Source organism: Diadema setosum, chromosome 3, assembly GCF_964275005.1.
Source record: "Diadema setosum chromosome 3, eeDiaSeto1, whole genome shotgun sequence".
Classification (NCBI taxonomy): domain Eukaryota; kingdom Metazoa; phylum Echinodermata; class Echinoidea; order Diadematoida; family Diadematidae; genus Diadema; species Diadema setosum.
In genome coordinates this window covers 22,874,157-22,998,088 of record NC_092687.1, presented here as the reverse complement: position 1 = coordinate 22,998,088, position 123,932 = coordinate 22,874,157, and the positions used below count along the sequence as shown (strand labels likewise).

At 38.7% G+C, this 123,932-nt stretch overlaps 6 protein-coding genes across 6 annotated transcripts in view; all 6 read left to right on the top strand.

Annotated features, from left to right (window-relative positions):
* Window positions 1-3,932: 3,932 nt before the first annotated feature.
* On the top strand, window positions 3,933-13,290 carry LOC140226285 (steroid 17-alpha-hydroxylase/17,20 lyase-like). The gene is made up of 9 exons (XM_072306783.1): window positions 3,933-4,177; window positions 6,074-6,247; window positions 6,806-6,899; window positions 8,057-8,215; window positions 9,143-9,354; window positions 10,072-10,194; window positions 11,213-11,452; window positions 11,929-12,027; window positions 13,034-13,290. Exons 1-9 carry the CDS (start codon window positions 4,006-4,008, stop codon window positions 13,288-13,290), a joined length of 1,530 nt encoding a protein of 509 aa, XP_072162884.1. The 5' UTR covers window positions 3,933-4,005.
* A 4,245-nt stretch (window positions 13,291-17,535) lies between these two features.
* On the top strand, window positions 17,536-46,878 carry LOC140226284 (steroid 17-alpha-hydroxylase/17,20 lyase-like). The gene is made up of 9 exons (XM_072306782.1): window positions 17,536-17,707; window positions 29,626-29,799; window positions 30,444-30,537; window positions 38,002-38,160; window positions 40,070-40,281; window positions 41,308-41,430; window positions 43,221-43,460; window positions 43,795-43,893; window positions 46,139-46,878. Exons 1-9 carry the CDS (start codon window positions 17,536-17,538, stop codon window positions 46,393-46,395), a joined length of 1,530 nt encoding a protein of 509 aa, XP_072162883.1. The 3' UTR covers window positions 46,396-46,878.
* Window positions 46,879-49,597: 2,719 nt separating this feature from the next.
* On the top strand, window positions 49,598-60,928 carry LOC140226283 (steroid 17-alpha-hydroxylase/17,20 lyase-like). Its single transcript, XM_072306781.1, has 9 exons — window positions 49,598-49,787; window positions 50,694-50,867; window positions 51,370-51,463; window positions 52,028-52,186; window positions 52,773-52,984; window positions 53,764-53,886; window positions 58,373-58,612; window positions 58,951-59,049; window positions 59,640-60,928. Exons 1-9 carry the CDS (start codon window positions 49,616-49,618, stop codon window positions 59,894-59,896), a joined length of 1,530 nt encoding a protein of 509 aa, XP_072162882.1. The 5' UTR covers window positions 49,598-49,615; the 3' UTR covers window positions 59,897-60,928.
* Window positions 60,929-66,682: 5,754 nt separating this feature from the next.
* On the top strand, window positions 66,683-76,703 carry LOC140226282 (steroid 17-alpha-hydroxylase/17,20 lyase-like). Its single transcript, XM_072306780.1, has 9 exons — window positions 66,683-66,854; window positions 67,784-67,957; window positions 68,877-68,970; window positions 69,939-70,097; window positions 70,920-71,131; window positions 71,637-71,759; window positions 72,619-72,858; window positions 74,296-74,394; window positions 75,556-76,703. Exons 1-9 carry the CDS (start codon window positions 66,683-66,685, stop codon window positions 75,810-75,812), a joined length of 1,530 nt encoding a protein of 509 aa, XP_072162881.1. The 3' UTR covers window positions 75,813-76,703.
* A 13,593-nt stretch (window positions 76,704-90,296) lies between these two features.
* LOC140226280 (steroid 17-alpha-hydroxylase/17,20 lyase-like) lies at window positions 90,297-103,792 on the top strand. Its single transcript, XM_072306777.1, has 9 exons — window positions 90,297-90,468; window positions 91,125-91,298; window positions 94,056-94,149; window positions 97,373-97,531; window positions 98,166-98,377; window positions 99,125-99,247; window positions 100,851-101,090; window positions 102,421-102,519; window positions 103,536-103,792. Exons 1-9 carry the CDS (start codon window positions 90,297-90,299, stop codon window positions 103,790-103,792), a joined length of 1,530 nt encoding a protein of 509 aa, XP_072162878.1.
* An 8,773-nt stretch (window positions 103,793-112,565) lies between these two features.
* The window catches only part of LOC140226281 (steroid 17-alpha-hydroxylase/17,20 lyase-like), a 15,715-nt gene continuing 4,348 nt past the window's right edge, over window positions 112,566-123,932 (top strand). The window contains exons 1-5 of the mRNA XM_072306778.1: window positions 112,566-112,737; window positions 116,929-117,102; window positions 118,610-118,703; window positions 119,446-119,604; window positions 123,188-123,399. Coding sequence (XP_072162879.1) covers window positions 112,566-112,737; window positions 116,929-117,102; window positions 118,610-118,703; window positions 119,446-119,604; window positions 123,188-123,399 — 811 coding nt within the window. The remainder of the gene's footprint in view (window positions 112,738-116,928; window positions 117,103-118,609; window positions 118,704-119,445; window positions 119,605-123,187; window positions 123,400-123,932) is intronic.

Sequence of the window (123,932 nt, the reverse complement as noted above, 5' to 3'; positions counted from 1 at the left end):
CCAAATTTCGGGATTCTAATGCCTTCCACAAAGAAATTTACATTCTCGTCAATTAGGACTAGAAAAAATAAATCAACTAATGCTCTGCGTAAAGCAGAAGATGACATCGACACGAAGTTTGGTGTCGTTATCTAGTCATGCGATACAAAACATTCTTTGGTGGTGGCTGTCTCGCAAGACAAAGAATTACTTTCCACCTTCATTAGCATGATAATTTCAAGCGATGCTTGCATCCCAGTATGGAGAGTAGTTAATTCTGAACAATGACAATTCCTTTGCTCAGAGAGTCTGGAGTGCCAAACAGAATTCCCCGCATAGCAATGTGTGTGAACCTCTTGCAATTCAGAACGATCTTGAAGCCCTGTGTGGCTCGTGTACAAAAAATGTGCTTATTCATAATTCGGTCAGACATTTCTACAGCTAGTAGCATACCTGACCCGAACGAATTCACGGCCAACATTGGAATTGGTGTCTAGCAATTGGATATCAGCTTCACATTCAACAGATGTAGATAATTCTTAAGTTTTCTGCTTGTCTCGCAGAGACATGAACAACTAATTACTATTTTACATGTGTTTCACCACACAATCCACAAACTCTACATATGGATTAGCAACTTTCCTCATGTCAAATGGAAGCTAAGTTTTATTGCCCTGAATTTTGATGCCTTTTTCCTTACCCTAGAACGTTTTCAGTCCTCCACAAGCTTCAACTGAACAAGGTGACCTGAGCAATCCTCACTGCCCCAATGGCGGCGGCAGCCATGGGCCTCATTATCGCTCAAAATGCGAATAGCCCCACCTCTATTACTCCTAGAGAAAATTCTTGCCCCACACCCTCACCCACCGACGAGCCTCCAGCTCACACTAGCCGCCTGCATGGGTGCTCTCTGCTAGCGATGACAAGTGGCAGACACATCGCAGCACATTGCAAAGCTCCTCTCATCGTCATGGCGAGACAATACCAATAAACAAAACAAATGAGGGCGCTTGAAGACAGTAGCAATGTCTGTATTCTGAACAATCTTGTGATCCTTTTTAACCCGTCTACAGAACACGTTGTCAACATCTAAGCCTATAGCATAGCTTTTCAACAAAGCCCACCCCACGATTAACTCATAGACCTGCTCGGTCTTCCATACTACCTGAAACCGAGAGCTATGACATAGGCAAACAGCCCCTATAGTCAGAACTTATGAAGGGCGTATCTAACTGCGATCCTCGCAAGCCTAAATACAACAACATTGGGGATGTTTCAATTGTTTTGAATCACTTTTTATCGTTTCAAGATACCTATGAACTATAGACTCCTTCAGTGCCTTGAGCCAAAAACAATTTTCCTAGCTCGTTTCGGCAAAACGTACACAAATGCTGAGACATCTAGTTCTTATGACATTACCGGAAGATGATGCCACGTTTGCACATTAGAGATATGGTAGGTATATCTCTAACCAGGTAATTAAAGTGCCTTCTTTTACCTCCAACCCTAAACTCTGTGTTCCGATCAACTCTTCATGAGTATATTAAATGCACAGAACATCTCCATCGAGCAAGTTCAGAAAGCAAACTCATAATTCCTCCGAAACATCCCAACAAATCGGTGACGACAAGCATCTTGGAGCGGAGGCTGAAAGCCAGTCCCTCGCAGCTGCTTGTATAAACACTTAAAATATAACTAATATACTGTCAATAGCTGTACGTGTACATCCCTGTACACTGTACTGACTGTTGTATACAATTAGGTATGAATGTATTGTTGCTATGGGAACATGTACCGAGTTTGATCTGTCTTCGAGATCAGTATGAAAGGGTACCACAGGACGTATATACCTCGTGCTCATATACATAAGGATTTGGGAGCACAGTCATCCCGCGTTCATCCCAGACTCTGGTCTGGTAAGACATCCACGGATGCTAATATGAAAGTGGTATCACATTCTCAGCTCATAGCTACAGAAGCGCCGCAACTTCTAAACTTTCGCGCATGAAGTATAAAGGTCATAATGAAATCTTGTCCACAACTGACTGGACGAACGCTGGTACATTTTGAACCTTCTACCTTCTAACAATTGATTCCACATTAGTTCAACAATTCTCAGTTCTACTGAGTTAGAAAGATACATGTAAATTGTGATAGTATGTGTATATACCTGTATATTAGTATCTCAGTTAAGAACAATGTCATAATACGAGTCAGATAAGACACAAGACCATAAATCACGTTACGTTGTGCATTGGAAAATGGCGACACATTATTCGGCCACTCGTTTAGGAGATTCGGTCCACCAAACTGATGAATTTAAACTCTAATATCAACCCAAAATGCAATGGACTTGCCTCTAATTATTGCTGCAATATTACTATGCCGAGTATGAACTGGTTAATGTCTAATTCTTCCTTCAAATGTACATGAATATTAAGGAACATGATTAGGATTATGTCTTGATTGGAAAATCGGTACAAGAGGTCCATTGTATTTGATTAACTTGTCTGTGCGCTATCATGCTTAATCCTGCTCCAGTTAAAGCGCGCAAGGTATCAAAATGATATCATACTCAAAACCTATGCCTTGCACCTTATACTAGTAGGTTCTCAAGCAAACTTTGCTCGAGTTCTTCTCTTGTTTGCGACAATGTGTGTCACCATCGATAGATATTCTCTATGCATGAGGAGTCATGACCAAAGTTTCAACCTTGTTGTGAAAACTGTCCATCATCCTTCTTGTCCTCTTGCCCTCACTCATGCCACTAGACTGACTTCTGTACGGAACTTTGAACATGCTAACCTCTGAAGACTTATACGAGTATTGCGTAATAGAATTCCTAAATTATACAAGTAATAAGAAGTATAATTAGAATTCTATTAGTAATAATGAAGTATAAGTCGAAGAGGTTCCCACCCAGCATCTCATTTGATCGATACTCTTCAGTTCTGAACCCTCCCTTTACAACACTGAACAGAAGTCAAAACTGGTGGGCCCTTATACTGTATACTGATGTTTTGCTTAATTGCTTGACTTGAGATGTCCATACGTATAAGAATGCTCCGTGCCCTTGGAACAGCAATGATTGTGCTTTACTTATTGCTTGTCTGTATGATGAGAAGGACCAGTGAGCTAATTGTCTGCATTGCACCCAATACTGCATGGTGTTGCTGGTCTGTCTATTTAAAGCCGTATTCTCTTTGAAAAGATGCTTACTGCTCACTTACACGGGTATTTATAGCCAACTGGGACTGCCTGGAATTTTTACCTACTTTGAATTTCATTATGTGACTTCACTGCCTTAAACACCTGGGAAATGCTAACCTCTTCGACTTATACTTCATTATTACTAATAGAATTCTAATTATACTTCTTATTACTTGTATAATTTAGGAATCATAAACACAAAACATAAATGCGCGCCACAGACAACTAAACCGTTACTGGTAAAATGCGCTGCCTCTCTTGGTCCATACCGAGTTGTTTAAGACTCTCAGAAATAATGGACAATTTCTTGATTTCTTGTAGCAAAAATATTTTATTTCCCATGTTTTGTAGCAAACAGCTGTCGGAAAGGTCTGCACCAACTCCCGAATTCTAGTTCTGTGCTCCCTAACCCCCACCCCCCATCATTCTCTAGTTTCACGACCCACATAATGACTAGGAACCAGGGAAGTGCGAACATCGTAACATACAGATAGAGCTGGCTGCCTTTGAATAGAACACTTGTTACGCAAGAGTGATTTGCTTTGTCATGATGTCTGTGGAATACTAGTATGTAGATCCCACAGGTTACGAGTTCGGCCTGTGTATGCACATCGGATAAACACAAGATAGAAGACAGCGCGCTCTACTTATCCACGTCTCCGTTTACTGCGTGGAACTGTGCTTACTGTAGTGGTAACAGCCCCTCAAGTCTAGTGGCGCCTCACTTGGACTCGTATCACGGTAGCGATTTTTGGTGGAGCCAAATCCTGCATTTGATTTTCCAGTTGCAGCTACACCTCCCTGATCTAAGCCATCATGATCGATATGTCCGGAGTGATCTCGGAGTCCAGTTTCGGACAGGTCAATGCCTTGACCATCACTGCCGCCCTTGGAGTCATCCTGACTTCGATGGCGATCTGGAGCGTCTTGCGGCCGAGTGGATTCCCTCCCGGGCCGCGAGGTCTTCCGCTCGTAGGAAGCATCTTTGGTAAGCAGCTATAATATATCCATGCCCAGCCTCTGTAATTGGACACTTTTCCTGTATAGGAACACCTTTCTCTTACACTGAGTATTCAACATACATAAATTTATTCTACCATTAAATCCCTCAAGCAAACTCTATTTCGAGATCCTTAACCATTTTCGAACACAAACCACAATCCCGCCATAAACTTTCATCTCAGCAACAGAATTGCATAAACAAAAAATGAATAAAAAATCTTACCTGAAGAAGGAGAGGTTGTTGAAATGAATGAGTAGTAGTAAGTCATATAGTTTTTAAATCAATCAAGAGGGGGAAAGTATTATGATGTAAGATTCAATGCGAATTCATTATGCCTATCAGTAAGTATGCCTAAAGTAGGATTAGAATGACGTTTATCCTCCAATGGGTGTTAGAATCCTTGAGCTATCCTGGTTAAAAAAAAAAGACTCTATTGGAAGGGATTTAGATAGGAAAGTTCCTACCCAAGACTACTTGCACAAGGTTGCCATAAGACTTACAGGCAAGACTACCATGAAAGTATTGACATTTGGCTGAGTGAATACCATGCATTACGTCATGCTCGAAAGCAAAACGATTTACAGATCAACGATCGAAGCAAAGATGGAATGTTCTACAAGGTGCGACTTCTAAAATTGCCGGTTAATTCTATCTCAAATATACATAACGAGATTACACTTACCCAATAAGATGGCTAGAGTATCGACTCATCGCTTGCAAAGTTATAACAGCTATTTAGACCAAGGTCATGGACTGAAACATAAGATAATTGTTCATCCATTAAATAGCTGCGAAGAGTTAATTGCGGGAAAGACTTCTTATTAGCTGAGCTTTTTGGAAATATTTTCCCACTAATTTTACGGTACCACTCTACACTTAAGTTAAGTCTTTACCCCAACCCTTGTTAGCATACACGTACCGCACGGATGATCGCATGCACGCACATTTCGCAAGGCTGTCCCAAGAGGAAGTCTTCACGTTATGTTATATAATTATGATAATCCTATACTTAGATCTCAGAGTAATCTTGTTTACGGCCAGCCAAATATGGAGATTTATCCTAAACACATAACAATTTTTTTGTATTTATATTAAAAAATCAAATGCGAAAAGCGGTATTCTCATTAACCATTTTTGTAATAATTTATATATATATATATATATATATATATATATATATGTTTATACATATATATATATATATATATATATATATATATATATATATATATATTATATATATGTATATATATATATATATATATATATATATATATATATTTAATTATGTGGGTCCGACATCCATTTTTGGTGTATGGCCCCAACCAAAGCTGATGGTCGAGCTTTGCCTTATCTATTACCATGCATGGTTACATATATGTGTCTTTCAACTCTTTGACTCGTAGATTTTATGCAGTGGAAAGTACAGTTTTCTATATAATTCGAAAATATTTAGTACTATCGACCCACAGTAAAATTTATTAAATCCAACTTGCTGAATTCTGTCTGTGTCTCCGTAGGCTTCTAATCCATTCGTATAACATTGAAGTGGTATCGTTCATCTGTGATAAGCAAACAGTCTCCTTTAATTGATACCAAGGCTTCGTATGTTATCACTTTCACTCATCGTTATCGCATATATCTGATTGTTGACATAAAACTCTGCCGGTATCATATAAATCTGTAAGAAACATAAAACCAAACAAACAATCACACACACACACACACACACGCACAAACACACACACACGCACACGCACACACAATAGTGTTACACTGAGTGACTTGATACTATTTCGACAGCTTATTTTCCTGCCTATGGAGACATATTACCATAAGGACCTAATCAATAATGTTTTTTCTGCATTTTTTTCACTTCAGATATGAACGATAGTCCTGAAGTGGTGTTCGGCAACTGGGCAAAGAAGTACGGCGACCTCTTTGGGCTGAAAATTGGGGAGCGATGGATGGTGGTCTTAAATCGCAAAGACGTTATCAAAGAGGCTGTCGTGAAACAAAGTGTGGAGTTCGCTGGACGCCCAGACTTTTACTCATGTAAGTCACGTGTAAGTCATGTTAAGTTAAGACATGTAAGAATATATTGATTTTGGATTGTGAAACTATATGATGAAGGAAATATTCTTTGTCGTTTACAACGTTGAAGAGAATTTAATGACGGCAAATATACGTGAAATATTTGACCGTGCAGTTGGGGAAATGGGCTTGATTTTCCTTGCCATCGCGTTTCTATTGTCACTGTGGTAATGTGTGTGTGTGTGTGTGTGTGTGTGTGTGTGTGTGTGTGTGTGTGTATGGATGGGATATGTTTACCATATATACATATGTGTATATATATATGTATATATTTGTACAAAATCAGAATAACATTTTAATATAAAAACAAAAGAATTCTATAGTGGTTTAATGTTTGCTGTACAGAAGGTTGTCGTGTTGTTGTTGTGTCCTAAGTTTGAACGTATAATGTTATAACTATAGGTAGTTAAGAATCACAATCATCACTGCTTGTAGCCTACTGTTACATCTTAATCAGTTGTTTACATCATGAATGTATTATAATGAGTTTAACGTACTTCGTATCCTTTCTATGGGCAGCCGAGGTGTTCAGTGATGGGTTTAAGGATATCGCAATAAGCCCTTACTCCGACACGTGGAAACTTCACCGAAAGCTTGGCCATACAGCTCTCAGGTAAGTACGCCTATCAGCTTTAGACATCACAATAACAGTCATTCCCATGTCCCATTTGTAGACCCTGATTTTGATGAGCTGCCACTGCCAGGGTCCATGATCATAGGAAGTATTGTGGAATAAGTTTTGCATACAATCATGACCACACACATCATCTACCGCTGGATATTATAGCATTCACCTAAGATCTGAAGTAATCGTCTGCAGCTGGCAAACAATGGAAATTGCCACGGATTATCAGCCTGTCTTCTTGGTCATCTTTCTCGAAGCTGAAAACAGTTTTCATATTCTCCGGGAAATAAAAACCACAATAATACATGGCACAAGAAGTTTAAGCTATTCTTAGACTTCTATTTTTAGAACGCAACTGCTTTACATCAGATGATCATTACAACCACAAAAACAGAGAACGTAAAGTAAAGACTTGGAGAACAAGAAGACAACGGTAATGTTCACGGACTTTAGCAGGTAATCTTAAAGGAAGGGAGAATACGCATGGGTGGAGCTCAAAATGGCGTCATTCTGTCACACTTTACAAGAATGACGTAACCTGTCTTTGAAATAATTCAGTTCAATTCATTACAGACCCGTGTTGACAGTTTATTAAAGTAAGGATATTGATATCCTGTTTGGTATGTAATGAAACCATGCAACCTCTTTCACGACAGTTGTGATATGTGCAAGAAGAGAAGGGGGATTCTGCTCATATTCTACTCGAAACTCCTTCAGGGAAGACTAAAGTACAGTTCAACTATCCTTCATTACTTTCCCCTCGTTCTCTGAATCTATAATGAAACATAATGCAGTCCTTCCAAATGTCATAGAAACTATTTCAATCCTTTGAAAATAAGTGCGTTTTGTATACAGCTTCCAACAACATTAACCACAGCTCATATTTTGCATGTATTGATAAAGCTATAGAATTTTACTTATGATGTGCAGAGAATCAATTACAGCAAAGTGATTAAAAAACCAAAAATGTTGTCATGAAACTCCAAACAAGACGCCAGTGTGAATTGTGTTAAATTCCTTAAATAATTGCTGGTTTCTGTCGTCCGTTTGAATTTATTTATAATTCTCTTGTAATCATTCATTTAAATTTTTACTGTGACCATAAACAGAAGGACTTATTCCTCAACATCTTTTTTCATTTCCAGGCATTTTGCAACGGGCAAGCCTTTGCAAAAACTTATCACCAGTGTCTACCCAAAACTGGAGAAGGAGTTAGCTGAGAATGAGGGAAAACCGATCGACCCAAGACTTCTCCTAACCCTTCTGATGTACAATATCCTCACACAGATGTGCTTTGGGAAAAGGTATTAACTTAAAGTGAAAATATTCTTGTTTCTCTGTATACATGGCTGAACTCCTCTGCCACGTTCGTGTTCGCTCATGTAAAATCACAAAATTTAATGTCAAATCGTATCAGTTGAAAATTTTCCTTATTACATGAGAGATCCGATCACATTTAAGCGTTATCTTTTGAGGTACCTATTAGAAACTTTACACTGGGCTTGTACACAAAAACTTCACCAATCATTTGTTTTTCTCCATACGGAAGAAATTTTCTTCACACCTATTCTTGGTATATTTATATATATATATATATATATGTATATATATATATATATATATATATATATACATATATATATATGTATATATATACATATATATATATATATATATATATGTATACATATATATGTTGTGTGTGTGTGTGTTTGCTTTGATTTACGTTTTTTTCTAAATTAGTAAAACATTTTCAATTCCGTTCTCCATACTGGCCCTTGATCTCATGTGTCCCACAGTTTGAATTTTAGATATTCCGACTATTGTTCCAATTCATCAGTTTGTATCAGGATAGCTGGATCTGGATTACGAAGATTTTGATCCTCGAAATTTTGAAGTCTATTAAAAATGACTATTCACGTCTTTCCCTCATTATCTGAATAGAATAATTACTAGTAATTGATCTCAACTGGCATTTACGATAATCCCAAATCATTATCATTTAATTAAGCATGTATGTTAAATTGAATTCAGAGTATATAAGAACTCTGAATTAGATGTGTTGATGAAATAAAACTCTTTCTACTTGTATAGCTATCCATTGCTTAAATTACACGTTCTCTCTTTGAAGGCATATTAACATCGTTATAGTTTAGATTTGATTCATTTCTTGAAAGACATGAGAGTACACTGTATTTCCTTACACTTTTAACTGTTGAACTCCATTGTAGCTATGAGCTGCACGACCCGAAAGTCGAAGCGTGGATGAAAATGAACGATGAGGGGAACTCAAGTGTCGGGCTGGGTCTGGCGGCTGATTTCTTTAGGTGGGCGAGGTATATACCAACCTCGGGTCCACGCCTTATCAAGAAAGTCACGGAAGCCTTCAAAGACATGATCAGCGCGGAGTTGGCCGAGCACCGGGAAAAGAAATACGATCCAGGTATACGTTAATTCTTCCTCTTTCATTCACTGTGTACTCGTAGGTTGACAGAAGACGTCTCGATATAGAAGAACGTAAAATCCTTCCTAAAAACATGATTGAATAATCATTGAACAGATACTGCGTATCGGATGAGAGCCATCCAATTGCTCGTCTTCTTCCTGTGTATTTAGCACTCTGTGTTTACTTGTGAATATGGGTGGTGCAACTGTGACTTCAGATAATGAATAAATGCTACGCTGCTCAGGCGGGTTCGTGGTTAGAGAAAAATGATAATAATGGCAATTAAGGATCTCTTTGACCATTGCGTACTGTCCAAAGAGAAAATAGTACCAATAAACCTGTTTGATTCTATGGTTCACAACGCGCGTCTGTGTTTAGAAGGCTTCAAGATAATCATCAGCAAGAACAAAATGAATCAGAAAATACCACTGAGGTGGATTTTTACCCCCTCCTAACGCTTCTGTGCTTCTTCATTGCCGAGAATGATAGATAATAACTTTATGCTTACACTGCTACAATTTATTACTGATTTCAGGACCATAATTCACTGTTCCAATAATTGCATACAAAAGTCTCGAAAAATGTGTCGTACACATGTCATCTTTACATCGAGTCAAATGAGTGCGAAATGTCCTTTGAATCATTTCCAAACAGGATAGACTGAACCCGGTTTTCTGTTTGTCAATTTCTCTCTCTCCTCTCACTTCCTTTCAGAAAATATCAGTGATTTCTACAGCATGATGCTAAAGACCCAAGAGGACGCCAAAAGGGAAGGTGAAAATGTGGACAAGCTTTCCGATGCTCACATCTTGATGACAATCATCGATATATTTTCTGGTAATCAAATAAACTCAACTCTTACTGAAATGAAATAAGTATACATGAAGTCGTCGGTCGAATTTTCCGAAATAGACACTTGTTTTCTTACTCCTCATACTATTTTGCACCTAAGTCATATGGCAGGTGTTTTCAAAAATTGGTGACGCCGGGGATTTCCCCATCTAGGAGTGAGCGTGAACCTGCTCGCCTCAACTGTCTTTCTTTTCATACCCAAGTTTCATTTTAACGTTTTCGCAGTTAATACATGATGATCTTCAAGCACGTGGGGTTTTCGGAGGCCTTGGTAAAAAAAAATCTTATACACAACAACTGTATGATTGGTGTGAAGTATAAGAAGTAAGATGTTTGATTCAAGAATAATTAAAAAAAAATACTTTAGCCATCATCAATTGACGGAGAACTATTGCACATCCAACAAAAAGACAATGAGGGGGAAAACTCGGACTCCAGAGTAGAACGTTTAAAACTGTGGATGAGTTCTGTTATACCCTCGGAGACGCGTTAGCTGCCAGAGGAGGTGAGACTGCAGCTATGGCTAAGAGAGAAGAGACCCGCTCGCTCTAGAGGATACTGAATTTCAGATTAGCTGCTGGGAAGAATCCACGTGGGAGACCCCGCAAGGCATAGGAAGAAACAATGCAAAAAGACATGAGCGTTTAATATCATTCACATTGACGGTTAGGACGAGAACCATGAAGGAAATTGACTGCCCAACACCACCGAGGATAACGACGACGATAATGTTGACGATGACGGTGATGATGATGACAGGCTGTCGTTGGGTTTTTGTATGTATACATAATTAATGTGTATATGTGTTTGTTTTCACCTCACTGTCAGCTACTGTTGTTTCAACTCTACTTTGTGTGAGATATGTTATTAGAGTTTAGTGTAAGTGGTAATACTTGAAAGATGTCTTTCGTTTGACACGTTTTTCTGAACCGAGCGTTCATGAATAATAGTTTCACATTTGCCATTTCGATACACCACTCCCGCATCTATTTCCTCAATCCAGCTGGTACTCAGACCACAATCGACACACTGTATTGGGCTTTTGCCTGCCTAGCCGAGACACCTGAGGTGCAAAAGAAAGTCCAGTCAGAGATCGACTCTGTGGTCGGCCGTGATCGTGTGCCAACCATAGAGGACCGCGGGACGCTGCCGTACACCGAGGCCACACTGTACGAGGTGATGCGGTATAGCACTATTGTGCCAACGGCCCTGCCTCATTCTACCACACGCGACACTACGCTTCGTAAGTTCACTGACTCACAGTAACGCAAAAACCTCAAACAAGATTTAGAGTTATCAACGAAAGACAAGCGACTAGGACTTGGATGAAGACAAAGTTTATTATTCAGCAGGCTATGCTGATTGCTTATAGAATAGTGCAAATGCATTTACGAATGACCTCAATCTATTTCCATTAACATAATATTTGTGGATGTATTTCTCTAGTTCATACATGTATGAGTTGCTAAAACATCAGCGATTACGAAAGTCTTGCGAGTTTCCTGAGGCAGTAAAAAACGAAAAATCTGACATGTTGTATTTTACTTTTTGCCATTTTACTAGAAATACAGCTCTTGGGAATGGCAAATCCATTGATGTAAAGAGACCAATCATGTAATAATGTGTGTTGCTCCCATCGGATCTTTCTTGTGGCATAGCTTCGATTCACAGTGAGTCACATTTGTGATTGTAATAACACACTCCCCATTTCCCCTGCAGGTGGCTACTCCATACCAAAAGGAACCACCGTCATGCTCAACATCCACTCCATGCACTTTGACCCTGACGAATGGAGGGATCCGGAATCGTTCAAGCCAGGTGAAAAGAACCCCCTAAAAAACACAAAAGACACAAACACAACAACAAAGCATCGCTGACATAACAGCATGCAATCAACCAAGCTGGAAAAAAAAAAAAGATTATTTAGGTTAAACCTGAGAGATACGTCGTTTGACTTCATTGAGTAAGACGATTAATGCAAATAAGCAAACACTGTTCGATTTTTTGTACTTTGTTGCGCTTATTAATGTCCTGACACTGGAAACAGTGATCTCATTGCTGCCTCCAGAGGTGAAATATAATCAAAGAAAAATACAAAATGTCAGTTTAGTTTCCTAAATTTTACCATAAGAGACAACCTTATCAACAGAATTGTAATTACAAATTTAGTGTAAAAGAAATTATCGTTGTTATTCTTTTATGATCACTCTAAGTGCATTTATTTGATGAATCACTCTTTTGATTTCTCACGTGGGTACCCTATACAGAGAAATATGAATTTGATGACATTGCCGGAAGGAGTCTTTCATTTAAAGTATATATGTTGCTATTAAAACAAAACAATAAAAAAACAACGACAACAACACTTTTGTTAAGGAACGCAATGTTCACCTTGAGAAAATTTGCAGAATCTGATGTCTTCTTTTCCAAAGTTTCTTCTCTTTCGCAAGAATAAGAATTTTGATTTTAACATATCCTGTTAATGACTGCGTGTAAATAGTCATTATTCTTGTTTCCTAACAAGGAGTCATTATCCGGAACAATATTTGAAACGATCCATTCAGTAATAAGACTTTGCCGAATGAAATGCAATGTGTAACGCGTTGATTCTTTTGGGATAGTAATAGAGCCCAAATATAATTGCACATAGCATTTTGAGTTGATCGTTCAGTAAATCGCGATAACTGTACGCTCTGACATTTCTTGAGTAAGACAAGTAGGCAAACGACAAGACCAATTCCACTAATGTCATGATGTCATCATAATAAACTCCAATTTACGAACGAGCAATTTCCATTCCTATCCGAATGATACTTGATTACAGAACACTTCCTAGATGATGGAGGAACCGTTCGTCAACACCCTCCCAGCTTCATGCCCTTCGGAGCGGGTCGCCGTAGCTGTCTCGGAGAGGCGGTTGCTAAGGCCGACCTCTTCCTTATCTTCTCCTGGTTCCTCCAGAACTACACCTTCTCCAAGGTACCGGGCAAGGAGAGCGAGAATCTCTGCAAAACCATTCCTAAAACAGTCGCTGGGCGTCTGCTGACACCATACCAAATTGTGATCAGCAAGAGGAAATAAACAGGCGAGGAGCATATCATTTGCCTTGACGAAAAACGTTAAAAAAGAAAATTTCGACCAACTAATGTCATATGATGTCAATGACTAGATTCCCATTTTTTCTTGTCCTATTCAAATATTTTATTGACAATTGAAGTCCTAATTTTTTCACAACGAAATATTATTCACTTATCAACGTTCAAGTACAAATAAGTGTAACATTATATGATACATTAAAAAAAATCGATTTGGCAGGCAGCTACAACATTCTGAATAATATGAATACAATTGCATAGAGAACCTTTAGTTTTTACACTTGATATATTCATCTACTTTCTTCGTTTGCTTTAAATACATGTATTGACAAAACTGGCAAAAATCTAATAATTTCTTTTTATTTCTAGCAGAAAATATTATAAAGAACTTTGCATACCAATAAACCACATTGTAACACAACAGGTTTTCTGTCGTAATGTCTGTAGAACTGAGTATAAAAGTACTTAAAGTAATTTGAGTTTGATTCTGTAACATAATTTCGTGTATTTGAGAAATAAATCTTGTGTAACATCACATTCCCAAAACATATTATGTGCAATTGTTTCTGTGGAGCTCGAACAAAACGTACAAAGGTCTGTGTTGGAGATTCCCATTGCAAAAAGTAATATATTAACACCGATTTTTCTGTGCAGAATTCTATATTAAAAATAACGAAGTCTTTGATTCAGGGTAGATCTAAAAGGAACATTGTATATGTTGACCAAGTCTAAATTTTGGTTAGATATATTTCTTCCCATTTCCTTTCAGATTTAAGTGGTTGAAACATTTTGTCGCATAATTTTTGGTGTACATGTGTATATCGACATATTTTGGTTCTTTTAGATAAAGTAGATATTGTATCTTCTTGTTGCGTCTTTATTTCGTTATCATTCACTGATTTCTCTTCAATATTTTTTCACTCTAAGGGGATTGCATGACTAATCGAAATATACTCAAAAAGCTCCAACAAACACCATATTTAGTCCGAAACTGTTCAAAATTGAAGTGATGTTTGTAAGTGCTCAAAGTAGGCGCTACCATCTCTACTTCTTCTTTTTTTTCATTTAATACCCCATTACTACCCACTTATATTAATGCATGGAAAGTTTATTCAAATGTCTTGGAGTTATTTTGATGAACCTTCAATTTATAAGAAATATCAAATACATGTTTGTAGTCAATGTGAAAAGAAAATGGAGGGAACGAAATGAAATCATAACACGTTGTGTGTTGTTGATGTTATTTGAACTTATTTGGCGTTTATCATGCCTCGAGGAATCTTTACGTTAGTCTCGGGATCTTTACGTTAGTCTCAATTCAAGACTGGTCACTGATATTGATCGCTGAATTGTTTCAGTACTGTACTCGATAGTGAATGCTGTAACACGTGAGACAATATCTATTGTATTTCAGTTCACAGTATGTTACTTGATTACAATGTTGTACTGATGTTGTGTATTCAAATGTCTTATCTCAATTGCATTTTTGCTGGAAATTAGATAAATGAAATAAAAACTGAAAAATAAGGTGAAAAACGTCAACGCGATAGATAGAAAGAAAGGACGACCTACGCCATGAAGATGGAATCCAGGACAATATCTTCATCGCTGCAAGGATATAAATTCCAGCAAACGTGACGAATATGACGATTTTAATGTATTTTATACAACACATGACAAAATTATTATTGGGTTAATATCTTTGCTATTGTACACATACATTGTTAAGAGTTGCTGATTGTTTTTCTAATTCCTTACTGCTCTTTTTTTTTTTTTTTTTTTTTGCAAAAGAATTGGCTGGTGCAGTTTACTGTATGAAAGAAACCAATCAGTGTAATGAAGCAAATATACACATATGATAATAGAGAAAGAAATAAGCGCCATTTTGTGTACTTGATATTCGTGTAAGAAGAATAGGGTAGAATAACTGCATTTAGATTTTAAGTGCCAAAAATTTTTGGGTGGGATAATGACTCTTGCTATGTAAGAAAATGATAATTGTATTGTTATTGAAGAAAGAAAATCATATTGATTCAACACTAGTACAGCATGATATCGTGAAATTGTTTGCATTCCTCAGCGTTATCAGTCGTATGGGGACGCCCTTCAAAATAACATTATTTTTGTAATGTCCTTGTACTCGGAGTGCTGTCCTGACATGAAAGCGAAACACGTTTCAAGTTAAAGGACAAGTTCACCTTCATAGACATGTGGGTTGAGTGAATGCAGCAATATTAGTAGAACACATCAGTGAGAGTTTGAGGAAAATGTTCAAAATGTATGAATTTTTTACATTTCTGCTCAGTCACGGCTGGATGAGAAGACTACTATAGCTTGTGATGTCACATGTGTACAACGATATAAAGAAAGAAAAAAGAAAATTCAACATATTTCTATTTTTCTAGCATGACAAAAGAACACTCGACTTCTCTCTTTCAGAAGGCAGGGGGAATAGTATTACCCTTAACATAAGTCAGTAACAAGTCGAAGAAATGAGCACTTTATTAAGAAAGTAACGTTTTGTGAAATTCTCTTTTTATTTTCCTTATATCGTCGTACGCATGTGATATCATACACTGTAGTAGTCTTCTCATCCAGCAGTGACTGCGCAGATACTTTAAAAATGCATAACTTTTGAACGGATTGTCCGTTTTCCCCAAACTTTCACTGATGTGTTCTACTAATATTGTTGCCTTCACTCAATCCACATGTATATAAAGGTGGACTTGTCCTTTAACAGCTATGTTGTTGTCAACCTACTTGGTCACCACATCACAGGCCCGTAACTAGGATTTTTATGGGTGTTCAGAATTCGACAAAGTGGACCACTTTCAGGCAAAATCAGCTGACAAGCAAAAACAAAAACAAAACAAAAACAAAAGCAAAAACAAAACAAGACTCCCCCGTGCACATTTTTTCGTTTTTCGTGCCACTTCCGCTTCAAGCCCCCGTTCATTTTTTTTTTTTTTAACGGGGGGGGGGGGGGTAATTTACGGCCACTTTTCACCATAATACCTGTAGTATGATGGTAACATCATGCCCGAAAGACCAATAAGATACAAAAAACAAACAAACAAACTTTTAACTGGTCCAGAGCCGATCCAGATCTGCCCTTGGTGAGGATTCTTCTCTTCCCTATAGACGTGGCACTGACCTTCACGACTGTAGAGGTGAGCAAGACGAGATTCCGTGACGTTTAATGACGCGTTGGCTAAGGGGCAGAAACAAATCACATGACTGTATGCGCACACCTCTAGCACGCGATACGCGAACCGCATACCAGCTTACGTGACGCTTACTACGCGCTTGCCCATCAGTTTTTGCCCCATATCTCAGTACAGTGTGTATGGCTTGATGACGTCATTTGAACCTCGTTTCTAATAGCGCATGTGACGTACAGAGAGCCCTGCTTTCTTTCCGGTAGGAACTCTAAGGACACGGATGTTACATGGCCTTGCCAAGTAACGGAGGTTGAATGTAATAGGTTTAACAATTTTAAAACAGCGAGGATAACATCAGAGATTTAGAAAGGGGAGGGGCGAGTACAAAAACACACACATACGTATGCACAAATCAACATGCAAAAGATAATGGAAGTTCAAGAGTAATCATTAATACAAACATTACGTCTGGATATGCGCTCAACGGACAACTGAACTGAAGAAGGCAGTATTTGATGAATTTAGCGTAGGCCTATTAAACAACATAGATCTTACACTTTGGTAATCTTAGTAGTAAGTCGTTTAAGACTTACTACTGAAAGACATTTTCTTGATTTCGTGTAGCAAATCATATTTCCTATGTTCTGCAGCGAAAAGCCAAGGGAGGGCCTGCAGCCGCCCCAACCCCACCTTCCCTGATTTCACGACCCATGCAATAATTCAATCACAATGCTTCAACCGTTAATGAAAGTACGAACAATGTAAAAACCGACAGAACTGGATTCCATTGATTTCATATACATGTACCGATATCTGCTTCTGAATAGGACAATATATACGCAAGAGCGCTTTGATGGTCATGCACGAAGTGTGGAATAGGGATTTCTACGTAGATCCCACAGGTGACGTATGCACATTTAATAGTGAGGGAGCATTACTGCATGGATCTGTGCTTATCGCATTGGTGTACCAGCCCCTCAAGTCAAGTTGTATCTCTCTTGGACTCGCGTTGTGGTAGAGCCAAATACTGCATTGACATTTCACATGTTTCAGCAGCTATTTACGCCATTATGATCGATATGTTCGGAGTGATTTCGGAGTCCAGTTTTGGACAGGTCAATGCCTTGACCATCACTGCCGCTCTTGGGGTCATCCTAACTTCGATGGCGATCTGGAGCGTCATGCGGCCGAGTGGATTCCCTCCTGGGCCGCGAGGTCTTCCGCTCGTAGGAAGCATCTTTGGTAAGCGGCTCTTTCTACATGCACAACCACTGCGCTTGGACATGTTAGACTAGTTTTCCTATGGGAACAAGCTTACGAACCTATTCTCCATCATTGTGAGTGTATAGCTAATACACAAATTCTTCGGACTTAATCCCTAAACCAATCCCCTATCACTTGGTGCCTATCAAATCAATACCCCACATACCGGTAGTTATTGATATTATAATCCTGCCATAGTGGCTTCCATCTCAGCAGCAGAGTTGCATGATTCAAAAAGTGTCGCGTTAAGAAGATTAGGTTGTTGAAAGAAACAGGAAAAAAAAAAACATATTTGAGAGGGAAAATAATGTAAGAATCAATGGGGGTTCATTAGGTCTATATAAACAAAAAGTTAGAATGTAAACCGATCTTGGAGTTCTTAAAGACCTGTAGGATCCTCGAGCTGTCTTGGAAGGGGGAAAAAACTCTCTTTATTGAAAGGCTTTTAGATGGGAAAGTTCCTTCAAGTGTGCTAGAACTAAATGTAAAAACACAGCTACGTGCAGACTTGAGGAAAGGCTACCATGAAGCTGTTGACATTTGGCGGAGTAAAACGCTTGAAAGCAAAACAATATTACATTAATACATGAATCAACGAAGCAGCACTTGGTGGAATATTCTGTGCAAAGTTTATAAATGTACGTTTGATTCTATCTCATATATACATAGCGAGATGTTACTGAATAGGATGACATCTATAGTGGTTTATCTGTTATACGGTTTATCCGACGAGTTGGTTAGAGTCTCGGGTCATTGCTTACTATAAGTTATTTTAGGAACGTTATTTAGATCATGGTCATGGACTAACGCATATAAAATTGTTCATGCAGCAAACCACTGCAAAGAGCTGATTGCGGAAAGATTGGGACAGCCACCCCACTAATTTTGCAGTATAACTACTGTCTATAACCCTGCCCTTGTTGACTTTAATTGTACGCACGGATACACGGATGCACGCACATTTCGCAAGGCTGTGCCAAAAGGAAGTTTTCTCTTGATTGCCAATTATTATAATCCTACATGGATCTCAGAGTAGCCCGGTTCACGACCAGCATAGTATTCAAGTAGATCTCTTTATGATGACTATGCGGTTGCCTGAGACTTGGCTGACGTAGCTGCTACTTGGTGTATACAGAATTGACTCCAAATATTCAGTGCATTAAAGGGAAATTTATCCCAAATGCCTACAATTTTTGTGTGGATACATACTGAATGCAGAGATATCAGAAAACAACTGTCAAGTTGGATGAAAATCGAAAATCTGTTCAGAAGTTACAAATCTTTGTGATGTTATTATGTAAAAGTGACGTGTGTACGAAAATTTGGCATATTTTTATTTTTCTAGCATAATGAAAAAGCACATAAACATCTTCCATGATGTACAAAAATCGTGGAATTCTCTGTTTTCACGTTGACTTTACTGACCTTTGTACTTTTGTTTCGGTATCGTTTGGGTATTTTCTTTTGAATTATTCATTATTTCTGTATTATTCATAATATTGACAAAAACATTGAAATAAGAAACTTATTCTCTTATTAGTAGATTTCAGGCATTGGTTTTGCCATTTCCTTGTACATTATTCACAAGCCATGTTTGATATTTACCCATTATCCTTGCAGTAAATGTGTTGATGAATGATGATTGATACATTTAAAACAAAACACACACACAAAAAAAAAAAAACCTCAAGCAGTACACTAGTGCATGTGCTGGGTTTGTTTCTTTCAATCAAAGAAGAATTGAACGTTATGGAATGTCAATGTTCCTCATATTCTTCACACACACGCACACACACAATACACCCTCCACACACACACGGCACGTATACATTCAAGGAGCCCAATACACATCCTGTTCCACCTATTCATCCCACATCACTATCTCATCAGGTGTCCACTTCTACCCACATTCCTGACTGGAATATTTGAATGAGATATAAGCTACGCCACGAACATACAGAATTCAAGACTCAGAATGTGTTGGAAATAGGAAATAGGCCGGTGTAAATAATAATAATAATAATAATAGTGGCTACTTGTATAGCGCACAGGTCCACTTTTCAGTGCTCATGGCGCTTCAAAAATGAAAAAATATCATATATTTACATGCATATACATATTCAAACATTTCAACAAAGAAAAAAATGGTAAACAAAAGCAAATATATACCAAATAAAGAATACAACATATATCAATTAAAAATACAATATTAATCCAATATTAATGACATACAGCAATTACAGTCCTCAGTATGAAAGGAACAGATAAGTTTTAAGTTTGGATTTGAATGACTCTGTAGATGACAGTTCCCTTAACTGAAGAGGTAACTGATTCCACAATTTTGGTCCCATAACGGAAAAAGCACGATCACCATACCCATGTTTTACTCTGGGTGTTTGGAGTAAGAATGCATCTGATGATGAACGTAGCCTTCGTGTCGGATTGTATTTTTGAACAGAATTACTTATGTATTTTTGAAAAAGAATGAACTGAATGATGTACTAATAACAGAATCTTGAAAATAATCCTTTTTTCTACAGGTAACCAATGTAAGGAACGGAGAACTGGTGACATGGAATCAAACTTATTAGTAAAAGTTAACAATCGGGCAGCAGAATTTTGCAACCGTTGAAGTTTTGTGACATCTTTTTTTGAAAGATTACACAACAATGAATTCGAAAAATCCAACCGAGAAGAAATCAAAGCATGAATAAGTATCTCAGCTGCAGATTTAGACAAATATTTCCTTATGAAACTTAAATTACGCAACTGATATCGAACATTCCGCTGAATATGAGTTACATGACTTCGAAATGACATTTCCTGATCAAATATGACACCTAAATTACGGGCTGTTTTCGACGGAGTAATGCAAGTGCTACCGATGTTGACATGACATGACTGATAATCAACTTTGCTTAACATATGCTTTGATCCCAATAACAGAAACTCAGATTTATCATCATTTAGTTTAAGGCCATTGGATGTAAGCCAAATTTTCAGGTCTTGCAAACATGCTTCGAGTTTTACAATGGCGGATGACAATGAAGACACAGTGGGTTTAAAAGACAAATAAAGTTGTATATCATCCGCATAACAATGATAACTAATACAATGCTTGCGAAATACTTCACTAATTGGTTGCATATACAGAGAAAAAAGCAGCGGGCCTCCAACAGAACCTTGAGGTACACCAAATTTTGTCATAGTTTTACAAGAGGTAGAATCACCAATTCTGACATAATGAGATCGATCACATAAGTAGGATATAAACCAATCAAGAACAGTTCCTTTGATGCCCAAATATCTCAATCGTTGAATCAGAATAGCATGGTCGACTGTGTCAAAAGCTGAGCTCATATCAAGCATGATAAGAGCAGTGATGTTACCACTATCTAATTTGTCTGAACACAATATCTGATAAGTTGACTAACATTGTTTCTACACTATGACCAGGCTTGTACGCAGATTGAAATGAATCAAGCAATTCATTATCTTGCAGATACATTGTCAGTTGTGAGAAAACAACCTTTTCGAGCAATTTACTTAAATAAGGTAAATTTGAAATTGGACGGTAATTTTTTAAACACTCCTGATCTAAGCCTGCTTTTTTCAAAGTTGGATGAATAACTGCTTTTTTACACACCTGTGGAACTACACCTAATCTCAGGCTAGCATTTATGATTCTTGTGATAACGGGTGCTAAAACTCTGCCACACTTCTTAACCAAATCTGTTGGGATTGGATCAAGTTCACATGATTTGTTAGGTGGGTTCTTAATAAGCTTTTCTATCTCATTAACAGTGACAGACTGAAACTCACTCAATTCTGACTTGACTTCACATACAATGTCATTTGGCTGTTCACAACGAGTTGGGAAACTCCGTTGGATTGCCACAATTTCATCAATGAAATATTGATTAAAACAATTGGCTAACTCAACCTGATCACCATGAGTGAGGTGTTCTGGTAAAGGAGATCGCTGTTTTCGGTAAAGTAAAGCATTAGCAACTTTGTACAACTTCTTTGTATCTTTCCCACAATCCGTAACCTTTTTTGAATGATATTGTAACTTAGCATCTTTAATCAAGGCATTTACACATCGCCTTTGTGCATGATACATCTGCTTGTGAATCTCCAGTTTTGTGGACCTTGACTTCCTTTCTAACTGTCTACGAAGCAGTTTTGCTTGAGCTATTTCTGGGGTATACCATTCCGTATTGGGGTGTATTGTGACCTTGATTCGTTTCTCAGGTGCCAACTTATCAAGGGTGGCAGTGAGTAAGGTGTTATACAAATTCACTTCATCGTCAACATTATTAACTTGAGGTTCAGCTGATAAAAGAGACTTAGCATGAGTATCAGCAACAAACTCTTGTGGGTTTACAGATTTCAAATTCCGTGTCACAACAAATGTTTTTTTTTTTGATACAACGTTTAGGAAGGTTCAATTCACACATTATTGCTGAATGATCTGATATACCTTCCACAACACCGGTATTACAAAGTTGTACAGTGTTACCTTTATGAGTTATAAGCAGATCTAATACATGGCCTCGATATAAATATATATAAATATCGTGGTATATAGAAGTGGACCAAGTCAATCACTCGTGATGGTCTATGTACTCCCATGTTCGTAAAATGTAAGTGCGACCTACCTGCTTTTCATGCTTAAGTTTGTTCATCCTCTCTAAAGTCCGAAACGATTTTTACTTATGTTTTCTCTCGTTGGTAAGTAATTTTCTGACCTAGATTTCAAAATAGCATGTGTATTATGAACAAAAACATCAGGCTATTAACACACTTAGATCTATCAAAATTACCCGTTATTCAAGAAATATTTCTTGCCAATAAACGATATTCATCAATTCAGCTATATCAATGTGTTCATTAACAAATATCAATTTTTTAAACTCTATTGCAATGCAATATTGAAGACGTCTCCGATTCCTGTTGACAAAAGGAGCAGTACGTTATCTGCTGCAAAACAAACTTTCTTAAGATGTTCTTTGGTATTTAGCCCCGAGTAATAACACAAACTGAAACACCCTGCATTTCCAAATCATATTTGAACTTCTCGGTTGGACAAATAATTCCATCACTTTCTCGTCCGTAAAATCGAAGTTGTTTATCCAAGCCTCCACACTCCACACAAGCCATACAGCCCACGAGTCATACATTCCACAAGTCATAAATCCCGCTAGTTATACAGCCTACAAGTTAGACACTAAAGCCCACGAGTTCGACACTACGCAAAATAAAAGGGTACACGTCACGAGACCCACACCCACGAGTCATACAGCCCACGAGTCATACAGCCCACGAGTCATACACCTCACAAGTCATACAGCCCGCTAGTTATACAGCCCACGAGTTCGACACTAAGTAAATAAACCCTACGAGTTCGACATCACGTAAAATAAGCCCACGAGTTATACAGCCCATGAGTTCGGTACTACGCAGAAAAGGCTCATAAGACCGACACTGAGCAAACAAAGCCCATGAGACCGACACTATGCCAAAAAAAAAAAAGGCTCACGAGACCGGCACTACGCAAACAAAGCGCACGAGACCGACAATAGGCAAAAAAAAAAAAGCTCACGAGACCGACACTAAGCAAAAAAAGGCTCACGAGATCGACACTAAGCAAAAAAAGGCTCACGAGATCGACACTAGGCAAAAGAGGCCCACGAGACCGACAGGATGAACAGCGCACCTATAGACCAATGTGTAGGGTGTCCAGATAATGGCTTAAGGAAGATATGACAGATGGAAAAGGAGAGTTGCTGGGTGTTACTCTGTCAGTTGCCCACCCTCACCCCCTGAAATGTTCAAACTATTTAATTATGTTTGTAAAAAAAGTGTGTGTAAAAAAGCGAGAAAGAAAAGGAAAAGAAGAAACTTACATCCTCTCCATCTTCTTGCTGAAAATTGTGAAAGCCTATTAAAAAAAAAAAATAGCACGGTGCCATTACCAAAGATCTAAGATTAAACCATATATATGTGTGTATATATATATATATATATATATCGTTCTTGTCCTCTTTTCTTTATTTTTCGGGGAGGGGTCCCATGAAGAGTACAATTATATTTTGAAAAAGAAAACGGTGACAATGTCGCTCAGTGTAGCGTGACAGAACTGCCCCAAAAGCCACAAGTGTAGAAATACTGGTGCACGTCATGAGACCGACACCCACGAGTCATACAGCATGTACAGCCCACAAGTCATACAGCCCACGAGTCATACACCTCACAAGTCATATACCTCACAAGTCATACAGCCCACTAGTTATACAGCCCACGAGTTCGACACTAAGTAAATAATGCCCAGGAGTTCGTCATCAGGTAAAGTAAGCCCACGAGTCATACAGCCCATGAGTTCGACAATACGCTCAGAAGGCTCATGAGACCGTCACTATAAGCAAACAAAGCCCACGAGACCGACACTACGCTTAAAAGGCTCACGAGACCGACACTAAGGCAAAGAGGCTCACGAGACTGACACTAGGCAAAGAAGGCCCACGAGACCGACAGGATGAGCAGCGCCACCTATAGACCAATTAATTGTATAGGGTGTTCAGATAATAGCATAAGGACAATAATGAGAGATGGAAAAGGAAAATTGCTATGGTATTCCTCCGTTATTTGCCCTCCCTCACCCCTGAACTGTTCAAGATCTTTAATTGTGTTTGCGTGTGTGAGTGTTTGTGAAAAAAAAAATTATCAAAATTCAGTAAAAGTGTGCATGAGATCTTTCCACATTAATTTTGAAAATGCCAAAACACCCTCCTTTCTCTTTCCGCAAAAGACTACCGGTACACACCTATTTAAAAAAGAATAAATGAAATGAAATGATGTGGACATTCAGATCAACCAACTAGAAAAATGTCCAGCTGTCAGATGAAGTTTACAAGAAAATATTTCATAAAATGGTCAGTGTTGCAGTGCACACCTGCTTTACATGATATTGAGGGGAGTAGTCCTCTGCAATGATTTAGTATAATTCACAGAAAATAATGTAATCGTCTATGATATCAAGGTAGCGTTAAGGGTTCGGAAAAAGAAGATCCATCTATGAATTTTACAGCTATTCTATTTCATGAAATATGTACCGTTTTGAGGAGAATAATTACACAAGCCACAAAACGAGGTGAATCGCTGTGGCGATATAAAACGTTTTATCCGTTGATTGTCATACATTATAGTCACAGAGAAAAATACAAATTGAACTCTAAGCAGGCGAGTATAAGCAGGCGGATAGGATATCAAGTAAGGCCTACTTAACTAGTGAAGCAAAAAAGAAAAGGGAGAAAGAAAACTTACATCTTGTCCACCGTCAAGCTATAAATTGGGAAAGCCTAATAAGAATAGCACGATGGCATCTAGAATTAAACCATATACATCGTTCTTGTCCTCTATTGTTCGTTCATACTTTCTTGGGGGGGGGGGGGGGAGGGGATCCCATGAAGAGGACAATTTATATTTTTTTAATGATAACAATGTCGCTCCCCGTAGCGTGACAGAACTGCCCCCTAAAAGCCACGGGGTCATCCTACTAGACCGACATCCACGAGTCATACAGCCCACGAGTTCGACATTGAAAACAGGTCCATTAGTCATACAGCTCTCGAGTCATAAAGCCCCCGAGTTCGACAGATACAACACAGGGCTTAATGTGTCGGTCTCGTGGGCCTTGTTAGCTTAGTGTCGAACTAATGGGCTGTATGCCTCGTGAGCTGTATAACTCATGGGCTGTATGACTTGTGAGCTGTAAGACTTGTGAGCTGTATGACTCGTGGGCTGTATGACTCGTGGGCGTCGGTCTCTTGACGTGCACCCAAAGCCACACGTGTAGAAATACATACTTGATGTCGTTGATATGTAGATGGTGCTGTTTAATTAGTTACAATCTCTCGCTCAATAGCGTGACGAAATTAAACCCGCCAGTATGTATTTTCCCCTTCATGGAACACCCTGTACAGGTACATTATTTGTAATTGATATGTAGATGGCGCTGTTCATTTTGTCGGTCCAGTGCCGTATATTAAGAGAGTCTGGCCAACTCGGTTTTCGGCTAAGGTGTTTTGAAGCCTGTGATTGGTCAAAAGCTGGTCCCGTGACCTACAGGCGCCATGTTGTTACCAAAGTCAATCACGCGGGCGCGAGCAGAGCTCATACGCAGTGCCCATTGTTCATTACGCGCAGCTACGCGCTAATATTGCTTGCCTTGGGGACTTCCCCTGAATATCAGTCATGGTGCAGTGGGGATATGTCATTGCCGTAAGGTTGTCAACTTTATTTAAGTATATAGAAGGTACAACACGAAAGATATTTTGATATATTATTGCCATAAACTGAAGATTAGTCATGCCTTCCTGCGCAGCATGGCGTTGCGCGAACCGACCTGGCTCTTAGTGTAATGATGCACCGCTTTCCGACAGATCCAAAACAAAGGAAAAAGCGGGAAATCAGAGTGCGACGGGAAAAATATATCTGATTTGTTTTCTTTGGATTCCTCGCGGTGTCTTTCAGACTATCCAAGTTTTGATTCACATTTGTATGTCTCCGCCATAACATACGAAAGTGTCGCCTGAGGCATTTGTTTTGGTCGTCCGTCCGTCCTTCCGTCTGTCCTTCATATCGCAATCAATATTGTGGACACCGTTTGAGGTAATGAACTTGACATGTATGCTTGTGTGAGTGGACGAAGTTTTGTTTTTAGCTTATAGGGCTTATAGGACCGTGATTTTCTCGTGATTTTATTTTTATTATTTTTTTTGGGGGGGGGTATGGGAGGGGGGTAAGGGTCAAGGATCAATGTCAGGTAAAATGTAATATTAAAATTCTACTCTCTATTGTTGAAATACTATTACCCATGCAGTTCCTAAATACCTTGGAAATTACCCAATTCACAAACTTAAAACCAAATATGGTACACGTATTTGCATGCCATCATTACTACACAATGACGCTTGATAGGGAAAGATTTCGGCCATGATGGTCAAAGGTAGGTGAAAATACTAAAATGACAGAATTTTCTATATACTTTTAAAATAACCGTTGAAAGTATTGCCATGAAAATAGTAGTAAGTAAAAAGTAGTGAGAAGAAGTAAGCAAAAGTAAAAATGCTCAAATTCCTTAATACTTGCTCTCTTAAACAATAAAAGACATCCATTCATACCTAGTTCAAGGAAAGTAAACATTCGACGCATTAAATTTAGTGACAAATTTGCCTTTTTTTCTGCCAATTATGTGAAACTGTCGTGTAACATTGTCAAGACGTACTCTACACCTGCTAACAGAACAATGTAATATGGCGGAGGAATACCGGTCGCCATTAGGACATCTTTATTTGTGTGGTTTTTTTTATATTATTATTATTTGGTACAGATGTCACTGAGGATATCCCTCATATTATGTTATACAGGTAAAGTACTTGTGCTTTCGTTCAACATGTCTTTTTTAAATATTATTTTTAAACAATTTTAGATCATTTTTACATACCTTAATATCGGTGACGTCACTTTTTCATGTTGTACATTGTACATAGGTGTATTCATTTTGAATTCCATACTAATCGGCCTTCATGTCAGTTTCATACATAATATAGGTTTATATGGGACTAAATAGGATGGTAATTGATGATTGCAATGTATTTAAGTGCGAAACAGTAATAACTGTGGAATTCGTCTATCCTCTGCACAGCTAGATTATATCATGTTGTTATACAATATTCTTGTTCCCTGGACAAATTGCTAAATACAATATACATAGCATATAGTCTAGTGAAAGTTTACGATACGACTTTATTACTTTGAATTCTTCTTTTATTTTCACAGCAATAATTGTCCTTTAGACAGCTTCCCTATTACATGTATTTATACAGTATACCTGTGTGCTTGTGTCTGTTTGACTGTGTAAAAATGATTGATTGTTGGCTTTGTTCAACATGGATGGAATGAAAGAATGTCCCTCCCTCAACCTACCCCTTTTCTCTGCCCCCCCCCCTCTCTTTCTCTCTCTCTTTAAAGAAAAGTCAAGTAACACCGTGCCTTTGGGACGCCTGCGCGTACACACTTAACCCTCCAAGCGCACACGCTGAAACCATAAGCGCACTGTACGCTGGGTAACGACATGGCGTCCAATTTATGAGTTGGCCAGACTCTCTTAATATACGGCACTGTGTCGGTCTCGTGAGCCTTCTTTTCCTAGTGTCGGTCTCGTGGGCTTTCGTTGCCTAGTGTCGGTGTCGTGAGCCTTCTTTGCCTAGTGTCGGTCCCGTGGGCTTTCTTTGCCTAGTGTCGGTCTCGTGAGACTTTTGTGCGTAGTGTCGAACTCATTGGCTGTATGACTCGTGAGCCGTATAACTCATGGGCTGTATGACTCATGGACCTATTTTTTATGTCGGTCTCGTGGACCGTATGACTCGTGGATGTCGGTCTCCTGGGATGACGCCAGAAATACATACTTGATGTCGCTGTTCAATTAGACCCCGTTTACAGTGCGAGGCTCGGCCGCGGCCGAGCCGCGGCCGAGCCCAGCCCCGCTTCAGTGTAAACGCGCAAAAGGCCAAATGCGAGGCCAAAATTGGCCTCGCATTTGGCCTCGCTCTGGAGGTGGTCTCGGCCGCGGCCGAGCCGCGGCCGAGCCCTGCCTCTTCTTGGTGTAAACGCAAACTGGGCCAAATGCGCGGCCAATTGCGCGGCCAATTTTAGTCTGGCTTCCAAACCCTCTGCCTGTGTCTTTCGCTATTCAGGATATTAACCCCCTCGACATCGAAAACTAGTATAGTTTAAGGTGGTTTTGTCCTGCAAAGAATTTTTTCCTTCGGCAAAGGCCTTTGCCCGAACGGCGACTTCGTCGCCACGGAATTCATTTGGCAAAGGGTCTGAAAACTAGACAATACCAAATTGCGTTTGTTTGCAAGCAGAGCGCCACTACGACAAAATATTGAAAGGTTTGAATCAAAAGCGCGGCCGAGCCGAGCAGTGTAAACGGACAAAATTGCGAGGCTCGGCCGCGCAATTGAGGCCGGACTGTAAACGGGGTCTTTGGTTACAATCTCTCGCCCGATAGCGTGACGAAATTGCACCAGCCACTATTGTTTTCCCCCTTCATGGAACATTCTGTACAGGTGCATACTTGTAATGGACATGTTGATGGTGCTATTCATCCTGTTGTTTCCGTGGGCTTTCTTTGCCTAATGTCGGTCTCGTGAGCCTTCTTTGCATAGTGTCGGTCTCGTGAGCCTTTTTTGCGTACTGTCCGTCTCGTGAGCCTTTTTTGCATACTGTCGGTCTCGTGAGTCTTTACTGCTTTAATAGTGTCGGTCTCGTGGGCTTTCTTTGCGCAGTGTCGGTCTCGTGGGCTTTCTTTGCGCAATGTCGGTCTCGTGAGCCTTTTCTGCGTAGTGTCGAACTCATGTGCTGTATGACTCGTGAGCCATATAACTACTGGGCTGTATGACTCATGGACCTATTTTTGATGTCGGTCTCGTGGACCGTATGACTCGTGGGTGTCGGTCTGGTGGGATGACCCCAAATAAAAAAAAAAGCTCACGAGACCGACACTGAAAGAAAAGCAACAAAAAACAAAACAAAAAAACTAAAATCATATCATTAAACGTTAATATTATACATTAAACTATGATTATTATGTGAAAGTTGGCAGGCATGATAAACGCTTCAAACACCACGTATGCTGTGACCAAGAACTAAAGAAGGGAAATATTAAAATGAAGTTAATTTGCAGAAGCATTAAATAATCATATGGTACAAATCAATGATATGCATGCAGGATGTTACATTTACTAGTGGTGTATACTTTCTATCAAAAAGGACCTCATGATATTCTTTGATTCTCTCTTTTTTTTCCCCATCACTCGTGATTTCAGATATGAACGATAGTCCTGAAGTCGTATTCGGCAACTGGGCGAAGAAATACGGCGACATCTTCGGGCTGAAAATTGGAGAGCGATGGATGGTGGTCTTAAATCGCAAAGACGTTATCAAAGAGGCTGTCGTGAAACAAAGTGTGGAGTTCGCCGGCCGCCCAGACTTTTACTCATGTAAGTCGAGAAAAAGATGATTGTTTTGTTTGGCGCTGTGCAACAGTAATTACGTTCAAATGTATAAATATCGTTAAGAACATGAAGTGAATTTAAAGACTGCATATCTTCAATATAATCATATTTTGCAGCGCAGTATATTATATAGGAGGAAATGACTTGATTTCCCTTGTCATTGTGTTTAGATTTCACTGTGGTAATGCCAGTGCTATACATATGTGTATGTGTGTGGGTGTGCGTGTGTGCATATGTATGATACCGGTATACTGATTGAAAGCAAGAAGCAGTTGTAGGTGTAGTTGTTGTAGAGGATGTAGTAGCACTTGGTCACGGAATGAAAGGTGGTTTCGTGTTTGCTGTACAGAGGGTTGACGTATAATAGTTGTTTCCTTGATGTTAACATACGTTTAAACGCATTTAGCTTATGCAGTTGAATCAGTTTTATCATTGCTTATAGGCTTATTGTCGGAAGTCTAGTTACGTCTCTTATCAAAGCATAGATGTATTGTTATGAGGTCAACGTACTTTTTAAGCGTATACATCCTGTTGTGAGTTTTTGTTTTGGGTTGTTAATGGATTTGTTGTTGTTGTTGTTGTTGTTGTTGTTGTTATGTTTTTGTTTTTGTTTTTGGTTTTACGTGCAGTCGAAGTGTTCAGTGATGGGTTTAAGGACATCGCAATGAGTTCTTACTCCGACACGTGGAAACTCCATCGGAAACTTGGACATACAGCCCTCAGGTATGTAGGTCTACGCCTATCAGCCTTGACATCACTATGCATGCATTCACAGGTCCCATTCACAGTTCATTTGGGTGAGCTAACACTACCATTGATCTCAGGAAATGTCCAGGGATAAATTTTGCATACAATCATGATCAGACTCATTTTCGTTTAATTTCTTTTATTAAGTTTCCTCACAAATCATACAGTGTTATATTTGTAACATACATCCAGATATGAAAGACAAGTAACATGATATTTTTGTAAATTCAGTATATCGAGACTTTGAATTATATTTCATGACACAGAATGAATTTAAAACCAATCTAGAGGACGTTACATTCATATTGGATGATTAAGATTTTATGCGGGGGAACGTACATAGAAGCAAATGCTTGTGGGAGTAGATCCCCAGAAAAAAAAAATCAAAAACACAATCACTCACACACAAACACACACTGTACGTACGCAGGTGCACCTGGACAAGCATGTGTGCACGCACACAAAGAGAGAGAGAGAGAGAGAGAGAGAGAAGAAGGAGAAAGAGAAAACAACAACAATAATGTCGTTGGGACGGCATCAAGTAGAAAACAATGACATTGCCTGCAGCTGTGAGAGAAAAGAAAATTATACAAGAAAAAGAAAATATGAAAGAAAAAAATGCTGGAAATGAGACCATGTGAACCTGTTCAGCAACCATGGAGAAGAGTCTTAGTCAATAATATTTCAAATTCTGTTGATTCATGCTGTCACCAGATTGAAAAAAAAAAAACACGTATCTTTACGCTTACGTTTAAATGGACATTAGAGATATAAGCAAAAATTCATAATCTAATTTTTGGTATATGGTACATATCACTCTGTCTTGTTGGATATTTATGTATTTCTTTATTTTTCTTAAATAAAGACTCCAAAACTTCAGGCAATTCACAACTATTCAATTTATGCATCAAAACTCCTAAATCCATTAAATACAAATCATGTATTTTTCAGAATTTACTTTCTAAGAAAAATGAATCAGAATGCGCACATAATTTACGTCCATATTTACGTCTTAAAGCTCCCTTTTGGGTGATCAATAGCTTATCAATACTGATCTTGGCTGAGCTTTCCCACGCAAGTATTCCGAAATTTAAATATAGTTAAATTATAGTTGAATATAACAACAAAAGTATTCTAATCGAAAAAAAAAATGCTTTAATATATAAATAGCCCCTGCATATCTTGAAATCAGTTTATCATTGCGCAAAGCATGATTCTAACACCTGTCGTGAAGTAATAATCTTCAGAAGGCAAACAATAGAAATTGCCACAAGTTATCAGCCTGTCTTCTTGTTCAATTTTCTCAAAGCTGAAAACATTCTTCATGATATAATGCAGGAGGTGTGAGACACGATATTGTTTGATTACATGGTATGAATTTCAAGCTAGAAGGATGTTTTATCTATGATTAATAATATTGCAACTACACACAAAGCGTAAGGTTTCAGCTTGGAAAGAAAAAAGGAAAAGACCGCAGTCAAGTCTACTCGACATTCCAGTACAGCAGTTGTTTCGTAGGGAAGGGAGGTATTACACATGCGCGGAACTTCAGAGTGGCGTCATCCTGTCGCATTTCACAATCCCAATCCATATAGAAGCGAGTTGAGAGCTTAAAAACAAGTCTATTAGCTTGGTATTCAAGTTAACCACCAAATCTGCTTCACTACAGTTATCTGTTGGTTATGAAGTGTATGCAAAAAAAAAAAAAAAAAAAAAAAAAAAGGGTGATCCTACTCACATTCCACTCGAAGCTCCTTCAAGAAAGACTACAATTCTACTATTTTAATTTTACCTCTTCTGGGAAGCTATGCCGAAACAAATGCAGTCTCTCTACATGTCGAAGAAAGCGTGTCCATTCTTTGAGAATGATTTGTGTTTTGAAGACAAATCCACCACTATTAACCACAGCTCATAATGAAAATTATTAATCAAATTATTAATCAAACTGAAACACCTGAGCTTCTTGTGCAGAGAATGAACTACAGCAGAGTGATTAAAAAGTCGAAAATGTTGTTATGAAATTAGATAGAGCAGATAGCAGTTTGAAGAGTCGTCGAGATCGAGAATGTTAAGATACCGGAGGTGGAAACAAAGCTTCAAGCAAAAATTGCTGACCTGGAAAAGAAGATCATGGCTGCCGAAATCTATCAACGGAAGGCCAATCTCCTCTTCTATGGTGTGAAGACCACGGCCAACGAGGATGTCGACGCGGTTATTCGACACACGTTCACCCACCTCGGCATTCCCAAGGAAGACGCCGATACCATCAGCCTTGTGAACGTCCATCGACTTCCGCAGCGCGAGGGAGACGACAGACCCCCACCGATCATTGCCAAATTCGTTTATATGTCTCAGCGAAACCGCGTCCTCACGGCATTCGAATCCGCTAGCAAGGCGGGTGTAAACGCGCCTAGCACCGGAAAGAGGATCACTGTCCGATCTGACCTCCCCCCAGCCCTAAAAGCCAAACGGAGCAAGCTCGCCAACACTGCGTTCAAACTTCGCAAGGATAAAAACCTGTCAACGAAGATAGCCGTCGTCGGCACCGACGTAGTCTTGTTTTGCAAGGAGAAAGGTACGAGGAAATGGGAAACATACAGAGATTAACTCTCCTGATCATTGTGTAATGCTGCCTTATATAACATAAACCTGTTTGCTCATTAATTTTGGTTGTTTTGTGATATCATTCTTTTTTTCCTCTCTCTCTCTCTGCCGGCATCTAATAGGCACTTTATGAGAGAAATTTCTTGTTTGAATGATGTGTTTTTATTCGGATAAATCCTCCCGAATTTCTATATAAAACTCATTACGACAATTTTTTTCTTCTTCTTCATATGAGAACACGCCTATACGCATTATATAGAACAAGCGAATCTAGTGCATTTCTCTGGCATGTTGTTTGGTGCCATGTTAATGAACTTGGTGGTGGTGGGATTCCATTCCAGCCCAACTCTAGTCCTGTAGTTCTTTTTACGTCATTATTTCAGTCACACCAGATGTGCGTTTACCGTTCCATAATTCTGTAGCCTTTCGCCTCATCTTAATGTTCCATTTATTCATAGCCATTGCATACACATCACAGAGTCTGTTTCTATGTAAACCGAGAATTCAGTTCACCAAAAGTCAAATGCCACATTCTTCTCATGCTTTCTTATATGTATCACGTCTTGTCGAGATCATTGTACTTCAGATTTGGTATTCCCTAGTCTCCCGTGCGACGCATCATGCATCTTGTTATGTATTATGCATTGAAACACAATATGTATCCATGAATCTTCCGCTCTCAAGAAATCAGGTGCTTTTCGTTCACATATTTGTTGTCGTCCTGTTATTCATGAATTGGATGGAGGTGGGACTCCTTTTCACTTTCCCCCAAGTTCAATTTCATTGCTTTCCATCGGTCATACCAGACAGATGGTTCCTTAATTCTCTTGCCCTCGCCTTCTCTATGATGTCACATTTATTTACAGCTTTCTTAGTCCTTATACTGAGCCTATTTCTGCTGAAATCAAGCAAACAGTTCATTGAAAGTTTATTGTATTTATGTCATACCTCCTCTGATGGTACGTGTATTGTCGATTGCACGATACTATATATGGCTTTATTGCAGCCAAGTCACCCGTGCGACAGATCGTGTGGCTTTACATGTATTTCACATTGTTACGAATTGGTTGACCAAACTGATAATGTCCTATGTTGTTGTATTCTTTAGAAACTCTGGGGGTGATTCCAACCAATGTTATATCATCTTGTCATCTTTCTCAGGTATGCCGGTTACAAAATGTTAGCGAATGTATGTAATAGAATCGAAGATATCGAAACTCTTAATGCTGATATGCCTGATTTTGATTTTATTCATGATAACCATGATATTTTTCCTCACCAGAAACCAAGAACATCTAGTTATATATTACCGCAACATGTCGCAAAGCTGAAGTCTTTTAAAACGGAGTATTATACTTTTTCAGTTTTGCACCATAACATAAGGAGTTTGATTAAAAACATTGATCAATTAAACTTTTTTCTTGATACTTTGAATGTAAAACTCTCAGTATTGGGGTTGTGTGAAACCTGGATGACCAAAAATTTCACTTCTCTAGTACAATTAGACGGTTATACACTGGTCACAAATAATAGAGTTTGTAAAAGGGGTGGAGGTGTGGCATTTTATGTGAAGAATGATTTAAAATTTGAAATGGTAACCCAGTTGAATTACATGTCGGATTCAATTGAAAGTATTTTTATTGATATAAGTATGCCAGACGGTAAGAATGTATTAATAGGAGAAATTTATAAGCCACCGAACTGTAATCATTCTGATTTTATGTCAATCCTTGAATTTATTTTAGATTCGCCCTATCTCCGCAACAAACACAGTTATATAATGGGCGACTTTAATTTAGACTTACTCGATTATGAAAAGCCACAAACACGTGATTTTCTAAATACCATGGTATCATCCTTTTTCACTCCTTGTATCACCAAGCCAACAAGATTATGTGGAGCTTCCGCAACACTGATTGATAATGTATTCTCAAACAATCACACTTATGGTGATCAATGTATTGTTGTAACAGACATATCAGATCATTTTCCCGTTATAGTTTCTACTAATCCTGTTATACCTGAATCACAGAAACAAAAGATGTGTAATAATTCATCGCAAACAAGAATATTTTCTGATTATAATATTCAGCTGTTTAAACATAGTTTATCCTCAATGGAATGGAATGAAGTTTTTGATTCCATTGACCCGAATGATGCGTATGATAGATTTATGAACACTTTGTTACCCTTATTTCACTCACATTTTCCATTGAGAAATCAAAGAGGAAATTATAAAACAGTTCCACGATCACCTTGGATAACTAAAGCTTTACTTAGATCCATAAACAAGAAAAATACTCTGTTTTACAGATATAAATCACATAACACAGCTTTGAATAAATCAAAGTACATCAAGTATCGAAATACCCTTACATCCCTGTTACGTAAAGCGAAAAAGGATTATTTTTGTTCTTTGTTTGAACAGCATAAGTCAGATGTAAAATCTACTTGGTGTATAATTAATAATGTAATTCATAAACATGAAAATAAAAGTGTAATTGATAAGATTGTCTATGAAGGCAATAATATAACAGATGATGGAGAAATTGCGGAAGCATTTAATTCTTTTTTTGTTAACATTGGTCCAAATTTGGCACGCAACATTTCGTCTGCACACAGACCTTTCCACTCATACCTACTAAATTCCAATCCTCAGTCTTTATTTTTTCTCCCTGTATTTGAAGCAGAGGTCTTAGACATTATCAATTCTCTTTCCCCCAAGAAGAGTGCAGGTCACGATGGATTTTCTAATCATCTCATAAAATGTATTATAAATGAAATTCTTTCACCATTAGTCCACATTTTGAATTTGTCTTTACTTACCGGCATTGTGCCCGCTCAAATGAAAATTGCCAAAGTTTTACCAATCTATAAGAAGGGTAGAGAGGATGAGTTGGGAAATTATCGACCAATATCATTACTGTCTTCTTTTTCTAAAATACTTGAGAAGGTGGTTTATAATCGTTTACTTAAATTCTTAAATGAATGTGATATTTTAGCTGATAATCAATTCGGATTCCGGAAAAAACATGCAACCACTCATGCTATATTATTATTTGTAGAGAAAGTTGCGAAAGCTATAGACTCAAAGTCGCATACAGTCGGCTTGTTTCTGGACTACTCCAAGGCCTTTGACACAATAGACCACGAAATACTTTTGTACAAATTAAATCATTACGGCATTCGTGGAAAGGCCTTGGAGTGGTTCAGAAGTTATCTTACCGAAAGAACTCAGTTTGTTACTGTGAATAACCACGACTCAGAAATAGGTTCGATTTGCTGTGGCGTTCCACAGGGCTCCCTCTTAGGTCCTCTTTTATTTATTCTTTATATTAATGACTTCCGCAACTCATCCTCTCTGCTGTCTTTTCTTCTGTTTGCGGATGACACAAGTCTTTTTTATTCTCACTCAGATCCTTATGTGTTGCTTGATTCTGTGAATAACGAACTGCAACTGGTATTTGAATGGATACAGGCGAATAAATTATCGCTCAATATAAACAAGACTAATTATATGGTTTTTAGTAATACAATAAAGTTTCTTCCAGGTTCAGTATTAGTGAATGGTTTGCAGTTAAATCAAATAGATTCAACAAAATTTTTAGGTATTTATATTGATAGTAATCTTTCTTGGAAGGTTCATGTTGATTATTTATGTAAGTTGTTGTGTAAAAACGTTGGAGTTGTTCACAAATTGAAGTACCTCTTCCCCAAGCCAATATTGCATTCCCTCTATTCAACTCTATTATTACCTTACTTAAATTACGGAATATTGGCCTGGGGTAATTGCTCTAAGACTAAAATAGATTCGTTATTTTTTATTCAGAAAAAGGCCTTGCGGATTATAAATCGTGCACATTTTTTGGATCATACAGATGAATTGTTTGTTTCCAGTAAATTACTAAAAGTTTCTGATTTGTATTTGTATCACGTTGGAATTTTTATGTATAAGTTGAGCATTGGCGATCTTCCTAGTTTATTTTCCTCAATGTTTGTTAAAAACAGTGAAATTCATAATTACCCTACAAGACAAAGTGGATCATATCACTTTTCTCCCGTTCGTACAGTTCTAGCCCTTAAGACAATTACTTCTACCGGTCCTTCTTTCTGGAATGAGTTAGATTCTGTTCGGCTGCAATCAAGTTCTCTAAGTTCCTTTAAGCAAAATCTAAAAGCCAATTTTTTACAATCTTATGTATAGTTACTTGCTGTGACCATTTTGATATATCTGTTCTTATTCTCAATGATGCCTCGCTCGGGTGTCTTCATTTGACTTCATTTGACTATATTTCTTTGACCAATAGTGTAATTTTATGGAGCATTGAATCCCTGAGTTTTACCTTGACCATCATAAACTATTTTGTACATTGTGTAGAGTTTATTATCATCTCGACATACCGATTTTCGCTTGTGTTTCGTCATCTTTCGTAATTTAGCATGTTGTACTAAACGCTTATATTGTTTCTTTGGAACCTACATCCTACAAGCATTGCTTTTTAGTAGGTTCCTCATATTTACACATCATTTTATTACATGTCCTTATACATTTGTGAAATTATGTCTACAATTGAATGTTGTGTTATACATATTTTACTCTGAAATCAAATGGAATATGAAGCCTGAATATGGAATGTGGAATATGGAACTTGAATAAAAAAAAAAAAAAAGTGTGTGTGTGTGTGTGTGTGTGTTTAATTGGATAATTGCTAATGTATACATGTACGTCTTTCGTCCAGTTGAATTTATTCAAAATTATTCTTGTTTAATCATTCACTTCATATTACGTGAACTTCAACAAATTAACTTATTAGTTACATCTTGCTTCATTTCCAGGCACTTTGCAACGGGCAAGCCTTTGCAAAAACTGATTACCAATGTCTACCCAAAATTGGAAAAGGAGTTGGCCGAGAATGAGGGAAAACCGATCGACCCAAGACTTCTCCTAACCCTTCTGATGTACAATGTCCTCACACAGATGTGCTTTGGGATGAGGTATCTTGATGTGAAAATGTTTTCTTTACCTGCATGTGAACTCCTTCTCAGCCGCGTTTGGGTTCGTTTGTTGCTGTTTTAGGTCATTAGTACATCACAACGTTTTGTGTCGAGTCGCTTTGATATAAGAACTGTGATTTATTGTACGTGTTGTCTCTTAATGATACAAAAAAAAATTCATTGGTCGGGATGATCAAAGGTCAACCCTTAGTAAGTTTGTTGGCGAGCTTCCATCCACTCCTGTGTTGGACTTCTTCAGGCCAAGTAGTCACACCGTGACATACCGTAACATCTGCTTGTTTTCTGATCATTGAATTATTGAAAAATTACTGAAGGTTGGTAGAAGCCCTAACCTCCCGTCGAATTATCTCTTTATGTTTAAAATAAAAATGACAAGCATATTCTCTCTTCACGTAGAAACACATTTTTATTCAATTATTTCACTCATGGGAATTCCTTCTTACATCATGTTGCGCTTAATGTCAGAGAAATAATACAGATTGAATATATGAATACATACAAAAGTTCTAAATTGTGAACAGAGAAAACCCAGATATTGTTTCTATGGAGCTCGAACAAATAATGTACTAAGAGATGATGGTCAGATATGCCTATTATTTATCAACCTTAATTACTAGTACATTGTATTCTATATAACATTTTGTATTGCCAAATAACGAAGTTTTTGATTCAGAGTAGATTTCCAGAGAATAAATTGTACTTTTTAAACTAGTCTAAATGGCATCTACCCATTTCTATTCAGATATAAGTGATTGAAATATCTTGTCGCATAGTTTTCGGTGTAAATATCGATATACTCTGATGATGTCGAACAAATTAGATATTGCATCTTCTTGTTGCGTCTTTATTTCGTTACTGTTATTCACTGATTTTCTTTCAATTTGCTTTTTCCTCCCTAACTGAAACTTAGCTAAGGTAAATAATTCGCAATTATTTTATAATCTGTATCTAAAATCAGTATCGGTCGCCAATTCTATAGATATAATAGATCTTTATCCTAATGTGAAATACGATACATAACGCATCTCCTTTTATCAAATGTTACTCTATTGTGTAAAAAAAAAATAATGAAGACTTTGAATGAGACTTTGTCCTAAGTATCAAATAAAACTGACAGAATTCAGAGTGAAAACCATAAGTACCAGTGGTGTTACTATAGGGTAAAGTTTGAAGTGAAATTTCACCTGCACATTTTTTTGCAAATCTGTAAATAATTTTCGGATGATTTAATGATGAAAATTCAGTCAAACTTATTAATGGGGGTTTTCAGCTGTATAGTTTCTTGAAAAATAATTTTCAGCATTACGTATATCTTTTCTGCAATTCAGTATGATATCATCCTAGTAGATAAATTTGGCTTGGTATGTCAACATTGATTTCCCCCCAAAGACATGAATTTATTCTACATTTTGTTCTCCGTATTTTACCAATTGGCCCTTGATCTTATGATATATCCTTCAGTTTTGAATTCATTGAAATATTCTAACTCTTGTTCCCATTCATCAGTTTTCAATTGGAAACTGGATATCGATTAATAAAATTTTGATCTTCAAAATTTTAAAATCTGTCAATTAGATGCTCTTCATGACTACATCTTCTAAATATCTAAATAGAATACTCAATAGTAATTGATCTGAACTAACATTTTAGACAATCTCAAAACACATTTAGGTAAGTTAGCATGTCTGTTGAATTAAAACTCAGAGTAAGAGCTCTGAATAAAATGTGTTGATGCAACGAAACTCTTTCTACTTATAACTGTTTATCGCTTTAATTACAATTTTTCTCTTTGAAGGCGTATCAACGTCGCTGCAGTTTAGATTTGATTCATTTCCTGAAAGAATTGAGAGTATTTCCTCACAATTTCAGCTGTTGAACTCCATTGTAGCTATGAGCTGCACGACCCGAAAGTCAAAGCATGGATGGAAATAAACGATGAGGGGAACGAAAGTGTCGGGCTGGGTCTGGCGGCAGACGTCTTTTGGTGGGCTCGGTATATACCAACCTCGGGTCCACGCCTTATCAAGGAAGGAATAGAAGCCTTCAAAGATATGATCAGCGCTGAGTTGGCCGAGCACCGGGAAAAGAAATACGATCCAGGTATAGGTTAATTCTTCCTTTTTCATTCACTGGGTATTCGTAGGTTTAAAGAAGATGTCTTGATGGAAGAACTTACTAAAAAAAAAAAAAAAAAAACGTGATTTAGTAATCATTAAACAGTTAACTACTGCATATCCGATGAGAGTCATGCAATTTCTCGTTTTCTCCCTGTGTATTTTGTACTGTGTACTTAATTGCAAATACGGGTGATGTAAATGTGAACCCAGATAATGAATAGATGCCACACTGGTCAGGCGGGTTCATGGTAAAAAAGGAAGAAGAAAATAATAATGATAATATACAAAGATCTGTCGGGTCACTGCGTGCTATCCAAAGAACTCTATCGGTAATGCAATGTACCATAAGCTTCTTTGGTACTGTGATTCACATCGCGCGTCTATTCAGAAGGCTTTTAAATAACAAGCGGCAAGTAAACTAGAAATATGACTGAAGCAGATTATACCCCTTCTAACACTTCTGTGCTGGTGCACTGTCGAGAATGATAAACATTAACTTTAAACATTATACTGTAAATCATGAGTACAATTTACTGATGATTTCATGGTCATTATTCACTGTTACAATAATTGCATACAATTTCCCGCTAGTCAATGCTTGTCTCGAAAAATGTGTCTTACACATGTCATTTCTACATCTGGTGCATTAGAACTAGATGTAGTCCATCTCATTAGATTTTCGCCAATTTTGTTAATTTTTAAAACAAGCGGAGAAAGTAGATGAATATATGTCTGAAAATCCAATATTAACTGGAATCTTATTCATATGATTTAGACTGCTTGTAGCTGTCTGTCAAATTGTATTATTTGTCTTTATGTGTCGTATGATGTGACATTTATTTGTACCTGAATGTTAATAATTGAATGAAATTTCTTTGTAAAAACGTATGTGCAAAATATCTTTAAAGCTGCTTAAAATGAATCCTTCTTCTTCTTCTTCTTCTCTCTCGCTCTCTCTTTCTTTTGTCTTTTTCTCTCTCTTTCTGTCTTTTTTTCATTTTCATTTCAGAAAATATCAATGATTTCTACAGCATGATGCTAAAGACCCAAGAGGACGCCAAAAGGGAAGGTGAAAATGTGGACAAGCTTTCCGATGCTCACATCTTGATGACAATCATCGATATATTTTCTGGTAATTGATGAGACAAAAATAAAATAAATATGCATGTAGCTGTCGATTGTATCATAATCTTGTTTTTTGTAACTCCTCGCCCTAATTTGCGCCCAATTCATATTTTTGTATGATGATGTTTATGACAAGCGTTTACTGAGATAAGTATGAGGGGGATTCCCCCATGGGGTGAGGGTGGAAGGGGGTGAACCTGCTCGCCTCAACTGTCTTCACATAATTATTTCGTCACAATTCTATCGTCAAACACTGACGATTTCCGGAGGTATTGGTCAACAAATCTTATACTGTATGATCGATGTGAAGTATGAGAATTAAGTGAAGTATAAGAAGATACTTGATTCAAGAATATTAAAAAACCCCACCATAATCATCATTAATCGACGGAGAACTATTGCACGTCCACAAAAAAAAAGGGGAACTCGGACTCCGGAATAGGAAGTTTGAAGATGTGGACAAGTTCTGTTACCTTGGAGACGGATTAGATGCCAGAAGAGGTGAGACTACAACTATGGCTAATAAAGAGAGAAGATACCCGTTCACTGTAGAGGATACGGAATTTCCCGTTAGCTGCTGGGAAGAATCCTACGTGGAAGACCCAGAAAGGCATAGGAAGAAACAATCAAAGAAGACAGAAGAGTGGTTGATATTACAACGAGGTTCAAGAGAATGGAGTCACAACTGTCTTATTTCCTTTGCTAGATGTTCGATGCCGCCGCTCAAAAATATTTGAAGCATGTGCCAAACAGGATCTGCCACGCAGAAAGGAAGACAATTGACTCGTGTCTCATTGCATAATCACCAGCCACTTTCTAAGGAAGATATGTCTTTGTGCTGGTAATTACTTTTCGCTATCCCTTCTTATACAAGGTAGGTGGTACAGATACGAGAGGTGCGAATAGAAATTTCGCAAAAAATGCTGAAATAAAGATGAAAATTACTCGACTTGGCATACCCAGGCACTAATCTCATATATCTATCAATAAAGAATTATATTTGAAGATTATTCCAGGTCAGTTTTATTTGTCGGAATTAAGCTGAAAAGTGATAAAACCGGCTTTCGAGGATGGTCAACAGTTTCAAACAGTTTTACATGATACAGCTCTGATTTACACTTTTGCACAAATTTCTGCACTGGATTGATTTTTGTTTTACATGCTTTATCATTAAGAGAAATTTTATTTCATTTAAGAAATAAATAAGCAAAATATAGCCAATGTTATGTTAACGTTCAAATGAATCTTCAGATTGCTCAGCAAGACGGCGGCTTCGAACATCGATCATCAAAAGCACAAATGCACCAGTTAAATTCTTTTGTACATCAATAGAAATCTGACAACTGTTTGAATAATTACAGCCAGTTGGAACTCAAACTTACTCTTAAACCTCCTTGATATTACCCACATCGACCAAAGGGTTAGCATGGTTAGGAAGAAAACCATGAAGGAAGTGAACTGTCCAACACCAGCGAAGATAACGAAGATGATGATGATGATGATGATGGTGATGATGATGATGAAGATGACGGTGATGATGATGACAGGTTGTCTTTGCGTTTTTGTGTGTATACATAATTAATGTGTATATGTGTTTGTTTTCACCTCACTGTCAGCTACTGTTGTTTCAACTCTGTTTTGTGTGAGACATGTTATTACCGTTTAGTGTAAGGGGTAATATTATGCTTTAAAGATGTCTTTCGTTTGACACAATTTTCTGAACCGAGCGTCCATGAATAATAGTTTCACATCCGCCATTTTGATACACCAATCCCGCATCTATTCGCTCAAATCCAGCTGGTACTCAGACCACTATCGACACACTGTATTGGGCTTTTGCCTGCCTTGCCGAGACACCTGAGGTGCAGAAGAAAGTCCAGTCGGAGATCGACTCCGTGATCGGCCCTGATCGTGTACCAACCATAGAGGACCGCGGGACGCTGCCGTACACCGAGGCCACACTGTACGAAGTGATGCGGTACAGCACTATTGTGCCAATGGCCCTGCCTCATTCCACCACTCGCGATACTACACTTCGTAAGTTCTCTCACTGCATTACCGCAATCAAGATTTCGAGTCAACACCGAAAGACAAGCTATTACGAACTTGGATGAAGACAAGGTTTATCGTTCACCATTCTATGCTGACTACCTACAGAATAATGCAAATGCATTTGCGACCATAAACTATTTTGTGAATGTATTTCTCCGGTTCATGTAAGTCGCTAGGACATCAGCGATAACGAAAGTCGTGTTAGTTTACTGAGGCAATAATGTGTGCTGCTCCCATCGGATATTTCTTGTGGCACAGCTTTGATTCACAGTGAATCACATTTATGATTGTAATAACACACTCCCCATTTCCCCTATAGGTGGCTACTCCATACCAAAAGGAACCACCGTCATGCTCAACATCCACTCCATGCACTTTGACCCCGACGAATGGAGTGATCCGGAATCGTTCAAGCCAGGTGAAAAGAACCTCCTAAAGGCCCGGTCACACCGCCCGAACTTTGTTGGAGCGTTCCTTGAACGGCAGGGAGAGGGGGCCGAATTTTGACAACGCTCGTCACCGCGCACAAAATGGAAAAAAAAATCGAAAACACGGGCGTTGCCTTAGCGGTGCACCGCTGAAGCCGGCGTTGCTTTAGCGTTGGTTTAACGGTAGCGAGCGGTAGCGAGCGTTGGTTTAGCGGTGACGCGAGCGTTGATAGAGCGGCGTTCTGCGCATGCGGGCGTTGGCTCTGCGGGGGTTTAAAGTTGGTTTAGCGGCATACCGCTTTTGACTACGGAGCTGAACGGATCGCTTTGATAGAAGTTCTGATAGATTTTTGATAGAAGTCGATAGTTGAAGTTCATCATGCCACGTGGACAAAAGAAGAGGAAGGCTGGAGAAGGAAAGGCAGCAGCCTCCAAGAAGATTCTGCTGCTGGACTAGTGCACCAATCATAGCAAGTCTCTCAGCATCCATGGTATTACAGTTTTACTGTAACTTTGAGCAAATTCGATGTAAATGAGGTCTGCACTCAACGGCAGTTCGATTACAAATAGGCTCCTGGTCCATTTCTCCCCGTATTTATAGCCAAATTGTGGTCCCGCTCCGACACCTCCATACCAACGCCAAACCAAAGTTCATCACCGCAATGGATCGCTGCTTCAACGCCCGACACCGTTCCAGCAATACCGTGTCCGCTCGTAAAACGCTTACAACCGCTCCACCAAAGTTTGTGCAATTAATCACCGCCCGGGCAAAGCTGGCGAAGCAGCGGTGGTCCAGCGTTCAAGATTTCTGCGTTGGCCTAGCGGACCCAAGCTTCCACGAACTTGCGTCTAGCGGTGCCAAACTTTGACTGGGCGTTATTGGAGCGGTGGTGAACTTTGCCGGAACGGAAAATTGTCCGCTCCTCACCGCTCGCAATATTTTGTGCAGCTCAAAACTTTCGGAGCGGTAGGAGGGACCATCAGCGGTGGCCGAGCGTATACGGCGTTGCCTTAACGGAGGCCAACTTCTGTTAAACGGTGGAGAACGGTTACGAGCGGTGATGAATCTTTTTCACCGCTCCAGGAACGCTCGAGCAAAGTTCTGGCGGTGTGACCGGGCCTTAAACACACACACACACACACAAACACAAACACACACAAACACACGCACACGAAGACACAAACATAACAACAACAAAGCATCGTTGACATACCAGCATGTAAATCTATCAAGGTGAAAAAAAAAAACAGATTATCTAGGTAAATCCCTGAGAGAATTGTATATCATTTGACGTCATTGAGTAGGACGATTAATGCAAATAAGCAAACATTGTTCGATTTTTGTTGTTGTTACACTTTTTAAAGTCTTGTCAGTGCAGGCAGTGATCTCATTGATGTTTCCCGAGGTGAAAAATAATCAAAGAAAAATCCGACATGTCAATTTAGCTTCCTACATTCTACCGCAAGAGAGAACATTACCAACAGAATTGGGATTACAAGTTTAGTCTGAAAGACATTATTTTTGTTATTTTTTTCATAATGAGTCTAAGCGCATTTATTTGATGAAACACTCTTTTGATTTCTCACGTGAAAAGAACACCCTATACAAAGAAATATGATTTTGATGAATTTGAACGAAAGATTCTTTCAGTTAAAGTATATCTGCTGTTAGAAATACCCCCGACAACAACACTTGAATTGTTCAAAAAATAGTACTACGGCTTATTCAGTAACGCGATGTTCACTTTAAGAAAATTTGTAGAGTCTGATGTCTTTTTTCCAAAGTTTCTTCTCTTTCGCAAAAGGAAAAAAATATTGATTTTAACATAATACTATCCTGTCAATGACTGCTTAGAGAATGTTATGTAAATTTAGTAATTATTCTTGTTTCGTAACAAAGAGTCATTATTTGGAACAATGTTTGAAACAATCCATTCAGTAATAAGATTTGCCAATTAAAAGCAATGTATAATGCGTTGATTTTTTTTTTTTTTTGGGGGGGGGGGAGGGGGGAGGGGGGACGGTAATACAGCCCGAATACAATAATTGTACATTGTACTTTGAGTTGATCATTCAGTAAATCGCGATAACTGTACGCCCTGGCATTTCTAGAGTAAGACAAGTGGGCAACAGACAGGACCAATTCCACTAATGTCATGATGTCATCATGATAATTATATTCCAATTTACGAACGAGCTACTTTCCATTCCTATCCAAATAATACTTGATTACAGAACACTTCCTAGATGATGGAGGAACCGTTCGTCAACACCCTCCCAGCTTCATGCCCTTCGGAGCAGGTCGCCGTAGCTGTCTCGGAGAGGCGGTTGCTAAGGCCGACCTCTTCCTCATCTTCTCCTGGTTCCTCCAGAACTATACCTTCGCCAAGGTACCGGGCAAAGAGAGCGAGAACCTCTGCAAAACCATTCCTAAAACAGTCGCTGGGCGTCTGCTGACACCATACCAAATTGTGATCAGCAAGAGGAAATAAACAGGCGAAGAACATTTTTGAAGACAAATGGTACATTGACAAATGCGATATGGTATCTTAAAGTTTTGTTTTATTTCTTGTCATTTTCAAATAATTCGATGGCAATGAAAGTATTATTTGTAAGGGGTTAAAGGAGTCCATATCTTATTTCTTCTTTTATTAGATACCACCATTGTTACTCATGTGTATATGATGCTTGATGAATTCAGTTTAATGTATTGAAGTTGTTATTTTGATGTGCTTTCACTTTAGAAATATGCGAATGCGTATTTGTTAACGAAATGAGAACGAATAAAGAATGTCAAAAGAAACTGCAACATTTCATGTTTCCGGTTTTCCGTGTAAGATGAACCTCAATGCTAAACTGATCATCGATATTGAACACTTCATTGCTGCAATGTTTGAGAATGAAATCATTGACAGGCTTTACAACATTAAAAAATCAAATGAAAAAATTGCAAACCGTCTTTTCTTGAAAAAAAAGAGAGAAACGGGAAAAGAAAAAGAAAGGAAAGACAGATAAGTAGAAAGGGAGTAAGGCGTAGAGAGAGTTTCAAACACGAGTTTCATTGCCGCAAGTAGGAAACATGACCATCATGACGATATTTGAGTATACATTGTACATGACAAAGAGAATAGCATTGCTTTCATGTTTGTTTTATTGTACACTTATGTTAAGGTGAATTATTGTTGATTACTTTGTCTTTTCCTTACTATTCTAGATGCAAAACAATTGAGTGGTGATTAATCAGTTTACTGTCAGAAAGGAAGCAATCATTAAAATGCAGAAAATCGCAGCTATACACATAATGTCATGTGATATGTGAAAAAAAAACGCCAATTTATGTTCTAGAATAGGTATTCGAGTAACAACGAATAAATTCGAATGACTGTAAGAAGACTGAAAAGAAACAGAAATGCGTGGGTGGGACGATGGTTCTTGGTGTTGAATACAGCTGCATAGTGATTGAGAAAAAAAAATGATTCAAAATGTTCAGTATGTAATAAGATGTTTAGTATGTACATGCAATAGGATGATGCCCCTCTAAGCGTCATCCGTCGCACGAGAGCGCCCTTCAAAACAACAGCGAGAAAGCAATAGGCCTACACATATCGATTTAATCTCTATAACACTGTCATAATGTAAGACATGTAACTTTGTGGTCAAACAACACGGCCGCCACCACAGCGACATAACAGTGTCAATCAAATCATGTATTAATAAAAGGCAAAGAATCATAAGATACCCTGCAGGCAAATGACACTCTAGGTATGGACAATTGTAAATTTTCGAGCCTATTAAGTAATGACGGCGTTACATGTAGAGATTGACAGTTGATCTTAACTGCAATAAGTGAGAAGACAATGCAATTTCACAATAGACGCAGAATTCATATAAATTTCCGTCACGTTACGTACGTCATAATTGCGAAAGGATGAAATCAGTAATGTAAGAATTCAATCATGATAATGTGTTAGTGTTAACTATGTCGTTTGACTTCTTATGTATGTTTCTTTCAGTAATAAAGATCATTAATTGTCCTTATTATTGTCAAAGTTGTGATGATGCTTGGATGAAACGGATGACATTGACTGATAATATTATCGAACTCTTTTTGTCTCACACATAGCTCGCAGCGACATACCATGTATAATTGAAAATGAACAGAGAAAATGAATTGAGTGGTTTGGCCTTTGTGGGAATGGCCAGGTTATCCGCCAGGTTTAGGTTATGGACCATAAAAAAGTGAGAGAAAACCCTATAAACACAAACCCGCAGTCGTGAGGGATTACTTACATTGACAGGTCTCGTGCACTTCAGTGAGACGTGCAATGTTCCTTCATGATGACTTGGAAAAAGTGCAACTTGTCATTGTTGCCTTTAGAGTTAATATGCTCAGTCATGCATGTCGTTTTCCAACATAATTAGGTATCAATGGAAAGAGAAAGAGTTCCCCCTCCTCTTAACCAACATTGCGCTCTCCGTATTTATGAAACAGTAGCCCTCTAAAGTTGGATTACTTTTTTTATTGATATATCACGCGGTATATTCAATTGTCATGAAATGAGTTTAGATCAGGACAAGTCAGTGTCCCGTGTACGTCTAGTAGGACGTAGGTGTGCGGTGACCCCGTGACCTAGGGACTCTGCCATGACCGTAAGAGTTGGGGGGGGGGGGGGGGGGGGGGCATGCGTCGAGTCGTACGTGGGTATACCCGAGCTCAGCTTTCCTCGGGTAGTTCGAGAAAATTTGTAAGGTACATTAATTGTATTGTATTGTACGTTGTGTGTATCGGTCGTTCGTGCCCTTCTCCTTCGCATGCACTTCGATTGTGATTGCGTGAATTAATGATGTCGACTCGGCGTGGTGATTATGGTGTTATGTGATTGCCGTGAGGCTGACTGAAATGTCCGCTACACCATGTCCCCCCCCCCTCCAAAAAAAAAAAGATAAAAAACATTAACTTGAGAAATCCAGTTACACCACACTACGTAATAAAATTGTACATACTTCTAGGGTAATCCTAAATGTATTATGACGCGACATATCACGCGACAATCAACAATATCAGATTGATCAGGGAGATGGAAGAGGTCTCTTCCACCTCCCTGCTTTGATGTGCACATGCAGTGTTGTCCTGTGTGTCAGCACCGCTCGGCCTACAATCCGACCCGACGCCGTGGTAAGCGACACTGGCCGCCATCGCACTGTGTGCAGTTACTCTCGGCTGCGCTTTGCTGATCTGAAAGATGTATATACACACAAATCACAACTGCGATATGTGGCCTGCACTATACCCATACAGTTCTACTTCTGCGCTCACACCCACAAACCTGATTCTTCATCGTGAAAAAGTTAATCATGTAATTCCCATCCAAGCGCCTCTCGGAGGGAATCGGATTGTCTGAGAAGGTCAGTTCGCCTTATGGTCCTGTTATATACATGTATTCTATTTCACTAAAATGGCTTGTACACATGCACTTGGCCTTACATTGTGATTATTTTGTTACCTTGCACATTATCCTTTACTCCCTGACTTAGGCTAATCGTCAGAGATAACTATTCATTAATATCAGTCCAGATGTTTACACAACGGTGTTTGAGTGCCTGAATTAACGTATTGATATGTCATCTCGCACACAAATAAAATTTCATCCTATCGACTGATATACTGCAGAGATCAGATCAGAGTGAAGTAGATCGGCTGCAGTCACCACCATGATCGACTTCCTAGGAACGCTGACGGAGTCCAGTCTCGGACAGGTCAATGGGTTGACCATCACAGCTACTCTTGGAGTCCTTCTGGTCTCCATGGCAATATGGAGCGTCAGCCGACCAAGCAGGTTCCCGCCAGGACCGCGGGGTCTTCCTATTTTGGGTAGTATCTATGGTGAGTTTGCATGTCGCCAATCCACGTTCTGTTGACTGTATAATCCTCGCTAATGGATAGTAATGTCAAAAGAGCGAATGATAAATGTTTCACCCCAGATTTCTATAAAATGGAGTAGGAGAGTTTTCGGATCAAAAGATTTTTTCCCCCAGCAACAATGTGTGCACTGTCAGAAAAGTAAATGAATCCCCTCCCTACAACTCACCCATTGGTTCATGCAGTGGCGACAATTTTACAACAATTACGTTTTTGTGTCAATATCGTATACAAGAGTATACAATCCCTCCATAAGAACCATAAAGTTATATTTGCCAAATTATTACAACAGTAATATTTTTTGTTTAGTTTGTTGCATTTTCATTTCATCGAAATCAAGAATAGATGCAGTGAACCTTTCTGTGCAGGTTTAATAGAGACTGGTCGTGAGGACATGATAGCGTGTCATAACCTCTTCTAATTTTCATACTGTGAGCCTGTGAGGTTGTGACTCGCCTCACATGCTCATTGGACATAAGAGATTATATCCAATTTTAATGGCACTTATGCCAGCCAGTCGGTATGATCATTCATTTTATTCTATGAACCTAAACTTCCGCTCTCTGCTGCTTCTATTGCTATAGAAATATGTGTTTTCTTCAAGCAGTCCCATTTTGTCTCTTCTCTCTGTCTCTCCCTCTCTCTCTCTCTCTCTCTCTCTCTTCTCTTTGTGTTTTCTTTTTAGTCCGGTGCTCGTGTTCTCGTCTTATATATATATATATATTTTTTTTTTTGCATAATACTGGATGTATATCTCTGTAACTGTCCATTGTTAATGACTGATATGATTATACCCAGGCGTCAGTGAAAGTGTCTCATTCACTGGGTTCAAGACATTTTAGTTTCTTCATCTCTTATATCATATTAAAGACATGACTGACAGCCCAGAGGTAGTGTTCGGTAAATGGGCCAAGAAGTACGGTGACATCTTTGGCCTCAAGATTGGACAGCGGTGGATGGTGATTTTAAATCGCAAAGACATCATAAAGGAAGCTTTGATAAAGCAGGGTGTGGAGTTTGCCGGACGCCCCGATTTCTACTCGGGTAAGAATCAGTTGCTGTTTGCTGAAAAATCTTAGAAATGCCAGACGTTGACAATGGGTTAGCTGAGTGTGCAGCACCATACTGCCAAATTAGATTGTCACATAATCTATTTTGACCTTTAAAAAAAAATAATCGTTAGTCTGATCATTGTAGCCATATCATGATTTTTTTTTACGTAAAACTTGTGTCATCCTCGCCTTTCTTGTAATCAAATTTTGTTCCTGCTTCCATTTTTCACAATGTTATTATAGAGAAAGCACAAGTTGTTGATGACTATACAAGACGTATTGGTATTGATTTGTCTCTGACAGTCTGAGTATATTATACAATGGATTATACAATGTGAAGTGGAACATTACATGATGTACACTCACCTTGCTCACAGTTCGGATTATATCAAAGATCATGGTAGGTGAGGAAGAAAGTGAAGGAAGTTTATAATTAGCCATCGTTCATTAACCATTATCATTAACTATTACTTTCTGTTATGATTTTATTGCAGCCGAGCTATTCACGGATGGGTTTAAGGACATCGCCTTCAGAACTTACTCTGAGACATGGAAGCTTCACAGGAAACTAGGACACACGGCACTCAGGTATGTAAGACGACTTTCCGTTTAATAGTACTTTATCTAGACTGAAAAGTACTTTGACATAGTTTAGTTGAACCTTTTTTTTTTTCTTTAAAATCCAAAAATCTTCTTTATTTTGCTAGTTACGCAACACACAACAAATCTAACCCAGCGTGTAACGTCACTTTTCAATAAAATCTTTTTGAGCAAAATAATTCGGCAGGGTTTTTTTTTTTTACATTTGCTGACTAACTTCTGCGTGAAAATGGTGATGGTTATGATTTTGTGTTGAGTCATGCGCGAGTGAGCACCCGTTAAAGACAACATGGTCACTCTTCATGAGTATATTTTACATCAAATCATTACACTCCTGTCATAACGTGTACAGTTTACTAGTTTACTGTAGTGTACTGTGTAGTGTGTTTGCATTTCTATTTTATTTGTAAATGTCTACACTACTACCGTTATCACTAATACTATTGTTATTGGTGATAGTAGTCTACCAACATCATGATTACGTTATTACTCTTCCCAGTGTCGCCAGTTGTCAATATGTATTCTGTTCATTTTTTCTGTTCTATTTTCAAGGCATTTCGCAACCGGAAAACCTCTGCAAAAGCTGATCTCCAGCGTGTACCCGAAGGTGGAGAAGGAGCTAGCCGAGAATGACGGGAAACCGATCGACCCTCGACTCCTCCTTACCCTGATCATGTACAATGTCCTCTCACAGATGTGCTATGGAAAGAGGTACACATTGTATTACACACGGCATAAGCACCGGGTGATCTCATGAAAACATACACAATGAGCTCATAAACGCACGCCATTGATGTGTGTTGATATGTATATGATTTGATATATTTTGCCATGCATATACACAGTGATTGCAGATTTGAGATAATGCTCCATAAATAGAGGAACATGCGGACAGGAAAAAGATACACAAAGTGAGATTCTTCTCTTTTATTATGTAAGCGTTAACCCTCTATAGACATTTCCGGAGGAAAAAAATAAAGACAGAGAAAATCTTTCTGTCTTAATCTATCCTGTTCGAGCAAGATATGAATCCCATAATCTGTACTATACGGGTCTAGGTCAATTACCCCCCGGACAATTACCCCGGACCCTTCCCCTGACCCTAACCCTATCCTAATCCTGAACCTAATCCTAACCCTAACCCAAACTCTAACTCTAAATCCTAACCCTAACCCTAATCTTTACTATAACCTCTTTACTAACCAGTACTAACCTCTATCTATACGTCGTCGATGTTTTTACTTTTTGACAGCACTAAACAGTTTTATGGTTCTCTACTCATACTCTCCATCATCAGCTACGCTCTTCATGATCCTAACGTGAAGGAATGGATGCAGTTGAATGACGAGGCCAATTCCAAATTGGGTCTCGGTCTCGCAGCCGACGTCTTCTCTTGGGCCAAATACGTCCCTACAAGTGGGCCCCGTATGATCAAAGATATCACCGCTAAGATGCAGAATTTCATTAAATCTGAATTGGCGCAACACAGACAGAAAACTTACGACCCTGGTAAGCTATCATCATACAGGCGATTGTTACTATTGCACAAAAGCACAGAGCAGAAATAGAACACAGTCCTCCGTTTTATTTCGTCATACGAACTAAGTACGTATAAGGAGATCTATAGGGAATGGGAGATAACGGAAATATCGCGTCCAATTTCGGACAACCCCAAGTTTCAAGTGCTGTCACTTCGGCTTCGTTCTACATGTACCATAAACGCATTATCACGACCTATCCCTTTTGCCAATCCCGTCCTCTTGTCTGCTTGTGTTGTTTCACGTCCATCCCGTTACGGTTTTGTCCACGGTTGCCTGAAATGTGAATGCTGTGTACTTCCATCGCTGGATAAGGAGAATGCAATGTAGGCCCTACTACAATTCGTGATATCACAGTAGGTTAACCTGGCAATAATACTTCTATAAGAGAATCCCACTATTATCAATTTCATGTTTTCAGCATAACAAAAGAACATCTGTCTTATTTCTATCACGTGGAAGGGAAAATAATTTTTGTCTGAACATAATTATGTCAGTAACGCAATGAAAGAAATGTGCAAATTACATTAAATTGTATTTTTGTGGAATTCAGATGTAATTGCAGTTCACTCAATACCTGTCGAAGGTATTCGGTCATTTCACATGTGCTAACTTATGTTTTGGTTGATCTACTTTCAAAATCGAGAAATCAAGAACGTCGTTATTGCTGTGTTCGAGACTGAGCACATTCATTACAAATTGACATGATGAATAAAGTAATACTTTTTTCCGTCGGTGTCCGTTTTCCAGACAACATCAGCGATTTCTACAGCATGTTACTGAAGGCCCAAGAAGACGCAAAGCGAGAAGGGGAAAACGTGGACAAACTGACCGATGACCACATTCTACAGACTCTAATGGACATCTTCAACGGTAAAGAAATCAGACAGTTTATGATCTCGTTTGATATTGTCATCGCTTTAAAAGTATTTACTCTTTCACTTTTTTTAATCCTACGAAAAATTACAAACATGTAGTAACCTCCATCAACTATTGACTCATATAAATGTGTTTCGTGTTATTTCAGTGATTGAATTTGATAATCAGTTTGACCTGCTGCATGTTACAATTCTTTTGAAGTTTTCTTTTTAATACCTTATGCACATATCAAAATGGATGAACATTTACTATGAAACAAATCATTACATGTACCGAAGAAATTTCTAGTTTTTTACTTTTCTATAACCATCATTGAAAGCGACAGTTTTCCCTCTGGTCGTTAGATGTGATTCATATTCACTCATTTTCATCTCATTTGTTCTGGTTCACTTTTTTTTACTCACTTGTATCTCGTTTGTTCTGGTTTTATATCCACCTTCCATTGAAATACTAGCATTTTGTTCAAAATTCTGTCCTGAAATACTCACTTACTGCCCGGTATGTCTCTATTGGCATTAAGACCAGCAACGAACATCCTCCACTTCTGACGGTCCTGGACGAGTTTCTTGATAGATTCCCATGTATGTTTTAGGGCCTTTAATTCTCACTCCACTGTTCTTCTCCAGGTGGTCTTGGGACGTCCCCGCTTTCTCTTTCCTTCAGGTGTCCAAGTGAAGTGCTACACGAGTGATATTTTGAGCATCGATCCTGAGTACATGCCCAATCCATTTCCATCTTCGTCTCAGAACAATAGTACTCATGTCTTCTTGATTACATTTGGAGAGTAATAATAATAATAATAATAATAATAATAATAATAATAATAATACATGCTGCTTATATAGCGTATGTTACACTGAAGTCTCTATGCAGTTTACAACAATTCCTATGATAACAATACAATGAGTAAAAGTAATTCTTCATTAGATATCCTGTTAGGCCAGAAAATTCGAAGGATCCTTCTGAGGCTTCGTGTATGGAAGACTGACAGTTTGGTTGTTGTTTTTTTTAATTCATGTTCCATATTCCACATTTGATACAAGTTTTATATTCCATTTGATTTCAGAAAAATAAGTGTTTAACACAACAGTCAATTTGAAACAAAATTGCACGAATATGTAAGGACATATAAGTGAAGTGTGATATGAGGAACCTACTAAAAAGCAAGGCTGGTAGGATGTAGATTCCAAAGATATAATAGGCTTTTAGTGCAATATGTCAGTGTCAAAAATGACGAAACATGCAAGAATACAAGATGTCGAGAATGTAATAAAGTTTACGAAATATATAAGGTATTGTATGATGTTTATGATTAAACTTGAGGTATCAATGCTAAGTAAAGGAACAAATTCATCAAACAAATGAAGTCTAAATCTGTCATTCTCCAGCAGTCTGATCCATACGACAAAGTGGAGAGGATACAGCTTTGGTATCTAAACCTAAACTTTGTTCTTGTGCTATACTGTTTTGTCCTCCGTATTTTGTTCAACATTCTGAAGGCTGTACTGGCTGGGAATTTCCTCCATCACATCTCACAATGCTACCAACGTATGGTTTCTTCTGTAGATAGGATTTTTCCCCGTTTTCACTTGTATTGGTGTGTCATTACTTCTGTTTCACTTTCGTTCATCTTTAGGCCAACTTGCTGTGCAAACTCACTCAGGCGTGATGTCTTAGCTTGCATGTTGGTGTGTGTGTGAGAAAGTATAGACGATCATCAGCGAAATCAAGGTCTTCTAAGGTTGAGAAAATGGACCATCTGATGCCTCTAGAGTGCTCTTCAGTTCTTGGTTTCATTACCGAGTCAAAGGCAATTATGAAGAGATGTGCAGACATGACACGTCCTGACACGCCCTGCCTTCCTCCAGACTTCATTTCAAACTTTATACCCCTGTCTCCTACACAGCATGAAAAATAAAAATAAACATGATTACAACCATTTTCTGTGTTTTTTCATATATGCGCAGAATTTGCCACAAGCTCTCTCTCTCTCTCTCTCTCTCTCTCTGTGGATGCTATCAAAGCCTTCTCCATATCGACGAAATTAACGTAGATGTGTCTTTGCCATTCTGTGCATTGTTCGGTGATAAGTACGCAGTACAAAAAAAAAATGGTCAATGTACCCCCTTCCTCTGCGGAACCCTGCTGTCTGTTCCTTTCTAAGCTCTTGGTCAACTGCATCTGTCAAATATTTTACGATGATCTTTGAGAATGTCTTGTTAAGACATCAATAAAAGAGTAAATTTACGCCAGTTATTACAATTCCTCAGGTTTCCTTTCTTTGGAATTTTGACAATTACACCTTCGGACCAATCGTGCGGAATTTGTTTCATTTCCCACATAGCTGTAAAGAGTGGTCCAAGATATCCAGCTGCAATATCTGGCTCTTTAAGCAGTTCTGCACTGAGGTTGTCCTGTTGACTTAATGACAGAGATGATTTCATCTTTATATGGGGTGGGGGTCAGTGCTTATGTCGATGTCCTGTTCTGTTTCTTTATTGTCTGCCTCTAGAAATGGCGGTGGTCTATTCAGCATTTCACTGAAATGTTCTGTTTCTGTAGTAATTCTCAGGCCTTGTTTGTTAAGAACTGGTGTATCTGCCGTTCACTTGCACTTTCCACTGTTATTTTGGTAAGTTTGTACCCTGCTACCCTTTCTTCGTTGCATCTTCTGCTTGGGATCCTAGATCGTCTAGGGGGCCCTGTGGCATAGTGGATAAGACTCCCGACTCCCGATCGCAGGACCCGAGTTCGAATCCCGCCCAGTGCTTACGTCCTTGGACAAGATGTTTTTACCCACTGTGTCCCTCTCGACCCAGGTGTATAAATGGGTACCTGGCAACGCTAGGGTAATAATAATAGCAGGGCCCTCTGGTAGAGCAGTGGCAACACTGAAGAGGCTACCCTGGGTAAATAAGACCTTATTATTATTATTATTATTATTATTATTATTATTATTATTATTATTATATAAGTATCGATCCTTTTATCTGATCTCGCCTTTTCCTTTACTCTTTTAGTCATTTCCTGATACTTGCAATATTGTATTCCTTTGTTTAACCGTTCTGACTTTGCATTGATAACAAGCTTCTTTATTTCCTTTCGTATCTTTATGGTGTTCATGTATTTGCTGATATCCATTCTTGCCTCATATGCTGATATCCATTCTTGCCTCTCCTTTTCTTTGTAACCTAGGCACTCTTCGCTTATCTGAACGAATGTTATCTTGGTTTTCTCCCACATATTATCAATTTTTAGGTTACAGTGTCATCAACGTCTGCCAAAGCCTGGAATCTGTTCTTCAGTTCCAGAACGAAGGAAGTTCTGGTCTTGGGATCTTTCCGTTCCTGAACATCATACTGTCCCCTCCCTGTTTTCTTGATACCTGTTTTTCTCGGTTTTACTCTTTATAGTGATTCTACCATTAGATAGTGGCCACTGCTGGCATTGGCCTCTCTCCCGACTTTGACATCGAGAGTGAGTGTCTCCAGGTGTCATTTATCATTAAGTGGTCGACTTGATTCTTGTCTCTGCTGTTTGGTGAAATTCAAGTCAGTTTATGAATGTTCTTGTGTGGGGAAAAGTGTCTCTTCTATTACCAAATCGTTTGTTTCACAAAGGTCAATCCGCCTTTCACCACTGTCATTCATATTTCCACAGCCATGCCTCCCCAGAACTCTTTCAAAGCTGGTGTTGTCGTTACCTTCTTTTACATCCAAATCCCCTATGACAATTTTCATGTCATGTCCTGGAATATTGTCGAACTCAACTTGAAACTGCTAATAAAAATCATCTTTAGCGAATTCGTCACTTTCTCTGGTTGAAGCATAGCATTGGAGAATTGAGGTATTGATTTGCTTTCCCTTCAGTCCAGTTTTGATCAGCCTACTGTTTACAGGTTTCCATTTCAGTAGACTTTTTCGATTCCTTTCCTCAATATAAATAAAATTCCTTCACGATGTTGACTGTCATCTCTCCCAGAGTACAGGACAGTCTCTCCACTGCTGGTGGTAATCTTACCAGATCCTATCCATCTGCAGTCACTAATGCCAAGCGTATCTATCTGATAATTCCTCATTTTGTTGTCACTTGTGCCAGCTCTCCCGGTTCATACAGTGTCTTTACATTTCAATAGCCTATCTTAGTACTATGTCCGGTGTTTAGAACTTGCGTTTTCCTGTCTGTGACTTCCTTGCGGCTTTCACCACTGCAATTGATGAAACTGGAAGCCCATCACGGCTGAGGTTCCTGGGTTTTGGTTCTCGGTTTTTCCGTAACATTTTCGTTTTCTTTTTTTTTTTTTTTTAAAAGACAGGGTTATTAGGCCTGTGCCTAACCCCAAATCTGGAGGACCAGTGGCTCGATTACATTACTTGTTGTCTCGTCTCTACTCAGCAAGACATTTTAGTCACTCACTCTGTCTCTCTCTGTCTCTCTCTGTCTCTCTCTCTCTCTCTCTCTCTCTCGCATATGCTACCAGCTGGAACACAGACTACCATTGACACATTGTACTGGGCATTCGCCTTAATGTCCGAGAACCTTGTGGTTCAGAAGAAGGCCCAGGCGGAGATAGACGCCGTGGTCGGCCGTGATCGAGTGCCAACCATCGAGGACCGCGGGACGCTGCCGTACACCGAGGCCAATTTGTATGAGGTGATGAGGTACAGCACGATCAGTCCTTTAGGTCTGCCACATTCGACCATGTGCGATACCAAGATACGTGAGTATCGATCGATAGGCACGTCAAATACGTCAGTTGATGCATCAGTCACACAATTTCTAAATTAATCTTCTCAGCGGCAAACCAAAGAAAATAGAAATAACGATTTTTTTTTTTCAATTTAACTTATTCTGTGATTTAGAGTAATGAACTTCCAGAAAATCTCTTAAATAGATACATTCAAATTTCGGAATTTCATTACGGAAATGTAACGATCGTGTCCTATAAAAGTAAAACTTGATTGTTAAACAATATTAAATTGTATATTTGAAATAGTCGCAGTCACCTCTTTATGGACGTAAGGACAATGATGGGTTCTCATTGATTACTTGAAATAGGTGACTACATCATCCCTAAAGGAGCGGCGGTGGGCATCAACATTCATTCAATGCACTTTGACCCCCAGGAATGGGATGACCCAGACTCCTTCAAGCCAGGTAGGCGATCCTAGGACCTATGGTATCCAAGACATTTATGAGCCTACAGATTCTGCACGGAAATTAGGGAAATATCTCAATCAGAAAAATAAAGTAGAATCTGATAAAGACCAATATGTGCTGGCTCACGATTAATATTTGTTTCTAATTATCTCTAATACAGTATAGTGGGATGCGCCTATTGAGTTATGCCGCGATATACATTGTACCTACGAGTCTGAGAGTATTAACGGTACCAAAGTAGGCGTTATTACATTCGAAACAGTGTGATTAAAATAGGAAGTGACAAAAACGCTTGTATTTGACGTAGCATACGGGAGAGAGAATAGCACCAACCCGGGCACCAACTAAAGGCCTAGGAGAAAGTCTGGCCGTGTCCTGGCACGTCACGTCATGTCACACTGACTGATATGTCTTGTCACGTCATGGCACTGTGTCACTTGGCGCTTCTCATCGGTATGGGGTCTACTTTCAGAATTCGTAGGAACATCCTTACTGACTTTGATGTATTGAAGCATTCATTTACTTCAAAAACCATCATTATTTTCCGGCCAATAGATATTTTATTGTGATCTTCTACTCGCTCCCAGAACACTTTCTAGATGATGGAGGAACGGTCCGCCAGCACCCTCCCAGCTTCATGCCCTTCGGAGCGGGTCGCCGTAGCTGTCTCGGAGAGGCGGTTGCTAAGGCCGACCTCTTCCTCATCTTCTCCTGGTTCCTCCAGAACTACACCTTCTCCAAGGTACCAGGCAAGGAGAGTGAGAGCCTGATCAACCTCATCCCGAAGACGATCGCCGGGCGTCTACTGAAACCATACGAAATCGTAATTAGTGAGAGGAAATAACACGAGATGGAAGTGTGCCTAACCTCAAGTTGCAGCACATTGCCACTATGATTTGACGTTGTAGATTTTTGTGCATATATTTTTGGGTCATTTGAAGAGTCGTTATTGAACTTCTTGAAGATTAATCCACAAGGGCACATTCGTCACCGATATCGAATACTTCACTGCTTGGCAACTGAAAGAGAATACAATGAAACACCATAGCGCTTGATATAGATGGAATCTGCAACCTGACTTTCTTGACATGGAAACAGAGAGGTGAGAAAGAAATGAAGATAGAGAAAGAAGAAGAAGATAATAAAATTTGATGGGTTTAGAAACACCACGAAGAGAAGGAGAGAGGGAGAGATAGAGGGATTACAGAAGTGGTTCGCTCCGATGGTAAACTTTCCGTTACCGATTCCTATATATAGCTTGGCAATTGCACCATAAAGGAGTATCAAACCATACTTTTCATGCCTTTGGCAAACATTACGCATTACGATTTATAGGAACAAGTAGACCTACAGCATTATGATAAAGATATGGGTTGTATGTTTATTCAATGCTTATCATTGATTTAAAATATGTCGTTACTGTTCTATTTCATAATGTATGCTTAGTATTGGAGAGAGGCTCATTCTATAAATAAGACACGAATTTGATCATCACAATTCTTTCACAAACATTTTGAGCATTTATTGATTTTCTGTGTTTTGATAAAAGTTTGTGTGAAATATGTGTGAAAAGTCAATAAACTTATTCATATTGAGGAAAACTGTACAAGAAAAAAAAATCTGTATTTCATGTTGACCCTTGCAATCTCAAAGCATAGGATGTATTGCGCTTCGAGAAGATCTATCATTGAATACAAATAAAACAAATTGGAAGTGTAATCAAGTAGTATAGTGTATCTAAGTTTTAGTTGTACAAGAGGGTGAAGTTAGTTTTGTGACATTTGTGTACTCTTGATGTTGATGTACTTTAATATGAGTGATGTGAAAAATAAATTCTATCTCATGTTGTATTGATGTGAGACATATGACTTTAGTACCAGCGAAGTCCTGGGCTGCGAACAGTGACATATTAGTCGCATATGAACCACGTGGCTGAATCATAATACACAGTGCAAGCACAATACACTGTGTACATGGAAGAAAGAGGTGTAAGGTCATTGATGTGTCAAGCGTGCCAGAGTTATAAGATAGGCGTTAGTGTCATCTGAGTGGTTTGAATCAAATAGAAGTTTGAATTCTTGTGTGTGTGTGTGTGTGTGTGTTTCAACTTATGAAGACGATTATTTGTCATTAGTAGTATGATTATTAATCATTTTGGTCGTACTAAAGTGACCGAAGTTAACGATAAAGAAAAATTATTTCTCTAACTTAGAAAAAAAAAAAACATTGAAAAAACGATATCACGAAGAACAGCCGAGAGTCTACGCACATATACATAATCCGGCTATACAAAAAAAAAAAAAAAAAAAAAAAAAAAAAAAAAAAAAAAATTAAATAGCACAGAAATGAATACCCACACAACCATCAAAAGAAAAACGCACTTGAGCGAATGAAGCATTAATTGCCTTATATCATTAGAAATTAAATAATGAAGTTTCATATGTTTACTAGCAAATATACAGAGGCGGATCCAGAGGGGGCGCACCGGGTGAGCGCCCCCTCTTTATATTTTTGTTAAAACAGATGAAACAAAAAGAAAGAAAAAAATGAAGGGGGCACGCAAACTCTGTTAAATTTGTAAAGAAGTCTCCCCTTTACGGATTTGCTTGAGAAGCCCCTGGTAATTATACATACCGAAATTGCAGTGAAAAACTTTTGCTTTTTACATTACCACCACCTAAAGCACAAAATCGAAGAATCCACTGAGGAGAATTTAATTGTATGAACAGGACCTGGTAGTATGAATGTATACATATGTTTGTATATACTTTGTAATGACTACTGACATGTATGGTTGAGGTGTCTAGATATCGCGCACGAAAATTTGAAATGCTCTTATAATAGAAGTTATTCCATAATCGTACCTGTATTTCTCAATGAATATCACGAAAATGCAGAAAAATCATCTCCCAGAATCTCCTGATGATACGATGACGGGGTAGTGCGCTGTCGCCGTTTGTATGTCGGACTTTTTTTTTATGCGTTCAATATCTCGGGGTATGTAAAGATCGCGCAGCTGCCCTCTGTAATTTCATGCGTGAAAGTGTCTGCCCCTCTGCAGCTGTAACGTGCTCCGGCTTTCGTAGAATATTTTTTCACTTGATATTAAATTTGTCCCTGTTAAGCAACAGCAGTTTTACCTAACTTGTGTATATTATTGTTATTGTTATTGTATGTGTTGTTGTTATTATTATTATTATTATTATTATTATTATTATTATTATTATCATTATTACTATTATCACCACCACCATCATCGATCATCATAATCATCATCATCATCATTTTCATTATTATTATTATCACTTCCACCACCATCATCATTTTATCATTCTTATTATCATTATTTTTATCATTGATATTTTCATAATCGTTAATGATTTTCATTTATAAAGTTTTCTTACAATATTTCTAATCACTTTAACCAATAATATACACGTAATATAAAATGGAAAAAAGTAAAATATGAACATATATATATTGTGTGTGTGTGTGTATGTTTGTGTGTGTGCTTACCCATTCGTCACCCTCTCATTTTCGTCACCCATTTGTCACACTCTCATCTAATTTGTTTTCTTTAGTATCATTATGGCCCTCCCCTGTCACAAATATATCACAAGTTAGCGCAAGAAATCACAAGCAAATTCAAATTGAAATCACACTTTAACTTCGATAGACTGAAATATTTATTCCTTTGTAATATTATAATCGTTGTGTTAAAATTGGACTTAAAACAACATTTATTAACAGTATTTCAGCGTAGCTGGCAGCATACATTGTTCTTGTGTATGATGACGTCACGTGGTAAACGATCGATCGAACAAATTACGAATTCTATCGACTACGGACGAGACAAGCGAGACGACACGTCTAGGCTACAACATCCTTAGAGCAGATTTTAAGGGAAGGTAGGTTTGTACAAGGTAAAAAATTGGAAATTTAGTGGAAAATTTGTTGGAAATCAAAATTTCTTACCTGCTTCCTTCTCATGTTGAGCGGTAAGTCAGGTATGTTTATTCCACGGGCGTATCGGCAAATTTTGCGCTTAGTCCTACGCGTAATATCGCTTGCTATACGCAGTTACGCTATGCGCGATCATTAGGTCCCTGCGCGAGACCTAGTACCCTTACTGTACATGTTATTCCTCACTACCTATGCGTCATTCCTTAAAATGCATGTCGAATTTATACTTTTGTACATTCTGTTCTCAGAAGTGAAAATAAAACCTTTGAATTTGAATTTGAACATGAATACGGTGTTTTCTGCATTGTATAGGAAGTTCCATTATCAAGCAACAATATAGTGATAGGTTATTGTATATCTAATTTCTATTTATTCAACCATCCAAGTACATCATTCAAAGGTTGTGGATATTTTAGCCATAAGAATTTACAACTAGACAACAGTTATCAAACAATGTGAATGTTCTACAAGAAAATGTGAAATCCGTAGAATAAAATGTAATGATGAAGAGTCACGAGACGTCGAGTGTCTCATGATAACTTGTTTAGTTTGTCTGGAGCTTTAAACGATCCATTCTTCTTCATCCGTCTGTGTCAACTTCCACTCAGCCGTACGTGCTGCAAATGCATTAAGACAACCACTAGTCCATTGTTGCATGACGCAAATCCTGCTTCTATAGAAAGGCGGCTCTACGGGGACCCCACTACTCTTCTGGGCAGGGCGTTGGCAAGGACCGGTGAGTACGTATTCGCTCCGATCAAAACATTCAGATGTATGCACGTTTTATCCTGGTTACTTGGCAAACAGCTATTCTTTCACCTGTTAGTTGCCTTATCTATTCACAAGGCCGTTACCCTGTCGCTGTCAAGCAAAACTCCGGCAGGCCTACTAAGTTGTCGTGGTTTATATTTTGTTCCATGCAGAGGATTTATATGTAGGCCTATAGTCTTATTTTCACAATATGACAAAGATATTAGGAAATACACGTAAAGAGAATTCATCATTTTTATATCTTTCTGGCATTTAGGCTCTAATGAAGAAGCACTGTAATTGGCTTTCTCCAATTACCACATTTAGAAGGCAGAGGAGTAATATTACACTATATACAATACGTAACACGACAGTAACAAGTGAACATATGAACTTTTTCACAGAGAAAATATTATCACTTGTTTACATCGTTCTCCTACTGTCACATGACAAATAATTGTCAGTGTTGGGGTACAAAGTCTGCTCAGCGCTCAAGAGTGCTGGTAGTCATCTGTAAGATTATACCTATTGATGTTTGTTTTTTTTTTTTCTGCTCCAGGTCGCAGAGTGTCTCTTAGTCTAGACCTCCTTGGTCAAGATTTCCTTGGTCTGTTTTTCACTTTCTTTTGGTTTTCTCATTTCTTCGTCATATATAGCTCAAGGTAAACTCCATGTACGACTCCGTGTGCTGGCGCGGGACAGTTATTCAAATCTCTCTAAGGACAAATTGGGATCGCGCCATTACACAATTTGGATTCAATAAGTTTACCCTATGTGTTTTTGCAATGACGACAAAAAAAAAAAAAAAAAGGTTTACAGCATATAGACTAAGAAGGCCTACGAACTTTTCCATTGCCACGCGACCGCTCTGGTTACCTTGGGGAACCACAGACCCTTTATGAAGTTCACTGACAAATGGCTTTAAAGGGGCCCTGAAATCCAAATGCACGTTGATTTGTGTTGATTATTGATACCCTCAACATCACTTTTGCGGTGAAACGAATATCTAGAAACATTCCATATATTTTTAACGATTTTTTCTTCTATTTTTCTTCAGATTACTTGGGAACGCCCACAAAAAAAAATCCTTCCAAACCAATCAATATTAATATTCTTGAGATGACCTCATCTGTCAATCATTGCTAAAGTACTGAAATGTTTAACAAAAGACATTGGAATGCACCTTCCTCTCGACTCAGCATAACTTGCATGTTCCCTCGCCAATTCTTTTGTTAGTCACATTAATATGACAGAAACATGCAAGTTATGCTGAGTCGAGAGGAAGGTGCATTCCAATGTCTTTTGTTAAACATTTCAGTACTTCAGCAATGATAACATTGACAGATGAGGTCATCTCAAGAATATTAATATTGATTGGTTTGGAAGGATTTTTGTGGGCGCGTTCCCAAGTAATCTGAAGAAAAATAGAAGAAAAAAAAATCGTTAAAAATATATGAAATGTTTCTAGATATTTGTTTTACCGCAAAAGTGATGTTGAGGGTATCATAAATCAACGCTTATCAACATGCATTTGGATTTCAGGGCCCTTTTAAATCTAGGCCACATGCACACCCCTGCTTTTTTCTATAGTATCTGTACATCAGTTAGATATAGACCTTCATGAGTCTATACATCACCATTCTACCGAGACACGGAATATGTCACGGTCGATATGAGGGGCTCAAACACGAGCAACCCTATCGATTAGAAGAAGGAAAAAAAGTACTATAATTATTCAGCCTCGGACTGCAAGGCATATACATATGTGTACTCGGTACTGAGAATAGTGTTATGTAGGCCTAGTGCCACAAGAAGTACGTAGAATAATCGACACATTTTATCCCTCAGTGTCCAGCATACCCGAAAAATATTTGGAACAACCCTAACCCCAACCCCCCTCGTGTTTTCTTTGTTCAGTACAGTGCCCCCAAATAAAGAAAAGAGTACAGTGCACACCAATCGAGAAGAGAGAGCGGAGAAGCAAGGCAGAGTGTTGATCAGGATACACAACAGTCGGTGAGTTGAATTCGCAATTGGTATCTTTCTTTGTCTTGTATACACTTCATGTTACGGCACGGGAAATGGTACCGTATTCACAATGCGAGACACATTATAAGGCCAGTGGATACTGCTAAGGAGAATATGGAAACGTTGTTTTCTACCTCGCAGAGTCGCAGGTGTAACTAAAGTGAGTTACTACAGAAAGTTTACCAGTAACTCCTCAGCGTAACAAAATGTTAATACCCTTCCCGAATAGGCTGCAGCGAGGTTGCTGGTGCATGATTAAAGACGGCCAACCTCGGTATTCGCTTTATATAGTTTATCATTACTCCGAAATTTAGTTAAGTGACGTTTAAATTTCAATTAAAATCGCACTACAGCAAGTATAGGTACTTATAGAATGTTATGGTTTCATCACTCGTAAAGTCTGAACCGATCAATAATGACAGTACCTCTGCATTCAACAGGAAGAGTAAATTTCTGTAAGGAATTCTGTAAAGTCATTCTTCATGACGACTTGCATTATGTGAAGGGATTCGCCCATATCTAGCTCTCACGAAGGTGGCATGCCTTTTTTAATCATTTCTTTCTTATTTCCCCATTTCATACAGCATATTAATATTCCATTTTTATCATAAATATTGATAATATGTCTTTATATCGTGATAGACATGGTATTTACGTATCAAAATGTTTACAGAAATCTGTTTACATGCGCAGATAATAAAGATATCTTGCCCTTGAATATTTTACACACTAATACACTGTACAGATCAGATCAGAATGAAGTATAAGACGTTTATACAATACAGTGTTTAAGTGCGTTGATAATTCAAAATATCTTGTATGCAAATATTCTACACACTAAACACTGTACAGATCAGCAGAGTGAAATACGTCAGCTGCAGTCACCACCATGATCGACTTCCTAGGAACCCTAACGGAGTCCAGTCTCGGACAGGTCAATGGCTTGACCATCACAGCAACTCTTGGAGTCCTTCTGGTCTCCATGGCAATATGGAGCGTTAGCCGACCAAGCAGGTTCCCACCCGGACCGCGGGGCCTTCCCCTTGTGGGTAGTATATACGGTGAGTGAGATCGAACAAGTGGTTTTGTCTGCATGGGTTTCACTTGTTTTGATTTTTCTTGTTATAGTTGTTTTCCTTTCTATTTCTGCCCGCCTCTTTTGACTTTTTTTCCTTTCTTTGAACAGAAAGACCGCTTCTTTCTCTCTCTCTCTCTCTCTCTCTCTCTCCCTTTCTCTCTCTTACATAAAATATCTGTTCTCGCACCACCCAATATTATTGTCAGGTAAATAATACTATTTTATGTACCAACCGTACACATAAGCAACACATAAACACACTTGTGCAGAGAGATATATAGATAGATTCAGATAGAGAGATAGAGAGATAGATAGACAAATAGCTTGGTAGGTATTATTCAGATTGTAGAACATTATACAGTATTACAAACTTTCTGGGATACCAAGAAAAGATAACACTACGAACACGAAGAAGGCCTTTGATGATATCATGTTCTCATTCCTTTTAATAAGACTTAGTGAGCGATGAGTCCACAGGTTTTGCAGGCCTACTGCATGTCAGAATTTTGTCATTCTTCTTCTTGCCTCGTTTCCTCTGCTTTCTGTCATTTTCCATATTTCTATAATCATTTCTTCATTCAATGTCGATAGAGGCAATGTATTTTAGTCATATGCGCTATATCAATGTGGTTTATTATTGTTATCATTATCATCATTACCTTTGTTTATTTATTTGTATACTGTTATCGTTTTATTTCACTGCACTTATTATTCTGTGTCTTTGTGCTTTTGAAATTTGTATTCAATTTATATTTGATCGAATGCAGAAATAAATCAAATCTAATCAAATCATCATCATCATCATCATCATTATTATTATTATTATTATTATTATATCTGGACAGCGTACCGTGAGTGTCAAATTTCATTAGAGCCGGTGTAGTTTCTCTATCTCTCATTATTTTATTGCAGACATGACTGACAGCCCAGAGGTGGTGTTCGGTAAATGGGCCAAGAAGTACGGTGATATCTTTGGTCTCAAGATTGGACAACGATGGATGGTGGTCTTAAATAGCAAAGACCTCATAAAGGAGGCTGTGATAAAGCAGGGTGTGGAGTTCGCCGGACGTCCTGATTTCTACTCAAGTAAGAAATAGTTTCCATTATATTTTGGATCAAAATTAATCCTCTATAGTGATCGGGTGAAAGAGCTTCACTTGAATACTGTATAAGGGTTTTTTCCAACTATTTAAGAATTTTGGCTTGTTTGACACTCCATGTTATACTATTTGGAAAGTGAAGTCACTATTTATGACATTTTCCAAATCGTGCACTATTTTGTGAATTTCTGTTTAAGTGATGACACAAAACGATTGTGCCATCACGCGGCAATTCTGGCGTCACGCCCTTCGTATAGTCAGTGTAGGATCCCTCCACAACACTTCCGTCATAATCACCCCTTTCTTTTGTTTACATTTTTGATCGCAAATATAAAAGAAGTAAACTTTGTGTAATTTCGAGTGTCTGGTTAATAGGCGTCGGTGCCATCACAAGTACTATCCATTTCGGGGTGTGCCCCTCGTTGAACAATCTTCTATCTAAGTGACCTCTTCCCACAGTTTTCATCGAAAACCCTGAAGGCAAAGTACACTTATGCCATTCACTGAGAAAGGTTAAAAGGGAAATTGTTTTTAAGTAATCTGTGTATAAAACTTTTCAGAGAAAACCAGCAATCGCGGTAAATGGTATCGTTATCGACATTCAAGCAATTATCATAGCTCCAGCTTTTGTCGTAAAACACTCAACACGTAAATTATCATTAAAAATGAGTAGGGGATAAGTAATGGAAGAAAAAAAGGAAATGGTGTGTGTTATTTTTGTTTAAGTATAATGGTAGTTTACTGACCGATTCTCATTAACTTTGAGTATGAATATAGTTGTGAAGTCATGTTAGCTACCAGGATCGGACTTCAGCAGATGTGCAGTTATGACTTACTTTTCGCTTTGATTTCCTCTACTCAACAATAATAAAACTGCACCGTTATTTTTTTATGTTTCACTACAGCCGAACTGTTTACGGATGGATTCAAGGACATTGTTTTCAGTACTTACTCTGACACGTGGAAGCTTCATCGGAAACTAGGTCACACTGCACTCAGGTAGCAGACGATTTCCGTTAACTGTTCTCAAATTAACTGTATTTCAAGGTGAAATAACCAAATGCGTCAGAATAGGATCGATAATCCTGTTCCTTTATCAATTCTCGGAGAATATTCAGTGCCACCAGACGAGTTTTTTCTTCTTCTTTTTTTTTTTTTTTGCATGTTTCTGTGGTATTAATGTGACTAACAAAAGACAGGGCGAGGGAACTGCATGTTATGCTGGGTCGAGGGGAAGGTGCATTCCAATGTCTTTTGTTAAACATTTCAGTACTTCAGCAATGATTGACAGATGAGGTCATCTGGGGAATGTTGGTTTGGAAGGATTTTTTGTGGGCGTTCCCAAGTAATCTGAAGAAAAATAGAAGAAAAAATCGTTAAAAATATATGGAATGTTTCAAGATATTCGTTTCACCGCAAAAGTGGTGTTGAGGGTATTATAAATCAACACAAATCAACATGCATTTGGATTTCAGGGGCCCTTTAAGCAATTCGGTACGTGTGAAAAGGCCCAATGTCAGCTATGTAGAATCTATGCATGCTTTCATCGTTTGCTCTGCTTCCTTGAGCCCCCACTCAGGCATTCCTATGGTGGAGCTGCTATGTCATTATCCTTTCTCATTGTGATTTGGTATAAATTTTGAAAAAAAAATCTTACTGAGTATTCCATATCCCAATTATAACTTCTGAAACTCCATATACCCAGTATAACCAATTTATAGTTGTTTAAATGTAAAAGTCTGAAAATCAGCCGGATTTTTTTTTTTTCAGTTTATCTAAACAAATGTCTTCGTAGGTAAATGTTCACACCTCCATTATCATCCTTTTAGCAGTATGACTAGGAATCATTATCATTGGCCATATCATTTCCATTATTATTTTCATTTAATTTTCATGAAGATTATTTTCATTATTATCGTAAATGTTATCATTCAAAATCTATTAATCTTTTCTGTTCTTTTATCAAGACATTTTGCAACAGGAAAGCCCCTGCAAAAACTGATCTCCAGCGTGTACCCGAAGGTGGAGAAGGAGCTAGCCGAGAATGACGGGAAGCCGATCGACCCTCGACTCCTCCTTACTCTGATCATGTACAATGTCCTCTCACAGATGTGCTTTGGAAAGAGGTATTACATACGACACATATCTCAGTATAAAACACACTTGGTTGTTATGAGTGTGTGTCACTGTGTGTGTGTTCATGTGTGTGTGTGTGTGTGCGGATAGGAAAAGGAAGAAGGGAGAGGAGATGGTGGGTCAAAACCAGCATGACCAGAGCACGTGAGGCACGAGATTTATGGGCTTACCAAGGTACACGGAGTTGTAGGGAGGAGATTGTTTTTGGGAAAAAAAAAAACAAAAACCCTAATTTAAAAAGGGACGTTAAATCAAAGTTTTTAAAGAGAAGTAACTTATTCTACTGTATGAAAGACCAATTAGGAAATAATGCGATTTGTTGGAGACATACCAGCGACATAATTATTCTTGTTTTATATTTTTTGGTTTTGTTAATTCATGTAAAAATATGCGTATACACATGTATGTGTATTATGTTACAGGGAGAACATTGACGAATGAAAGAAAGCAGTAAAGAGAAAGAGTCAAATGGAAACAAATGGAATGACAAACTGAAGTTTTTCTTTTTCTTCAGCTCCTTTCCTCTTCTTGTACTAATTCATGTAATTCACTTTTTAAGATTCTTCGTGTTTTTGTTTTTGTTTTCACTGTGTGTTAGAGCGACTGCACTGAAAAAAAAAAAAAGAACAAAGAGAAAGTGGATCTTCGAAACATAGTTCTTTTTGTTTAGGCAAGAGAAAAGGACATTCCCATGCAGTTTTCCCCTCCCCATCTCGGCGTTGTAAATGTGATTGACGTTTTCTCTGTCAAACATCAATTACCATGATATTTTATCATATAACGAGCATATTCTGATATATATTCATCTTCAGCTACGCTCTTCATGACCCTAACGTGAAGGAATGGATGCAACTGAATGACGAGGCCAATGCCGAGTTCGGTCTCGGACTTGCAGCTGACTTCTTCTCCTGGGCCAAGTACGTCCCTACCAGCGGGCCCCGATTGGTAAAGAACCTGACGGGTGAGCTCCAAAAGTTCCTCAAGGTCGAATTGGAGCAACACAAACAGCAAACCTACGACCCCGGTAAGATATGTTAAGTGTCACTTTACACTGTAAACTTGCCAGCTGTAGTTGCGTGCATAATCGAAAACACCTCCACGACTCAGTAGAGGTTGCTTCTTTGGTAAGCAATCACCAAAGCCAGATGGAAATACAGATTGAAATTGTTTGAGGAGTAATTTCAACGTTTGCAGTTAATTACATGAAAAACCACTATGCTGTTATCATCTTACTTCCTGGACTAATAAAATCTTAATCATTTGAAGTAGCACCCTGCACCAAAGTAACACTCAAAGAATCCAGGATGACAACGTTTTCAATACTAAGTACCAGTACTCCAGTTTTCAGTTTTTCACGAAACTTCAGATTAGCTGCATGACCATTATTTCGTTATGTAAGGATTGGATGGTAGATTACCAAAATCAGAATGAACTTAAAACACCATTACTTGCAGTTTTTCAGACGCGAAGCAATGCAAATTTTTGGAGATGATAAAATGATATTCATTCCATTGGTCTCTGTTTTCTAGACAACATCAGCGATTTCTACAGCATGTTACTGAAGGCCCAAGAAGACGCAAAGCGAGAAGGGGAGAACGCGGATAAACTGACCGATGTCCACATTCTACAGACTCTAATGGACGTCTTCTTTGGTACCGACACTTGCCATATTAAAGTCCGGGGTTTTAGCTGAAGCTAATTAAATCTCAAGATATTCGCTCTTTGTACAATCTGCAATATTATACAAAGTAAGATGACGTCACCAACTACGTTCATTTATCACACGCTTTTTCATTTCCGTTTTCCATTCTCCTTTCCCCTTAGTTTTGTATGATATGCGTCACTGATGACGAATTTCGATGAAGGAAAGGACACACATCAAGAGTTTTTGAAGTCAAATTAGACCCTTCTAAACAAGATCACACCGATCACATGACAGTGTTATTCGTTACCTTATGACCACGTCAACTTAATTATTGTCTACACTTTTTCTACCTCTTCCCTCTGGTAGCCCCGAGATCTATTCAGCTCTTACTTCACCATCAAACAGTCTTTCTCAGATAATCCGTTATACCACACTCTTAGCGTATTCTATATCCTTCTGTATAGTTGAATTGATGCTTAAAGTGCCCTCAATAATAGAATTCATTTTTGTTATAATACAGTCTTGTGAATCCAGGTAGGGTTTTTCGTGTTATATTGTATCGTTCACATGTTTAATGAACCGTAAAATCGGTTCTAACAACCCACCTGGTTTGTACAATAAAGGTGCGACAATACGCGAGGAACAATCCTAGGACTTTATAGTAACGCAAATCCAAGAAACTTGTCAAGTATGTACACATACGGGATTCTGACATTGATGAGAAATATTTGCATCGCTTTCACGAAGACGTCACTTGTGTCGTTAAATGAACCATCGCGATTGTTCATCGAACTGATAGCTGGGTGTATATATTATATATTTTTTTGATATTTGTGTTTGTTTGATTTTATATGGATGCATCTCAGCTGGAACGCAGACTACCATTGACACATTGTACTGGGCTTTTGCCTTGATGTCCGAGAACCCTGGGATTCAGAAGAAAGTCCAGGCAGAGATCGACTCCGTGGTCGGCCGTGATCGTGTGCCAACTATCGAGGACCGCGGGACGCTGCCGTACACCGAGGCCACTTTGTATGAGGTGATGAGGTACAGCACGATCGCTCCTGTCGCCTTGCCACATTCGACCTTGTGTGATACCAAGATACGTGAGTATCGATCGCTCGGTACTTCGATATATCTTTTCTCTCCTTCTCATGAATCAGTTACGCAATGATTGAATTCATCTTTGCATTACATGAATGGCTTCATGCCATACTGAATCGATTTGAAATCAAAAAAAAAATGTATGAATTTCTCGTACGATATTCACATTGGCCCTTTAATTTGAGCCGGGAGTGATGCGAGATGGTGTTCTGTACTAGCTCCTCAGTCAAGCCTGCCGGATAAGTTTAAGACGGCGTTGATGTGAGACCAACCACAACGCCTAAAATTGATACTGTGAGCGAGTGTTCATATCCGGTGTTCACATTTAGCATCGGTGCCGCACAATTCACGGGCAAATGGAGCATGGCCACCGTGAACCCGGTGTAAGATACCACTGTGAACACCACTGTGAACACGGTATGGGATACCTGAGCCTCTGAAACAGGGGGTTCCATTGAGATCGGATTCTCGTCATGAAAAATCACAAGTATATACATGTAAGTCCCTATACACTGGTGATTTTTTTTTTCACGGTAATACAGTCTCAAAATGTATGCAAACAAAAATAGTAAAAGTGGCTAGGGGAACTGAAAAAGGGATGAGGGAATGCATATGCTCAGAAAATGATTGTGTAATAGAACGAATGAAGGCAAGTTCTATACTTATCTCTCTTTTCCAATTATTACTCCATTCTGTGTGTGTGTGTGTGTGTGTGTGCAGTTATGTTTGTCTGGGGCAGGAGACATGTAGGATCACGAGATAAAATGCTTCAAACCATTTTACAAAGGTACTCTACAATGAATAGTTACAGGCTGTATAGTAGATGCATGGACTTTTCCACGGTGAAATTACTCTGTCTGGTGTACAGCAATATCGAGTTGAATGGAGTTCTTTGACGTCACCATAAGGGAAACAATTAAATGTCTCTTAAGTAACGATGGGACAGACGCAGCGGCCGCGACGATAGTAACTTCCTCCCCAAGGACCTTATGGTGTGATGACAATGTGCCTTGCCCTATATAGGCCTTGAGAGTTGCTTTGTACAGAGGACTCGAATTGCGAACTTTCAGATTAATTGCGAACTTTCAGTTTCCGGTCTTTTCCACTGAGCCACAACCGCTCAGAGGCTCTGCCTGATAAACGAATGTATACTTGTGTTCGGATTTTCCATGAAATACTGGTTTAGTATTTGGTTCTCGATTGAAGTAGTAGTAGCAGTTGTAGTATATTAGAAGTAGTAGTAGAATACTAATGATATGAAAAAAACAAGTCATAAAGCGCTTTTGACCACATTGTTTCTATTAACAAGGGAAACAAACATATAAATCAAATACGAGTAAAATAGTCCATAAATCATACAATCATCGACATAAGTAATGACGACTATAGCGCTCATGGTCATGGAAGTAACCATTTTCACATCCCTCTATATGGTACAGGTGATTACGTCATCCCCAAAGGAGCCATTGTGATTGTCAACATTCATTCGATGCACTTTGACCCCCAGGAATGGGATGACCCAGACTCCTTCAAGCCAGGTAGGCAATCCTAGGACCTGGTCGTCGGCATATTCTGGTCTTTTCTGTGCTTCCTATTCGGGGGATCTTATTCAGAAAGGATCTACATAGCACTCCCTGTAATAACGTCATTCGGTCATCCTCGAAAAGACCCATTTAGACTGTAGGATAAGATTTCATCTAAGAACCAACTAATAGGGCTGTTTAATGTTCTCCGTGTAGATTTTAGTGTTCTGGAAACATTAAAAAAATTCTTCTGTGAAAGTGGATATTTTCGCGCGACTAATTTTTCGCGCTCGGCCGAGTAAGAAGAGTTCTGCATATTTTTAATTCCATGGAATAAAGACATCAACTACTGGACCATATGGCACGCAAAAATATTCGCGTGTTTTTATTTTCCCGCTAGCTTCTCGTTGCGCGAAATGCGCGAAAATTTCAACACCGCGAAATTTTCCACTTTTAATATAATTTTTCAGTCCCCATGAGTGTACACCATTTATCCATGTGACACTGTGCTAGGGAGTGATTGGCCAATGGATGCAGCCAAGTGTCAACATGATCGTGTCGAAATGTGCCGAGATGTTTCGAAATGTCCCGGGATGTGTCGATATGTCCGAAGATGTGTCGCAATGCGCCAGAAGGAGCGGAGATACAAACCGAACACAAATTTCAAGAGAAATAGCATAGTGCATGCTGCATCCAAAGTCTATGAGAGCCTTTAAATAAGTTTCACAAGTAAATCCATGTTAAACGATTTTTGTCGAATATTGGTCACTTCATGTTCCAAACTCCGTTGTAATCAGCTGAATCGAGATCTGTATATAACAATTATAGTTTTTTTTTTCTGCTCTGTCCATTAACATGATCTATGATATTTCAAAGAAAAAAATGTTCCTCCTTTTTTCTCTCAATACAACATTTAATCAACCTCTGTTCCATTTTGCATTTTGGCCAATATGTTGTCTCTCTCGTTGTGAATGTTCTTTTTTGTGATGTATCATAAACTGATAGGCGGACTCCCTGAAAGACATCTCTAAGGCTGATTGTGGTGTTTCTCAATAGCATTGAAATGAAACAAAAAACAAACAAACAGATAGACGCTTGGAAATGAAATGTCAACACCCAAGTTGTCATATCAGTTTAAATTTCCTAGTAATATTTTTTTTTCTCGCCCGCTGCCAGAGCACTTCCTAGACGAGGGAGGAACCATCCGTCAGCACCCTCCCAGCTTCATGCCGTTCGGAGCGGGTCGCCGTAGCTGTCTCGGAGAGGCGGTTGCTAAGGCCGACCTCTTCCTCATCTTCTCCTGGTTCCTCCAGAACTACACCTTCTCCAAAGTACCGGGCAAGGAGAGCGAGAGCCTGATCAACCTCATCCCTAAGACAGCCTCTGGGCGTCTGCTGACACCATACAAGATCCTTATCAACGAGAGGAAATAAACAGAAATACGCAGATTAACCTCTTACTTGGACAAAGTAAGGAAATCTAAACCATGTTGAAATGTAGTATTGTGAGTTTACGTCATAAACGTGATACGTTTTGGTTACTTTTTTCTTGTCATTTTTCAAAGACTTTGATGAAATTTTAAAGCCCTGAAAGTCATTATCGTGATTGTAAAATTTTATGTTAAAGAGTTGGTCCAATATCAAAGATGAATCTAAGTGCGCGTTCGTCACATGTATAGATTACTTTACAGTTTGGCAACGAAAAAAAAAAAAATCACTGAAGCACTATATCGCTGGACATGCAATTTGAATCTACACCCTGACTTTCTTGATAATGCAATAGAGAGGCGGGAGTGAATTCAGATAGAGAGAGAAGGAGAAAATGGAAAGGTGGATAGACTAAACACGAGGGTGAGAGAAAGGGATTTAAAAAAAAAACGGGTTGATAGCTTCACTTCTATGGTAAAATTGTTTTTGTCTGTTCATACCTTAGCAATCACATCAGGAAAAGGGCTCACGCAATAGATCAAATCAAAACTTAGGTGCCCTTACCGATATAGCAGAAAGTACCAACATAACAATTTTGAGGATTAATGTTTCAGTATGATATTCGTTTTATGTTAATATCTCATGTTCATTATTGATCTACAGTATGTACAAATGACAAATATATCTATATTAATGGATATTTCATACTTTTAACAACTGCTCGAGTGATGTTCATCTTATGAACTAAAAAAAAGGAATTTGATCATCACATCGTATTAGTGAAAAATGTTTGAAAGATTTACTGATTCTCTGGGTTTTTAATGACAGTCCGTAAAGAAATGTGAATTAATGGAGAGATAAAAGATGAAAATTGTACAAAGACAAAAAAAAAAAAGTCAGGATTTCATTTCAATCCTTGTTATTACTCGATTGCATTGTGCTTGAAAAAGAAAATCTGTTATAGATTCCATCATCGGAAGTGCTTTATGTTGTAAATAGAAAAAAAAAAGAATATATATATATATATATATATACAGAATGACTGTCATAGCACCATCAGTTGCACGAGGAGATAACCAATGATAACCGTAGTATATCTGTTTTCTCTTAATACTGTTGCTATATAATATATATCTATCTATACGTGATGAAAAATATGATTCTGTCTTTAGGCGTATAGTATAATGAGAAACATAACTATACTAGCAATGCCCTGAGCTGCAAACAATGACACGTCACTGACAAATGCATATGTGTCAGTCCAATTCACGGAACCCTAAAGCACAGTACAAGCACATACGGGCATTAATCCGTGCCGAGGAAGGGGTGGATGATTGGCGATAGTTATCACGATTACAAGCCCAAAATACCTACATGCCCGCGATGTGTACGTACAAAGAAAATCGGTTTTGGCGCTTAATACTGTTTAAAGGCATGTTTTATACCGTCACAGTTGAACGAGAATGTGTAATGATATAAAAACGGGGTACATAACCTTATTCGTTGTCAGCCTGCATTGATTTTCTTGAGGATAATGGAGGTATAATGGTCGTGGTAGTGATAGGGATAGGCATGTTTTACCATGACAGTTGGCTCGCAGAATGGACTCCAGGTTAACACAAAGCAGACCTCCGCCATTAGGTGAGACCTATGTTTTCTGTTCCATATGTCTGTCTGTCTGCTGTCTGCTGTGTATATATCGAATATATCGAGCTCTGTATCTATAAGATAACTCGAGAACGGATGAACGAATTTTCACAAAATTTGCAACGTACATGTGCTCATAATGAGGTAAGAGGGAAAGATTACTTCTGGGGGTAAAAATCTGACTTTGGCACGCATACTATCGTCACATAAACAAGACGAGCAGATGAATTGATTTGACACCACTTCCACGTCTCAAAATGATAATACTGAAGTTGCATAAAAGCAGCAAAGTCTGTCGAAGACTAAGAGTAGTGAGAAAATAGGGTTTTTTTTTTTCTTCATTCTGATTAGAGATACACGCACACCCCACACACACACACTTAAACAGTCATAATGTATGAGTGTGTGTATGTGTTTGTGTGTTTATGTGTGTCAGTGTGTAGTACCTCCTGGGTATTGACCGATTCGGGTTCGTTGAGGGCAGCAGACATTTTACGGCACAGGGCGCAGCCATAGTAGTTTGCAGGCACAAACCCTTGTTGGTCGTAAAGGAGTCTGCGCCCAGACTACTACATGCACCACTTTGGCACTGTCCCATAGGCCCTGTGTTGAAGCTACTCGAGGCTGCAGTGTAGTGGTGCGTGTATTAGTCTTGGCGCATGCAGACTTCTATACGACCAACAAGGGTTTGTGCCTGTAAACTACAGCCATAGTGGGTGTATCAGCCGACCCCCCCCCCCCCCTGCTCTCCCCCACCCCGGGGCAACATGTTTACACGCACTTGTAACAAAGGTTCGCGCACTAAGCAAGCATTCGCGCACTCAGTACGAGACGCCTATTGGCTAAAGCAGTTTTTCATTCTGCGCGCGTGCTAGTGTAGGGAGAGGGGTGGGGGAGTGCGGAGGGGGGGGGGGGGGTCGGCTGATACACCCACTATGGCTGCGCCCATGCCAAAAATACACATAGCGCGTCACAGAATCGGTCAATAAGACTGTTGTTTGGTTTGAAAAAAAAAAAAATGTGCGATTTTTTCTGTTTGTACAGTTGCATCAGCTGATGATATTATTGTGTTATATATTGATTTGAATGTCAATAAATACAGATTATTGAAAAAAATCGGTCAGTGTGTGTGTGTGCGTGTGTGTGTGTGTGTGTGTGTGTGAGTGTGTGTGTGTAAGTGTCCCAATTGTACGCTTAACACACCGACTCCAGCATCAACGCAGTACTTGCTTGGCAATGGTTGGTGTTTGGAGACCCTTAACCCTAATCCCGCCGGGTTTTTTGAGGGACTTGAAACCACCGGGGGGGGGGGGGGTCGCGATCCTCGCGAAAATTTGCACTAAGGTAGAGGCCAATGTAATCTAAAAGACTGTATAGTTAGGTTTTTCAAATTATAATGTATTTTTATATTTTAATTTATGCTAATTTATGCAAAAATAATTTTTTGCCTATAAATAAAAAAATAAGCTCCAAGACTTCTTATTTTTGGTGGACATAATCTTTTCAATATCGTCAACAATAATATTGAAGCAAAAATTCGGCTTCATAATTATTTCTTATGTATTTTATTGTTTATTGAATTTCTTATGTATTTCTTTCTTTTTTCTTTTTGTTTTTGTTGGGGGGGTTTTTTCGTCAAAATTTGTCGTAGAAACTTTTTAAAGCATAATCAGGCTAAAATAAATCATTATCAGCCATTGAAAGTGAAAATATTTATCTTTATATGAATTAATTGCAAAAACACAATTTACATTGGATTTGAACACAAAATCATGTTTATGAGCAATTTTGGGGTCGACGAATTTTTTTCAAAGGGGCGTGGCTTCAAAACGGTATACCCGGGAGCGACAAATTTGGTCTTAAAAGTTGCGCGATACTTGAAAGAAAAAAGTCGTAAGCGGCGAGAGCATCACGCGTTGCGGAATAATCACGCGAAACGTTGAGGGCAGGGGCAAAATGCCCCCCCCCCCCCGTGGGAATAGGGTTAATGTACACTTTGAAAACCTCTCGATCCACTCTCATCTCATGCACCCTATGATCAATAATAAGGACATCATTCTGGATGCCTTCTTATCACCCGGAAGCTTGTTTGATGTCTTTATCGGGACATAAGCGTCATCCAGTCTCACTAAATTCGTGGAAACATTAGTCCTGTTTGTGATATCGTCAAGAAACAAAATTCGATTCGGTGGGGGCGCTAAGACTCCCGACTCCCGATCGGAGGACCCGAGTTCGAATCCAAGATGCGCCATCTTGCTCGTGGGGAGACGTTATTCAAGGTCATAATTAAAACGTGCGTTGAAATATACTTTGTTGTTGCTCCATTTTGTTTCGTTTTTCGTTTATGCACACGTGTTATGCTAATGAAATTATTATAGATTACAATTTGGTGGCCCATCTCAGTCATCACGAAAACACGCATCGCAACATAAATCACAGATTCACAGCATGTATTGATTTCTTCTAGTCCAAATCCAATGCTATATCCACCCTTGCAGTCTCTTTCTTGTACTGAATTCTTTTGCAACCACGCAACAACTCCTTTGTGCCTCGGATCACATTTGTGTATTGTGACGAATGGCTTCCTTTGTGTACATTATAGCATGCGAATGGCTGTCTTTTTAAAGTGGCGGAGAGCTGTACATGATTGTGTGTTCATTTCTTCACGCACTGACGACGTTGAATCTCGTCTGCTTTATCAGTAACTCAGAGCTATAATAGAGTACACATTCTCACATCACTGTCTCCCCTAGGCGAGGTGCAGGCGACAGACAAGGTTCCCAGCCTGTGTTCCACACGTCAAAGCACTGAACGCTGTGATGTATTCACTCACAGCACACTCTGTGCGCTTGTTCAAATAATGCATGTCGTCACATGTCTGCATTACATTAAAGGCATCATTTACCATTTGCAGATGACAGAAAACCCAACTTCAGTGCTTCAAAATAGTTCTAAAATGTTAGTTAGGGATAGAAACAACGAGTGTATAAAAGTTAAACAATATAATCACTGTTAAGTATCTAATATACAAAATGTGAACAGTAGTTAAAATAAAATTGTTTCTAGACTTAACCGCTTACTGATTCATGGAATACGAAGGCTATCCGACTCTGATATATTCGAGAATCCCCGGAACAAACTGTTTAAAACTTTATCCCTGATCTCTGTGTATGAAAATGACCCACGGCCGAAGGAGGTCGAAATGAAGATTGTTTGGAGAGCATGCCAGAAATCTCTTCCCTATAAGTTCTGTCCATTGTGTTTACACATTAATATGTAGTTCCAAGAGCATGCAAGTGGTAAACTTGGAAGAATCAGACCCATAGCACGCTTTACAACGATCCATATTTCTCTGTGACCATTTAACCAAATTGAATTGGATTTTTTGCAAAATATATGTGAGATATTATGGTTTTAGGAATGAAATAGCATTGAGACAATTTAATCATATTGGAAGTTGTCGATGCGAAAATCTGATTGTATTTCTTTCTTCTTCTTCTTTTTTTTGAGGGGGAAGGAGACACACTGTAGAGGAGATGGATGACAGAGAGAACGAAGAAGCCTTTATCGAAGGCTGTAACCATGGTAACGCTGTTGTTTAGCGCTGACTGTAGTGGCTGAGGAGAGGCTATAAGGTCATATTTATCCAAGGTAGCCTCTTCAGTGTTGCCACTGCTCTACCAGAGGGCCCTGCCATTATCATTTACCCAGCGTTGCCAGGTACCCATTTATACATCTGGGTCGAGAGGGACATGGTGGGTAAAAACATCTTGTCCAAGGACGTAAGCACTGGGCGGGACTCGAACTCGGGTCCTCCGATTGGGAGTCGAGAGTCTTATCCACTATGCCACAGCGCCCCCACGTCCAAAATGCTAAGCCGAGCGGATGATGTTCGTTATTCCGAGGGCTCGTTCATCCAAAAATGAAATAAAGTTTGATATTCCGAAACACACATTAATTCCTGAATATTAGAAGTTCGCTGAATATAAAGTAAAGTGCGTTACTACAGTTGTAGGAAAACTTATTTCGTTTCCGGATTAACAAACTTTCGAAAGAAAGAACTGTAAGCAAGCCGAGCTTGTCTTGCATCTGTCTCATTTGACGGCCATTTGCAGGGCCCCGTTGCAAGAAAGTTGCAATTAATTGCAAATAATTGCTAATTTTGAAACAACCATTCTGATTGGCTCAGGGTCTGTCCTATCAAGAAGACATGCATGCAACAATGATTTTGACTGGCCAGTGACAATCAGTTGCAAGTTGCGTTTAAACGCAAAGTTTCTAGCAACAGGGCCCTGGTTGCCTTTCTTGCAATTACTGCACTGAAGGCTAGTCCCCACCTCCCCCCCCCCCCACCCCCACCCCCACCCCACCCCCCCCCCCCCCCACCGAGGTGCAGATCTTTCAATAATGCTCCACAACATCTACACAACATAATGTTCCAAAGACTGACGGCAGACAATGTACGCAGAAAGCCATACTTGCACAACAACCTAACATGAGACATTATGTATTGTTCAAAGCTGTGTACTGCAAACCATCTCCGGGCAATCATGTAGAAAAACGATGTTACAAAAATACTGAAATTGATGACGGAGTGGAATAAACTATACTGTATGACTGTTTCGTGTATGTCTACCGAGTGGAGATGAATAGCATGTCTGCAAAATGAATGGAATAGTCATGTCTTCATTCTCAGTGAAGCAGTTCAGCTCACTAAAATATATGTCACAATGCACACAGCAGCACAGATCAGTTTAGTTCAAACCGACCAAGTTTAAAATGCTATTTATTCTTTAAAGGGCCCCTGAAATCCAAATGCATGTTGATTTGTGTTGATTTATGATACCCTCAACATCACTTTTGCACCTTCCCCTCGACTCAGCATAACTGGCATGTTCCCTCGCCATGTCTTTTGTTAGTCACATTAATATCACAGAAACATGCAAGTTATGCTGAGTCGAGGGAAAGGTGCATTCCAATGTCTTTTATTAAACATTTCAGTACTTTACTAATGATTGACAGACGAGGTCATCTGAGGAATATGGGTTTGGAAGTATTTTTTGTGGGCGTTCCTAAGTAATCTGAAGAAAAATAAAATAAAAATCGTTAAAAATATATGGAATGTTTCTAGATATTCGTTTCACCGCAAAAGTGATGTTGAGGGTATCATAAATCAACACAAATCAACATGCATTTGGATTTTAGCGGCCCTTTAAGGAATAAATAGCATTTATCACTTAATTTCAATCCTTATTGGGAGTCATATGGATTCATTATGATATCTAAAGTTATTATTCCGCTCATTATGTCTCAATTTACTTTGCCTATACCAGGCAGTCTTTCCTTCCCAAAAAGTACACACATGACATCCGATCATTCCCACAATCACAGATAGACATAGATGTTTCGCAAATAATTTTTGTATGAACAACGTTGTTTAATTTGTCATTCAAATAATTTTGGATGTTCACTGTACAGCAAACGAGATAGCCTATATTGGCAAGAAGTTAAAGAAATCCGATTAGAAAGATTGCACGAGTTAGTTAATTGCCGACATATCATACATAAACACTACGTATACTTCATCTTAGAGGAAGTTCCATCACCAATCAGCAATATGTTGATGTGTTTGTCTATTTCATTTGATTTTTTGACTATTCACGAAGAGCCTTCAAAGATAAGGGACGTTTTCCAGTACAATAATTGCACAACTAGTCAACAGTGAAAGTGTAAGCACAATATGGATGATACATGAAAGCCTGCAGCTATCGGTGGTATCAGCCCATTCAATGCCGTCTGCATTAAAGATATAACTTTCATTCTACGTTCAAGCACATATCAAATATTATTCTATGCAGTACCGTCTAACACCGTCTATTAATTAATGTAGAATGCCAAAGATTCCGTCATATTTATCTACTCAATATGTATTGCAATATTTCAATCATTGAAAAAAAAAAAAGGTTTATATGCCATTGGAGACTATTTGAGTATTTGATTGCATGGGATGGAGATTGTACAGCCAGTGCCCCTTTCACGTACAGATGCCACGGAAGTATAAGAAAGCAGGAGCTTATCCGAGCGCGCAAGTCGCCAGGGCCCAACGCTTGCAACTAGCAGTGGCGACGAGATGTCACGTGACTGGCGCCATTTTGGTAGTCCCCACATGTAGTGCCTAGAAGAGCGCGAAACCTTTATTAGCTCACCATCATTCAGTGAATGGGCCTTGTCAAAAGGCTACTACTGTAGTACGCGTAAATATTCCTACGGGAATGATGAACGCCAAATGAATTCAAATAACAACAACAACGCGTTCGAAATTGTTTGCTGCACTGCATGCAGTGAGTGCCGGCGATGGCAATGGCGTGTATTTCCCATGGAAAGCGGAACGGGGGGGGGGGGGGGGGTTCTCAGGGGCTCGGGCCCCTACTTCTTTTTCCACAAAACATAGGAGTACATAAGATGTAACCACTTTGGGTCCCTCCATTTTTTTTTTTTTTTTATTCCGGGCAAGTGGCACCCGAAGATTTCAAGTAGGGCCTACCAGAGCGACCTTTTTTTTTTTTTTCATTTGTCATTCGCTGAAACCACAAGGCCATTTTTTTTTTTTGGGGGGGGGGGGGGAGGGGCCTTGTTTGCTGAAAAACCCGAAAGTGTAATCAGAAAGTTGCGCTGAAGGCCTTTTTTCGATGAAGGCCTTTTTCCGCTGAAGGCCTTTTTTAGCTGAAGGTCTTTTTTCGCTCAACGTCTTTTTAGGGGGTGGTTACCTCCCATAATCCTCCACGGGAAACACAAAAAAGCGGTACGTGCACTCAAGCGCGGAGCTGGGGTTGCCTTTCGGCGACAGTGCGGAGCGTTCGTGGCCTACTATTATCACTAGCATTCTAGTGTGCGTGGGTATGTATGAATGTATGTATGTAAATTATATGTAGATAATGTTCACATTGTAATGAGTAATGACGCAGAATCGCGAGACATCAAACAGCTCATGATAATATCTTGTTTAGTTAGCGAGGAACTTTGATCAATGCATTCTTCTTCATCCGCCTATGTCAACTTCCAATCAGTCATACGTGCTACAAATAATACTTGTCCATAATTGCACGAACCGTGCATGACGACTATAATATTATCACTTCTATACTTTAAAGGGTAGATCTGTATAGGCACGGGCGTCCCACGACTCAGCTCTTCGACAGGGCGTAGACAAGGACCGGTGAGTACGACATGGATTTGCTCCAATCAGTACATAAGTTTCCTCATGAATTCAAATGTATACAATGTATGTAACCTCACCAATATCTCTTATCGCACGTGGTACATACAGTTAAAAAGCTCCTGCCTAAATCTATTTAAATGTGCGGCAGATATTGTCCGTTCAGGCAAGCCCTTGGCAAACCCTGAAAGGCCAATATTTGCCGCACATGCAAGCCTTTGGCAGACTCTATAGGGTTAAACGACTGCAGAGGACTTTAATACATTGAAAATGCATTGATACTTTTGTATGTCAGATATTATTTGGATACGTAGGCAGTCTTATGAACAACGTAACATTAATCAAATTCATGAATTTCTTCCGTCGAGATGTTTTCATTGCAACTGATTGACAAATTGCCCTACATCGACGTAAATAAGCACTGAATTGATCACTAGACCACCGAGCTTTCGCCCGAAAGCAGGTGTTGGTTCTAATCCTTATAGCATGCAGCGGGTACTGCTTTGTTATTCAAATTCATGATTTTCTTCCGTCGAGATGTTTTCATTGCAAGTGATTGACAAATTGCCCTATATCGACGTAAATAAGCACTGAATTGATCAGTGTTTTAGTAGTAGCCATGATAAAAAATCATGGGCGTACATACTCGAGCAGGATTCGAACCTACGACCTCCTAATCCTTATAGCATGCAGCGGGTACTGCGAGTACTGCTTAGGATTAGAACCAACACTTGCGGTCGGGCGAAAGCTCGGTGGTCTAGTGGAGATGACGCCTGTCCGGTGATCAGGAGGTCGTAGGTTCGAATCCTGCTCGAGTATGTACGCCCATGATTTTTTATCATGGCTACTACTAAAAAACACTGATCAATTCAGTGCTTATTTTATACGTCGATGTAGGGCAATTTGTCAATCAGTTGCAATGAAAACATCTCGACGGAAGAAATTCATGAATTTGAATAACAAAGCAGTACCCGCTGCATGCTATAAGGATTAGAACCAACACTTGCTGTCGGGCGAAAGCTCGGTGGTCTAGTGGAGATGACGCCTGTCCGGTGATCAGGAGGTCGTAGGTTCGAATCCTGCTCGAGTATGTACGCCCATGATTTTTTTATCATGGCTACTACTAAAACACTGATCAATTCAGTGCTTATTTACGTCGATGTTAGGCAATTTGTCAATCAGTTGCAATGAAAACATCCCGACGGAAGAAAATCATGAATTTGAATAACAAAGCAGTACCCGCTGCATGCTATAAGGATTAGAACCAACACTTGCTTTCGGGCGAAAGCTCGGTGGTCTAGTGGAGATGACGCCTGTCCGGTGATCAGGAGGTCGTAGGTTCGAATCCTGCTCGAGTGTGTACGCCCATGATTTGTTATCATGGCTACTACTAAAAAACACTAATCAATTCAGTGCTTATTTACGTCGATGTAGGGCAATTTGTCAATCAGTTGCAACGTAACATTAATGTTTTGGAGCAGAAACAACCAGTAAAAATTATTTCCTTTATCCGTCTGTTCTTGCGGTCATATCTCTAGCCGGACAGGTGCATTCCCTCAGTAAAGCGGTAATAGAAGGGAATTTCAGAGGGGGAAAAATGCGCATGCGCAAAATCGCTTATCAAAATCGATCTCGCGTCGTCTGAGTTTACCGGTCGGTTCTGTTTCATTTTAGCTTCCGCTCATGTTCACGACGCAGAGAGCTACTTGATGCAATGAAAACATTGTGCATAGTACTGTGCATACTACCCCAATATTACTACTTCGGTCCCTACACTGGTTTCCTGTAGAAAAACGTATTAACTTCAAGATTCTTCTTCTTGTTTACCGTACATTGCACAAATTTGCCCCTGTCTACTTTCAAAATACTCTTCATCTTCACCAACCACCACGTAATCTCCGTTCATCAAACTCGCTAAAATTACAGGTACCTCGAATCAAGCATAATTGGGGGGATCGGGCTTTTTCATATATGGGCCCAAAACTATGGAATGGCCTACCAAAATCTCTTAGAGAAACATCTTCCATTGATGGTTTCAAAAAGAATCTCAAGACAAAGATTTTCAATTTAAATTAACAATATTGTATACCTGTATGTATAGTATGTGTACGTATATAGGCCTATTGTTTGTTGGTTTATTGTCTTAGTTTCTGTGATACTGTTGTAATGTGACACAATATGTACTCTGTTCTATAGCGCCTTGAGTATCTTTTTTAGGTAGAAATGTTCAGTTCAGTTCAGTTTTTATTTCTGCATTTCATAATCAATACAAATCAACAAATCAACAAAATACTTATATAGTCATTTACACAGCTAATATTCGTAACGTTTGGATCTTACATACATTTTCTTTTTTTTTTTTCAAGAACGAATATCATGTATGAAAGGAAGCAATAGGAAATGATAAAAATGAAATGCAGGGGACCATCATCATAAGCTAAGCTTGACGAGGAAGATGGTCCCAGGTAAAGAGATACATAAAGAAAATCTTGCCACTCACTGAGTGGGGGGTTATTGTGCAAAGGGCACAATAAAGAGATACATAAAGAAAATCTTGCCACTCACTGAGTGGGAAGTAATTGTGCGAAGGACGTGCGGTGCAGTGCGGTGTGCATTGTGTTGGGATGAATCTTGGTTTGTACGTTGAGTGTTATTTTGTGTATTTGATCAGTGTGATGAGGTGAATGTTACTTCAGTTATGGCCGTGAACTCATTGTTTAGGGTGTTTGTTGACCAGGTGGTATGAATATTTATGTGTCAGAAGTATACTGGATTATGAGGGTGCTTTTTAATTCTCGTTTGAAAATGTTCAACGACGTACATTGTTTTAAATGAGGGGGTAAAGAATTCCAAATATCTGGTCCATTGTGTTTTAATGATTTTTGAGCTAAAATGATTCTGGGGTTTTCGAGATGGTAATCGGACGACTGACGTGTTGGATATGAATGAACGGTGGAATTTGGAGTGAAGAAGCCATCAAAAATTTTTGGAAGACAATTAAATGTATATTTATACATAAAAACAGCAGTTTGAAAGGTGTGAAGATCCTCAATTTTCAATGTTTTTAGTTGACGAAATAGGGGATTGGATGGGGATAAGTACCGGGAATTGGTAATCAAACGTACAGCACGTTTTTGGAGGGTAAGAATTGGATTAATTTTAGTTGAGCCACAGTTTCCCCAAACGATATTGCAGTATGTGATATGTGGAAAGATCAATGCATTGTATAGAATAGTCAGGGAATTTTGAGAAATGAAGTTTTTCAGTCGATATAAAATTCCTACAGTTCTCGAGACAGACGTGTGGATATTATGAATGTGATCGTTCCAAGTTAAACTCGAGTCAATTATGATTCCTAAAAATTTAGTAGATCTTACTTCAGTTAAGGATAATCCATCAATATTAATATTAATATAAGTAGGTCTGAAACGTATAAAATTTGTTTTAGAGACATTAAGGGATAATTTATTACATATAAACCATTGGGAGACTTTGTCTATTTCCGTGTTAAGAGTATCAAACAGTGTTTCGAGGTTCTCATGGGAGTAAAAAATATTAGTATCATCCGCAAAAAGTATAAATTTAAGAGTTTTTGATGTATTTATAATATCATTGATATATACAAGGAACAGTAGGGGCCAAGAATTGATCCCTGGGGAACACCACATACAATATTAGAATTCGAAGATTTAGATGACTTAAATAGTACATATTGCTTTCTGTTGGATAGATAATCAATAATCCAAGAAAGTGCTAAACCACGAATACCATATCTTTTTAATTTGTAAATCAATATATCATGATCTATGGTATCAAAAGCCTTTGATAAATCCATGAAAATTCCTATAAAGTGTTTTTTATTTGCAAAAGATTCAGTAATCTTATCTAACAATTGAATTATAGCTAAATCGGTGGAATGGCCCTTTCTAAATCCAAACTGATTAGGTATAAGTAGGTCATTTACAAGAAGAAAAATGTACAGGCGTTTATGAATAATTTTTTCCAGAATTTTTAAGAGTCTCACTATTATTATTATTATTATGATCCTATGGGGGCGCCGTTTTAGTTCGTATATAGGCTGCGTCCTCGCGTAATCTAAAGCTATTTAAGAACAAGACGCACGGAGAGGCGAGAACGGCCGACGCAATCGTTGTATAGACGTCCGCGTCTCAAAAATTCAATTGAAATTCAAATTGAATGCAAAGTATGGATGAAATGATGTTGAAAAGTAATGGTAAGGTCCTAGACTACACCTGAATTGCAAAATTGTAAAGGCCCGGTCACACTGCCCTAAAGTCGCGTAAACGCATGAATCACGCAAGAAATTTGGTTGTGCGTGCTTGTCCGTCGAGAATTTTCGCTGATTTACGCGATGAAAATCACCGATGAATTGCGCAAGAACTATGAAAAGATCACGGAAAAATCACTGACAAATCACGCACTTTCAGCGCATAGGCACGCAAAGGCCCCAAATAGGGCGAATTCGTGGTTGTGCGCGACGACTGAGGTCCACGGAGAACCACGCATAATCTGCTCATTATCACTAATGAACTGCATATGAATCGCGCATGAACGCGATAGCGGCAACATTTTCGCGAACGATTACTGATATTCCACGCATATTTACGCAAATATTACGTAAAACAACGCAATACTTCCTAAACTTTTACGCGAAGCCGAGTTTTGAGCTGCTCAAAATCTGGAATCGCGTAAAGCGCCGATCCGGCGCACATCGGCGGACAACTACGAAGGTTCCACGTCAAACAAACGCATGTATCGCGTAAGGCTCAAATTTCTTTACGTGATTCATGCGTTTACGCGTCTATTGGGCAGTGTGACCGGACCTTCAATCCAACCTGATTGCTACCGCCTTCACACTCAACACACTTCGTGGAAAATTGTTTTAAAAAAATATGTCCCTCCACGCACCGTGCTGCGACCCCCGTTGAAAGGGAATTGACTACACTATGCAAGCGTCACACACGAATTCTCATTCGTTACAACTAGATCTGATCTTGTCTCTTTAGAGGGAAGCGTTGTGGAGAGGAATAAAATTCGGAATATCGCATGTTGCGAATGTCGAGGCTTCTGATTAGGATAACCAACCTCTTGCACTTCGTCCTTTATTATTACTCCTAATTTTTGATTACGTCCTTGTACATGTTATGGCAAGTGAGTCCTCAAAAGAAGGCTACTTATTTTACCACTAGAGAATGGAACGTTTCCTTTTTCTGAATCGACGCCGAAACGAAAGTAATTCAAATCAATCTGAATCTTGAAAACCGCATTTAATATACTTCTCTATCATCTAGCTATCGATCCTGATGAGTTGCGTTGTATAGTTCTAACGAATCAGGTACAGTTAATTAGCGCTTACAAAGTGGGTGTATCCCTATAATTTTTTTTTTGTTTGTTTGTTTTGTGTTGTTTTGCCCGTTCAGTACATTCTATTGTCATAAAAAAATTATCATGACAGAGATATTATTTGATACACACATGTCAAGATGATCACATCATGTTGTTTCAGTGTCTTGTTAATTCCAGCTTTTTGGCACGCAAACGTTTTACGCACTAAAGCAGAAATCAGATTAGAGTCACGTACTTCAGCTGCTGCAGCAGTCATCGCCATGATCGACTTCCTAGGAACCCTGACGGAGTCCAGTCTCGGACAGGTCAATGGCTTGACCATCACAGCTACTCTTACAGTCCTTCTGGTCTCCATGGCAATATGGAGCGTCAGCCGACCAAGCAAGTTCCCGCCAGGACCAAGGGGTCTTCCCATTGTGGGTAGTATCTTTGGTGAGTGAATAAGTGGCGTTGTTTGAGGTTTTGTTTTGCTCCTTCTTTCTTTTTTCGTTTTACTTTTCTCCCATATTTCTCGACAGGGAGATCGCAACCCTTTTTTTTCTTTTCTTTTTCTAAGCTAGTCCCGTCAGAGATTTCTGTAATTCTCTGTCTTCTGCAGGCTGATTGTCTGGTAGTTACCATTCAAACCTTTTCCACTGTTTATTGCATAAGAAATATCCCACAGCATCATGTTTGTTTTCACAAACATGCAAGCATAATGTGCAGAGACACAGTGAGAGAGATAGATATAGATCAACAGTAGATAGATGGATCCACATATTACAGATGAAAAGAAAGATATTAAATAGATGTTAGGCCTATATTCCTTTGGAAAATTTTTGATTCTATAAGAAAAAAGGAAACGATAACCAACAGATTTATCAAGAAGCTCTATGAACATTGAACACGTAATGAAGGTCTCATGTGAAATAGTAATATTCTGATTCCTCTCCCTCAAAAGAACTTGCATAAATGATGCTGTCCAGACAGCGTTGCATGGTTGTTCTTAAACTTTTATTTTTTACCCAATTAGCACCAAAAACACACGAAAGGTTTAACCCTTTCATTTGAGCCGATTTAGCTTCTCCATCTCTTGTATTATGTTCAAGACATGACTGACAGCCCAGAGGTAGTGTTCGGTAAATGGGCCAAGAAGTACGGTGACATCTTTGGCCTCAAGGTGGGACAGCGGTGGATGGTGGTCTTAAATCGCAAAGACATCATAAAGGAGGCTGTGATAAAGCAGGATGTGGAGTTCGCCGGACGCCCGGATTTCTACTCAAGTAAGAAACAGTTGCCATTGCTTTTATCAAGAGATATCTCTGACTGTCGTGCTGCGAAATGTTGCTTATATGCTACCTAACCCGCTTTAAGCCGGATGTGGTATATGCTACCAATGCAAAACACCTGCACCTCTCTTGATATATATATATATATATATATATATATATATATATATATATATATATATATATATATATATATATATATATATATATATATATATATATATATATATATATATATAAAGTTGTCCGTAAAAAATAATAATGATAGATAAATGAACACCTGGGGTAAACTCTCTCTTCTTGCAAAAACAAAAACAGGAGAAATCTCTTAGGTGAAACACTCCCTTGATGGAAAGAAGTCTGTATCATATAAGAAAAGCTCTACTTGATTGTAACTACACTCTCTTACATGTTTGAAAAAGTCTGTCATGAGAATAAATTTCCTTGCCAGAGAAACATTTTCTTTTCTGGGAGAAGTCCTCTCTTGGTAGAAAAAAAAAAAGACTTTCTTTCGTTGGAAACAAGCTCTCTTGCGTGGAAAAATGTTTCGTAGTTTGCAGACTTGACTTGATTTCTTGTTTGTTTGGAGGTTTGTGTTTGCGTTTTTGTTTGTTTGTTTGTTTGTTGTTGTTGGGTGTTGTGTTTTTTGTTTTTTGTTTTTTTTTTTTGGGGGGGGGGTTCTATGAATCTGCCACGAAGTGTCGCCGGAGGCATTGTCTTTTCGGGCTGTCTGTCCGTCCGTCAGTAATCAATTTTGTGGACAACATACTAGTTAAGAATCGTTTTTCTTCCTTTATCGTCCCTGCTTACATTATATTCATCCCTGATATTGCCTTACTTTGAATTATAGTATTCTCGTGTGGGGAAATTCACATCAAACAATTTTAGATGAATTACTTCTATTACTAAAGAAGTCACTCTGTATCGTATGCCATATACTGCATTTTTGTCTCATTCTTACCCGTTATTTTGTGGACACAAAATATTTAATATCAAAGATTTATATTTGCTTAATCAAGGGTAAGTTATGTATAATTATAACAAAAATAATCTTCCAGATATGTTTGAAACAATGTTTCGAAGAAATCAATCCGTTCACAGCTATCCAACAAGGCGATCGAATGAATTCCATTTGCCATTGTTGAGAATTTTGCTGGCTCAGAACACCTTCATCTTTCATTTTCATCATAGCAATGTGATAACAGCTAACATTATGAATTCTTTTAAGAATAAATTAAGAAAGAATAAATTAAGATTATTTTTATTGGAATCTTATAATATACAACCGAATTAGGTTCACCTCACCATCTAAGTAAATTCATCATTTCTTTAAACATTAAACAATAGTATGCTAATCATTATTCTTTCTTTTTTTCATTACAGAAAAATAATCTGTCAAACACAAGTTCTCCTCGGATGTTCCTGTTATTGTACTGAATATACCATTGTGTTTATTCTCTCTTTTTATGTCCCCTCTTCTGCACTCTTACCGGTATCCCACATTTCTTTCCAATATATTCAATCCAGGTTGTATTTTATCATTACTCTTGCATCACTGAATCCAGATTGCTTGTGTCGAACATGGCACGTGTTGTAGTTTCATTTTTTCTCCCTAATTTGATTTCATGTCAGTTGACATTGCTTCCTTTGATTTTATTTTATATCGGTTTGTAGTTTCGTTAATTCACTTTTCGTTTTCTTATGTATTTTCAGAGGGTCACATATCGCTTAAGCTTTGCTTTTTGGCGGAACTCTCCATTTCTATAAATTTGAACTTGAACTTGAACTTGATTGGCCAAATGTATTATTACCAAATAAACATTCGTAAGGGAAGATTTGGGCAATGGGGTCAAAGGTCAGAAGTCAAAGATCAAGTGAATATACCAAAATCTAACTTTGTTAGTTCATATTTTGAAAATCTCTCCAAGGCATCTTCATTAGACTTAGTACATATAAATGCAATTCTTGATACTGATTCTCTTTGGAAGTTGTGGATCACAAAGTGGAAGATCAAGTATAAAAGATCACCTTAAAGTGCTAAAATTGTACTATCAAATGCTAAATTACATTTTTGTTTTCTCCTACTGACTGAACTTATATACTTTCTGTGTAATCAAACTTATTATAGGTGAATGCATACATTACCACGCATTTATTATGATGGAGAAGTTTTGTGCCATTTGGTCAAAGAAAATGCTGAAATATCCCCTATTTTCCATATTTTGAAAGTGGCTCTAAGTGTTGCCATGAAAATTGGGTGTATGATTACCAGGAATTATTGTTTGCCAGTCATAGTGCATTGTGGTCTCACATTGGTAATATGTACTGTAAAGCTATTGGGATAAATGGATAAGGGAGCATACCAGTCGCCATAGATAACGACATTTCTAGTTGTCAATCTTTGTTTTACAAGTTTGAAGGTAGGAAAGAACATTTGCTTTATCAGTTATTGGAGTAATTGTTGTTGTTTCCATTTATTCAATAGTCAGATAGTCATTCAGAAAAAATGGGGTAGTGGATGAGTGGCAGTAGAAGAAGGACGAATGATAATTCTGTTTTAGTTGTGGTGGTAATGATAGATGCTGAAACTGCAGTGCAGTAGAATTACATGCATTTGTGTATCATGTACATTAAAGCTACATGAGTCGGATTGTACACATTGTATTATGATGAGGAGGAGCTAAAGTTTCATTTCGTTAAATGTGTAGAAAAAAGAACATGTTAGTACCTCTTTTTGATATGCCATTGCAGTGGAGCTGTTCACTGAAGGGTTTAAGGACATTGCCTTTAGCACCTTCACTGACACGTGGAAGCTTCATCGGAAACTAGGACACACTGCACTCAGGTAGGTCTATATATTATAGGACGTTTTACTATTTACTCCTATTTGGTGTAGTGTATTACAGGAGAAACAATGCATTGTAATATTCTACATGTTTGAAAAGAGCCTATTTATAGAAAATTCAACATTTTTTTTTAAACCATTTTGTCCCATAAGTGCAGGCGATATGGGAGAAATGTCGACAGAATTTTACAAGGAATAAACCTGCTAACTTAGTTGCTATTTGATTATGTAATCATTCATATAATATCCCACGACAACATGGCTTTGATGTCTCGGGGTCATCCCACGAGCTAGACATTGAAAAAGAGGTCCATGAATCATACATCCACGAGCCATACGTAACACACACAATAGTCATGACCCGCCCATCGGCTAGACACTTGGCAAATAAGCCCCACGATCTCCACACTGTGAGAAAAGGCCGGGCTCGGCCGTGGCCGAGCCGCGGCCGATTTTGGTACCGCATTTGGCCTTTTGCACGTTTGCAATGAAATGAAAGCCAGGCTCGGCCGCGGCCAAGCCCGGCCTTTCTCTCACTGTAAACGGGGTGCAGGGCCGGGCCGAGCAGCGGCCGAGCCTGATCACAATTGTGGTACTCGGCCCCGCAATTTTGTCCGTTTACAGTGCCGGGCTCGGCCTGGCTCTTAATTCAAACCTTTCAATAGTTTGTCGTAGTGGCGCTCTGCTTGTGAACAAACACTAATAGGGAGCTTTAACTTTGCGCAGTAACTTGATCCGCGCTACTGCGCACGCTCAGATGATGTTTTTTTCTCTTTGAACGTCCGCGCGTCTAAAATCTAAAGCTCCCTATTATTTGGAGGGCGCCGCCGGTCGCAATTTGGTATAGTCTAGTTCCCAGACCCTTTGCCAACTAGATTCTCCGGCGACGAAGTCGCCGCCTATGCCGAAGGCAAAGGCCTTTGCAGGACAAAACCAACTTGAACTCTATTAGTTTTTGAGGGCGTTATTTCCTAAATAGCGAAATAGTATGGGCAGAGGGTCTGGAAGCCAGACTAAATTTGGAACTTTATTTGGCTCAGGCCAGTTCGGCCGCTACCGAACCGCGGCCGAGTTTACCTCCAGAGCTTGGACAAATGCGCTGCTGATTTTGGTACTGCATTATTGGCCTTTTGCGCGTTTACAGTGAAATGAAGGCCGGGCTCGGCCGCGGCCGATCCCGGCCCTTTCACTCACTGTAAATGGGGTCTAAGACACATGATGTAATATCGAGCTCATGGGCCCTTTTTGCCTCGCGTGGGGCTCATGGACCTCAATTTCATACTAGTGTCTTGCTCGTGGAAATTATTTGCTTAGCATAATTATTGTTCGTGGGCCTATTTTACCAGACGTCGAGCTTGTGGGACGTGTTGACTTATGGCGTCTAGCTCGTGGACTGGGGTGCACGTTACGAGACCGACACCCACGAGTCATACAGCCCACGAGTAATACAGCTCACAAGTCATACAGCCCGTGACTTTTACAGCTCACGAGCCACACAGTCCATTAGTTCGACACTAAGCTAACAAGACCCACGAGACCGACATATCAAACGCCGTGTTGTATCTGTCGAATTCGTGGGCTGTGCTTAGCTAGTGTCGAACTCATGGACTGTATTACTCGTGAGCTGTATGACTCATTGACCTAATTAAGGCGAAATTTCGTTTGTACACAACCAAAGGAAACTATTTACCTTGTGTGAGCTTTCGCCCACTGTCTGCAGGCTTCATCAGACTGGCGTTGGCTCGCCGTAGATGGGGTGTAGGTAGTCTTAAAGTCCGAGAGAAAGGGAATGATTCATCATGTGTTCCCGCCCCCGTTGTATGTGGATAGCCTCTCTTATCCAACTTGTGAATTTGTTGCTGTCTTTGGACACAATCTTGCTCTTTTTTTCAGTTAATGATGTGGTTTTCCTGCGCCACGTGATCACTTATGGCTGACTTTTTAGGAGTGAGATCTGCCTCCTTCTTTTTAGCCCTTGTGAAATGTGTCTTCCCCAGTGACTCTGCCTCATTTTGATGTTCTGATTTCCTGACTCCAAATTTCCTGCCCGTCTCCCCTATGTAAACCTTGTCACAATCTTTACAAGGTATGTGGTAGTTGGATCACTACTCCTGTCGAGTTTTCAGGTGATCTTTTGTCCTTGGGGTGAACCAACAAACCTCGCAGTTTGGTGAGGGGGCGCATGGTGGTAGCAACATTGCATTTGGTGAAGATCCTTTGGAGTGCTTCAGACGTGCCCTTTACATAAGGGATCGTGACCATGCATTTCTTCTTGGTGTTCTGAGTAGACTTGGGTTTATCCTTGGGCAATTGGGTCATCTGTTCGTTAACCTGTCTAAACGACCAGCCAGGGTATCCACATAATCTGAGGGAGGACTTGATATGTTCTTCTTCAGTCTGTACATCCTCTGAGTCTGTGGTGATACCATGGGCCCTATCCATAAGTGTTCTGTAAACGCCAAGCTTCTGATGAAGTGGGTGGTGTGTAAAAAAATAAGACTGCCTACACCCCATCTACGGCGAGTCAACGCCAGTCTGATGAAGCCTGCAGACAGTAGGCGAAAGCTCACGCAAAGTAATTAGTTTTCTTTGGCTGTGTACAAACGAAAATTCGCCTTAATTAGAGAATTACCAATCAGATGAACCTTTTCAAAGACTCATTGACCTCTATTCAATGTCGAACCTGCGGGCTGTGTGACTCGTGGGTGTCGGTCTAGTGGGACCCCGTGGACTGTACTCTCTCTCTCTAAACAAAACAACAACAAAACAAAAAGCAAAAACAAAAGCAACACAAAAAGGAGTGAACATGTTTTCTCTTGAAAGAATGAATAACAGAAAAGAGTGAATTTTGAAAGAAAATGATCATTTTCATTAATTTTGAAGTGACCATTAAGGTATAACTCGAAAATCTTGGAGTGATCCCTCAGGTCACTTGAAAATTAGAGAAAATAAACATTTTCGCCAAAAATTCACTCCAGTTTCATTCTTATCTCACTCTTGTCTGTTATTTACTCCAGTCCTTCAAGAGTGAACGCTTTCATTATACTCGTCTTTTTTTTTTTCTTAGAGAGAGAAAGTTGACTTGTGAGCTGTATGGTTCGTGGGCGTTGAGCTTGTAACAAGCACCCGATGTCGCACTCCAAATGATCCTAGTCAAGCTTGCATGTAAATCATAATCTTGGACCTATATCATTTTGTTTGAACGTTCTTTTCTGTTATCAAGGCACTTTGCAACCGGTAAGCCCCTACAAAAGTTGGTCTCCAGTGTGTACCCGAAGGTGGAGAAGGAGCTAGCCGAGAATGGCGAGAAACCGATCGACACGCGACTCCTCCTTACTCTGATCATGTACAATGTCTTCTCACAGATGTGCTATGGAAAGAGGTATTACACTTGACCTGAAAATGTGGGTGATCTTAGCAGGAGGTCTCGCTCACATTTCCCTGATCAGAACACAAACACAACTAGAAAAGCGATCGGAGATGTAAGATGTATAGATTTGTCCTGATAGCAATCCTACTGTGGCCTAACATCAGAACATGACGTTGGCGAAAAAATATTTTCTGGCCAATTCAATTTTGTCCCGCCGGCCAACGTTGGGCCAATGTCATATTTCTGACATTATTTTGATCAACATTGTAACATCGTCAGTCAGATGTCAAGCTTTCGCTGTTGGGATAATGGTGGTCCGCCTACCAAAGTAATATTGAGCCAATATCATGTTTCTGGCATTGGGCGAACGTACAGGCGTGCAGTTGGACCAACGTTGAGCCAAAGGAGCATCAAGTTGGAAAAATAGTTGATGTATGGTCTATAAAAAATTGGTCCAACCTCAAACTTTAGGTGGGCCAATGTTGACCCGCCAGCAAAAATGGCCTTAAACCAATGTTGGGCCAACGCAGCATTGCTATCTAGGTAAAACGTACCTACTCCCGAACTAAAAATTGTAATGATTTTTTGGAAACGCTTTTTTATCTCGATTCACATTCCAAATATATCCTGATCTTTGTCAATCCAGCTACGACCTTCACGACCCTAACGTGAAGGACTGGATGCGGATGAATGACGAGCTCAATGCTAACTTCGGTCTTGGTCTTGCAGCCGACTACTTCTACTGGGCTAAGTACTTCCCTACCAGCGGGCCACGTTTGATGAAGGCTCTCACAGTAGACTTCGAAACATTCGTCGAGTCCGAACTGTCGAAACACAAAGAGCAATCGTACGACCCTGGTCAGATTTGTTGCAGTTTGTGTGAAATGTATTACGTAGCAACACAATTTACGAACCCTATTAACTATCGTACTACTGCAACTACAGGCACAATCTCCTTATACAGCCCTGCACATCTGAATTTGATCTGAATCAAATGTTAGGGGATTTGAATTATTATTATCTATCTACCTGACCACTGAAGAAAAAAAAATGAATGCTTTTAAACGAAGGACTATGAAATGATGATACACGACCTTTATATATATATATATATATATATATATATATATATATATACATTATGTACCATTTAGAACCCCATACACATCACGTGTACACGCAAAGGTGCTTACTGTTTATGACTTACCAAGGGGATACAACCTCCTTGGTTTTACTGAGATCACCAAGGTGCTCCTGCCTCGAAAAACAGCTTTACGACTCAGTCAGGTTGCTTTCTCGGCTCCTCTGGCTCGGAGGCAATCATCAAGTTCTGGTATGATTGAAGTAGATTCATTTCTCCAATGAACAATCGAATTAGAAATTTCTTTGAGGATAAGAACGTTTCAAGATTTTTAGTTCTTGAATTTGACAATCATGTCTGTAGTACAGATATACTGCTTTTTCTTTTCAGTTAGAGATTGGTTAAATTACACTTAAGATGAAAATCAAAATATAATATATCATGGTCGCCGGGTCTGATACAACACGCATGCAAACTGACATGATGAATAACGTAAGATTTATTCCTTCAATATCTTTTTTTAGACAACATCAGCGATTTCTACAGCATGTTGCTCAAGGCCCAAGAAGACGCAAAGCGAGCAGGGGAGGACGTGGATAAATTGACTGATGTCCATATCCTGCAGACAATCTTGGACATCTTTTCGGGTAAAGACACTCGCCAGATTGATCTAAAGCCTCGTATTCATGCGTGTAAATTTTGTGAAAAGAACAAATCCATATGTTTGTTGACATTTAAACAAACGGAGTTTAGGCTGCCACAGTGCTCGGCATTTTAGAATTATTAAACACCTGAAAGATTTTTGCATCCCGATTGGTCGACAACTCATCACATGAAATGCCATACCAAGTATAACTGCACGTTTCTCTATCGAGCGTACGAATGCCGTCTAGCAGTTTTGGATAGCCCACGATAAGATCACAAACCGTGTGCATCCCTTTGATATTTTATGTTCTTTATCTTCTTTATCAAACTCACAATTTTCCTTTCGTTCTTGTATAGATGGCCATTTATACACTGAGTTGTATAAAACATAAAAAATGTCTTAATTCGTGAAGGCTAATCGGACGAGATTTCGTTTTCGGTGAAGAAAAGGTGAATAAAGCGTTTCACCTTGCGCATCTTATAGTCGGCAGATTACAGAAATATTTGGGTGGAATTGTGCATTTTACCTATAAATGCGGAATTTGGTACAGTTGTACACTAACACAGGGGAAGTATTTTTCCGGGTGGAGCCACCTGAAAAAATCTTTTCAAACGTCATCCATGGCGGCCATTTTTAAAAATAGCCACTGATTCAAACACCTTACTTGGATCATTCAATTCTCCATAAATTAAGGACTACTTGGAAAAAAAATTACTCAAATAGAACATTGCCTGAGAAGGCATAACAAGCACATAATACATTCCAGACGTTTCCAAGACCGTTTTCTTCCCCTGGGTATTGAATAACAAGAAAGTATTACATCAAATGAATGCATGCAACATTGGAAGAGCCTGATACTCCTCTGGCCCAATATGTGCTGCGATATCATAAGATGGAATATAGCTAAGGTGTTTCCCTGTCAAGAATGTTGACCACAGTTTTGAGATCTTGAGCTTGCCAGCCGTAGCTACTGCTGAACATGTTGCGTCTCTGTCTCCTGTGCAGAGTAAAGTAGTGCCGTTTTCCTCATTCAAATGGGTCATAAAAACATCTGCCAGGTGTAAGATCATCCTTGTGTCTGTGTCGAGGAGGGTAGCAGAGCACTTCTAGGTGTGGTTATAAATTGTTTGATGGTTTTCACTCTCAAATTAGCAATGTGCTTGCCAGAGAAGCAAACGACTTTGTGTTCTTCCTTGATCCAAGAACTCGTCTTTTGGCTCCTTTCTCACGTTTATTTCTCGCATGATCTTTTACACTGTTGTCACTGCACTGGTCCCAGACAATATCAATTCCAGCACAATATATATATTGCAAACCGAGGCTCTTCATATGGCAGGAACACATGTACTGCAGAATCATTAAAGGTCCGAACATTACAGGACAAGTTCTTCTTTATAATATACATGTGGATGGAGATGATGCAGCAAATACTAGAACACATAAATGAAAATTTTAGGATAATTGGACATTCCGTTCAAAAGTTATGAATTTTTACATTTCTGTGCAGTCACTGCTAAATGAAAAGACGACTACAGCATGTGATGTCACAGACGTAGAACTATAATTATAAAGAAAACATACAGAAAAAATTTTTTTACGTCCAGGTGGTATACAGAGTACCGTCGACACATTGTACTGGGCATTTGCCTTGATGTCCGAGTACTCCGAGATTCAGAAGAAGGCCCAGACGGAGATCGACTCCGTTATTGGCCGTGATCGAGTGCCAACTATCGAGGACCGCGGGACGCTGCCGTACACCGAGGCCACTTTGTACGAGGTGATGAGGTACAGCACGGTCGGTCCACTCTCCCTGCCGCATTCAACCATATGTGATGCAGAGATACGTGAGTATCAATCGCCAGGCTCTTCAAATTCACGTCATCTTCTTCTCATGAATTAGCGACGTAATGACTAGATTTATTGCTGCAATACCTCCAACGATACTAGCGACGGATACAAAAGAAGTATGTTCGGGGGATGAGCTACTTCAGATGTGGAAGTATGGAATGATTGACTAGACTTTTCTGATCAAGTGGCGCAATTCTTTACCATTTCAATTCTTCAATAGAATAGAGGACTCGTACACACTACTTTTTAAATCTGAGTACAAAGTTAATCTCTACGCTCCAACAATGTCCCATGCCAAAATGATTTCTTGAAAGGAAAGTATAGTAAATGCAGTATCTGCTAGAGTAAGAGGGGATTTTTTCAATCATTTGTGGGTTTTTTTTTCAATGTCGTACATTAATAACCCAAAGCACAAGCACAATTCTGTCCAGTACACACATTCTTGACATTGAGCGGCATCCCTTGAACAGTTTGCTCTTTATTAACAGTAGGATTGAAAAATGTACAATTACAACGATGAAGGCATTTTAAATCTTGTTACAAAGGGTCGTGTACTGCGATATTAAATATAGTGGTAAGCACTTATTTTTTACAGTATTCAAAACAGAAACATTGGTACGAGTTTGTTGAGTTCACGCATCCGTTGAGGAAGTGATAAATGCTTCATCAGCAACAAGAAGGCCGTCGCCTAATTCCGACTGCTTTCAGTGCCCTAGGCACGAGCGTTGGTTTCAGTGGAATCGAATTGAGGACCTCAATTTTGAGGATCCGTGGTTTTGTTCACAGAGCCACAGTTTTCTCATCTATTGAGCCATGGCAGCTTAGAGGCTTTGTCCGGCAGACCACAATCACTGACCGTAGTCAATCCAATGTAGCTATTGTTCGGTATAGGCTTTGTCCGGCATACCACAATCACTGACCGTAGTCAATCCAATGTAGCTATTGTTCGGTATAGGCTTTGTCCGGCATACCACAATCACTGACCGTAGTCAATCCAATGTAGCTATTGTTCGGTATAGGCTTTGTCCGGCAGACCACAATCACTGACCGTAGTCAATCCAATGTAGCTATTGTTCGGTATAGGCTTTGTCCGGCAGACCACAATCACTGACCGTAGTCAATCCAGTGTAGCTATTGTTCGGTATAGGCTTTGTCCGGCAGACCACAATCACTGACCGCAGTCAATCCAATGTAGCTATTGTTCGCTATTTCGTGAAATACCGGTACTGAGATTATGAATTTGATTTCTGTGTTGGACGTGACTACCATCGACACCGCTCAGAAATGCAGTAATAATGATTATCACATTCCTGGCATATGATGTAGGTGATTACGTCATCCCAAAAGGAGCTATTGTGATGATCAATCTTCATTCGATGCACTTTGACCCCCAGGAATGGGATGACCCAGACTCCTTCAAGCCAGGTAGGTAATTCTCGGACCTGGTCCTTAGCGTATTCAGGGCATTTCTCTGCCTACTATTCCGAGATGGGATAATTGGAGATATTTCATTTAGACAGTAATCAAACTGCAATTGTTGTGATTCATCAGGCCCGTGGGGGGGGGGGGGGTTGAACTTCATCCCCTGCTGGCGAGCAGGTTCCGCTTTAACAAAACATTAATTTGACAAAGTTTGATGATAATAACTCTCCTCCCCATGGCAGCAGGCAGCGACGTGTTTGTGTTGAGTTTTTGTAAGTAAGTAAGTAACGTTTCATTTTACTTTCCGATTGAAAAGTTTGCAAATATTCCACGCAAAGTGTTCCCCAGATTGTTGAGTGTCTAACCTAAAAGGGCAAAGATCAAGCAAGAGTGACGGAAGGGGATACCCCCTCGGACACCCTCCCCTGGCTCTGTCGTGTGCTTAGTAATGAATTGATCCGACAATTTATTTTGATCTATCGAAAAAAAAATCGTTTGTTTGTTTGTTTGTGTTTTCAGCGCAATAATTGATATCCAATTGAGTGTATTGAGTTCTGTATCGAAAAAAAAAAACCCACATGTTGCACTGAAATGTGCATCAAATCGTTGATTTTCTATTTCAAAAAATCCAAAACTTTCCAAGGGCATGGCTGTATGCCTGATTTTGTTTTCTTTCCTAGGGGGCAAGAATACGTTCACAATAAGTAGGAGTACATGCCCTGGACGAAGCTTTTGCAGTTTCAGAATTGAACTCTAACGAACTGGTTGGCAGGCTTCATAGACCAAACAATACAGGCCCTTTAATACATTCGATGGTCTCCGAACCAGTTAAAAGACCGCACAAAAGAGTACGATTATCTTTTATCTAACAAAGTTGATGATCTCCATGTAGATTTTACTGTTTTGTTTTACTCTTCCGTATGAACCAGTCATCTATCTGTTAAACATTGAAACCAAGATCAACAATATTTAGGTTCTGGTGAATAGATATTTTTGTATGTTCTTACACTCCATAACAGAGCATTTCCTTGACGAGGCCGGCACAGTCCGCCAGCACCCTCCCAGCTTCATGCCGTTCGGAGCGGGTCGCCGTACCTGTCTCGGTGAGGCGGCTGCTAAGGCCGACCTCTTCCTCATCTTCTCCTGGTTCCTCCAGAACTACACCTTCTCCAAGGTACCGGGCAAGGAGAGCGAGAACGTTATCAACCTTATTCCTCAGACAGTTGCCGGACGTATACTAGAACCATACGAAATCGTGATCAAAAAGAGGAAATAAACGAGGAATGAATCAGTCACCTTACATGAAAAATCATCCACTTTGAAAATGTAGTTTTTCGTCATATACGCGATGTCTTTTTTCTTTTCTTGTCATTTTCAAATACTTCGGTGATGGTTTAAAACCTACTTAGTTATCATGATAATTTATGTTATTATGTTTTTTAAAAATCATATACCGTAGCGATGACAGTATAAAAATGTTCATTTTATAGCTAAAATCAAAACTTAAGTGAACTTACCAACCGGTATAGCAGACATGACCAACATGACGATGGCGCGGGAAAAAAATAATGTATTTCAAAAGCGTGATTTGATGTTAGTATGATTATGTTCATGGTATCATAATATGATATAATCCAATACATGCACATATTTACATGTATGTAAATATAAGTTTCATAATGTGTAGCAACTGTTAGAGCGAGTGCTCATCCCATGAATTAGAAGAAGAATTTGATCATTGTATTGTATTGTATGTTTTTTTTATATAAGTAGTGAAATTATGTGAAATTATGTCACTATGGTATTCGTAGTAAGGCCTTGGAGTGGTTAAGAAGCTATCTTACGAATCGCAAACAGTACGTTTCGTTATTTGGTCAGAACTCCTGCAATCAATCTGCCAACTTTGGTGTTCATCAGGTTAATAGTAGTTTAATGGGACCTCTTTTGCTCATTTTGTATACATTAATGATGTAACAAATGCTTCTAATAGTTTATCTTTTGTACTGTTTGATGATGACTGAAATGTATTTCTTTCTCATTCAGATCCCTAAATTTTGGTTTATAAATGAAACTCTGAACTGAAAATTGTTATGTTGGATAAGTTCAAACAAGTTGTCCTTAAATCTTCTTAAATCTAAATGTTTATTATTCAGTAATGCTTTCAACAGTCTCCCCAATAATACAATGATAGATGATACAGTTGTTGAGTAAGTTACATCAAAGATTCTTTTATGTTTGATTATTGACAATAAACTCTCCTCGAAGTTAGATATTGATCGTGTTTGCCACACAATATCTCGAAATATTGGTGTTATTGAAGGAGGTATTTTCCACTCCAACCCTTTATTCAGTTTTAATTCTACCTAAGTTTGATTATGGTATCATATCTTGGGGGAACACTCATACAGCTTTTCTCGACCGACTGTCCCATCTCCCCCCCCCCCCAAAAAAAAAAAGACACTCTAATAATTTGTCACTTATCTTGGAGATCTAACACCTATGTTTTGTTTTCCAGAAATAGAATCTTTGAGATAACCAATCTGTTCCATTATCATCTTGCCCAGTTTATGTCCAAACTCAGGAATAATTTATAACCGTCCATTTTCACATGTTTCCGAGAAACCGCTCCTTCAATAAATACCCGACTCGTCACTCAGACTAATATGATTGCCTTTAACTAAGACATTTTTTTTACAAAATTCATATTTCCATATGTTGGACTTTAATATTGGAATTACCTCTGTGATAGTTAAAATGCGTCCCCAACTTAAAGTTCTTTTAAAAATGATTTGAAGAAAAAATTCCTGATTATTTACAAGAATCTATCTGAGTATCATCAACATCTTGAAATTGTAAAATTATGCTGATTTTTGAATTGTTGCTAAAAACTGGAAAATCTAACTCTATTTTCTTTTAAAATCAAGCAATCACTGCTGAGCGGTTCCAGCCATCCATTAACTCTCGTCTTGTTATAGTCTTCTATCTTTTTTTATCTTTTATCGTCACACCACGTAATAATTTTCCCTCACACACACTCACACACACACACACTCCATCTCTCTCTCTCTATCTATCCTTTCTCTTCCTGCATGACAACAACTTAGTGTAGGGATATTTTGTCCAGGATCTTTGTTTCAGGTTAGTAAGGTTTATATGTTTAAGTTTCTTTTGTGTTTCTTCCTTTTTATGTTTAACAGTATATCAATCATACAGTTTGTTGTATTACGTGTGGGATGGGGGAATGCACCCTAGCAGCACTGCTTTTTTAGCAGTCCTCCCCATTTCAACGTGTTCAAGCATTTTGATGTAATTGAAAATGTATTATGCAAACTCACCTTTTATTATGTATTATGATGTAATTCATGTAATCAATATCTGTAAAATATATGTTTCTATTGGAAATGGGAAAAGACGAATGAATGAATAAATGAATGGATGAAAAAAAAAACATATAGATTTGAATACATCAGTGAAAACTGTGCAGAAAAAAAAAAGATGAATCTTTTACCTATTTTAAAATATCTTTTTGAAATCAACCGAATCATAATATTGAAGCAACGCATAATCTTCAAACTAGTTTTGTTTGTCTAAAAACTCCTCAACAATCAAGATCCGAAATATCTAGACGCCTGTTTGACTTCATAATTATACACCAACCAGAAATTTGAGGTCATCCAGTGATCCGCTTCGTCTCACATACTCTGTTACTCGCACCTTAGCCGGTGATATGACATTGTCTGCTTCAAAGCACTGGAACATTATTTACCACTTACCGTTAGACATTCTCCATCAGTCAGTGTTTTCAAAAAAGCCTTGAAAGCACATCTTTTTAGTAGCAACTAGTTCGTAGCTGTAACATTTATCCAGTTACACATATTGTTGTACATGCTTTGAATTGATTGTAAGCGCTTTGGGCCTTGTGGGAAAAGCGCACTATGAATAATATCAATATCAATAATAATGATAATTATAATGATAATAATGATAATGATAATAATAATGATAATAAAAAATAACAATAATGATAATAATAATAATGATAATAATAATAATAATATTCCAAAGGCCAACGTGAAACATTTGAAATGGTCAAAGATCCAAAGAGTGTACAGGATATCACATGGAACTGAAGCCTTTAGAGCCAATAGTTTGCGATGCATTTTATAGATAGAACGTATCTTTTATTCATCGCTCTCCGTTGGATTAAGTCCTGATTCACTTAAATCAGCACAAAGTATACTAATTTATTCAAAAAAATCATCCTAACCATGTTACAAATTATTGTCCGAGTTCTCGTTTAAACTGCATATCTAAACTATTGAAAAAGTGTTATAACAGCGATAAAACCATTCTTTTTATATGTCACTAAATAGAATCAAGCTCAGTTTTCTTCAGCAAGAAATTCTCCACTGATTTTGCAAGAACTGAAATATTTGATAAAATTACAAACTCGCTGTCCTACAAACAAAGTGGATCTTAGTCAAAACTCTTGATACAATTTACCGTGATGTTTTTACTCGATAGAAAGTGTGATTATGAGATTCATGGCATAATTTGGATGAAAAGTTTTATCTCAAATCAGCAGCAATTCTTTTCAATAGATGTACAATCCCCAGTGATTATTGCTCTCTAATTCTTACGATACACAATGCATTGATTTCACCACAATGAATGTTAATACGGAAACGTTGTTCGAGGGCATTGCACTGAGAACAAGCTAGATGACATACTTTAATACTAAAGAAGCGGTTAGGATCTGCACGAAATCGTTATACATGTACTTGAATTATCTCCCATATAGGGATCCTCTCTTTGATCGTGTGAAAATTTTCATTATACGAAATATAGATTCCTTACAACGCTAAAGTTACTATGTTTAAATGTCATTATACAAATAATGAATGGTGACGAGTGCGATGGTACAACATTTCGCACTAGATGAAAGATAGAGGCGCTCTATTTTAGCACAAGAATGGCAATAATTTAACTTGAGTAGCACAGTATAGTCACAGCAAAGAGCTTTTCCCCAGTGATGGAGAGGACAAAAAAACTCTCTGAGTCACAGTCAGCAGCGTGCACGTAGGGCCTACGTACGCGAAACCGATCGGTTGAATGAAAAAAACCTCGATGGAAGAATTTCATAAATTTGAATAACTACGCAGTACCCGCTGCATGCTATAAGGATTAGAACCAACACTTGCTATCGGGCGGAAGCTTCGGAGGTCTAGTGGAGATGACGCCTGTCCGGAGATCAGGAGGTCGTAGGTTCAAAGCGTGCTCGAGTACCTACACCCGTGATTTTTTTTTTTTTTTTTTTTTTTTTTTTTTTAGCATGGCTGCTGCTAAAACACTGATCAATTCAGTTCTTATTTACGTCAATGTAGGGCAATTTGTCAATCAGTTGCAAATCTATAAACTATTGTATGCACCAAATCCTTGAATATATTTGTGTAGGTGCCTAGTATGTGATTATATACAAACAGTAATCGTCAAAATTCGTCAATATCACATAATTACAACCCAATCACGAATTCATATGATATCTTTAGTTATTTCCCTCGTTTTGTTTCGCCTTCACTTACCCGATATTCGTTCTTTCCCTATACACACGTGGAGCACACACACACACACACACACACACACATATTCATTCCTACAGCCTCAGTCACAGATGGACATAAATCATGTAAATGTCTCGTTAAACCGTTTTGTATCAACAACGTTTATGAATTTGTCAGTCATCTATTCATAAATGCAGTTATCCTGAGGGAACAGTGTGAATAGATTATTAACGTATTTGGAAAAAAAAAATTAGCCAAGGACAAAAATGCTGCCCCCCCCCCCAAAAAAAAAAAAAACAACAACAACAACAATAACAACAACAACAACACACACACACATAAACAAAACAAAATAAAAACTGAAGTTCACTGTGCAGCAAACGGGACAAGCCTAATAATGTTGGCATGAAGTCAAATAAATGCGATTAGCAATTGATCAGAATATTGTATGAACAGTGTATAGCCGACATGTCAAACAATTGTATGCACGACGTATACTGTATTTTGACGGAAGTTCACCAAAGAACAAAATATGGTATGTGTATTCTTATATATCTATGCTTGGGTTCGTCCAAAGATAAAGGACATATTTTTCTGCCATTCAGTTACACATCTAGACGAAAGTGAAAGTAAACTCTAAGGGATCACAAGCCTAGTCAAAGCAGTCTGCATAATCTTGCTGTCATTCCACGTTCTACTTCTAATTGTGCGGAGGTAGCAAATAATATCATGAAGCAGTGTCATCTAATAAATCTACTGTCTATGAATACATGTAGAATGTAACAGATTTAATCATCATTTTCTACTTAATAGGTATTGCACTATTTCAATCATGACTAAAAAAAAATCTTTATGATACATAACATGAAATCGTAATGGAGACTATATGGGAAAAGTTTGATGTGTTTTGAATTGTACGGCCAGTTTCTTTTTCCCGTATAAATGCATGCAATCATACGTGCATGTATGTATGTATGTGTGTATGTAATTATAGATCAATATCTGTGTGTTATATGTATGAACGTAAGTGTGTAGGCCTACAGAGCTACCAAGTCTCACGCATTCTGCGTGAGACTCGAGCATTTAGGGCCTGTCTCACGCAGGGCACCCATTTTTCTCACGCATCGGGTGAAGTCTGCAATTTGTGCCAAAAATAAGGAGCATAGCTCAAAGGATTCAAGTGATAGTTGCAATTGAAGGTATATTTCCCTTTTGTCTTTCAAAATTAGTAAGAAATAGTCACTTAAGTATGCACCAGATCGCATCATTAAGAGCTAATAATTCTAAAAAAAGCTCCCTACCATGGGAGGGGTGACACCCTCTTCGTTCGCGTGCGCATGGGCGCGAGTGCTGAAACGCCGAGCCATGAAAATCTCATTCATAAAAGTTTTTTGAACTCTGCATCTCTGGGCCTATGCAAATATATACGTATGCATACGTAATGTTCACATTGAAATGAGCAATGACGTAGAGTCATGGGACCTCGAATGCCTCCTGATAACTTGTTTAGTTTGTCTGGACCTTTGATCAATACATTCTTCACCATCCGTCTGTGTCAACTTCAACTCAGCCGTACGTGCTGCAAATTTTTTGTCCAATGTTGCAATAACCATGGATAAGGCACATCCTATAGTGCGGCTCTGTCACGAAGCCTAAACTAGTCAGCTCTTCGACAGGGCGTAGGCAAGCACGGGTGAGTACGCCTTTGATTCGCTCCTAGTAATGTAATCGTTTCCTTTTAAATTGCTCCATCCCAAAAACCTTGCAACATCTCTTTTCCTACCTCGTTAGGTAAATTTCTCTTGCCTAATTATAATTGTGTATATATACTGCACAAGTGACGTTTGCTCGCTCAGGCAAGTCTCCAGTGGTAAGTTTCGGGGTTACCATGGCTATAGTTGTCACATCAGCAACATCATCGCGTATTACTCATTTAAAAACAGAAGTGTAAGGTTGCCGTGGATTACTAGATAGATAGATAGATCTCATAATGATAGAAATCATTCTCGTAGGACAATCACCTCCTAAACGCATTTTGAGTAATGGTATCCAAATTGATGACTTTCCAAAGATCGCAGAAGAATTCAGTAACTACATTGTTGATATAGGAAAACGTTTTACAGACAACGTTCCTGATTTAGATATTCAATTTTGATTTTTTTTTTTTTCCATTTAACAGATTCAGACAAACCCCTATCGTTATTCTTTATCCCTGCAACAGAAGTTAAACCTAGAAATATTCTACTTTTGAAATCTAAGAAAACCTGTTGTTACGATAGTATTACAACTTTCTGTCGTAAATCGTTAATGAAAATGATCCTCTGTAACACACTATCTTGACTGCATGACACTGTTCCGGAAAATTTAAAATTATATGTTACAGATTGTCTGTTTTCTACAGGAAATACATTTTCAGAATACATCGAAAATGTTCTTTAATGGAAAAATAAGGTTTATAACACCATGATTTAAAAATCATTGTGCTATGCTTTTAAAGGAACCAGGACATCAAATATTATGCAAGGATGTGATAAGGCCATGTTATATAGCACTGCAATGTAGTAGGCAAAATGTAGTTTCGATATTGAAGACACCGTTTTACTTTGGTTTAAGGGTAAACTGAAATTGTTCATAGTACTCAATGAAACTGATTATTTGAGTGAAAGTTTTATTGTCATATGTTAATACTAGTGCTTTATAATGGGTAAATAAATGAACCATTCGGTTAGATTTTCTGTACGTTGCATTCATGTTTTGGCTGGACAAACATTTGGTCCACTCTTGATTATTGCACCGGGTTAACCGTACACGAGTTACAGATTCATTCTACCGAAAAATAGTTACTGGCGATCAGAGTGGTATTTGTTACGTAAGAGTGATAGTTTATTTTCATCTTACTCAACCCTGTTAAAAGAGATACCTTCTTGCCTTTTCGACACAATTTGTTGAGGAAAAAGGAAAAAATAAGTGAGGTCACGGGCACCGGAAGTGGGGGGAGGGGGGCAGAGGGGCTACTTACCCCCTCCCCCCCCCCAAAAAAAAAAATTATATATATATATATATATATATAGATAGATAGATAAATAGATATATGCATATTTGAGGGGGCAACAAAACGAGTTTTTGCCCCCCCCCCCCCCCATGTGTCTCTGTAACAAATAATTAAGACAAATTTCTTGTCTAGAACTTGTCAATTTCATTATGCGAAATTTTCGCCCCTAACGGGCCATTTACACTTAAAAGTAAATCTAGTGCATAATAGCCTCGCGTCCGTCGACGAATGTGCCCCTGAAACATTCCCTTAGTAAATCTTTTCATTTTGTCTTTTATTTTAAGCTTTCTAACAATATAAGAATAATTTTTCATTACTCTAACAATGCGATCACATTTAAACTTTTAATGAATACATTTGTGACTAAAACCGAATGTCAAAGTGAAAGTGGCTCACAAATGTATGCTGGCCCTGACCTAGCCTATGCACGCAATGCACCCAGAGGCTAATCACCATATGATCTTAAAGGTAATGGTCAATCCCAAGATGGTGAATGAGTAACACTCTAGCGACTTTACCATGAACATTTCCAACAGTTTTGACTCATGTATAATGGATCATCGGTAGAAGCAGCTATCAGTGTACGTATACTTTAATAACGACAAGTTACGATGATTCTGAGCTCTCGCTCGCGTCGTTCGCGCATATAAATGTGTACAAATAAATGTTTCTGAAAGGATATTGTACGACAAATGTGACTTTTGCTATTTTGAGCCAATAATAGCGTAATACAAATTAAGTTGATCAGACGTGTAAGGCTAGATACCGAAGCCCTCGCCCAATCTGCCCGTACTTACATGTAGTAAAATGAATAGTTTTCATAAGTTATAATCATAGTCCTTCACAGTGTTTTTTTAACTACGTTTAATTCCCTACAAATGTGTTTTTAGATGTCACGTCGCTCCCTCGTTGAGGCCCGTAAGTTTTAATCATGTTCATTCGCAGTGATTTTGTACTCTGTTTAATTCTCTTTAATTTTTTTAATGCTCTGTAAACGCGACATTTATACTCTGCTGTTAAAAAAATTCCCTACCGTGGGAGAGGGGTATTCCGCCCTCCAACACCCTCACCCTGCTCGGTCGCTTTGCTCTATCGCCGAGGATCTCACACCGTCGCATAGATGTGCTCCCGTCGAGATTTTGCCCCCCCCCCCCCAAAAAAAAAAATGGATAAATAAATAAATAAGTAAAAATAAAAGTAAAAAGAGTGTTGCGGCGCTCTTGCTCGGATCACGTTGATAGGTATATCCTTATAATCTCTTTTGAAATTTCAAGTGGTATTACTGACTATGTCTCAAGTTAAGGAAAATTATACTATGTTCCCTGTTTTTAATATTCAAAATAGCGTTGATTAATTTAGAGCAACTGCATGCAGGTGTACCACACTACACACCGAAGAAATCGGATCAGTCAGCTACGTCAGCTGCAGTCACCACCATGATCGACTTCCTAGGAACCCTAACGGAGTCCAGTCTCGGACAGGTCAATGGGTTGACCGTCACAGCTACTCTTGGAGTCCTTCTTGTCTCCATGGCAATATGGAGCGTCAGCCGACCAAACAAGTTCCCGCCCGGGCCAAGGGGTCTTCCCATTGTGGGTAGCATTTTTGGTGAGTTAGATAGAACAGAACAATTGGTGTTGTTTTAGGGTTGGTTTAGCTTATTTTTGTATTTATTACCATCTTCTTTTAATCTTCCTTGATAGGAAGACTTTTTCCCTTTTTTGACAGTCCTGTAAGGGATTTTTGTAATTCTCTATGCTCGGCAAGCTGATTGCCTGTAGTTATTCAATCCTTTCCAACTGTACATTACACAATAAATACCTCGCAGCATTTCAGACTGATTATGTTTGATGAAAGTCTTATATTAAACAACGTTCTCATTCTTCCCTCGATAGGACCTGTATGTATGATACGGTCCGGACAACGTTGCATGATTGTCATTATAATCAAAGAGCGTTCGGTCAAAATAGGCGTAAACCTGGACATTTCTGGTAACAATCTGTTGTTGTTTTTTTATTAGGATAGGTCCAAAAATATGTCTAGAATAACATACTGAAAGTACTTATAAGTACTCCTTGAGAGTTTTCCGCGATCCGAGTGGCGTCCAAAATGACCGCCATTTCCTGAAATTCTAATAACTTTTCAACCAGGGAACCCAATGCAAAATTTAAATGTCTAAATATGTGTTTTGAAGCATGAAGAACTCAAAAAAAAAAATACATATTAAAGGATGTTGACTCACACAAGTACCGTAATCCCAGATGGCGTCCATACTGGCTGCCATTTCTTGAAATTCTTATAACCTTTCAACCAGGCAACCCAATACAAAATTTTAATGTCTAAATATATGTTTTGAAACATGAAGAACTCAATAGAATACATATTAAGTGATGTTGGCGCACACAAGTACCATAATCCAACATTGCGTCCGCAATGGCCGTCATTTCACGATATTCTTACAACCTTTCACCCAGGGAACCCAAATACAAAATTTTAATGTCTAAATATACGTTTATAGGATGAAGAACTCAATAAAGTACATATTCAAGGATGTTGACTCACACAAGTACCGTTGTCCAAGATAGCGTCCACACTGGCTGCCATTTCCTGAGATTCTTATTACCTTTCAACCAGGCAACCCAATATAATATTTAAGTGTCTATTAAAAATATGTTTTGAAACATGAAGAACTCAATAGAATACATATTAAGAGAAGTTGGCGCACACAAGTACTATAATCCAAAATTGCGTCCACAATGGCCGTCATGGCCGTCATGCTATATAACTGTATAATATACTTGTTTATTTTGTTTTTCTCTTATGTTCCGGTCATTGTTGTACCCGTGCTCACCTTCTCAATCTTAAACTCGATTTTAACTGGGACCTACTCTCAACAAGCTCGCTTTTAAGTGGGTTCCTTCATATTTCTTTAGCATTAATTCACAGATTCCAAACTTAACAGATCGACCACTATTATGTTTTATATATTTACAATATTCTATGTATGTCATGTATTTCATTTGATTTTGTTATATTTGATGTAATTTTTCATCGAGAAATATGAAAATAGATTGAAATTGAAATTGAAAAATTGAAATTTCCTGACATTCTTACAACTTTTCACCCAGGGAACCCAAATACAAAATGTTGATATCTAAATATACGTTTTTAAGGATGAAGAACTCAATAAAATACATATTAAGGGATGTTGACGCACGCAATTACCATTCTCATAGCTTTTCAACCAGGTTACCCAAATACAAAACTTAAATGTCTAAATATATGTTTTGAAACAGGTACAACACAATAAAAGAAATGTTTAAGCACGCAAGTACCGATAAGACCGCTTGAGCTCTTCCTAAAATGTAAAATGGCGTGCAAAATAGCCGGCAATAACCATTTAATCTCGCATTTATGTAAATATATATCAGTTTATGATTATCATGTGATTTTTCATCCGGAAAGTATTCCGAAAAAAAAAAATTTAAAGTATACAAATTAAATCATGTGAATGTTAAAAATCAAGGAGATGTCCTTGTAACGAATCATTTAACCATCAACTCTGTTGCTAAATAGGCAGCCTACTACAAGGCGATATATTTTACCACATTCAACTCAAGCACATGAGATGAACATTTAGTGCTAGCCCCCTTTTTTTACCAACGTATTTGATGTCTACCAGAAGATGAGTTCCATTTGAAACTGTCAATAATAACTAAGGAAGTAAAGACAATTCTTTTTGGTATCTGTACCAAATACATGTTCAAAATAAGTGCCTACATGTATATGTGCTACAAATTAATGTGTAATCTATAGCATGACAGTACATTTCTGTGGTGCAGTTTATTGCTCCACCTAAAAACATAGTGATGAAATTATATTATTCATTTCATGTAGATTACATAAATAATACATAGAAATCGGAGAATAGGACATTAATAGTTATTGGTACCTGGAGGAGGGATACTCCCCTCCCACACAAGGGAGTTTTGTTGTTGTTGTTGTTGTTTTGTTTTGTTTTGTTTTTTAGAATTGAGGATGAACATATAGTGCACACGTTTGGTAACATCTTGAATTGTTTCCATCAAAGAGTAAGAAAAATATAAAGTAGTATTCAAGGAAACGGCCAACGGTAGAGTGTGGCAGAGGGATCCCCCCCCCCCCCCCCCCATTGAGGGAGATTTTGCATTTTCAGACTTGATATTCAGACATCTGATCCACTCTATTAGTGAAATATTAGACTTTTGTTTCCCTCAAAAAAAGGAACACAAAGATAATTGGTGGAAGTGTGGGGTGGTGGGGTTGACCCCTTCACCACGAGGGAGATTTTGGTATTTTAAGAATTGGAATTCAAAGATGTGGTGCACCTTTTTGGTGATAAATTCGATATATTCTCATATTTAAAAAAAGTTAGGAAAATATGTATTCAGGATAGTGTCGGCAAGGGGAGAGTGTGGGAGGAGAATACTCTTTCACATAGGTCGGAGATTTTGGCTTTTTCCAACTTGAAATTCAGAAATTGAGCGCACTCTTTTGGTTGAATATTTGATATCTGTTTTTATCATAAAAGTGAGAAAATATGTATTATGGAAATATGCCGGGGAGGTGTAGGAGTTGATGCACACTCCCACAAGAGGGAATTTTCTTCTTTTTTCAGACCTGAAATTCTCGGGTTTGAAGGTGCCCACTGTTGATGAAATACTAGATTTTTGTGTCTATCAAAAGTGTAGGTAGAATAAAGACTAGCATATCCAAGGCAATGAGCTGGTGGAAGATGTGGGAGGGAAAATCCCTTTCCACTGGAGGGAGTGCTTGCATTTTTATATGATCGTCATTAAACGGCCTGGTGCACCCTTGACGTGTTCTATTGAGAAAATTGTCCATCCTCAAAGAGTAGATAATCCATAGTCTCAGAATCCCAAACCCCTCCAACACGAGGGAGCTTTTACACTTGAAATGAAAATAACTATATTATTTACACTTATACTTGATGCAATATTGGGGAATTGTTAATCAAAGGGGTACTTAGTTTATATCGGGGAACTGAGAGCGGAAGGGTCAGGAAGGGCGTATCACCCTCCAATACGAGGAAACTTTTACATTTTGTAAGTGAAAGATCTAGTGCACACTTTTTAATGACAAATTCAGAAATTTATCAATCTCAAAAGACATTAGTGTTCAAAGTCTTATTGAAAGGGGCCGAGCGAGGAACGTTTTGCATTTTTATGATTGTAATTCAACGATAAAGTGCATATACTTCAGGTTTAATTTGGACAACAATGATTGTACAGGCCGCCACCCCCCCCCCCCCCTTCCCCAAGAGCGTGGGAGGGGGTGGGGTGGGGATGCATCCAACCCAACCCATACCCTGGTTGTGCATATTTAAGGTAAAGATTCCGCTGAGTTTCTGAATCTCTAACATTATATTGAATTAAAAAACAGCAATGTGTTGATAGAAATGTGGGAATAAGTCGCGCGGTTTTATTGGTACTTACACGCTTCATGATCTCCGAATAAGTATTTCGTTGGGTTCCTTATGTCTCATAATATAAATTCAGACATTTCATGTGCGTATCGGGGTTACTTATTTGCAGGGTTATGAGAAAAACGGGAAATGGCCGCCATTTTGGGCACAAGGAGGGTTAAACCATTTCCGACCGTAGAATCAGTTACTGGCGCCAGCAACAGCAAATCAAATTGAATATGGATTTTTATGTTGCATTATTTTTTAATCTTATGCATTTCACTTACAACAGCCAGTTTGGTTTCTGCATCTCCATATCTTATATCATATTCAAGACATGACTGACAGCCCAGAGGTAGTGTTCGGTAAATGGGCCAAGAAGTACGGTGACATATTTGGCCTCAAGATTGGACAGCGATGGATGGTGGTTTTAAATCGCAAAGACCTTATAAAGGAGGCTGTGATAAAGCAGGGTGTGGAGTTCGCCGGACGCCCTGATCTCTACTCAAGTAAGAAAGAGTAATCATTACTTTTATCAAGAGATGTATTGGATATGATGACATGTGTCTCTGTCATGCTGCAAAATATCGCTATACTGCCTAACCCACGTTAACCCTAAGATGTTATGCTACTGATGCAAAGCACCTGTACTTATCTCTTCTCATATGAGGAAAACTCTTGTTTGTTTTTTTTGCAAAAAAAACAACGAAAGACATCTCTCAGGAGGAACACTAGCTTTTAATGGGGAAAAAAGTTTTCTAGTGAGGAGAAAAACTCTCGCTTGTTGGAAAGAACTCTTTATTGTGAAAAAAAAAAAAAAAAACCTCTCCTTAGTTGCGCACGCACTCTCTTACAAATCTTTAAAAATTCTCTCTCATGAGAAGATATTGCCTTACCGGCGAAACAATCTCTTTTGGGGGAAAATCCTCTCTTCGAAGAAAAAGTTTTTCTCGTTAAAATCTGCCCTCTTGCGTTAAAAACATGTTTCGAAGCTTCCAAACTTGACTCCATTTCTTATTTGTTTGGATTTGTTGTTGTTTCTGCCTCCGCCAAGAAGTGTCGCCGGAGGCATTATGTTTCCCGGGTTTGGGCAATGGGGTCAGAGGTCAGAGGTCAGACGTTAAGTGAAAAATATAAAATTTTAATTTTTTACTCCATGTATTTGAAATGATTCAAGCTGTCTTCATGAAACTTACTATAATACATGCACTGCCTGAAATTTATTCTCTTTGGAATTTTTCTGTCAAAAGGTCAAGGGCCAAAGGTCACCTTAAAATGCTAAAACTGTACTATTCAATGCTGAAATTACATATATACATTATTTTCTCCATATACTGAAAATGAATGACTGCATATTCAATTCTTGCCGTATAACAAAACTTGGTACATGTATATGTATACGTTGCCACACAATTATTATGTAGGAAAAGTTTGGGCCATTGGGTGAAAGGTTTAGTAAAATGCTAAAATTTCACCCACTATCTGTATTTTAAAAGTGACCTTAAGTGTTGTGAAAATTGGTGTATGCTTACTAGAATACGATTATTTGCTAATCAGGTCATAATGTTGTCTCACATTGTCAATAAACTATACTGTAAACCTACTGGGATAATGCGATATGGCAGAGACATACCAGGCGCCGTATATAGTGATATTTCTAGTTTTTTAATCTTTTTTGATATGTTATTATAGTAATGTTTTTGAAGGTGGGAAAACATTTGCTTTATCGGAAATTGGAATAAAGTTCCCATTCATTTGATAGTTATTTAGAAAAACAGGAGTAGTAGATGATTATCAGTACAAGAATCGAAGGTAATGAGTCTATTTCAGTTGTGGTGATAATCACGAAGTGTTGTGCAGAATATAAGTGCAGTCATGTACCGGATATCATGTATACGGTACTTGAGTCGGTACTTGTAGCACGTGTGGGGATGTTCAAAGAGGAGGAGCTAAAGTTTCATTTCCTTAACTCCAGATGAAACCATGTTATCATCGCTTTTTGATATATTGTCGCAGTGGAGCTGTTCACGGATGGGTTTAAGGATATTGCCTTCAGCACGTACTCTGACACGTGGAAGCTTCATCGGAAACTAGGACACACGGCACTCAGGTACAACAATGGGACGATTTACTTTATACTCCTAAGGTAGTCTTATTTCAAGGCGCACGAGAAAACTGTGTCAGAAATTAGATCATGCTTGAAAAGAGTCAATATCTAAAAGATTCACCATGTTCACTATCAAAACACGGATGTTATGAAAATCAGTTTGTCCCGTAAAAGCAGTCGATTAGAGGAAATATCGGCAGAAGTTTACAAGGTATCACGGCAAGTATGCTGTGTTAGTCGCCATTTGATTATGTAATGATTCATCTAATATTCCACGACAACATGCCTTGATGTCTCGGGGTCATCCAACAAGTTAGACATTGAAAAAAAGGCCATGAGTCATACACCCACGAGTCATACGGGCCGCGAGCAAGACACTATGCAAATAAGCCCAACGATCTCGATAAGCAACGTGATGTAATGTCGAGTTCATGGACCCTTTTTGCCCAGTGTGGAGCTCGTGGGCCTTATTAATCTAGTGTCTGAGCTCGTGGACTTTTTTGACTGGTGAGCTTGTTTGGTTGGTATCTTACTTTTAGGTCGATTTTGCCAGACGTCGAGTTCTTGGGGTTGTTCATTTCGTGGGCTGTATGGACTCGTGATGGTCGAGCTCGTGACACGCTCCCGTATGACTCGTGGCTATATATAGAGTTCCCGATGTCTCACGCCAAATGATCCTAGTCTATCTTGCATAAAAAATACAATCTTATATCATTTGTTAAGGATTTTCATTTCTATTATCAAGGCACTTTGCGACCGGAAAGCCCCTGCAAAAGCTGGTCTCCAGCGTGTACCCGAAGGTGGAGAAGGAGCTGGCCGAGAATGGCGGGAAACCGATCGACCCGCGACTCCTCCTCACCCTGATCATGTACAATGTCCTCTCGCAGATGTGCTTTGGAAAGAGGTATTACATATACGACATGAGCACGGGTGATCTTAGCAAGGAGGTCTCTCCGTGGTCTTTGTAACACATACAAAATAAGCACTTACGCACACGTGATGTGTATCGATTTGTAAATGTTATGTGATGTTTATATTAGTGATATGTTGTAACTGATTGTCAAAATGCCCTTCATCGACAAAAAAAAAGATATAATCTTTCCACGGATTTCTTAAAAATGTAGTCATGTTGTAGCTGACAATTTAAGCTTTTGGAATGTGCCCTTTTTATTGCATGTGCGGATCACGTCTTTGAAAATGGTTGAAATTGAAACTCAGCCTTGAAGCAATACGTATTTTATATGGGCATAACATGAAACGTATCGTCCGCAAGATATCATGTTTGAATCCCTGTATTTTGATGAATATCTCAAAAGATTGCGCGGCCATCCAGTCATCTCAGTTACGGATTAAAAGAATCATCTGATTTTTCAGTCTTGACAAATTTCGGATCTAGTCCGAACTAAATTTCCATTGAAATCTGATTAAAATGTGTATAACTAAAATAAGAAAGACAGAGGGAGATAATGAAAGAAGAAGGGAGGAAGGAAAGTGAAGAATGAAGGAGGAGGTTAAATTTGTGCTTAATATTGAAAGCTGGGGAGAGACACTAGTAAAAACAAAAAGCGATGTAACCGAATGATTCTTCTTCATCATTTCCTTTCATCTTTTTACATCTGGATATTTCTGGATACATAATCTATTTGGAGAGAAAAATATAAAGAAAATTTAAATACTTTGTCAATACCCAGAAAGCAGTCCTCCGTTGGGCCTACGTTGACAAAGGTCGAAACGGTCGCAGTCGTTAAGCTAACGTTGGCCAACGTTGGGCCACTGTCTTTATGGTCGTCTGTGATGCACGGTTGATATTGGTTGTATCGTATGAGTAGAGGTGCAAAATTAATAAATGCATCTATATTTATTGTTTCAATTTCAAGAACGACTTCATGTAGCTGGTTTTCAGTTCTGTAATCCAGAGATGACGACTTACTCCGAACAATAACGTCGGTTGTGTGTATGCGCCGATCGACAGTTGTATTTATTTAATGTTGTAACTTTATTGAATGGATGAATCAGAACTTACATCTATTGGCTACGTATGTTGGGTCAACGTTGGCAATGATCGGCAAAGACGAAGTTTGGAAACTAACGTTGGCACAAAGTTCGGCCATTGTCTCACTTTTGTCACTGATGCACAGTGGATATTAGTCGGTTAGCCTACGTTGGGCCAACGTTGGCAATTGCCGGCATGGTCGCAGTAACGTTGGCTTAACACTGGACCACTGTCTCACTTTTGCCACTGATGCACGGTGGAAATAGGTTGAGTATCCTACGTTTGGCAAACGTTTGTGATGATCGTCATTGCCGTAGTTGGTAATCTGACGTTAGTGCAACGTTGGGCCGTTGCCTTTCTATTGTCAATAATGAATCACGGTGGATAGACGTTGGTTATCTTATATTGGTCCAACGTTGGCAGTGATCGGCAATTTCGAGGTCGGTGAACGTTGTTGGGCCATCGTTTTACTTTTGTAATTGATGCACGGTGATCGTTAGTAGCCAACGTGAGCAAAGGTCTGCGAGATCAAAGTCCTTGAACTAACATTGGCACAACTTTGGGTCAACGTCTTACTTTTGTCACTGAGGTACGATGGATGCTGGTTGGGTTTCCTACCGTGGGCCAGCGGTCATGGCGGTAGCAATGGTCGGCCAGATCATAGTTTGTGACCAGATTGTATATCATTTAAGGAAAGATTGCAAAAATATTCAAGGGATTGGGTTTCGGACTTATTTTTTCTTAATGATATTTCTTTGATATGACGAGAAACATCTTAGGAAATATGAATTTGTTTGAACTTGATTACATAACTTAAAGGGGAATTTAATATTTATTTGATTAAAACTGGTTTTTAAATGGCTAACATATCTTAAACAAAGCAATCCTGATGAAAGGTGGAACTCAACTTTGTATTTCTCTTAGAATGATTTGCTCATTAATTTTTGATAGAGTGCCTTCTAGGTATCTTGCAATAAGTTGAAAGCTGAATCCTCACCTCAACCAGACTCTACCATTCCCTCAAACCAATAGTTATTTGCTTACGTTTGAATGACTGAGACATAAGCTAGTTACAACTGTTGCTAGGATATTGCTAAATGCTAGCTCATTGGCAAAGAGTATAGTTATTTTTTTAGCACACGTTTGGGTGATTATAGCATGTGTCATGTATAACAGTGTCCATATTGTCAAAATGTTAAGCAATATGACAGAGAGTTGAAGTCAGTGTCGGTTCAATGGCTCAATATTGGCATGAACTTGAATGTGGTTGGTGTAGCATTGCTATGATGCTTTAGTACGTTCTGTATAAAGTTGGCCTATAGTTCGATGAAGTCATTACAAGGTGGAAAGGTGGTTATTACGCGTGCGTTGGTCCAATGTTAGGATAACGTCAATATTCATCCTGAACATTTATAAGGGAGAATCTGCCGTTTTAAAACTATAGTGAAAATATGTCAAACATCTTTAATTCAAAAAGTATTTACACCGAGATTAAACTTTAAACTGCTTAAGGAAGAGCTTACAGTTATTCACAATTTCAACTTCTATGTGTAATGAAGAGGTGAAAGATATTTCAATTCTCCACGTCATTACCACGTGGAAAATGGTTTGTATAACGTTGAGCAAACGTTAGGATAACGTCATAGAATGTTCTACGATTTACAGTAGTTAAAAGACGTTTAATCAAGTAGTCGTGCTAGGACAAGACTATAAGCTGTCTTAGAAATTGCAGTTACATTATTGCTTTGTTTTTTCACAATTTCCAATTGTGTTACGAAGATGTGTTTTCATTTTCATGAAGTGTAATAACGGCTAATATGGTTAGTAAATATGTTTCAAAGCACTGCCACTATGAAAGTGTCACTTTATAAAACTAGGGTTATGCACTTATCTGTTAGAAAAAATATACTAACAAGAATAGAATGTACAGAATTGACCAGATAGCAATACTACGCTGTCTCAACTTCAAAGACAAGACGTTGGCTCATTTTTTTTTCTTGCCAATCCACTGTTAGCCCGCCGGCCAGAGTGACGTTGGACAATTGTCATGTTTATGACGGTTGGTAAACATTGTAACAACGTCGGTCTGACGCCAAGCTTTCACTGTTAGGCCATTGTTGGCCCGTCGGCCAAAGTGATATTGCACCAACGTCAAGTCTCTGATGTAGGGCGCATGTACAAGCGTGATGTCGGACCAATATTGGGCCGACGGTGCATTCAAATTGGAAAATAATGGTTGATATAACGTTGGTCTAACATTGTACAGACCTTTGTCCAACGTCAAACTTCACGTGGGCCAATGTTGGCCAGACGGCTGAAATGACATTGGACCAACATGTTGGTCCAACGGGATTGGGCCAATGCACAATTGCTATATTATGCGTAATATGTACCTACCCAATTCTCAATATTGAAATGATCCTCCGAAATGCTTTCTTTGCGCCCTATTCATCTCGATTCACTTTCAAATATATCGCGATCTTTGTCAATCCAGCTACGCCCTTCACGACCCCAACGTTGAGGAATGGATGCAGGTGAATGACGAGCTCAACGCCAATTTCGGTCTTGGTCTTGCAGCCGACTACTTCTCCTGGGCCAAGTACGTCCCTACAAGCGGGCCACGTTTGATGAAGGATCTCACAAAAGACTTCGAGAAATTCATCAAATCCGAACTGGCACAACATAAACGGCAAGCCTACGACCCAGGTAAACTTTGTTGCAATTTTGAGTGAAATATTGTAGCAACACAATTAGAATTACGATCATTTTTGACTACGTACCACTAAGGAAACACTGAATCCTTGTAAGCGAAGGACTGGGAAGTGACGATACAGTCCCTTGCCTAGGGAACTGAGCAAACCACTGCTGTTTGTATACATGATAAGTAGAAACACACGCACATCACTTGTACACGTACAAGTGATTACATGTATTGTGAATGTTTTAATGCTGTAAATATAAAATCAAGGAGATATACTACTTCCTTGGTTACTATTATTACTAAGATTACCAACCGTGACCAAGGTGATCCTACTTCAAAAAACAGCTTCAGTCAGGTTTCTTTCTCGGCTCCTCTGGCTGGCCGACAATCACTAAGTTCTGGTGGAAAGAATAGTGTGAAACTGTTGGTGAGGTACTTAAATTGTATGCAGTTGACTAGATTTTGATCTCATCTTATCGGTAGGCAATAATTTTATCGAATGAAGTAGATTCATCTTTCCAAGGAACATTCAAATAAA

What these genes read in the sequence shown, in the direction of transcription:
- LOC140226283 (XM_072306781.1), top strand. Translation starts at nt 49,616, where the DNA reads ATGATCGACTTCCTAGGAACGCTGACGGAGTCCAGTCTCGGACAGGTC. An exon ending in ACAGAAAACTTACGACCCTG is followed by an intron (nt 52,985 to 53,763) that starts GTAAGCTATCAT and finishes TCCGTTTTCCAG; the next exon opens with ACAACATCAGCGATTTCTAC. An exon ending in CATGTGCGATACCAAGATAC is followed by an intron (nt 58,613 to 58,950) that starts GTGAGTATCGAT and finishes TACTTGAAATAG; the next exon opens with GTGACTACATCATCCCTAAA.
- LOC140226280 (XM_072306777.1), top strand. Translation starts at nt 90,297, where the DNA reads ATGATCGACTTCCTAGGAACCCTGACGGAGTCCAGTCTCGGACAGGTC. An exon ending in ACGCCCGGATTTCTACTCAA is followed by an intron (nt 91,299 to 94,055) that starts GTAAGAAACAGT and finishes ATGCCATTGCAG; the next exon opens with TGGAGCTGTTCACTGAAGGG. An exon ending in AATCTTGGACATCTTTTCGG is followed by an intron (nt 99,248 to 100,850) that starts GTAAAGACACTC and finishes TTTTACGTCCAG; the next exon opens with GTGGTATACAGAGTACCGTC.
- LOC140226284 (XM_072306782.1), top strand. Translation starts at nt 17,536, where the DNA reads ATGATCGATATGTTCGGAGTGATTTCGGAGTCCAGTTTTGGACAGGTC. An exon ending in GCTCGTAGGAAGCATCTTTG is followed by an intron (nt 17,708 to 29,625) that starts GTAAGCGGCTCT and finishes TCGTGATTTCAG; the next exon opens with ATATGAACGATAGTCCTGAA. An exon ending in CTTGGACATACAGCCCTCAG is followed by an intron (nt 30,538 to 38,001) that starts GTATGTAGGTCT and finishes CTTCATTTCCAG; the next exon opens with GCACTTTGCAACGGGCAAGC.
- LOC140226282 (XM_072306780.1), top strand. Translation starts at nt 66,683, where the DNA reads ATGATCGACTTCCTAGGAACCCTAACGGAGTCCAGTCTCGGACAGGTC. An exon ending in CAGATGTGCTTTGGAAAGAG is followed by an intron (nt 70,098 to 70,919) that starts GTATTACATACG and finishes ATTCATCTTCAG; the next exon opens with CTACGCTCTTCATGACCCTA. An exon ending in CCCAGACTCCTTCAAGCCAG is followed by an intron (nt 74,395 to 75,555) that starts GTAGGCAATCCT and finishes GCCCGCTGCCAG; the next exon opens with AGCACTTCCTAGACGAGGGA.
- LOC140226285 (XM_072306783.1), top strand. Translation starts at nt 4,006, where the DNA reads ATGATCGATATGTCCGGAGTGATCTCGGAGTCCAGTTTCGGACAGGTC. An exon ending in AATCATCGATATATTTTCTG is followed by an intron (nt 10,195 to 11,212) that starts GTAATCAAATAA and finishes TCCTCAATCCAG; the next exon opens with CTGGTACTCAGACCACAATC. An exon ending in CACACGCGACACTACGCTTC is followed by an intron (nt 11,453 to 11,928) that starts GTAAGTTCACTG and finishes TTTCCCCTGCAG; the next exon opens with GTGGCTACTCCATACCAAAA.